Here is a 143,687-nt window from a genome sequence, read left to right as displayed (position 1 = left end):
AACCAGCTTTGCCAAGTGATTTCACTGGCAATGGTCTTTGTTTATGCTGGTGTGAGGGGCAGGAGACCAGGACCTCCCCGACACTGTGGTTGCTGTACCAAGGCCCCCCTCCGCACTGCTGTCTGGTCTGTGCTATCCATGGGACAGGCACTGCCGTGGAAAGGCTCTGACATTACTGACAGGCTGCACAGTGTCCCAAGAAATGGAGTATTTTTGAAAATATGTCAAAGAACCACGGAAGCAGAAGGACAATTGAAAGCAGTTGCGTTGGGCAGAGGCATCCTAGGGGACACCTGAGCACGCTTCCTGCTGCAAGCTGCTGTTTCAAAACTGATGGGCAAGTTCCTGGCCCTGACTAAAGGCAATAGCACAGCTGGGGTTTGCTTTGGTCAGGTCTCCTGCACCAGTGTCAGAGCATGCTTGGGGACTAAGGCTTAAGTGCCTGATCTCTTTCAACATCAGGATTGCTAAACAGACAAAAAATATGCTAAAAAAAATAGGCAGTTGAAGGATGGACTGTTTTGAGATACAGCATTCATTGAGGCAGAGCTGGGAACAGAATGTGTGACCACAAGGGATGTCCTGTCCCGTTTAGTGCTGGCCTCCTCCCTGTGCTCTCTCACCTCCCCTTGGTCCACATCTCCCATCACATCCCAGCAGACCTGCAAACCTGCACCCCTGTGCCAGGCACGGCCAGGCCTTGCTCTGCCCAACACCCAGGCCAGCCTCCAGCCCACCTGTGCAGGAAACACAAAGGGAAAGCAAACAAAATAACCAGTAAGAAAATGCTTTGCATTTTTGTTGCAGTCTTCATCCAAACAAAGAATTTTGCAAGCCATGCTGAATTCAATTAACGAAGCCTTCATTTCTTAATTCATTGAAATCAAGTTGTAAGATATTGACTATATTCACTTTTTTCTCTTTTGTGAGAAAATTAATAAAAAAGAATATTAAAAACCTCAGTCTGTATTGAGTGGGAAGGGAAGGAAATCCACTTCTTTGTTATAATAAGCTATCTATATTTTTTTTCTTAAACATTTTCCAGGCAGGCACACTCTGCGAATCTGAAGCCAGAGTGAGGTCCTTGCCCCTGGAGTGCAGTACGTCATTTTGGGAAGAAAACAGCCTGGAAGCTCTGATCTGCCACCAGCACTCATCCCACAGTGACGGGTGGCCCAGGAATGGACCTGCCCAAGCAACCAGGGACCAAAGTCAAACAGTACCAACCCCCCTGTTAGCATAAATAATTGGTTTTCCAACATGAAGGCCCCCACAGTGTCTTTCCCATCAAGGAACTATGTGCTACTAAGAAAATTAAAGGTTGAAAGTTCGTTACTGGGACACGTAGAGCACGAACTTTTGCAAAATGCCTCATCGATTAGCATCATCTCTTGACCTAAAAGAGAAACTCTAAGGAGAACTGATAGGAAGTTGATTCCTGCTGGGGTTCATTGCTATTAAGTATTATTATTATTGATTTTGGCTCATTATTTTTCTTTATTTAAAAAAAAAAAAAAAAAAGAGGAGGAAAGAAAGAGAAGTTCAATGGGCTTTCTATCAGCCTGGCTCCAGGTAAGGCTATTCACATTGCGAGGCAAAATAGAGTTGCACATACAGATGCTATTAATACTTCCTTTCTAATTAAATTCCACAAGAAATTGTGCAGGATATTTCTGTCCCCATACTCATTCTAGTCCCATCATCTTTTGATTAACTATCCTCATGCACTAGGAATTAAGGTGTGACCTCTAACTTTTTTTGAGAGAGATGTGCTGTTTTTAATATTAACAGCTCCATCTTTTCATTGTTCCTTGAGCAGGGTTGGGAGGAGAAATATAATTACACACAATGGGGGTATAATTCATACATTAAAAGTGACATTAAAATGATAGGTAGCAAAATATAACAATATAACAGCTTGTCTGTCACTCTTTTATGGATTGCTGGCACCCTCCAACCCCATTACAAACACGTCCCTGGAGGGAGCGCAGCAGGAAGACGTGAGCGAGATTAACGCCAGCGGAGACCTCACGGCGCTCGGTGCCGCAGGGCTCCCTTGGCAGGGATATCCAATTTAAACTCCTGTTGGGTCTCTGCTTCCCACGGGCTCCCTGTCCACGAGCTGCCTGCTGCAGCCCATGCCACCAGCATCCATGGGTCCCGCTCTCCCAGCGAGGAACCGCCCCAACATTGCAGATACCTAAAGCAGAGTCCCAGCGCTCCTGTTAGGAGATAACGTTATGCAGTTTGATGTATCTGGGGCATGGGAGGCCCTCCTACATAGCACACAGGAGAGCAGCTCTGCTGCCCACAACATCGCCTCCTTCCCTGAAAAATGAGCTGGCCCTGGCAGGGAGGAAGCCAAGCACCCATCAGCAGGGAGGCACATGGAGAGGGGCTGTTTGCGTAGAGCCAGGCTGTGGGTACCAGCCGCCCGCAGGGCAGAGGGTGCCCAGGCTCAGCTATGGCTCTGCTGTGTGTCACGCCTGGCCTGGCAAGTCATTTGGGCTTTGCCTGCCCATGGAAGCTGCAGCCCAGTTTCACTTAAACTGTTTGCATGCGCCTGCAGAGAAACTGGTGCAAACCCCCGTACATGCAAATTTGGGGATTTTTTTTCTGCTTAGCTGCAGGGTACTCCCTGTCAGCATAACCTAAATGCAAAATGCTGTTTGGAAACAGAATTAGGGCATCATCTGTTGAACTCACCAATGTCCAGCATCCTTCCCCTCCACATGGCTGCTGGGCACCCCTCCAGGGTTCCTGCACCAGCTCACAAGCAGACAGGTTAGTGTGTGGTTCCTGCCAGCCACTGTTGATCTGCCCTAACGTGACCCATTTGAGCTGAAGTGAATTAGAAAACATCCGCATGGGTGGCAGTCGTCCCCCAGGCAGGGACGCGCAGCCTCCTCACAAGCCCAGCTGGCTCCAGAGGAGGATGCTGCCCATGGGCAGGCAAACTCAGGCTCAGATGGTTTCAGTGTACTCCTTCCTCTGACTGCAGAGAGCTTTCTTCTGAGAGCAAGCGCTTTGGCCAATGGTCACCATGCTTTGTCTACTATGAAGATCAAATTAACTTAAGCATATGCTTATATTTAAGTGTAACTGTCTCCTTGGTTAAACCCTACAAAGAGAATTCTGTGATCACTCCACTCTTGATAACCTTCTCATGACACTGAGCCCACACTACATTGCCTGCTCAAGCTTCACAAAGTCCTGGTCTTCCTATTCCTCAAACAGAAACAGTAAACATTGCTTCTGACAGCAATTAGCTAACGTTCAATTACAATTTTTTTCAGGTCCAGTTCTGAGACCTGGAGATCCTGATGGATTAAATACAAGCATAAAGACATCAGTTGAAAATTCATCCAGGGCTGTTACTGGAGGAGTCTGAAAATATGCAGCTCCATATGGGAAGGAAGATGAAAATCCAAAAAAGATCCAGCCTGAAACCTTAACACAGCAGCCAGAGGAAGTCCAGCAGCAGGAGCTTCACTGGACTCACAATATTCGAGTTAAAATATGCTAATCATTCATTTTTGCCTCATAGTGAAATGTGCATTTTAAGATAGGCCTGTTTGGGAGAGCACCAGCCCTTTCTGTTCCCTGCTTCTTACACCCGCAAATCTCATTTAGACACCAGTTAATGAACAGGGAGGTGAGACCATCGGGGGTCCCGCTGCAGCAAGCAGTTTCCTTGCCCTGAGTCACCCTGCAAATTTTACTGCAGGATTTTTGCCACTGTTTTCAGGAAAATGGACAATGGGAGGTCTCCATGCCAGGGTTACACATCTTGCTCTCTCCAAGCCCCTCCCAGACACTGCCCTGCAGCTCAGGCCCACCAATACTCAGTGCACAGGAGCTAGTTTCATCCCGGCTTCTTTTTTTTTTTTCTTTTTTTCCCCGCTATTTTTCCTTTTTCCTTTTCCTTTTTCCTTTTTTAAAGCTAGAATATTTTAGTCCATCCTTTAGCACTCCTCACCATATAAACATAAGGAATTAACTGACACCAGAAGCAAGGTTTTGCTACGTTAATTACAGCAGCCCCAGTTCTTTTCGAGCTGTGTGGAGCAGTGCGCATCGCAGCAGCCCCTGTGGAAAACAGATCACCGACACTGCGCTGCGCTTTCTCAGGCTGCGGCACTGAAAGCAACCCGAAGGAATTAGGTTTTCTTGATGTCTAAAATTAACTGGAAAAAATAGTACTTGCCATGGTGGCTACCCCAAGTAAAAGCATCAGACGCTTTTTGTGGCAGAAATTTAAACCTGTTTGATCTGGAATACCCACCTCAAGGAAATCCATTGTCGTTGCAGAGCAACAGCCTGCCCAAATGGTAGGACAGGGGTGGCTGCTTCAGCACCCATCCCTCCCCTGGGACCCCCATCCCACACAAGGTCCTGCTTTTCACTCTTGATTCATCCTGCAGGCCAGGACCAAGAAGACAACCTAAAACGGGGAATGAGTCTCAGTCCTCAAGTACACTCAGTATTAAATAAAATTGGTTTTGATGTCACCATAACTTTCAAGTCAGCTGGCATTTGTGGTTATACAGATTATTGTGGTCACAGATGTGCCATTTCAGTCAGCACAAATACAGAAACTAAAATAAATTCTTACCACACCACATTGTGATAAACAGACATCATGTTAATTTCTGAAAACCTTCAGAATGGTAAATGTAAGTCTGAAAAATAATGCACTCCTAGAAAATGTAGGACAGTTGGGATGTGAGGTTAAATTTTGTGATTTATAGCCAGCTCTAGTTTTATGCAGTCTTTGAGTTACATTCTATTTTCCTTGGGCTGCTGGTTACTGAGGCCTGCTTCCTTGTTGGCCAAAAAGGTAGAAGGAGGGTGACTCTCGTCTTGAAACTTTCTGGGAGTAAACTGTTTTTTAAACAACAAAAATATATAATATTGGGGTATGCATTTATCCCAAAGTATATGCTCTTCTTTTTCCCCATGTAGTCATACCCACAACTACCATTTCACACTCCTGAACCCTGCGTTGGCTAAAGAAAGACTATTTAATGGCACCCATAGCATGGATAGACTTTCAAAGTGCCATACCACCATCCAATGCCAATGTCTCTGGAAGCCCTAACCGATGGGCAGCCCAGTATGATTGCACAGTACGAGGAATCACAAACTAGAAGATCACTCCAACACCACAGCTTTAAGAAGCTCTTTTACATTAAAGGCTAAATCCATCTGTCTGTCTCTGTCTACCTAGTATTTATGCCAAGATTATCACCATGGCACTCAGGAAAACAGGCAGCTAGGAAATCCTTGGTAAATTATACATATATGTAACTACCCTTTTATTAAACAAAATATTTATATAGTTAAGGTATTTTTGAGCCTTGTGCTTCCATTCTCCCTGAAGCCTTTACCTGGGTATGCTCATTTTTATGTTTGATTGTTAACATAAGATTTAAGGGCATATCTAGGGGTTTAGGCTTTGGAACTGGAAAGCTGTCCATGGACTGAGTCATTAGCTGCAGCTTACAGCAGCCGAGCACTGAGCCTCTGGTGTAAGAAACAGGGGACTGGGTTTATTCAGGGTGGCCCACAAGCGCCAGAGTGGAGCAGTGCTGCAGGGTGCGGGTCTGGCCCTGGTGCATCAGCCTCAAGGAGTCTCTGGTCATGTGGTGTCCTGGGCACCTAGAGCTGCTGTATTGGCACCATGCTGGCATGTCACCCCATAACTTTATTTATTAAATAGCACCTTCGCATTTGTTCATTTTGCACATCCTAACATCCTCAAATTACTTGAGAGGGCTGTTCAATATACGTGGCTTGGAAGAAAAAAGCTAGAAAAGATACAGTGCTCTCTTTTTCCAAGACAGTACTGGTAAACTTCCACACTTGTTCACTGGGTTTTTTCTATGCACCTTCCACTTGCAACCACCGACCCACCCTCCAGCACAGTCAGGTTGTTCACCCATGCACTTGCGAAAGCAATTTCAGCGCACATATTTAAAGGCTGCTTTTGAAAACAGGTCCAGCAAGACTGACGTGTAGTCTCCACAGTAGGGCCAGGCAAAGATCTTGCAAGCTACTGACAAGCAGAAGCATGGGGGTAAATGTCTTACGAATGCAATTCTGTACAAGGAGATGGTGCTAGAGCACGGAGAGTGCAAGAGCTGGAGATGGACACAGCCCACAGGCTTTGTACCTTCAGGATGCCTTGCTCCCTGCGGAGAGGATCGGATCCATTTCACCTCCATGCAGCTCTGAGAAGCTGGCTCTGATGGTTTTTAACAGCAGCCACAGATAAGGCTGGGTCCTGTCACTCCCTGGCGGTGCAGGGTGGCAGCCAGCAAGTGCCCAGGGAGCAGGAGAGTGTGGGTCCCAGCCGCAGTCTCTGTTCAACTGCTGGCGTTTCCTTTGGCAGGAACGAGGTGAGACCTTTGAAAAGGAGCTTGAAGGAGGTAAGGGGAACCCCAGTCATGGCCCCATCCTGTTGGGATTCTAGAGGACTTTCTGCAAGAGAATGGACATGTGATCAATCCTGCGTGAGAAAAAGACTGATAAGAGCCTCAACCTGAGCAAGGATGTGATAAGGACGTGACCCTGACTGAGGGGGGAGAAACTCGACGAGACAAATAACCCCTGGAAGGGGTTGGGACGGAAGAAGAAGTTCCACAAGGCAGGAAGCCTGGCAAGGCTGATGTGGCACTTTTTATCCAATCATAAGAAGGTTTAAAGCGCGGGCTAAGTTAAGTGTCCAATCTTGAGGACTCGTACTGCACGTTACTCACGTGTATGGGAGAACATTATCAAAGGGCTTTCTTAGTTGTAATAAACGGGCATTGCTTGATCACATTGGTCGTGTGCGTGCTCAGCTCTCTCGCACCATCCCTATTGAGCAATGCAAGTGGAGAAGTGGTCCAGCTGTCAGCAGCAGTACCAGGCATCAGCACTACTGCCCACCCACCACAAACTACAGAAAATCCAGAAGAGAACAGCAAAAACCATAAGCAGCTTAAAAACATGACCTAGGAGGACAGGTTTATTGACGTGACTACAGGAGAAGAGGCTCAGGGAGGACATGCTTACAATCTCCCCGGAGGTAAAAGTTTTGCTCCAGGTCCAGGGCCAGGATAATGCACTCTAACGGCATCAGGGAAGACTTGAGCCTGGCACTGAGGAAGAATGTTTCCATTAGAAGCGCAGGAACAAGCCATCTCCAGAGACACTCCAGCCCTTTTCTCTTTTTTTTTCCCTACCAGGTGAGGCAAGGAGCTAGTGATAGTCTTGATAGACCTGGTCCTGTGTCACAGCAGGGAGACGGACCGAGCTGTTCCTGAGAGCTGCTCCAAATCTGCACTCCTGCAGTTATCTGGTCATAAAGCTTTCCAAATCCTTTCATGTCAATTTTTATCAACACAACTGTTTGAGTTTTAAGTGGATAATCTGCTCAGCCCTGCCAAGCCAAGTAGCACATTTCAAAGAGTTACAGGCCCCTCATTTGTGAGTTTTTAAGACTGTCAGGTTCATATACTTCCTGAGTAAGCAGGGTGGCAGAGACAGACAGCACTGTGACACGAGGGCATTGCCAGCAACAAGCTCCACAGCTCACCTCACACAATTTATATTTCCCTACAAAATTTGGGTGCTGCTCCAGGTAGCCAGAGCACCCACTACCACCACTGCCAGGAGTCAAGGCTTTGAAAAAGGAAGGGATCTTGAGGTGGCTGGGAGGTTGCACATGCTCACGGGTGACAGGCAAACATGAATCTGTAACAGAGCTGATAAATCCTCTGCACAGACAGCACGGTTTTCCATTTTGCCTTTGCAAGCTCCAGTAGAATGCCTCTCACATACAGTATAAAGGAGTCTGCGTTTTGGGGAGGATCCCTGCAGATGAGCTGAGCATCTGGAGCTCCCATAAGAGTCAATGGCAATAGCAGGCACTTGGCTTCTCTGGAAATGGACAGCATTTTACCTTTCCTCTCTTAATGACAAGAAGTTAATAGGGAAACCAAGAGGATTGTCCTTACACCTACAACCTGATGGACAGGTAATGGACAGAGAGGAGTCCCAGCCCTGGGTGCTGGCAGAGGAGGTGCCGCAGCCGTCGTTGCTGCCAGCAGTCCTGCCACGGCGGGGGAGAGGGCACGCTGCTCACCTGCCCCAGGATTTCTCATGGCACGTACCATTGTTGCTGTTAGCAACCCGGCCTCTGGGCCAGCACAGCCATAGACCTATTTGGCCCATCCTGCAGCTTCGTCTAACCATGATAGATCTGCTCTAAAAACACATTTCCTCCTTACAGAACTGTTTAGTGGTTCTGAGTAATTATTCCCTGTGATATTATTTTCCATAGTTTTAAGAGCCAGTGATTTATTTTACTGCTGTCCATCTATTAGATTTTAATCTCCTCAGGAACACAAGTGCTGAGAAAGAAGATGGTGCAGACTCCCTGTGATTGTACATGAAGCATCGGCAATAAAAACTTGCAGCAAGTTTTCATTTTCTGCTTTCTTGAGCTAAGTTTCTGGAGAACTGACATCCATTTGTCAAAAGGCATTATTATGAAGTGATACCTATGAGTGCTGATATTGACTTACTGTCTCTGTGAAATTTCTTCTCATCTCTTTCCAACAGAGCTGAACACAAAGCTGGCACCGTCTCCAGGGAGCAATTCAAATAAACTTTTAAGCTAGTACCAATGCCCAGTGCACCTCCTTCCAGGACTGGCAAGACTTCAAGAAACTCTCTGGGAAGAGCTGTGCAAGTGCTGCTATGGAGAGCTGTGAGATACACTCCCCTCTGATCCAGAGGGGACGATGCTCTGGGGGATGTCATACGACGTCTGGGCGGTGGTCACCCAGGGGATGAGTTATCGCTTTCACCCACACACAGATCTCCCAGGAAACAGCAAAACACCCTCTGCAGCACAAAAACATCCTCTAAATTAAGAAACTGGGTTGAAAAAGGGACATAGCAGCCAAAGCAGAAGATTACACAGCAGAGGGCAGGGCTGGTTCACAGCACACAGGTGTGTATTTACCCCCTTTTTCTATCCAGCAGAGCAACCCAATGCCTTGGCAGAGGAACAGAAAGCCAAGGGTGGGGCAAACCTAAGTTTGCCATCTGCTCCGGGCAAGGCCAGGCTAATTTGGGTGTGAAACACCCTGTGCCTCCTGCCACGTCCTTCGCATGGGCAGTGCAGGTAGGCTGCTGTCCCTGGCAGGCAGTGGTGAGGAGCCAGCGCACCCAGAGCCTGTATTATGGAAATGGCAGTCTGTGATCATAGGCAGTTTCCTACCATAGGGGCAGAAAAAGTTTTGGCCGTCTGTTTCCCTTGTCATCTCTGCCTGCCATTATCCCTCCTTGTGCTGGAATAAGGAGGTCAGCCAGACCCACACAATTAGAGGAAATTGTATAAGGTTGACCTTGTACCCTGCCAGGTCCTTTCAAGCGTGGGCAGTCTTTATCAGCAGCAGCATAGAAAATACAGAAGAGATGTGCTTATAGGTGGGAGAATGGGATTGTTAAGACATTTTTTCCCCTCACTCTCCGCAAACTAAGATAGTACCTCTGCCACTTGGGTGAACTTAGGTTATTCCCACTCATATCTGGCAGCCCATGGTTTCTTCCTTCATCTTGACTTCTGCTATTTTCATTCTGTGATGTCTGTACTTTTGCACTATTGGGAGTGGATTGTGTGTGGATCACTAACTTTTGGACAGGTCAGCTATCTCAGCCTGAGCAGCACTAGATGGATACTAATAAGAGGAAACGAATACATCAAAGAAAGTTCTCTCTTTTTCTCCTCATATCCCTCTCCCAGGCACACTGCTTTCTTCTGCTCTTGTTGTTGCTGCCCTTTCTCGCTCTGCGTTTATGCTCTGATTTCTGCAGATGGTGCTGTACCAAGAAGAGGTGAAGATTGACTTTTTAGGTCTGCTGGAACTACACGAATGAGCCTGTGTGGAGCCTCCCCTTCAAAAGGGACGATGTAAAAGAGAGAATGGATGCTACAAACCACGCACAAAATTTAACAAAACAATTAGAGCCGTGGCTGTTAAGAGAGAAGTGACAGCGCTGTAGGGAATGCATCAGCAGAGTGTGGAAGTGGCTATTTGAAGGAAAGATCTAAACCCCGGAGTGCACAGAGGCCTCCACTCCAATTAAGTCATTTGACAGCTGGACTTGGCTGTAGCTAATATTTGGCCCAGATGGATCTAGATAAGTGTACCATAGTTGTCACTTCCTTGGCAGAAGATTAGATGCAGGAGCCCTGTAAGAGCTGAGCAAACACCCCTTCATTTTGTACAGCTTTAGGAGACCCAAGAATGGAAGCCTAGGGGGCCACTGTGGTTGCTATAATAGTTTTTCTGAGGACTCTGTCCAAACATTAAGATCAGTGTCCCTTTATTTGTAAGTGGTGGAAGCTGGTACAGGGCATGACTGACCATTATGTCCATAACAACTGTATACTTGCCCTACCTGCCACAGACTCAATGTAACTCAACCCAGTGACTCTAGTGAGTTGGTCATACAGAAGTGTCAGGGACAAGAGTCTCTCTGGCCACACCAATCGCAGCTGGAGATGTGCGCATGTCTCAGCTGCATGGGTGTAGCTGTCTCTGGGGGCCTAATTTGGCCAGCAAAATCTTTGCTACCGATGGCAATCCTTGAAAAGGAATTGCTCCAGCTTAAGTGCTGGGCTGGCTCACGCTGGCTCCAGTTAGGAAAAAACATCCCTTCACCAGTAAAAGTAGTAAATCAGATTTGGAATCAGCAGAATACAATTAACCTGGATTCCCAGAACACTGTTTCTACATCATTGGCACTTTGAGGAAAAGCAAATATCATAGAGGGCAGGAGGACTGCGCTGGGTGAGAACTCCTGTTTTTGTTGCACTGGCAGATTACAGGAGACCAGGCTCTGAAGCTGAGAAATTTGGTGGTTTGGACCTGTGAATTCAAGTTCAGGCCCTGGGAGTTTTGTGGACATCTACCTGCATTGGGACTCAGGATATGTTCCCAAAGCAGTTTGGGTTACCTTCTTTGGAAATACATGAATCCAAAAATTCCCCACAGGGCAAAGGTCTGCAGGCCACCAACCATTAGGTATGGCCCGGGGAGCACAGTGGAAAACCTGCTGATTTCCGGCAGCAGGGTCAGTTTGTGGGGTAGTTAAGGACGCACAGAACACTTGTTAACCCCTTGCTGCTCTCCTCCTCCTGGCTTTTTCCTTTTCTTCCCCAATTTAAGCATCAGCCATAAGAACAGTGATGCGGCACAAGCAATAAGGATACGCTAAATCCGCCCAGTCCAACCCGAAGTGCTCACCCTACCTTGGCTACATTATTAGGAGGCCTGGGCACACCAAACAGTTGGTGGAGGTGCCGTGATCTGCAAACGAGCCCTGAGACATGGCCCACATCAGAGGTCTTCCCAAGCTGGTGATTAAACACAGCAGAAAGAAGCAAACCAGAACTGCGTGACAAAATGGCTTTGCAATTTGTCACTACAGCAATGGTGCAAGCTTGGGTCTGCAGATCCTTGGGTCTGCTGCCTGGTACCAGCCTCAAGGCGCTCTGGGCAGATAATGTGTGCAACGTGTTCTTGAAAGACACAGACTTTGAGAAATAGATTTCAAATCTGTTTTCAAAACCAGTAAGCCCTTATTAAACTAATTCTTCTAATTAATTAAGCATCATCTGTATTATTTTAGCAAACAACTGAGTGCAGAAACACTAAGGTTCAGTGACCAGTTGCTTCCTAGACTCCTTTTTGCATGGGCTATTTGTTTAAAGCTGTTTGAATGGCCATACATGCCTGTGCTAAGAAAAATGGAATGATCCTTCCATTAGTGCAACTTGGAGATGGCATCTCACTTGTGGTTTGTGTTTCAGACACATTAATAACTACAGCCCATATTAAATCCCAGGCTCAAGGACTTGCTCCAGGTCTGGTTATTAACAAGCCGATAGGAAGCTTTGCTGACTCCGGGGCAAAGCCATCCTGACCCCCACGCACGGAGGCAGCAGGAGATGCACCCAGGGCTGGTCCATGCAGCCCTGTGCCCCTGGGGCACTGCTGGAGCAGGAGCCAGCTGCCTGCCAGGGCAAGCTCGGGCATCTCCTCCCAGGGTTGCACATCACCCTACAGACATACACTTCAGCAGGCTGTGTGTATATCATTCCACATACTTGGGTCAAACGCACGCGTGACCTGCGGCAGCGCAGGCTGGCAGGGGCAGAGGTCAGGGCAGCACTGCGCTCCCAAGGAGGGTGCTGCCAGCATGTCCCGTGGCTGTAGGCTGGTACATCCCGAAACCTCATGCCCATGCTGAGGCTGGCCGAGCAGCCGGTCACCAGCTCCTGCTGCAGCCACCTGCCATCACCCACTTCAGCACAACAGCCCAGCAGCCCCAGCCTTTGCTCTGTGCTCTTGGTTCACATTTGGGTTTCCAAATACATGTTTCATGCAGTATTTCAAAGACTAAACACCACTGACCTCTGACACTGCTTGTTTTTAAAACTCCATTCAATATTTGTATGTGGGGCTGTATTTTCCCTGGTGGTTGTACTGAGAAATTATGGTAGATTTAAGTTTTTCCAACATAATTATTTTCCTGCATGTTTTCTGCTAGCTGAAAAGTAGTACTTGGGGAAAAAAGGAACAACAACAACAAAAAAATCAAAATCCTAAAGAGACATGGTCAGGAAGCACTGTCCCACATGGCAGGGTGGTCCCACCTTGTGTTGAGGAGCTCACAGCTGCCCACACACAGCAGATGTCTCAGCCCAGCCATCCTCCTTTGGTCAGGATCTAACACTACTATTGCACCAAGTGTGAAATTGGGATACCACAGTTTGCTGAAGAAGGTGATGCTCAGCTTTGTCAACAGCACTGGTGGAAGTGTTTCCACCTTCAAAATTTTTCTGTGCACATCAACCCTTTTTACCCAACACAGGGAGGTCAATGCTGTTTTCCAAACACCTCTGGTGAGATGTGAGGTAGGTAGAGACAAACAACCCAAAACGATTTTGGTGCAGGTGCCAGGGAGACCTTACAAGGACTGGACCTCAGACGAAGAACCATCTCTGATGCCAGCAGTACCCGCAGGAAATATGGCCTGCCTTGGCTGTCACTGTGCCACCAGGGCAGGCTGCTGGCCAGCACAGTCCCTCATTGTCCAGGCAGAGACAAGCCAAAACTGATGAAAACTACTAACCCAGACCACTTTGCCCCAAAACAGCATGAGAACACTCATATGTTCCCATATGCCATTGGGGACCCTCTGGGGGAGGGAATAGACATCGAGGAATGGGAACATCTACCCACTGCAGAGAGATGTCACCTGGGATTTGCCCCCATCCTACCAAGCCATAGCTCACCATTTACAGCAGTCATTTTTGGAGGAATTGGCTGTCTTGGGACTGCCCATAGCAAGCCCCCGCATCCTGCAGAGCCCCCGCGGCAGCACAGCCCTCCCACTGGCCCACGCTCGGCCACCCCCACGTCTCCAAGCTCTCCCTGTTTGCTAACATCCCCATTAGCTGGTAATGACTAACATTTAGAAAACATATTTCCTCCCACATAGTTCCAAAGGGGTTTGCAAACTGAGCGACAGAGCTCAGCACAGGGACTGCTCTGCTCTCTGGGGCGAAGCGCCGCCGTAGCTCCAGGGTGCACCACGGCCCAGGAGAAGCCCCATGCACCAGCACCGCTGTGGGATGATGGTGATGCCAGCAAGGGGCTTGGCACTGGGGATAGATTGCTGAATGCAGAGTTGTCCTTGCAGGGTAGGTAGCCCCCAAACCAGGCCCGCATGTCCCAGGTATCAGTGGTCTCTGGTGTCCCCAGGCAGCATTGCATTCCGGCTTGGTTGGCGCCTGGTGGGCAAAAGGTGCCCAGGGACCACCAGCACTGGGGGGGAGTTTGCACCACTGGCACCTGCTGCGGGGGCCAGGAAAGCCAGCAAGACAACAACCGTGACAAACTTCTGCTACTTTCCTAATTTTCTAAATGTCCAGCCATTAAGAGTTTATTTCAAATTCCTTGCCACGAAGTCATTACGCATTCAGGTGGAGAGGAAAGTGAGCTCCGCAGGAGGCTGACAGTAATTCTGCATTAGTTAAGCATTAGCTGACAGATGTACAAAGCAAAGCCATTACTCCCGTCAGCCGCTCTGCCCTGACTCCTGTCCCTATTGTGGGGCTCCTCCAACCAACAGCTCCAGAGCACTACATAAACACAGGGACGAAAGCCTGGCGAGAGGGGGGGTCAGTCATAATTAGAGGTGAATCGAAGTGGAGGGAAGGATTTTGTCTGGAACAGTTTGGCAAAGTGTTACCATTGCCTTTATTTATTTCAGTGCTTTTCTGTTTGAGCAGTGTCGCAGATACAAACCTTTCTGAATGCATGCAGGCCATTTAGAGTCGGTATGCCAGAAGTAAAGCTTACACAGACTTCAGGTTGCTAAATATTAAACAAATATGAATTTATTCAGCCCATTAGTAATGATACTGAAAACCGCAATAACTCCCTAGAAAATTTGGCCTCCAAATAGCTTTGACTAAATCCCTTACTACATACTAATCACCAAGTACTATTAATAGGAAAAGGAATACATGAAAAGATCACTGGGTACAGCCAGGATCCAGAATTGTATAAAAGATCAATGGTGCTTTTCTGCAGAGTAAACTTTAAAAAACATTAAATACATAGAAATCAATGCAAATTACAGTTTCCTATGATTACTGTTGCAAAATCAAAGATACAGGGAGGAAATAATTAATTATCTGTAGCATTTCTGTACCCCTCCATCATCAACCTGACTGAGCCTTGCCCAAGCCTGAGCACTGTCTCATCGCCAAAGACTGAGACCCCACGGTTAAGAATCATGTTCAAGGCTATCAGAAAGAAATTTCCAGTGCAGTAGAAAATTAAATTGGTGTTTCAGACAAGTCCTTGTCTGACAGGTGAACCAAGCCTCAGACAAGTCCTTCCTATTGCACACTATTTAGTGCAAAACTACGACCAGAAATCTAAATAGCATGTTATAAAGTGCCTAAAGATACAGTAAGACAAAAAAACCCCACAATCCTCTATTCTTACTGTTTACCAGATGACATACACGTTAAAAGCTTTTGCACAAGCAAGTGCAAAGATACAGTGGGAACAGGACCCACACTTCTTGTGTGTCAGTCTGTGTGAGGTCCCCTGCAAATAAGGTTCAGGAAGAATTAAAATTTACCACTGTATGATCCTGATGAGACTCAGCAGAATACTTATTTTCAAACATCTGAATAAGATCTGTTGAAGTTTCAGTGCAATTAATTCCTCCCAGTACCAGTGCTTGCTAATTCTGTCTCCAATACTGTCCCTGCTGTGCAGTCTCAGTCCTTTCCCTCTCTGTGGATGGACAGTGTCAGCAGTGAAGATGTTTCCCTTTAACACACCTCAGAATAGCTTTTGTCTGCTTTTAGTCTCTTCTGTAAATGGGCCACATGACAAGAGGGAAGCAAGGGTGGCTGGCGCAGCACCACGAGCGGGTGGTGCCTCGATGGCTGTGTGTGCCTGACCCCCCCAACAGCGCTGGGCTGCCTGCAGGGCTGCTTTGCGGGTGCTCTGCCCCAAGTCCAGCAGCTCAAGCCAAAACAAACTCTTTCTGTGAGCTAAACTAATAGCAGAGGAGAAAAGAACAGTGAATTCTGAGAACAAGAAACCTCCTATTGTATCTCTTCAGTTTTAAGTTTAAATCTAATTCACAGATGAAAGACCCTATAAGCCCATCATTCCCTTTGGGATCTCCATGGAAAGGCACAGAACAAAGCTCACACCTGCCTTAATAGTCCTGCAGTGCTTCTTGCCCAACACACGCAGCCTGTCTTACCTTCTCTCTCCCACCTTCAACTACTTGGACATTACCTGCCTTTTAATGACTGGTTTCAATATTTTATTGCCCTGTACCACTTTCTGTTAAACCATCTTTTATCATTTCCCTCCTGCCTGTTAGATGCTCCCCCTTAATAAATTATTAAAGCATATATTTAGATCACAGAAGCAAAGAAATTAGATTACATTGATCCATGGCAATTTGCTCCCACACTGTTTCTTCGTGAAACAACATCCCTGCTTCGTTCATGTTGGACCTCGACACTGAATGTTCACTTCCAACATTTTCATCAGCTCAGCGTGTGGCTAACCTGGGAGCCAGGGCAGGCACAAGGCAGGGGACACCCTATACGGTGGGGATGCCCACGGGCTGGCACGGCCATGTCTCCACTGGGTGGCTGTTTTGCAGGATGAAAGGAGTCCCCCACAGAGGAGGTTATGAAACATAAGAAGGGGTATTTCTTCCTTCTTGTATTCCCTTTCTCTTTGGCAGCATTTTTCTTAAAGAATAGACCCGACAGACTTTGAATTAATTTCAAGACTTTCCTGAAATACCAATGTCTGCGTACAGCCCTGCGTGCTGGCATGGGTGGCTGCGGTACCTCCCAGGGACAGCACGCTGCCACAGGACTGTGATGGTGGTGGCATAACCACATACCACGGCACTGTGGTGGGGAGAGGCAGTCATGGAAGGGACTCCCAAATGCAAATGTATTGGGAAGAGATTGTAAGGGAACTTCTATCCATTTTTATCCATGGGCTAAATAATTTTAATCCCCACCTCTGCCAACCCCTCCAAAACGTGGTCTTTCTCCAGAACGCTCCAGTTATCTCATCCTGCGGTGTCACTTTGACACCATAATTTAATTTCAAATGGAAACCAGCAAAACCACCAGAGAAAGTGTCACCAGCAGGGTATCACAGATAAACACTACCAGTACTAGAACCAGGCTGTGCCTCCGGGAAACTCCTCCCATGGGAAAGGCTGGGACCGGCAGGCAGGTTGGAGTGACCACTGGGGCCCCCTGGCTCTTTCTGCACTGGACAGGGGCCCGCAGGCTCTGAGGAGCACAGCTGAGCACAGCGCTGGCTCCCAAGTGGGGCACTGCCCCGCTGCCTAATTGCAGATGACGTGCAACACATGCAAAAACCACTAAGCTTAAACAACTTGCCTCTGTGGGGGAATTCATCTGGATCCAGCTCGGTGTATTCAAAGCAGAATAGCTATTTCTGACCAACTGAATTCATTATCAACCTTATTCCAAGATCTAAAATTAGCCGAGGCTGAAAGTACAGATGAAGACTAACATTAATCAGGTAACTCGGTTTGTGCCTAAGCACAGGAGGTGACTTTGCACACCAGTGGGATGGAGGATTGTTTTCCACAGGGACAAACTATTCCACTTCTGAGAGTATGCAGTTTCCCAGGGCAGACAGACCCAGGACGCTGGCATGGGGCACCCTGCTCTGCCCAGGCCAGCACGCAGTATACCCGCAGCACAGGAAGGTCCTGCCTTCACAGGACTGTGGTGCCAGGTCTCCACCCTTTGCAAGGAGGATGCTGGATGTGTCAACCTCCCCAGCAGCCCGGTGCACCCCTCGGCCAGGTGACCTCCCAGCCACAGCCATGTTCCACCCTGTGGAAAAAGGAGCAGGTATTTTTCTCCTAAAACTTCTCAGTTCCGCCAAAAGATATTAAAAGGGATCAGTTTCATTATGAAAATAGGCAAAAATAATCACACATCTGTACAAAATAGCAGCAGCCGGGGCACCTCCCTTTCAAAGAGTCCAGAACCATGTGGCTGGCTGCCCCGCACGGTACTCATGCTGCAGAGCCTGCTATTGCTAACGTTGTTAACTTCTCACATCAAAAAAAAGAAACAGAACACTTTCCTTCAGAGTCTCATTTGAGGCTTGAGAGCAAAGAGTTTTCAAGCCCTCTTTGCCACTGAGGGAAGGCAGGACAGAGCCCAGTGTGCAAAGGGGGCTTTTCTAACTCCAGAAAGTGTGGAAAAAGCCAGCTGTTTAAGTGCTATTTCCTTTGTCAGATCTTTCAGCAGCATATTTGGGAGATTCTTAACGGATGAGCCAGCCTGCGTTCGCTATGTGTTATCATAGCGAATCAAAGTAACACACACAATTTTCTCCAGGTTCTGTAATGTCTAGGCAGGCACAGTACTTTCTGCACAGCGGGTGTTGTGCTCCCAGATATCTGCCTCTCGGTCCCACTGTCCCTGAACACTGGGGTCACCCCCTCCAGGGCAAGCTGGGTTGGTGTGCAAAGGCATGGGTGTTTGTTTCTGATTTTGGAGCATTTTTGTTTGCTTGTTTTAAAAACTCTGAGGCAGCTGGCACAGAGCATTCCCCTTTCTGACCCAAATCCATTTCAGTGTTTGAATGGGAGTTTCCACCTTTTTAACCAAATTTTTCATTTCATTACACATTCTCTTATAAACACTCCAGGTAGGAAGCAGAACAAAGAAACTGGAAGGAAATCCAGGAGCAACTTTCTGCCCCTTTCCTCCCTAGTTCAGCTATGCAAGCTTTCAGCAGAACAGAGATGGTGCAGAGATTGGAGAGGACCTTTGATTTTCCTCAGACAAAGCAACTTTAAATCGAAACTCCAGTTTTCATCAAGCGAGGGCTGGTGATTTGCCCAGCCTCGTGCGGGCCGTGGCCGGCTCCGGCTCGGTGCACACCTGACCCACCCCGCACAGCCCCGGCTGCTCAGGCCGCTGCTTTCAAACATACGGGAAGGGGATTGTGCGAGATACCCCTCCGTCTGGGGAAGAAAGCCCTCGGTCACGCAGAGCTCTCGCTCCTTTCTGTTCTTCCCTTCATCATGTGCCGGACCAGGCTTCGCACGGCACATACACACAGCGTGGTGCGTACACAGACCGGTACCACCGAAATGATCGGTGACTTCTAGCACATTTTTCTGACATAAACATCCCGACCTAGCTGAGCAAGAGACGCATTCTTTTAATCCATCCTCTCGCTTTTTCCCCCTCCTTTCTCTTTGTGAGAGCTTCCAGCAGCAAACGCCGACCTGCAGCGCCAGTGTCCCGCAGCCCCTGCCCTGCCAGCACGGCTCCAGCCAACCCCGCCCTCCCGGCCCCCCGACACCCTTCTCACGGTCCTGGCGGGAAATTCACGGGGTTAACACGCGCGACCCGAACCCCCGCCCTGACGCCCGCCCCGCCCCCGCCGGGGGGAAGGCTCCGCCCCGCCCCGCCCGGGGGAAGGCTCCGCCCCGCCCCGCCGCGCGCTCCCCGGTGCGCCGCTGCCCCCTGGCGGCCGGAGGCGGCGCGGCGCTGCCCGCGGGACCGGCCGGTGCTGCCAGGACACGGCCCGGCCCCGGCCTTCACCCGCCGTCCTCGTCCCCACCACCAACCGCTGAGGCAGCTCAGCTTCTCTGGGCTTCCTCAAACCCCTGAGGTAAAGCCGAGCCCAACCGGGAGCGGCTCCAGCCTGGGAACGCCTACCAAAAACTTGTAAAATAACCCTCAAGCTTCCCGCTTGTCCTGACGAGCCACTCATCTCTCCCACGGGCTTTAAAGTCACCTTTCCTAACCCTCACCGCCCCTTCCCGCAAAGCTGGAAAACTCGTACCGGGCCCCGCGAGTGGGTCAGCGAGAGGAAGCACAGCACAGAGAGGTACATCTGCGGGTGGACTACTCCAAAGGGTCACGGAGCACGGTTTGGTGTAGAAAGGGCTATTTTCCCTTCCCTCACACCTTACATCACTGCTCTAGGATTCAAGGCATGTGGCACCACTTCTTCGAAGAAAGGCTCAGTGCTGGAGAAAGCAAAGGCACTAAGGAACCGCTCAGCAACCTCAGCAGAGGTGCAACAACCCCGAGAGGAAAGGCAGGAGCTGCCGGCGGAGGCACTACTAACTGCTAACCAGTGGCAGGGGTAGTTAATAACTCCACCTCAGCTAGCACCAGTAAACCCAGAATCCATTAGATTATCTACTCTGCCCATCATCCAAATGGCTTCTCTAAAGCAACCCTTGGAGCTCTGAACTGTAGAAAAAGCCTCAGAGAAACCAACATATCAACAGTGGTTTCAGCAAGTCCCTACCAGGACAGAAGAAAAAAAGGAAAGAAAAAAAAAAGTTGTTGATTCAATGGGTAAACTCCTGGAACTTGGGGCATGTTACATCCTTGTCAGCAAGGGTAGAAATCTTCCCAGTTATTAGATGTCTTTCCTCTGCTGAGGTACCTGGACACTCATATCACATCCAATCATCTTTTTGTGAGAAAAATCAATCTCTTAAAACTTAACAGCATGAGGCTTGTTTTCACAGCAATGGCTCGTTTCTGTGGTCTCTAATAGGCTCCCAATGTATCTCCAAATCCTCCCTAAAATAGACACAAAACAGTCAATTCTAGTATTTTTTTTCTTCAAAACCAGCACCACTAAAAATGTTCTGCCTTCTGCTAATGGAACCAAAAGAAAAAGAAGCCATGCAAGGATTGTATTTATTTCTTTCAATGCAGCACAGCACTAAGTCTTCCAGCTTCAGCTCCAAAGCACCATCTCCCATCTGAAACACAACTTGCCTTCTTTGTACCCAGATGTGCAGCAAGAGCCAGCTCTTGCCCATGGCTGTGTCTGCTGATTGAGTCCACTTAGCCAACTGAGTCAGAGAGAAACAAAGTCTTTGTTATTTACTACCTTGCTGCTTCACTGTTTGAAAGTTTCGCCAGAAAAAGGGTTTCTATCACTTGGAAGTGCTCAGTCTATGGCACGCAGGCTGTGTGCTTGGCTTGACAAACCAACTCATCCTGCCCACAGCCTGTTTCTGCATCCAACCTTTCCACACAGTTATCAGTAGCTGGAATTTCAGTAGGATTTAATCCAAGAGCCTAACTGCTTACCGTGAGAGATGAAGAGGACTGAAACCTCACAGCTTCCACGAGAAAGAAGCTATCTGCTCTTGCAATTTCCCTGCAGCTCACAAGAGGCAGCAGATACATTTCCAAGAAGTGTTTCTACTTCCATTCATCCTATTCACATTATGTCTCTTGCTTCAATACATCTAATTAGTTTACACAAATTACACACTCTTCCCTCCAAAAGTCAGAGACAAGACCCAAGCAGACGTTACTAAACTGTTCCACAGCTGGTTTGCACAGGAAATTGCCACTGAATAAAGCAATACAGTAAAGCAATACTGCTACTAAATAAAGCAATACAATGATGCTTCTGTTTGCTTTTCATATCCTAGGAAGCCTCACAAAGCTTTATGGATGCAGAACAAAGCATGCAGACGTTAGGACACGTCTGAGTTGAAGGGATATGGTCCACCACGAGGTCTTTCCAATACCCATGTGTGTAGTATGGCGCACTCTCTGATGACAGGACTGTGTATTTAAAGACATGTCACTTCTCTAATGGAGTGACTATCTATTTGATAAGGAGCAATACATAATTTTATTTACCATCAGGGTTTTGTTTGGTTGGTTTGTGGGGAGGTGTTTGTTTGTTGTTTTTTTTTTTTTTTTGTGTGTGGTTTTTGTTGTTGTTGTTGTTTGTTTGTTTTTGTTTGTTTGTTTTGGTTTTTTTATGATAAGGAGTGTAACTAAGGGAGTGCCTACAGTTACCACCCAGCATTTAGCACACTGCACACAGCTTCCTGTTTCCTCCAACTTCTCTCTGACATTTGTGCCTTGTCACTGAGGTCAAAAAGAGACAGAGGATTTGGGGTACCTCTTGCCAGCATACCAAATTTGGTACTCAGAATAAAGAAATCCTTACACAAACAGGACCCAATTACAGACACTTCTTACACAGTTTATCTAAGGTTACATGGAAAAGCTCTGACAGGCAAGAAACTCCAGGAAGAATATAATGATTTTTGTGATCTTTCAGCTCTCAGGCTTAATACAGCCTTAGAGAATTAGAGTCTGTTGCCAGTTTTTATCTACAAGGAGTCTTCCAACTTCTGCAACACTCTCTGCCTTTATTACATAAGGCAGCTTTGATTTTAAAACACCCCAGATATATTGCGACAAACATCCTGTGCAAATAAGTGAACAATAATCAAACACAACAGAAGACAACCATAACTAAGGAATACAGCACAATCATTGTATACATCAAGGATGGGATTGAACTGGAACCTCAATTCAACATCTTTTAAATATTTGATATTGCAGCTTAGCATTGTTAATGGAGCCCCAATAGAGAAAACCAGCACTGAACGCAGGTTACATACCTTAAATCTGTCAGAGCAACAATCAATTAAATCAACATTTCTCAGTTATTCTGAGAGTCTAAGATTTACCCAGGAAATCAGGAATTACAATTACAGAGGAAGCCAGAGTTTGTCAGTGAGCATTTCTGAATGATTAGTTTTCACTTGAAAGGATATTAAGAAGCTAAGACATCAAAGTAGCTTAAGCACTGTCAAGCCAACACTGTACATCATTCATAACAGACCTGAGAATGCAAATTTTCTTTCCTCTACACATTCCACTTACAGCCCCAACAGTGTTACACCCCATTAAACACTCTAAAAGGATGATGAGGAAGAAGTACCAAAGAGGAAAATATCCAATAAAATTTGTACTTTTACAAACATCATCAGAAAGTTTACAGCACACAAGTGAGCACAAAAGAAAGGATAAGGGCTTTAGGCTCACACAATTTATTCAGCCCATAGACCGAGGAAAACCAAAAACCACATGAATAACTTATTATCATAAGAGGAAACATCTTCTTGCCTGGTACCCACACAGCACTCATCCTTAGCAAAACTCCTTAAAACAAAATAGCAAACTAGAAACACAGCAAAGTATTTGTGTATGTCCAACCCTAAATATCACAGGTAACTACAAAAAAAGTGTGAGAAAGAATACAGAATTAAGAAATGCTTAAAAGAACTGTATCTAAAAACATTAAAATAGTTGATCATCAAGTTTCCATCATCATTCACTCAGACACTAAAGCAACAGCATTCAACTCAGCAATTAACAAGGCAACCAATATTTGTATTTTTTCAACAAGTCTGTTGCAAAGACCTAAGTTTACTGTCACTGTACCACTGTCAGGTACCTAACCCCCAGCCTCCCTACTCATGCTTTGCATTTGGAGAACACTAGAAATCACCTTCATAAACCAGTAACTTTCCTTCCCCAAGCCCAAAGCTCATGGGAGTGCTTGAGGGGAACTAAGCAGACAGGTTTCCCCGAAGCCCACCCAGGATTCAGGCCACACCTGGAAACCACAAGGCAGGGAAACAACTAAGCCCACCGTGCTCAGGTTTTACACACAGCCTTTTAACAATATGCCCAAGCAAAATCACATAAATCGAAGGCTAATCTTACAGTTTATGGATCACTTTAGACAAATGTATCATGAAGAAGCTCTTACCTGCAGCAGGGCCCTCCTCCTGACACAGACAGCACCAGGCAGCCCTGCCAGGTGGAACAGGTGAGCTGCCCACCCCTGGCACAAGGCTCACTTGCCCATCACTAGCTGCCAGCTGGTGAAGCAACAGGGTAAAAGAAAACACAGGCAAAGCAAGCAGTGCACTTTCCTCCCTGGTCCACAGTGGGTGGAGAGCACACCATGCTCGTTTTGCCCATGGAAGCTAAAGGCAAAGCAAGGGCACTGTTTCCTCCCCCTCAGTAGGGCAGCAGCAGCTACTGGGCTCTCTGCAGCACTTTGATCTGCTCAGACAGGAGAACGGCTTCAGATGCCTCTTTGCCCTCCACGACTTGTGTTCAAATCCCAGGCTCCTGGTGAAGGCCTGGCAGCACGAGCTGTTCCCCCCGCAGCAGCTCAGACCAGGGTGGTACAGCCGCCAGCTGGGGAGCTGGGCAGCCTCCTGCTCCCTTCGCCAGAGCTCCTCTTCCCGCCTCTGTCACCTTAGGTGCATGGCACCAGGGAAAGTACCAGACTGAAATGGAGCCATGATGTTGGTACACTGCAAAAAGAAGATATATGCCCCAAAATACACATTTTAAATGAGAAAGTCACTTCTCTTGCCTTGGTTAGTCAAACTTCGCCAGACCTCTGCAGAATGACTACAGCTGAACAACAACGTTTTCATTTACTCCAGTTACAACATTTAAGTTCAAAAGCAGGTCAGAGTACCACTGGTGTTTGTCTGAAAAATACTTTAAATCCAAGTTTTCTGTCAGAAAAGTAAATCCAGCTAAAGATGTAAGAGCACAAGATGAAAAATACAGTGCCTTTAAAATATATCACCACATGAGCCCTGAGGACATCTAAATCAACCGTAGTACTGGCAATATGAAAAGCATTCAATAATTCAAGCACTCTGGGCCATATGTCAGCCTTAACTACAGATGAAAGTTATCTTTCCTTTTTCTACTTGATCACTGAAGCAGGATTCTAGTTAAAATCTCATCTGATACATTTTCTTCTTTGTAAAACACAACGTAGGCCTCGAGTGACTACCGCAGAACTAAGCAGTTCAGAAAATAAACTGCAGATTGATCAAAGGACACGTTGAGAGTGATTTGGTGTCCACAACGTGCCTCCTGTGGGCCTCTGACACCAGCCATGCTTCGTATTTATTCCTGTCCTCAGGTGTAATACTAAGTTTAGAAGACCAGAAGATGGACAGCTAGGAAAGTTTCAGTCTTCTCCACCCCTGGCCTCAGCCACCAGCTGTTTCACACAGCCCTGCACTCTGTGCACAGCTGGTAGCTCTGAGGAAAACGGAGGCACCTCTAGAAACTTCATAGGCAACTAAAAAATGAGCAGCAAAACCCGCAAAGCGGGAATTCTCTCTCTGCTTTCCACAACCAGCGGCCCAACTCCGCGCTGCAGCGCCCACTCTCCCACACCCGAGAGGCCTCCCACCGGCTGCACTGTGTGAGGGGGGCAGGGGGCACCCAGCCCTGCCGAGGGACCCTGCTTCACCCCGCTGCCACCAGCCCCAGGATGCTGCTTCGGGTCAGTGACCCATTGACTGGCTCCCCTACACCATGCCACAACAGCTAGGCTGCTTCCCCCATAAGGGAAGCAGTATCAGCCATTTGAAAATGCAGTAGGACTTCAATAGTTACCGTTTGAAGTTTAGTTTACCTTTTTTTTTGCTTTACTTACCTGTATAGGGGTACACATCACACCATTCTTGCCTGCTGTGAATGTTTGTGAAGGACCACTGGCCTTTTTAACCAATTTAAAATTGAGCATACTTCTCTGAAGGAAACAAGCATTTTTATGTGTCTGTAAAAAAATTTAAGACCACTTCCAAGAGTCTGCAAATGGCAGGTCAGTGAAAGAAGTATCTAGACTAATCTGCTCAGAAGTTTCCTCAAAAAAATAAATTCAAAGTTCACAATAGTTGACAACATTCTACAAGGCTTGAGTTTGGTTTTTTGTGTTTCAGGGGTTTTTCTGTTGTTGTTTGGTTTGGATGGGGTTTCTGCTGTATCTAAATGAGTGAAGTTTCAAACATGATTTCCTTTGTGCACAAGCATGCTGAGTTTAGAACTTCTGGGTTTTATTTTTCTCCAATTTCACATTAGTAAGTCTACTAACTGAAACCTAATTCTCTTGCAAAGTAAACATCCACAGAAATGCCCTGCTTGTATCCAAGGCAAGTGTAAACTGGTTTTGCCTTTGTTAACTCCCTTAAATTTCCTTTTCAAATGTGAAGTCAGAAGCTCAAGCTGACTCCTAAAATGGCAACATAACAGCCCTTTTCACTTTCTTTTACACGACTCACTTCTGTTCTTTACAGTGCAGGTATGTACCTCTAACTCTTTATTCCCTAAGGATATTTAATTTTAGCGCCTTCCCCATGACACAGAGGGTTTAGGGTTTATGTGCACAAGGCAACAGCTCTCCACTCGTGGCTGAGGCCCACTGTGGGGCCAGCAGGACACCATCAATCCCTCCATGTGCCAGAGCAGCACCACAACTTCCTGCTCCCTGCCTTTGAAAAGAGAGATTTTACACCATGACAGGTAACTCTTTAGCAAAGTTTACCTCAAACCCTCAACTTCAAGTGTTAAAAAAGAAAAACCCTTAAATGATAAAAGTTATTACATTTAATTCCTTTGGGGGAAGCGGGGAGTGATTTTGTGATTAAGGACATACTGAGGGGCTCAAGAGAATTAGTTCAATTCCAGGCTCTGAAACAAGCTTCCAGGTTCCCCTGGGAAAGCCTATGCAATCTCCTTTCTCACATGGACACTGGCAGGGTAATTTCTAAGTGTATGCAGCCCTCAGACATTGTGGTATCAACAGCCAAATAAATGCACAGGTAGGAGTTAGATGGACTGCAATCATTATGAAGACTAACTAGCTATTTGAAGAGGGCACTACCATTAGACTATCACTTACCACAGAAGTCATACTTCCATTTTTTAAAACCAGATATTAGAGGGAATCTTGAAAACTAGTAAGTTATATTATCACTTACTCTTGGGCTGACAGCTAGTTCCTAATGGTTTTAGCTAATGCATTAAGTGAATGAAAAAAGCTGCAAGATGAAAATAAGTCAGCAGGTCTTGCAGAAAGACACGACTTAGTTCTCAAGCATAGGACTATTTTCCACAGTTTGCACTGCAGAGAAATTTTGCTCAATTAAGATCTACAGTTGGTATTGTTTCTTGGCAAAATTAAATTTATGGATTTATTTAATTCATAGAATGAACAAATTCAATAATGAAAACTCATCTGACAACATGCGTTATGATAGAGCAAATCAAGCAAGCACTAACAGAAAAACATAATACTAAAGTCACTGTGTAACCTTCTAGACAGCATTGCTACACTATACAATCCACAGTGAAAGCATTAGACAGACTGTTTTGTCAAAAGCAGAGATACTGATAAGCACACATATTAGTTCTTTGCTATTCACTACCAACAGAAATTTTGCCCTACAATTATGAAAAGCAGCTGCCATACATACCACAAATATATAAAAGAAAAACTACTTTCCATTTTTAAAGACTTTGCAATCATTTATGAGAATGTACTGTGCCTATTATGGTTACAAGTAATAGCTATAATGGATCTAACATGTTACAGAAGTTACTTTCAGTAACTTAGTGTGCTTTACATACATCTAAACTATTTTGTCTATGAAAGTAATTGCCTCTTTCAGAAGGTGGAGAAATCCACAGAAAGTTTCATGATCAGTTTTTCTGGCATTGTTTCTGTTCAATCTATAAACAATAGTTTAACCTTGATAGTAGTTATTTTTGCAGGGCACCTACCACTTATTTTGTATGTATTAAATCCAAGTATACTTGAGATTTCAGTAGAATAGCTGTTAAGAATATTTTTTTACATCTGGTATTTGATTGGGTTGTACGTAACTATAGATTAAGGTGGTTCTTCACATTAATTTGATTGCTTTTCTAACTACAATTATTTCAATATTTTCCTTAATTTTTTCACTGTATATAACTTCAAGTAATAATGGAAGTAAAACCAGTTGAAAATACAAAAAACCCAATTCCAAGTAAATTCAATATGTATTTATATTGATCAGGAGATCAATATAAAACCATTTAAATGCTGTCAGTTATTAGTTGAGCAAGTAACACCAACAATTCTATTTGAGGTTAAGTCAGTCCTTTCACCTTCACCTCTTCAAGGTAAAATGCAAGAACAACTGATGAACATGACTTTGCATGAATTTACAGAAATTTCATTCATCCCATCCAACACGCACCAGAAGTCAGGTCTGTCCAGACCTGCCCATTCTAACTTGAATAGTCAAATGAAGTTGAACCACAAAGTGAAATTGGTGACAACTCTGTAAAACAGGTAACTTTGGAAGCTGCTCAACAGTCAAAATAATTTAAAATTACAAAGGTACAACACTGGCATTCATGAACATTTATTTTAATAGAAAAGCCTTCTCAAATTCTTCAGAAGTTTTCACAGGCTGGAGTGTGACAGAAGGTGCAATGAATGTGTGGTTACAGGACTTCCACTATAGCCAATGGTGTCAGCAGTGTCTTCTTATTTAAGGTCCACATTGGTGCTGCAGTGGTTTAACATGAATAGCTGTGACAAAATACAACAAATACTGTAAGGCAGTTGTAGTTTCTGTAGCTGATCACCCTCCCCACACCTACTTATATCTAAAAGTCGGTTCTCTTCAATCAGTGAAAGGCTGATTGCCATCTCAATGTTTCATTTTACTGTGTTATTAAGCCTATTGATTTGTTATAAACTTTTGGTTGTTCCATGTCCTCAAATAGCTAATCTAACATCAATTTCTCACTTCAATGCAAAATATAGTCCAATATCCTATTCCTTTTAAGTAACCTGCATACCTGAATGAAGTTTCAGGCAAGGGCCCACTGAAAAGCTAACATACTTCTCCAGCTGATATTGTGCTGCAGAACATTGTTAAAATGAAAAGGTATGTCCGGTCATGTCTGATGATGAATGATGTATACCTGTTTCACTACTGATGGGTGATTGTCTCACTGATTCTTGTCTCTGTCCAGACAACGTGTTTCAATATGAATTAGCCACACACTTCTTTGCATCTAACCTAAATAATGTTTAATACAAATTACACCAATTGCTTACTAGTCTATCTACAGTAACATAGAAAAGTTCTCCTCTTTATAACCTTAAAAGAATCCACCTATGCCAAGGGAAAGAGCTTTGAAAAAACCCACACAATTCCTCTAATAACCTTCTATAGTTCTGATAATGCCTTTCAGATTATGTCAGCTCACAGCTACTGCGCACTCTCAGGCAAGCCCACAGCACTGCATGCCTAATAAGCAGTAAAAACATTCACTTCCATTTCACAACTGGAGAAGCATATCAGTGTATTTTTTTATATTATATTTTATATGTCTATAAAATACAGGAATGGCCAATTAGTCACACATTTAACCACCATGCTTGGTTATGTAGCTCCTACCAACGAGGAAAACCTTCACTCCTTAAAAAAGATGAAAAATACACTCAAAGCAACAATCAAACTGCCTTGCAAATCAAAAGTGTGAAATGCCACTTGACTGCTCCTCTCCAAGCACTGGCTTTCTACTGAGTACGAGCTCAAGCTAACCCTAAGCCCCTTCCCTCCTCCTCCTTTCCCTTGTGACCTCTGTTCTAACACAACAGGCAAATTACTGACCAGCACCAAGAAGCTCACAATACAGAAAGTAGCGGACAGGCACTGTAGCTGGATACCAGAAACCACTGCCTGAAAGACACAGTCACCGTGGGTCTAACCCTCTTTTAAATTACTGGAGAAAATTGTTTTCAGTGCCTCATTTTACTTCCCCCCACCCCATGTCTACAAAATCAAAGGCAAAGCCCTACAGAAAAGCCAGCCAGCCTTCCCATGGGGCAGCAGGTATTTCCCTCTCAGTGTCTGCAACCCCGTAAGCAGGGCACATGACTGCTCAGAGTTATGAAGTACACCATTTAAACTGATTGTGATCTACCTTTTCAAATCTACTCTCACTGAACTATGGGGATCTACAAAATTATATCCCCCCCCCCCCCCCCCCCCCCCCCCCCGGAAGAGTTTAAAATGAGACATTTAAACTCAAATGGTGATGTAAGAAAATTATTTATGTGCAATTTAGCTTTCATTCATTCTGCCAGCTGTCTTAGAAAGCAGGCCTTCTTTCTCTTCCCCCCCCCCCCCCCCCAATATTAAATCAGGAAGTATACATTATTTTTACTTTACATCTACAGCAATATCTAATATTTTTTCTACCTATTTTAAATTCTAAATACTGTAATTATAAGTTACATCATTGTATTTCTACTGTGAATAACATTTCATTTTGCTTGGATGAAAACAGTACCAACCATACAGGCATCTGCGTGGTAAGTACCCTGATTATTATGAAAAAGCCAAAGAAATCCACTGGACTTGTATGCTTTAGAAAGCAGTATGCAATTATTTCAATACAGAAACAGTATCTTTCAGGCTGAGGCTGGCTTAAAGATGGCCATTGTTTTCATTATTTAAATGAAATAAAGTTATCCAGCTAGAATAGATTGTCAGCACTGTAAAGGTTTTAACTAGAAATTATTTACAGTTATTAAACCAAACAGCTACAGAGCTTTGTCACTCTCACCTGTGTCCTGGGTTCAGCTGGGATAGAGTTAATTTTCACAAGCAGCTAGGAGGGGACAGCCAGGACAGCTGACCCGAACTAGCCAAAGGGATATTTGATACCATATGACATCATGCTCAGTATATAAATGGGGGAGCTGGCGAAGTGGAGAAGGGATTGTGGCTTGGGAACAAACTGGGCATCAGGTTCCAGGCAGTGAGCAATCACACTATGCATCACACTTCTTACATTCTTTTATTAGCATTACTGTTATTATTTCTTCTTTTCTTGTGTCACCCTATTAACCTGTCCTTATCTCAACCCACAAGTTTTTACCTTTTTCTTCCAATTCTCCTCCTTTTCCCACCAGGGGAAGAAGTGGGCAAGCAGCTTCATGGTGCTTAGTTGCCAGCTGGGCCTAAAGCACAACAGCCTGGCATTGGCAAAAGGTCAGGTCTCCCTCCAAGCAGTGGCCATTTTGCAGGTTGATGTCAAGAATATCCCAGAAGTCCAAATCCTTTAGCAGCTGTTAAAAGAGGAGGAAGATTATCCTTTGCATCTGACAGTCCTGTTTGGAAATGGTTTTTGGTTTTTATTGTCAAATGCTTTAAAACAAACAGTGAAATCTGCTTTTGCTTGCACAGGACACAGTCTAAACTGTGAGGGTCTAAAAACATCAGGCTTAAGAAATGCCAGTTACCTATCTGAAAGCACTGCAGACAAAGCAGGGACACCATACACCAACAGCTACAAATGCCTTAGCCTTTATCATTCATAATGCCCTACTTTAAAAGATGTACAACCACTGAGCTACAAGTATAACCTTCCTGTACATATTTAACAACAGAGCACACTGACCTGCAGTGTTACTAATCTTAGCATGACCACACTACAAAGTAAAATTCCCTGATATTAAATGTTAACCTACACACACAAGTCAAAACACAGGCTGACAAATTAAGTACAATTGGTATGGAAAGTTAAAGTCAGATTTTATTTCTGAGTGATTTTGTCATGGCAAACATATTAGATGTCATATGAGGCTGGTTCTAAGCATGGATTTAATCCATGACCATAATGTAGGTCAGTAGTTTTGATACAGTTTGTGCCTAGTATTCATTCCAAGGAATCAGACTCAGCACTAACATCAATAGCTGTGAAGAGTGTACATGTGGTTTCTTTTTACACTGCCATTTAATAAAATAATCCAATTAAGCAGATGTCACAATATTTTTTGCTGACTTGCAATTTCAATCATTAAAGCAGTATTTAATTTACAACAAAGTAGCTTACTCTATTTCTATGCATCCAAGAATATTCATGTTTAAAACCTGAACCGCCCTCGCTGTTTCTGCTGCCCTTCTGGTTTTCAATGAGCTTCAGTAACTCAAAAGAATTGCAACCAACTTGATAACTAAAAAAGAAAGCTTTGTAGAATGGGAAAAGTTCACAACAGAGGAGAAAAAAAGACTTTCTAAAATAGCCAGGTGTTCACCTCAACCCATACCAACTTCAAACAGATGTAAGGACAGTAGTTGAATCTGATTTCAGACTAAGGACATGAAAGATAAGCTTTATATTCTTATGCTTTTATAATGTTAGAATAAAATAATTTTTAGATAAAGAATAGTATACTCCCCTACTCTCCTATTCTTTCACATAAAGTTTGCTCTGAAAATAACATGGCTGAGTTCCAGGGCTTTCAACTATTATTTGATCACTACCAAATATTTGCAAGTTCAGATTTCCCCACATCCCACCCATCTACTCGATTGTAGTTCATGTATCTACTATGTTTTGTTCTACTTTTATGAGTAAGTGTACTGTGGCAAGTGATCAAGTCGGTCATGAAAACAGAGTGAATTACTTTGAAGTACAAAACTGAAGCAGTATTGGAAGAAGAGCCCCTGACAGCCTATCACCCAAATGAAAGTTTAACCTGAGGAAGAGGTGACAGGCCTAAGAAAGCAATCCTGCTTGGCAGCAGAAGTAGAGGTTTACTTAAGGTATGGGTGCCAATGCTTATACACAGCCTTGCATCCTCATGACACATTGTGTCTTCATCTTCAGTTGAAGGATCAGTTTGTTCAACATGACTTAGTCTAAATGAACAAAAAAGTGGGAAGCAATTCTGTAAAAGACATTAAGAGCACAAGTAGAAACCTGCCAGAATCTCACTATCCCCTTATCAAAAGGGGATCCAAGAATTTTCTGCAGAGCAGCTCTTAAGATCAAAATGACACAGATATTCCAAGTCTATAATTCAGATATGCGGCTGAGGGCTTTTTTCTTTTAAAGATGCTCTGCTGGATTTTAAACTTCAATTAAAATAAGTTTATACACCCTTATATTACTGAATTCTGTCAAACCAAGAGTTGCATTCTGCTTAATGGACTGATAGATATCACTAACCTAAATGCATTTATGTGTACAGTTAAATACTCAACAGTATTAGCAGATGATGAAATACTCACTTTGCAACCATACCCTGTGAGAGCGCAATTGGCCATTAGGGGATTTGTGTGTATGTCCTTATAACATGTCTAGTTCTGTGAAGAATATATGCACTGCACTTCAGGATGCACATGCTCATTAATACACACACTGGCATTTTATACATGAACTTTTGATCTCTAGTGTCTATCATTTATTTACAGATTATTTATGTGGAATGTACCCAAGCTTATTTGTATCAGATTTAAAAGATGCTTGAAGGTATATTTCAGTGGGGAAAAACATTAATACCTTCAAGCATATCTTTTTTGGTCTTTGCGTAGTCACTTACTGAGTTCAACTCCACCCAATCCAACTATTTCCCTGCACTTAACAGAAATAAGTCTAACACCCAGAGGCACACTGTACACCTAAGAACTTCCATGCTAGGCACTCATCTACCAGATCAGCTGCCCTGTGTAAAATAAAACCCTGGTATACTCCAGTTGCTCACACTCAGCAAGTAAATTCCCAAAAGCTTTAACTACAAGAGCCAGTGCATCCTCCACAGGTATGGTACGATGCACTACAGAGAAGAGATAGCTGTCTTTATCAAGCTTATGTTTTCATCTACTTCACACATTTACAAAAAATAGAATAATATAGCTGTTAAGTCTGTGCAATGTAACTGAGTGAGATTTTTAAAGCCTTCAGTTCAGTATTGATATAGCCTTCCTGTGGCTGCAGAGGTTAGTTTTGATTTAGCACCAGTATATGAACTTCATTTGAAATATAAATGAAAAGTTGTAATTTCTCCTTTCCACTGTCAAAACATTATTGGTCATTCATGATATAAAGCTAGAACTGAGCTAAAGAATTCCCAGTTCCGTAGAAAGACTTTCACAGACACCTACATCTGAAATCAGGTTAGTACAGATTTTTTTTTTCTTAATTCCAGAACATTTTTTACTTAACTGTAGAACAGGGCAGTTCCTTGCCCTCCAGGAGAAACTGTCTTTTTTACTATTGTGTCCTTGATACAAAAAAAGATGCAAAATTTGTAAATTTGCAATAAAAAGTTCTGAAACAAATACAGATAAAAAGTTTAGGAAGTATTCTGATTAATTTACAAAGAATCAATGCAAGAAAGTGAAATTTTAATTAAGCAATTTCTATATGACTTTGTATCATTATTACATGTGACAGTTTTGCATGCATTTTATGCCATTTAAGCAGCAATCCAGGACAGATATTTAATCACTCCATGTGTCATGAATTATTAGAAATTAATTTGGTGAACTATTGCAAAGCTGTCTCATTTTAACTAGGTCAAATTCTGTTGCCCAGAAGTGCGAAGAATCAGCATTTAAAATTTTAATGGGTTGAAAGAAATTTAAACTGCAGTTCTGAATGGGGACTACTTTAAGTGACATCTCTCAAACAAGCTAAACTTTCTTTTGATAGAATAATGAAGGATGATTATAGTGCAAGAGGAAAGAGCTACATTGTACTGTTCAAAAATACAAACCTGTCATTTTTAACTTCTTTGAGTGCACGTGTGAGATCTGACTTACGTAAGGTATATTATTTCCACCACAAGACCAGGCTCTTGTAACTGCTTGCCTATAACTCCAGCATATTCCTCTGAAAAGAGAAGTTGGTTATATACAAATAAGTCTGTGTCATTGTTTCCCATTGCTGTGCTGTTGTTGCCATCTTGTACATGCCAGAAGCCACAAATATCAAGTGCAGTATTGAGGTGTAAAAAAACCCCACTGTGTGTTGATTGATGAGGTACATTTTCTACAATATCAGAGAGTAACTGTGATGTTTAAGCCACACAGAAAAATTTGAAATTATTTGTCCAAGTATAGTAGGAAGCTGTAATATACATAAAAGGAAGTTTAGTTGGTGATTCCTGCTTGATCATGTTTTAGTGCTGGATTTGAGTGAAATACACTAATTATTGAAATTCTTTATATTTAGCATTTGATTCTATCTCACCATCCTAGTATCCTGGGAAATAATCAACTGAAAAGAATAGTCTGTTATGAACTATTATACTAGAATTAGTGTAATTTTGTTAGTAGCCTGTTTTTTAAAAATACTGAAGGTAGAGGGCACAAAAATTAAGATTAGTAATCCACATGTTCTGAGGATAGATGCTAAACATTACCCTTTAAGAATTTTATGAATATCTTGATTTTAGTCTTTTGGACTTGGAAGATCATGTTTCCCGATAATAGCAATATAAAGAAATATGGAAGTCACAAGCCCCATTAGCTTCACCAACAAAAAAATCTTGCTAACATTGACCCTGAAATTACCAATGGGACAGTAAACAGTCAAGGAAAAACTATGACTTTCTTCCATATACTGTAGTACACCCACTGTTTTAAACAGTTCTAAAAGTGTTTCATTTACGTAAACCAATATATTTGGGGCTTGAAACAACTGAAAACAAATTGATTTGTCATTTCAATTATTCTTGTTTCAAAAGATTAGATGTCAATTTACAGCCTGCTCTGATTATCCCACATGATCTTTGCATTTCAGGCACATTAACCCAGCTGCAGCAGCTGTAGTTCTTACTATCTGGATTTCTAGTCTCTCTTCCACTGACTAAACATTTCAGACCACTAAACCATGATAGTGGCAGAGAGTTTCCAACTCACATTTGAAGAGATTATGTACCACTACACTTCTGCAACACCCCAGGAACTAAAATAGAAAATCTCTGGTGTATTCCAAATAATCTTTGAGTATCAGAAGGGGAGGTCAGTGAGGAGGAAGGGAATTAAATACTACATTTACAGCACCAGAATTCAATACAAAGAAAAGCAACTGTCTCAGCTTAAAATAATCGTTGATTTTATTATTAGAAGCTGTGTGAAGGCAGAATATATGGTCTGTGTTTTCTATAAATTTCAAATGGATTAAATACATAGGAAAGTGACGCCCATAACAAATTTGGTCTAAAACACTTTGCTACAGGGATGAAGAGGAAAATGAAAGTTAGAACATAAAAGCAGCAACAAGGAATTCAAAGGAGTTACGGTTTAGATTTCAAATTTTCTAGCTTGTCCTCTTACAAGAAGAATGAATTCTGTGTATTTGAATGGTTAAGATCTCCACATTCAAGCTGACCCAGGTCACCTCCAGATGATGAACAGCAATGAAAACTTTTCCAGGATTAGACACACTTGTGATAGAGGTTTGTCTTCTGTTTAACAGAATGTTACTCTATGAACTCATTTTTCTAAAGTTGTTCTAGTTTTGCTTCCAGTACTAAGACCTAGAGACTAGACAAAATAAAGTTCTGTGCACTTGAAAGTCCTTTTTATATAACCAACTTCAGGTTTTTTCTCCTGTTGGCAACTGTGAAGGGAATCTTTCAAATTAGAAAGGTATCTGACATGCATCAAAACCTGCAAAGATTACTCAGGCAAAAATAGTATCTGAAACTACTTTTAGTACATCTAGATTAAGAGACCACAAAATCCAACCAAATGCTGCAAGGCAGCTTTTAAAACAGAAAAGAGAAATTATGATTAAATTAAGATCAGACTTAGTTTTGAAGTCAATTTTTTTAAAGAACCTAGACAGGTCTCTCATGGCTGTCATACTCCAAACCCTGGGAGATGCATAAGAAATTTTAGGACTAACTAGCAGTATTAAGGAGATCCAGAAACACTAAATAGACATGATCTTCAAACATTACCTACACATTTGCAGGGTAACATTTCTGAACTGGGTTACACTTACCTATGTAATTACCATCTCTAATAGAATGAAAAAATCTTAACAGAAACCTACTTTTGCTCCTTGCTGATGGCAATGACAGTTAGAAGGTGCCTCATTCTTTCTGCATCTGTTGGTAAAACTGCAGGTATAGCTTCTCTCCACAATCATCCCTGGTGCAGTCATCTGCAACCAAGTGAAAAATCAATTAAGTAACAGCACATAGTGCAAAACTATATTAGAACATCACCAAGTCTTCACTGCTTTACCATTTAACAATACCGTCAAAAACTGTAAAAATAGTTCTTTGAATCAAGGGTTTTTCCCCCCTTTTCTTTTTCCCTGAGGAAATTTGTTACAAACATGTAAGAAGGCATATGAAACATGGTTAAACTTGGCTGCAGACTTCTCCAAATTAATCTGCAGAGAGCAGCCTATTCATCTATCCCAACCCACAGAGGATTCTTTTTGTCCCATTCTCTCCCGAACTTTCTTCCATTTTGATGCTGGGACTCAAATCTCACTCCAAGGGAAAGCAGTGAGAGACTAGGAACTAAACCACAACATTTTTCAGCTGTGTTAAAAAACACCTTGACTAAATACTTTAAAAGCCATGTTGAAAAAATACCCACACTGAGACACAGTCCACTGTAGGACTCACCAGAAGTGAGCTTGCATGCCTCTCTCCAATACAAAGTCACCTTCTGATTCTTTTGGATCTGCAAAATATACACAGTTTTTCCTTACAGAATGTGCTGTACTCCATAAGTAACTCAAGACATTTTTTGGGGAGTAACCATTCATGAACTGAGGGTAGTATGTTCACACCACTAATTCTCAAACACAAACCACTTCTAGCTCCTAGTTCCCAGTCACACATCACTTCTCACAGCCCCACCCCAAACAAATGGACACTCATGAGCTGGAGCCTGAGAAGCAAGCTCTGCTGTCACAGTGCCAGATAAACCCATCAACTGCCAGAAAAGATGATACTGTAAGCAAATCTTTCAGAATTTTGCTTTGGTGCAGTTTGGTAGTAATACAGACCATCTACTGCCTATTGCAATTCACACCTTCTATTTCTACTCATTTCAACAACAAACAACTCAATTTTTCAAATGCTGAACATGGATATATAGCATGAGTTTGTCAAAACAAATTAGGAGATACACCGGGAAAAACAATAACTGTCACATTCTGCTAAACATTTCTCTGGAATTGCTAGTCTTCACAATCTTCCTAGCAGTCTTAAAGGAGGTATAAAGCAATGAATATAATTTCAGGTCTACTGCTCACTGACTTGCCTGTGCAAAAAAACAGGTAGTTAATCAAGCAACATTGCTCTTGTACCGTCTTAGAAGGCGGCAGACTGAACACAGGTAAATCCATAAGTGATCCTGCAGTTCAATGAGCAATTATTACTCTCAAAGATCTTCTCACATGCTACAACATTTACATCATTCATTAACTTGTCCTAGATATAATGGGATTAACAACTTCTTTAGATAGTGACAGAAAACTTTCATCAATATTCTTCTCTACCCTAAAGGGAAGCACCTATGTAGTTTGACATTGAGTTCTACCAGGGATTAAATTTATTTCTCACATTCCCACACAGCTTCTTTCCATTATCCCAATCCCCTTTTACTGGGCAGATCTCCCCAGAGATCTAATGCAAGCAAATATGGGTCTCTGTCAAAATATTTTTCCCCTCCACCACAGGAATCTATGGTAAGCAACAAGAATTCTTAAAGTATCTGTCCTCCCTGAAGTTCCAGAATAATGGCCTGCGATAGACACCTACCTGGTCTGCCGCACCTCGTGTTCCCAAGTGTGCTGCTATGCCTGGATATATACCTACCATCTTTCCCTGGGACATGGTACTCTGTCCTACCATCCACGACAGCATTTTTTCTGCACTAAGAATGAATCTTTTGCTATAGCTTTCAGAGGCCACAAAGCAGAAACATGCTTATTCAATAATCTACACCACAACTTTTGTGAGCATCATTCAGCAATTCAAGCCTCAACATGTATCTCAGATCCAAAGACTGGATCCTGAAGATAACTAAAGAGTTATGATTTTTCTATAATGACTTAAGGCTACCACCACTAGACTTTGAAGGGACACTGATGGATATTATGAACTTGTCTGTCAGCTGCAGACAAAAGTGCATGCGCTAAGAAGGAAAAGGAGCCAATTACAATTCTTACCTTTTTAGGAGTACTGGTATCTCATACTAATCTTCTTTTCCTGTCAAATTGCTGCTCAAATAGCTCTTCAAAGCTAAGGAGAAAACATGTTTTGAATGGACCTTTCTCCAAGTTAAAATAAAAGGCCAGTTTGTGCAAAATATTTTTTCTTCCATGCTTTGAGGGGGGGATTTAAATAAACCAGACATATCAGTTTCCAAAATACTAAGTGTAAGGGAATGCTGCTAATTGAATGTTTATGTTTCACTAAGACTGAACTGATGCAAAAGACTGTTCCAAACAACTCATACAAGCACATTTTGCATCAGCAGCTAGTTGCTTTTCTTTCTATTCTACACATTCTGTTCCTCCCAGCATCTCCAGGTATCTCATCACAAAAGTTCTCTATATTTCATGAGGATATAAAGCATCCTTCCCACTGAGTATAGACCAGAGTAATAAAATTTTTTGAAATCTATTTTATGCTTTCCTAGAAGGGTAAAAGGCACATAAGCCTGGCATAAGGTTTTAACAACAGATATTAAATAATGTTGCCTTCTTTAGACAACTATCTTCTTCAGCACTGAGACTTTTCTTTTAGCTTACAAATTCAAAGACTTAAAATGAAAATATTTAAAATAACTGGCAAAATCATTAGCTGCATTTCTAGAAAATATATTTTAGCAAGAGCAATTGCTCCAACACACCACCTACATCAGAAATCTGTGGATTAGCCAGTTAAGTTGCTAAAAAGTATATCTTCGTAAGGTCCTTTTGCTCTTGAGATTACGTATCTTATTTTGAAAAACACTCTTATACTTTGGATTGTAAGCACTTGCAAGATCTTTGGTAAACAGACAAGACAGAATGGGTGAAATAAAGCCTTATATTATATCCATGTATTTTTATTCCTATTCTACAGATTGGAATATAATAATCAGTAATTGATGGTTATTTGTTGTAGTTACAAAAATGGACAGATATTCCATTTCATACGGTTAATTCCTACATTTAAGGCCAAGAAAACCCATTTAGAGATGTAAAAATCAGAAGAAAAATACTTTATATCCCATGTGAGAGAAAGTTGCAAATAAAACTCCAACCTGTTAAAATTAGGACAAATGCAAGTTAGTTTTGTGCTCAGTACAATGACATTCCTCTTAACCTGTACATCTCAAAATAACTCCCTAGCAGTTCATTAAAAAAGCCTCACTTACCTTCCTACAAGAGCCACTACAACAAAGGTCCTGAAGGACCATATCACCTAGTCCCATTCCAACATTTTTCTAAACCGTATGAATAACAAATTAATAACATGACAGTTACTTAGCCATTGCTTGATCTGACTTAGATGATGTTTAAACTTTTGAGAACTTTCTTCAATAAGTATAAACGAGGAAAATAAAAAAGTTTAAAAATAGTAATTTCTGAGCAATTTAATTGTAACTCAGCATCATCTGAATAGCTAAATGAAGTATCTGGTGAAGAGTAAGTTTTCCTTACCACTAATAGAGAGAAAAAAATATTTAAGGAAAGAGGTAACTAATTACAAGTCCTCAAAAATTGCAGGATGACACCAGAACAGATAATGTGCGCACATATGAATTCCGAAAAAGAACAGGAGAAAAGTGCTGTTTGCTCTTGAAACAAAGCGTAATATGGGACAACAAATTTCCAAAAAATAAGTATCTAGGATCAAGCCTGTAAACCATAATTACAAGAACATCCACTCTTTTTTCCACAGACTTAACCTCAGTAATCAGGTACTTGTAAGAGACAGTGCTTTGGAATTCAATCTCAAAGAGTGGAGTTTAGAACTTGGTAGGCTTTGAGGCATGAGATATACTTCTTACATGTTTTATCTATTCATTTGACCAGATTATTATTGAAATTAATGTATATTCCCGCTACAGCATTATAAATATTTTTCTGTTAAACACATAGGATGTTCAAAGCCTTAGAATAATATCTATTTATGCTACTGAAAGTTTCTTACCTATTCAGATCTTCAGAATCCTTTGAATAATCACCTCAGGAAGGATGACTCTTCTAACATGATTTGTAAGGATTTTAAAGATTTATACTAAAAGAGGTAAGAATATGAGGTTAGGGATATGTTACCAGAAAAATCTTTTAAAGGCTCAAATAATCCAAAGTGTAAGCAATGATTAAATAAACATATTTAAAAGATTTTCATACTATATTTGTTTTTTAAACTGTCATAGCAAACAAAAGTGATGTACTGTTTCTCCTTCACCACTCTTTCATTAAGGAGCTCTAGCGAGGTGTGAAAAGGTCACGTTTCCTTGTTTGGGTTTGCTGAACCTACTGAATGCCTATGATATACTATACAGCAGCTCAGTCAGTTCCTCCTGACATTGTTTAAAGAAAGCCTAAAAGAGTACACTAGCATCACAACAGTCATTGCAAAAATTTGTAGCCACGGGGGTACATTTTAAGCCAAGATTCCTGCTTACACAAGATCCTTCTAAAGCTTTTGCTTCATCCATTTTCCCTTGAGTAAAGAGGCACTGAACAGTTTACAGTAGGAAGTGCCTTCGTTAAGCATCAGCAACCTACAGGATCTGACTTATATTAATATTTATTTGCTTCCCATAATAAGATGTGGCACTTGTACACATCTCACTTACACATTCTAAATTAAACATGTTTTTCGATCTCAGTATTGAAGATAGATCTTCAATGTCTATTGCTGTCCAAAAAAAGCTTTCTCTTTTCTGCTGAAGATGCTGCATTTTGATAAAGCTCATCTTCCAGGATAAACTTTGAAATATAGGCCTGCTACAAAAAAACATAATGGAGAGAAAAAAATTTCTGATCAGAATTTTTTTGTTGTCTAAACCAGGAAGTCCCAAATATGGATCTTCTTACAGAGAAACCCCAGTAGTTCTGTGGATAAATAACACTCCTCATGGCAAAATGAAATGGAACGGTATGAAGAAAAAAAAGGAAATATAATGAAGAAAAAAAGGAGTTTCTTGGTAAGATTTTAAGCTTCAAAAAAATCTACCTAGAAAAGGAATATAAAGAATGTAAACACTAACCTCATATCACTGAACGTAAGTAAGGAAAATACTCTTCAAACCTGGAAAGTAGTTACTACAATAAACAAATTTATAAAAACACAGGATTAGTAAATTCAAAAAGACCAAATTTTTAACAGCCTTAAACATTAACACAGTATCTCTGAAGTAACATTTTGCCTCAAGAGGGAGGGATTGTTTAGAGGAAAATGAACAGAAGGGATTATGTAGACAAAAATGTGCAGGAGAAGGCTGGAAATACAAACTAAGAAGCAAGTGACCCATCGTAATTATCTCTGATAGCAGATGCTGCTAACAGATGCTCTCACATTATGCTCAAAGTACAGCTGTGAGAACCAGAAATAGATACCAAAGATGCTCAACTCAAAGATGCATCCCTTGCACCTCAAAGGGAGATACGTGAGATATTGTTCTAAGCTAAAAAAGCACATTTGTTTCAATCCCTTCTGCAATGTGAACCAGTCCAAAAGTACACTAAACCCTTTTGCTTAAGCTGTAAACTTTAAGGATTCACCGGTATTAGCAGAAAAAAATAGCAAGGATTATCGGCAGATGCACTAACCCTAAGAAGCATTTTATTCAAGTCATAGTTGTAGTATGATGACAGTGACATTGTCTTGTCTCATTTACCTTAGCTAGTCTCCAGTCAACAGAACTGTACAGAAGACAGTAAAAGCTACTCTGGGGAAAAAAAAAAAAAGAAAAAAAAAAAAATCAGTCAGGGAAATAAAAGCATTTGAACTACCCAATAAGTTTTACATTACAAACAATGAAAGAATTATAATTTACTTAAGTATCTCAATAGTTATTGATTTTGGAATTTTTTTCCTGGTGTAGGTTCAGCTTTTAACTGTCACAAATCATGAAAGCTTGAATAAAAACCAGCTTTAAGATATCTCTACCTGTTCAGAAGTTAACCTAATAGCTAGAGCAAGATGAAAGAGATCAGCAGGAGAGCTCCACATCAACAAACTCACAGAATTATAAATAGCCTAGTGCAAATTACAAAACTTTCTGATACTTTCAGGATGCTAGAAGTCTCCAAGGGCTATGCACAACACTCCATTCTTCAGTGTAGCCTCTAACTTCATGGGGTCTGATTAAACGTCTACCAACTGCAAACTACAGTACAGCTGGAGTAAGGAAGAAAATATCTACTTCCCAGACTCCAGTCTTTGATTCACTGAAATATTCTAGTGCTTAAATCTGCTATAACACCTCTGAGGTGCTCAGCCTTTCCATGTGCCTGACAGAATTCCACTCACCAGTGGGAGTGTTTCTGTTGGCTTTTACACTGGAAAGGGTAGTGTAAACTACCATAATAAGCTGGACTCATAAACATCCCGAAGAAAATATGATGCCCTTATCAACATTCAGTGTGCCATCACCGAAGCAAAAGTAACTTGACTTTGTAGAAGACACTTTTTTTGGGATTACACTTAAAACCAATGACAGCAAAATTACTACAAATCATGTTTTCACGACTTTCCAAGTTCCTTTTAAGAAAGCCTTTGTACACAAGTAATGCCCTGCCCATGCTCCACAAAAGAAATAATATCCCATCCCATCCCGGAGAGCACTGCAGTTCTCAGTGACTGCTTTTAGAGGAGAGCAACACAAAACTCCACTTGACCACAGAATACCAGTCCAGCCTCCAACACCGGTTAGCTGAAAACAGGTGGCAGTGCAGATTCCCGGTCCCGGAGAGCTCACTAACCAAGTTACTCTACAACTCAAAGAGCTTTCATTTTGGAAAAGAAACAGTTCGGTTACCTCTGTATCAAGCTGGGACAGCTGGAGATAGCTGTAGGGGCCACGGGATCATGATGGGTGGTCTCTGTACATCTAGTGGGACACCTACAACCTATAGAAAGCCCTTGAGCAGTGCTTCTGGGCACCAGTTCAGATGTTACCATCCCCCAGACTAGTCACCACCGAAGCCCAGCGGGGACGAGCGGGGACCCAATCGGGCAGCACGGCAGAAGCCCCACCGTCACACCGCTATAACTGCCCCGCCTGAAGCCACCCGCCCCTCCAGCAGGCGGGGGCTCGGTGGCGCAGCTGGGACTCGCCGCTTCGGGAAAGCCCGCTCTCGAATAAAGACGCATGGAGGCACCTCGCACCCCTTCTCCTGCCGGAGACAGCGGCCCCACGCTGGCGGAAAGCCGCCCCGAGCGGAGCCACACGCCGCTGGGTTTAAAGCCTCGTGTCCTGAACAGGCAAAGCCCCAGCAAAAGCCCCGGAACGCCCCACCAGGCGCCGCCGGGCACACGCCGCCGCCCCGCCGGCAGCGACTGCATCGCCACCCCGCCGCTTCCGCCCTCAAACGGCGGGAACCACACCCGAGCCACGCCCCTTCCCTCTCCGTAGCCAATGGGGACGGCGCTTGCTGAGGGGGGCGCGGCGGGCGGGCGACTGGCCAGTAGGGCGCGGTGTTGTTGCGGGGGCCGGGTCGGTCCGTGTGCGGGGCGGGCTGGGCGGCGGGCGGCCGGTGGCTGCGGGGTGGCGAGGGGCACGGCCGGCGCTGGCTGCCTCTGCCCGCCCGCCCGCCATGAACTCCCTGGACCAGGCTGAGGGTGAGTGCGGCGGCCCGGAGCGAGCCCAGCGCCGCTCCTCCGGCGCGCTGGGAGCTTCCGGCTCCGCGCCTGGGCTGCCCGAGTGCGCCGCCTCGTCCCTCCGGAGCGGGCCCCGCCGCGGCGCTACCCTGAGGGGGGCGAAGCGGCCGCAGGAGGCCTCGGCTCTATCTCTACCGCGCTCCTGGGGCCGGCGCTCCTCCTCGGCCCAGACAGGCGAGCTGGGGCGGGGTCTCTCAGGCCACCTCCGCATCCTGAGGCTCGGGGGCGGGTGCTGTTGCTCTCCGGCCGCCCCGCGGAGGCGGAGAGCGGAACCCGCAGGAAAGGCCCGTGCTGAGGGGATCCGTGTGTGGGGCCGCCAGCAGCCTTCTGTCCCTGGGGAGGAGGGAGCTGCCCAGTGGGCTTTCCCTTTCGGTGCCCTTTCTCGACAAGGCTTCTTGACTTTAGCTTACTAAAATCCGCTTGTGCTGCGGTAACTACTTCTCTCTTCACGGGTGTTCACATGAAACGCGTTTCTTAGAGCTCTGAGTCCCATCTAGCACGTTATGCCAAGGCTTCTCTTGCACTTGGAACGTGACCTCAAATAGCCCTCTTATCTGAAAACATTGATCGTTTGGGTTACAAGTTCTTTGAAGTTACAGTTTACAGGATGTCAAAACCCTGAAAGGAGCTTTTTAGTGTCCAAACATAAGACTAGTAGAGATTCTTGAAATTCATCAGTGTCTCAGACTTAGCAGGTGTTTTGTATCAGATGCTAGAGGTAGGCATGTCAACAAAAACTGACAGTCTGGCATTGTCACGTCTTTGTTGTTATGTCTGTACAAGCTGTAGGGATCTCAGTCTACCTTGGTAGTTCCAGGTGCCAAATAAACTCGTGGTTCTTAGAACATGGATATCTAAAAATCAGTTAAAACTTTTAAGTTCCTGTTCTCTGAAAGGGTTGTGGGGGTTTTTTTTTGCCATTGTTTATTTTAACGCTGTCTACATTATACGAGTGTTTTCTTGGGAACTTTGTTATCAACAGCTTGATTTTATGCCTACAGGGTGCTATTTCTCAAATAGCAGGCTTTCATGTGATGTCTCATAGTCCCCCTCTCACTTCAGTGACTAGTTGTAGGGGTTTATGTTAGTCAGGGAGCAGTTAATTAGCTTTAATTGCTGGCAGTGGCTTAGCTTCCCCAGAAGGGAGGTGGAGGACAGGCCATAACTACAGGGCCGTGGTTATAATTAAGACTACTTAGCTGTTCTGTGGCTGAAGTCAAGGTGCTGTAATCTTTTCCCCCATAAATTCACCTGCAAACCACTCGGGAGTAAATTTACAATTTGGGAAAGGGCATTAGTTACTCTCTATCTGCTTTATTATGGTAAATGATTTAGCAATAGTTGCAAGTTGAAGGGGAAAAAAAAATCGAGAGGGATGCTAACTGAAACACTTTAGCTGCAAGTTAATGCTCACAAACTCTTAATTCCAGGTAGAATTCTAGCTTTGACTGAAATGTCAAACATCGATCTTGTTGAACAGAAAGTTAAATCTAACAGACTTCAGGTGAAACAGTTCCTTGTAGACAGACATTAGGTGGCTGGCTATGATTTTTTTTTTTTTTAAAACAAATTAGGACTATGAACTTGAAATGCTGCTTGGCATTTAGCAGCAATTTCAATGGAAAGACCATGGGAGAATGATGGTAATAATAAGAAAAATCTGTTTAAAGAAAAAAAAATCGGGCTAGAGTTTGCTGTGGGTTTTTACGTGCATGTATATATATATATATCACGGCACTAAAAGTTTGTACAAAACAAATTCATCAAAGCCATACTGCTACAAATAATCCCTTCAACAGATGGCAAATGGCAACATTTTTTTAAAATTACCATTATATCGATAATAGAATTTAATGGTTTCCCGATGTACTTAATACTCCAAAATGTGATTTTTAAATTTTTTTTTCCTTTGTGTAGGGACTATTTAAGCTATTCTAAATCTAACTCTTGGTACTTTTAAAGATGTCTAAAATACTCTGATTTCTCAACTATATCGATTTTCTGTAAGTGAGAGTGTTTCTTGCATTTAGTATAACTCCGTCATTGTACTTTTTAGCTAAAGTTGTGTGAAGCTACTTCAACTGTGCTTTTATTGCATCTAAATGATCATTGCATTGGTTTTCTCTGCCTGTTTATGAAACGGCTGTGCACAGAGGAAAAGTGAATTCCTTTTATCTTTTACATTAAAATTTGACTAAATAAATGAAGGTCTAATTCTGCTTGATACACATTCTCCCCAGATCTCAAAGCTTTTGAAAGAAGACTTACTGAATATATTGCATGTTTGCAACCAGCTACAGGACGTTGGAGAAGTAAGTTTGATGTTCCAAGGGATAAATAGGATTCTGTCTTTGAAGCTTTTTAGATTTACTATTATCTTTGATTTATGTTTGCCCAGACAAAAATCTGTGCTTAAATGCTCTTTAAAATTTGTGGTGTACATTCAAACATTCTTCAACAAGATAATACGAGATACCAGAGATACTTTAGTCAGAGTTAGAAAAATGAGGCCAAGATTGAATTGGTTTCAGGCTGAATTATTCTGGCAATGGTTGGGACAGTAAGTTGTTTTATTTGTTTCTGTTTTGCTATGGTTTTTTTGTTTTGCTTTTTTTTTTTTTGAAGGCTTAGACTTCCTAGACAGTCACTATAGTTACTTGAACTGAATACGATTGCATGAGAGTCCCTACAAAATAGAAGGTGAAAAAGTTACAGCAGCGTGCCTTAAGGGCAGAATATGTCCTCATCTTGGTTCTACCAGGAAAGTGGGAAGGAGGGGGGAAGGCAAAAAATACCCCAGATATGCTGCCAACTTGGCGATCAATAGTCCATGGTGGAAACAGACTGCTTTTTTGTTCTAAGATGCTGCCAGAGTTTCTATACTCAAAGAATACTGCCATTTTTTAGAACGTATAAAATAGCATCTTTTCTCCTGAGAGGCCAAGAGGTTAATCTCAAATGAAGGAACTGGAGGAATGTCTACTTAAAAAGCAAAAACAACAGAAAAACCCACCCCACCCTGAAACACAACAACCACACACTACTACCCCAAAACCCCTTGTTTCAGAGCAATTGGGAGGCAAGCGGATATTTCTAAGTAGATCTGCACAACTTGTGTGCACCTAGTGTATGAATGCATTTGGCTTCCAGAATTCCTATATCCCGTCAGATATAATTAAAAAAAAAAGTAGTACTGGAAACTTCTAAGCATATTTAAATGAGGTTTGCATAACTAGCATTATGTTCACTAGCTAACTTTTTTTTCCTAACTGCTTGTTTTGCTAGTTTTGTAATTCATGTAAAAGAGAGACTTTTTACTTTAATTATAATGGGGTATTTAACTCAATGTTCACTTTTCATCCTGTTATTCTTGAAAAAAAGTATTTTTTATAGAGAAGCTCTATGGTTTTGATAGATTTTTTTTTTTTTTTCTTCTCAGCTGTATTTTGGAAACATAACTTCTTATGGTTATTTTTTAATTTTTTCGTTTTGTAATATCGGTAAGGAATATGCAATTCATTAGTAAATTAGCAGTCTTACAAACCTGAAAGTAGTATTTGATGAATATCTGGGGTTTGTTTTCAGATTCTTTCCTATGATGCTAAAGGCTGGTAACTCTGGGTGGTCTCTTTTTTGTGTTGGTTTTTTTTTTTTTTTTTTTTCCCCTTTCCCCCACCAGTAAAAGACTATTTGCATTCAGAACTTCAGGCTCCACAGAAAACACTTAGAACTGCCAAATGTCCAGTGAAAGCTGCAATGCTTTATGGGTGTGCAACAGAACATGAGCTTTCTCTGTATTTGTTGTTTTCTTTTTCTGCCAACCCCTGTTCCCCAACCCTCTGTAGTCTCTCAAAATCAGTCTAGTGTCTTGTGTTACTCTAATTTTCCATTTGCAGTGAATTGATTATTCTTTCTGAACCATCCTGGATGTGTAGAGGTTTTTGCTAATCTTCATGTGCTAAATCTGCCATGCCTTCTCACTCGTTTACATTTTGTGGTTTTTTTCTGTCAGCTTTGCTTGCTTGTAACTGGGTTGATTGGGATGGGGAGCATATCACAACTTAGTTGTGCTACTGAAACTGCTGGTGCTAATGCCTCAGGCTTTTATGTAGAAGAGCTAGCAGGATGGAAGCTTTAGTTCTGCTCTGCAATTTAATGGCACTGCATTTCTGTTGCCTAGACTGCCTAAGCTCAAATAGCATACTGAACACTTGGTACAAATCTTATTCCAGTCTTTTAACTCCTTTGTGCTAGCTGTGTTGTTTTAGCATCTTTATTTTTTTCAAATCCTCAGGATGTTTTTATTTGATAGAATTTAGATTTTGGTACCTACTTGTCCTGTCCAGAAAACTTGTACAGAGTCTTGACAGTTTCACTCAATAGAAATTTCTTTGCCTATTTTCACATCTGCCTTCCAAGTAGAAGCTTTTTCTCCCTCAGAAGTGGTAGAAGAATTAAATGCTTAAGAGCTGCTGCTGAAAAATAAATGCTTTTTAATAGGAGTGAGGTATACTGTTTATGACTCTGTTATTCTCTTTATCAGTGATTCTGATAGTGGTATCAGTCTGCACAGCAACCGGTGCTTGGAATTGGTTAATAGACCCGGAGACACAAAAGGTAAAGATCACACTGATTCCAATGTAGTCTGTTTCATGGCTTGGTGTTGCAGTCGAGTGCTATAGTATCTTGAAAACAGAAAGGCTGAAGGTGGTTCTCCCATGAAGCTGGGAGATCATTTTTAGTTAAGCTCTCAAGCTGTCGGGAATTGTTGTGGAATGTCTCCTGGGACAGTGCCTGCCAAAATGCTACACCTTGAATGCTTATGTAAGGAATTGTTCACAAGTACTTAGAAATGGCTAGGAGCAGTATTTCTTTTTAAATTTAAGTGAAGTAGACAGCGTGTATGTTTTAGAAAGTATATAGTGGGACTAATCTGCTTTTTTTCCTAGGTGTCATTTCTCACATCACTTTGGAATCACCCATTTTTCACAATTAGCTGTATTACCCTAATAGGCTTGTTCTTTGCTGGAATACATAAAAGAGTGGTGGCACCATCAATGTATCCTTCGATCGTGTTTGTTAGTGTTGTAGTTACTGCTGTTAGTGAAGTCTATGCTAATACTGCTTGTTCAGTTGTTACTTTGTGTACAAGCCTTATGTTACCTGCATTCCTTGACACAGCCCACACAGTATAGCAGCCCGATGTCGAACGGTTTTGGCAGAATATAATATGTCCTGTGATGATGTAAGTGTTAGTGGTTCATTGCCTAAACCTTGTTTTTAAATAAATGCAAACAATTTGAAAAGGGACAGTTTGTTTTTTTTTTTTTTTTCTGAACAGCACTTGTAGACACCTTAAAAATTCCGTGTCTGTAAAACTGGAATGTAGAATACATAGTATTGTTTTGTGTTGTTTTAAACTTAGCCTGTAAAATTGAACTTGAAGTGCGACTGTTGGGCTCAACTTTCAGAGTCTAAACTTTTTTTTTCTGTCTTGCAGACTGGAAAATTAATTTTGAAACCTAGGCCTCATGTTCAATAAGGGCTGTCTTCCTTCAGTTTTTTCCACTGCCATGGAAACCAAAAATGACCTTTTTTAAGGTAGTATGACAGCAAAAAACCGAACAGGACGGGTTGTCACTGCCTGGGAGTGAAAGTCTTACACAGTCGACAGTGAAAGTGTGCAATATTACTTCCTTGAATATTTATCCAAATTATTTGTTATCATCTTTATCAGTGCTTTTGCTACTTCTGATTACCTCTTTTTCAGTATTAGTGTCACTTTTTTACTTCAGCTAGAACAGAACATACAGGTGAAGTATGTTAATTGGCCATGAAGTTGAACTTGAAAATCAAACCTCATTTGTGTTATGTGTCTGTGTAAGCTATTGTAAATAGCAGATTGATGCCAATGTCCATGAAAAGTAATATTTGCTGTATGGATTTTTTTTTGTTGTTCTCATGAACAGTACTGAAAGGAACACTTACCATTCCCGTGATGTTTTATTAGCACACTTACTCATTACAGCTGTCCTTGTCTCCTGGTCACTCTTCTGGAACTGGTTCAGAGGCTTGAGGAAAGACTCTGTCTGTGCTGGAGAAAACCGGTGTCTTACCGTTTAAGAACTTTGCAAATACATCAAGGATCACATTTGTCACATTGTATATATAGTGCACCAGCCACTTTCATTGTGGTCATACATAGTTCCTTGTTTGATCAGGTTCACAGCACTGTTATTTTAAGACTCGTAACATTTTAAAAATTGTCTTAGATACTCTTGTATCTTCCCGGTTGTAAGGCTGTACTGTATCTTAAGTCCACATGCCCATTCTGAGTGGATTTTTATGCTGTGATAGTCTGAATATGAATAGTATTGCAAATGCATACCTTCAGATTTGGTGAAGAAACTCGAGTGCCACAATAAAATAACAACATTTGTTATTCAGAGTGTTAAAAACAAGGTGTGGTTGTTATATGCATAAAGCGTAACTTCTGAATAGCTAAAAATGTAAAGAATTTTAAGAGTAAGTTGTTCAAGGTGCCTTTTTAATTGTTTCAAACTCTTTTAATTGACTACAACTGCAAAGCTGTTGCAACTTCAGTAACTTCTACTACAGGGTAGGCTGGCTTTTAAAGGCAGCCTATTGATGTAACGTTGTTAGTTGAGACAGTAAGAACTGTCTCCTGTAGTTTTTCCAGTAAGTCTTCTGCCCATCCATTATTTTTAACTGCTGTGTATTTTGTAGGTAAATGTGTATATAATAAATTCTTTGTATAAACACGTGTTACCTTCTTTTGTACTGTGCAAATGCAGATCTCGGATGAACACAGAAGAACTTCAGGAGTTTACAGCTGAGGTCTGTAACTGGAACCGGACCAACATTTCCTGTATTTGATGCGGTTCTTACGCTCTCAGATACTGACCCCAGGGAGAAAGTCCTTCCGGTTTTCCGTCCCACAGGTCCGTCCCGCCCTCCCGGTGCTGGTGGAGGAAATCGTTTCATTCGCCGTTTGCCTCCTGTGAGTTTTAGACCTGGGGAATCATCCCGAGTAGAGGCCGTGTCCTGGAAGAGGCGTGAGGACGCCGCTGGTGCGGGGCTGGGGGCCCCTGGCTGGAACGGGGGGAGGCGTCCGCCGGCGCGGAGCGGCGCGGGGCCGGGGCTGCGCCTGCGCGGGGGCGCACACGTGGGTGCGCCGGCGCCGAGCGGCGCGGCGGCCGCGGAGCCATGGGGAAGAGCCGGGCGCGGCGGTTCCGCAGGGCCCCCTTCTCCCCCGCCGGCCCCGAGCAGCGCCGCGGCGGAGAGGCCGGCCCCGAGGAGGAGCCGGCCGCAGAGCTGCTGGAGAAGGTGCGGGCGGGAACCGGGGGCGGCCGCCGGCGGGGCGAGGGCGGGCTCGGCGCAACCCCCGATCGGGAGCGGGGCAGCCCCGGCGCGGCCCGGTCCCGCAGGGCTGCGGGCGGCGGCGGGGGGGTGCTGTGTCCGCCGCTGCGGGTGGGCGTGGGGCGACGTCTCGGCCCTTCCCAGCGGGCTCCTTCCCCCAGCACGGCTCCCTCCCTCCCCGCCCGCGGTTGCGGGAAGGAGCCGTGCGGGGCATCCCCCGCCGCCCCGTCCCGTCCCTCCTGCAGCCGCGTCGCTTCCCCGGCGTCACGGCTGCGCTCGCAAGCGGCTGGGCAGGGAGGGGCGGCGGCGGGGCGAGGGGCGCGGCACCCCGCCCGGCCTCTCGTTGAGCCTTCCGGAACGGTTCGGAGGGGCCGGGCCGGGGCGGGAGGCTGCTCTGTGCCCCTCGTCCCAGGAGAGGCTTTGAAGGCGTTCTGGCGGTGCCAGGGCTCAGTGCCCCCGGCTGGAGAGTTTTCCTACAGGTACCCAGAGCGGTCAGTCCAAGATCCACACGTCAGAAACAACTGATAGAAAATGCTGAAAAAAACTGGGCTTGGCCACTTGTTGGCCACATTCCTGGGTCTGATTTAAGTATTACAGATGAAAACTAGTTTAAACCTCTTCCTGCCCATGTGACTTTAGAATCAGAAGTAAAAATCTGTTTTCCTTAAGTAGGTAAATTCCCAGTGTTCACTGCACTTAACTGAACTCATTGAACAAATCACTGCTTGGTCATTCTTCTGGACTAATCTATTTAGTCTTAAAAAAAAAAAAAAAAGGAAAAAAATATAAATGTGCAGGTAAGGCAGAACTGAGAGACTTCTATCAGTTTCAGTAAGGCAGGAGCTGATGTTCGGCTCCCTTCCACTCTGCTCTTCAGCAGATGTTTATCTTTTTTGTTAGGTTTTCAACAAATTCGGTGACCTTTCAGGATAGGCATTTCTGCTGTTTTATTATTTCTGTGGTTTGCAGTTCTTACATGTCACCTAAATCTCTGTTACAGCACAAGTCAGTATTGTCTTCTGGATGTAGAGAAGGCTTGCTCATTGTCTTTAAGCAGATGTTTTTAGTCTAAAGGCTATCATGTTTTTTCATATTTTTTTTATTATTTAGGGTCTTTTTATGGTGGCATATGTTATGTCTGTTATACTTCCTTGATGGTGTTTTTACCCACTTTTGTCCATTTGTTTTTTAAACATAATCAAAGGTAGATATGAGGTCTCACTGGTGCCAGCTAGTGACAAATCTGTGTCTGAACTATGGCTCTCTTGTTAAGACACCCAGAATAGTATTTATCTAGTTGTATAGTTAACACACATAACCCAGGCAAAGATTGATAAACTTCCATGGAAGTTAAAAGCTCTTGATTTCATTCAGGAGCAGTAAGACAGGAGCTACAGTGCCTCAGGCCTGCAAAGCAAAAAGCAGATCAGTCTCTTCACCCAATAAAAACTTAAGCTACCTTTTCCCTTGCTCCTAGTCTGCCCTGTTTGTGTCTCCCCAGCTGCAGCATCCAAGCGCTGAAGTGCGGGAGTATGCCTGTGCCAGTATTTCCAAACTGTTGCAGCAGAAGCACGTAATTCCAGCCTTTCTGCAGAGAGATGTTGTCCGGTGCTTAGGACCATTATTGATGGATCACAGTTTAGCTGTTCGCGAGACAGCTGCAGGTGCTCTCCGGTAAGCAATTGCTAATACTCAGTTAGAATGAGGTACCCTTGGCATGGCAAAGAAAAGAGTGGGGTTTTGCTGTTGAAAGCCATGAACTTGAATGCCAGCCTTTCTTCCCTTAACTCTGTTTTGTGTAAGTAAGCCTACATCAGTCAAAGTCCCCGAGATAGTGGATTTTCTTTCTCTAGTAGGCTGCCATGAGACTTTAATGTCAGGAGCAAGCTTTAAGTTAGTTGCTACCGTTTTGTGTACTTCCAGTGGAGTGCCCTGCTTTCCATCCTTATGTTAAGAAGAAAAGACCAACAGTATATGAAGAAATACAGAGAATTTGAATGCCATTAGTATGGCATTTTGTCTCTTAATGTAGAAGCAGCGATTTGGTTAGAGAATGCACATAGCTGGCTTTTTGAGAAACTTGTAAATACTGAACAGCGTCATTTTGAATTGGTGTTCTGTGGTCAGACCTACAGCTTGCTTTATTTGTACAAAAATGTAATGCTAATACTTGTTAACGTTGATGTTGTATCTTACACTCAGTAACACCTGACAGAAGTAATATTTTCATACAGATAAGCTTTCTAGTTAGACAAGTAATGAAAATATTAGGTTTTTTCCTAACATCGAAGTTATTCTTTTATGTTAGAAAGGTAGAAGACTGAAGGTACTGATTAGGCAGATTGATTTTAAAACAAAAAGTACCATTACTTTTAGAGAAGAATACCAAATGCATGTGCTTACAATACTTCCCAGGAATGTTTTAAATCTGATCCAAAGCTTTTTTTCCCCCCCCAGAAATCTGAGTGCTTGTGGAGGATTTGATGTCTGTGATGACATGGTGACAAAAGACATCATGACACCTCTTGTCGCACTTCTGAAAGAGGTGTGTTTATTTTTATTATGATTTTAAAAGTGTTCTAGCCATTGAATTATCCAGTTTTCAAAAATAGTTAATTTTTGTAGCTATTGTCAAGATATTTGAAAGTCAGTAGGTTTAACAGTACAAAAATTATTCCAGAGATTTCAAACCACTTGCCTCAGCCTCCTGACCTGCTAACTTGGGTCCATGCTGAGGTTTGCTGCCTAGGATGATTTTTGCATAAATGTTCTGGAGATTTTTGATCTGGAACATTAGTAAAGACAAGTCTATTCTGTCAGTCAATCAAGTTCCAGATCCAGTATTTATGTTACAACGTTATTGTAGTGAGATTTTTTTGGTAAACAAATTTGTCTAAATGAAAGCTTGGGTTTACAACTGGGTTCTTACTGTTATTGTAGAATAATCTGTACTGAATACCTATTCTTTGTTTGGTCCAGGTGTTGCAGTACAGTTTGGAAATTGCATTGAATTCTGTCACCTGCTGTCTTTGTATGAGCAGCCTTGAGCAATGCCATCATTTTCTGTATGTTTCTTCCCCATTTTAAAATATAGGTAATATAGCATTATTGTAAAGCACAGCAAGATATTAGCTGAATTAGTCTTTGTGATTAGAAAGAGCTGTTGAAAATTGCTTACAGACTGTTAGCAAGAAACAGCATTTCAGGTTCTAACATTGCTGAGTATTTCTCTGCAAAAAGAAATGCTTCCGAACACTATTGAATGCAAAGCAAGTACTGTAAGAGTCTCTACAAGAGAAAAAAATTATCAGTGATTCAATTCCATTGTGGCCCAGTTTTCATAGAGAATAGGAAACTAGTTAGGTTTTCTGGTAATAAACACTTAGTGAGAGATCTATTTAATCTGCTGCCAGTGTTTTAAGCTTTTGCTTTTCTTCTTGGCTTGTTTGTTTCCCAACCCTGGTTCTCTTGTTTGGTTGTAGTGTAGCACTGGACTAGATGCTAACCAGCTCTCTCCAAGGAAATGCAGAGAGATGAACAAAAATTATATTGAAGACATAGCCAATGAGGCTATTAATTTGCTATGGAATGTATGGTAAGTGCTGTGTAAACACTGTCCTTCTAGAAGAGCTAAATTAAATTGTTCTTGAAAAAGAGCATGGTAATTGAGGCAGAAATTACTGTCCTTGCATGGGAAGATATATTCAATTGCTGATTCTGATTTCTGATTGTGTTGCTCCTATGTGTGCCTTGCTTAATAAACAGCAAGCTCTCATCTGATCTGAAGTACCAGTTTGTCTTCTACCATAAATTACTTTTGTAAGTGAAGGATTCTAAAAGTGCACCAAGTTGGTCATTAGTTTTAGGAGAGTGATGACTTTTTTTTTCTATTAGTTGTTCATCCTAAGTTCTGATACTGTTTTCTGAACATGTTCTGTCACAGGCTGCTGTACAGTTTTGGTTGTGGGGTCTTGCATGCAGTTCCTGTAGCTCCCTATCGTGATACGGGAGATGGAGAAACTTGAATTCTGATCAGTGGACTCCAGTGCTCTGGGAATATGAGGAGTTTTTGTACTACTTCCTACCTCTCCATGTCATCCCAAAAGTTAATATTAAATATTTGGACAAACTATCCCTTAGTGACTGAGGCACTGATACAAATCTACTTAATTATGTGAGGAAGTTAATTGTTCAATTAGTAGTGTACATTGGAAACACCAGGTGAAGGGAGAGAAATAGCAACGCTATTAATACAGAAAAGGCTATAAACATCGAAGTGATACAAACCTGTTCTGAAAGTTCTCCTTGAATTTTGTGTTGTTTCTCTGTTTTGTAATAGCTCCACGTCATTATAGACTTTGGTCCATACAGGATTTTGTTTTGTACTGTACAGTATTTCGGTGGAGCTGCCTCTATGTCTGTCTGTCTGGTATGGCTGCTTGCTTGAGGTCTTATTTTTAAATTTTTTTTTAGGAATTGGAATCTAGAACAGTACAGAAACTGATTGCTCAGCACCTTACACAGAATACATGACCCTTTGTAACTGACTCAACAATGTTTTGTGTTCATTTTTTTATTGCTTTTGTAGACATAAGTTCTTTGGAGCAGGAACTATAATCATTAAGTGTTCTCTAAATCAATTCTGTATTTTGAACTTTGTGGCAATGACTGTGAACTGCTGACTTTGTTGCCAAGTTTGGTACTGATAAAATTGGGTCTGGCATTGATGCTGAGACATACTTTCAGATGTAAATTTTTGAAGACCGTTGTAGCTAGTTAGGTCCCATGTTTTTTTTAGTTTGAATTTGTCTTATATCAATATATTAGTTTAAAAATGGGAATAGCTGTGAAAACTTGAAGAAACACAAATCCCACTGTTAAATAAAGTAAATGTCACATTTAGCATTGATGTAGCATGCATTTCTGAATGCATGTAATTTTCTGGAGTAAGCGAATATTGATGTGAAAGGCAACAGCCCGCTCTGTTGTGGATGAAGTCTTCCATGGCTGCAGAAAGCTCTGGGCTGGCTTGTAGCCTGCAGCTATAACCTTTCACCCTCTGGCTGGCTCTGTCCGCATAGCACTGTACTTAGGTTCCCAAATAAACTCCTGAATACTGTGTGTGAGGAAGCAGCTGGCAGAAGACAGCTTTCCTCAAAGGTGTCCAGGGTATTGCAGGTTCTTTTTCTCCATTATAGAGAGTTGGTTATAACCTTGATAATGAAGGGTAGCTCTTTGACTAATGTGTAATTCTTAGGTAGGTTTTTAAAATGTGAGTAATAGTGAGTGCATGTTACTTAAAATGTTACAGTAATTTTATCCTGGGAGAAGTGTTTTATTAATCTTTCTCATGCATTAGTGAATGCAACAGCACCGCAGTATCCATATTCAATAAAGAAGGATGTCTGGAGGCTGTGTTACATTACATGAAGAAATTTTCCACAAATGTGGATCTGGCTATTTCAGTAGGTAAGTGGTAAAAAATGAAGATAAAGATTAAAAGATCCTTTTTTTCTTTTATATAAATAAAATGATGTCACGTCGGTTGGATAACGCACCTACCTTAGCATTACTTAAACTTTACAATCAATAAAAGACTTTGAATTCCCTTCTGAACAGCATGTCATTCAGAAGTTGCCATCTGTTGTGCTTGTTTTCAGTCCAAAGGAGAATGACTTATCAGTGGTGACATAGGAGGAAAAATTTTGAGGAAAGAAACCTCTAGATGGAGGCTCTGCTTTTGCATTTTCTGGTTTTGGTAATGAAGGGTTTAATTTGTGGTGCAAAGGACATAGTCCATTTGAAACAAATCCAAATAACTCCTGTCACTTTCAACGTGGTTTTACTAGTGTTGTTGTTACAGTCTTATATAATGGTCTTACAACTATATGTGCTTGCAACATTTTTTGGTGTTGTCTCTAGACAGTTTACAATGGAGAAATTTAATTTTGAGTAGCTGAAATTAATACAGCTATTCCCCTGTCTGATGTGGTACTGTCCTCACCTGTTTTATGTACAGGTTTGCCACAGAATGTCTTTTAATCTGAAACACAGCTTGTGAAGGACAGTGTCATGCCATTACAACATGATGCTGCATGAAATGTTTTTCCCTGTGTCTGTGTTTCATTACTCCAGCTGTCAGGAAGGTAATGTTTTCTCATTAGGAGAGTGAAAGCTACTATCGGGTCTGTTAATTATCTTTGTTGTCTGTGTTGTTTGCTGCAGCAAACTGCTTGCAGGCAGTGACGGAAGATAATCCAGATCTTCTTTCTTCATTTAATGCTTCTGCACAACAAGTATTGGAAACCGTGATATTGTGTCCAGAGAGCACAATGAAGCACATCCTTCTGAGAACACTGATAGCAGGTATGATGCTCTAGGCTGTTGTGATGCAGAGCACGGCAGGTAAAGAAGGGTGGGAAGGACAGAAGGCTTAGTCTTCTCTGCTATAGTTTGGACATCAGATTGTTAAAGCCTGTATAGATTGTTTATGAGGATATTTCTGCCTTTTGGGATTGTGTTTTCGAGTGACCAGTTATTTGCAACTAGTTTTAAAATGGTCTTAAATGCTTGATTCTGAATTCAGTACCTGCTCAGTGTGATAACCTATTTTAACTGTTCATTTGGTTTTCAAAAGTGAAATGAGTCAAATAAAAGTAGTACAAGAGTTGTTTTGATCTTAACAGGCATAGATTTTTACCTTAGGTTCTTTACCTTGCATTCTTCTTTCTACCTCAGATGCTCAACCATGGTGATTTTTGATACTGGAGTATAATAAATTAATTTTGAGAATCCTTAGAAAATTGATATCTCATGTGGATTTTTTATTGCAGGTAAAAAGTTGTCACCAAGGGGGCTCCACATATGTTCTGTGTATACATACATGCTGAGATTTGAGCTTAAGATGTGGGTGTAACATAGTTACTACAGATGAGTATCTAGCATGCTAAAAAGAAGAAAATACAAGTCTGTAGAGAAAAGACTTGAACATTCATACTGAAATATAAGCACTGGGTATTTTAAATAGTGGAGACTGTGTCCTTACAAAATGTATGGCTATTGCAGAACTGGGAATTGAGTATTTTAATAATTTTTATATTTCAACTATATCTTGTTTAGGCACTATTTGGAATATCAAGGATACCATTCCACCAGGCAGCCTGGGAGGCATGATTAATGTAATCCTGAAGATTTTTTCAGAATCATTAGCAATAGATGCTGGTGAAACAATTATTCGTATGAATGAAGCTGAAAAAAACAGGTTAAAACTTGCTGCGGAGACAGACACAGAAGAAAACATGAGTGATGTTATAGACAACTGCGTTTTGAGTGAAGATGATAACATGGAAGAAATACCGAAAGGAAAAGTCAGGAGAGAAAATGACATTTCAGATCTACTTCCAGTAAGTGTGGCTGGCTGGCTCTCGGACATGTTGGTGCGTTTGGCTGAGCATCTCACTGCTCTTGGCTCAGCGTTAGCCAGAGCAAACTACCTATGAGCGTTACTAATCCTGACTCCCAAACAGCTTGACTATTGTAGTCAACTTCAAAGATGATCATGGAGAATTTCAGCACAACTTGTTCCAATGTGGCCAAGTTGCACAGCACATCAGGAAAGTGCATTTTCAGTTTTTTCCTCTAGTGGAAGGTAAGGGTTTATCTGACACTTCCACTTGTAGCTACTGTGGGAAGTTTTGATTTCTGCATAAGGCGACTGAGATTTTTGATGGTTGCAACCAGTCAGTCATGAGTGGAGATGGCTCAGAGGTTAAAAAATGCCTTCACTATTGAGTACATTAAAAGAATAACAGAAATACATGTTTCTGTTAGGGTTTTAGATAACATTAGGTAATATTTTCTGCTGTGACTTTACTGCAGGTGGCGTTTCTTGAAGGTAAAATCTGTTAATGAAACATTCAACAGAAAGATGATAGATATTTCCTCTTGTTTTGGTTTTTTTTTTTTTAAAGTTTTGTTGTAGGATGAGAAGAGGAAATGGCTGATTTCTATTTTTAACTGACAGCTTGGGTACTTTAAATTGCACTGCAACATTCTTTTACAAAATTAAATTTGGTTCATGTTTTTATTTTTTAGTCTGATAAGTGGGAATTGAAAGAAGTGACAGCTTTACTGATGGCTCAGCAGACTGCTCTGGAAATCATTGTTAATATGTGCTGCAGTGAAGGTTTGTAGGAATCTCTTTCATTGCAAGTGTTGCGGTGCATTTTGTTTCTAGAATATGTCATGTTTAGTTTGCTGTTTGGTGATCTTGGCTTTTAAGGGTGAATTCACACAGACTTACTGTCCCTGGTACCCTTATCTGGGGGGCAGATTGGATTGTCATTTCTGTTACTAATTTAAGTGTGTTTTTTCTTATTTAAGTAGTTTCTGTTGATTACATATTTTTTTGCATGATACTACATGTGTCAACATTTAAGAACAAGCGAAAAAGCACTTGTGCCGAAGAGGTATTTCCTAAAAAGTATTAGAACAAAATCTTTGTTCAGTTAGAGAGCCATCTGAGTGTTCATCTGATACAGTATGAGTGTGAATCTTATTGCAGGACAGGGGCATGATAAATCTTGTAGTTTTGATTTAGTTTTGATATTGTAAGTGCTGTAAAAGGATGGTGAGAGACGGCTTTTGCATGAAACTCTGGCAGCAATGCAGGCTTTGGCTGATCAGAGTTCCACCTTTGTGAGCTTTTTTGGAGGGGAAAAATACTGTTATTCTGGATGCTCTGTATATTCTGTGGACTCTGATATTCGGTTTTGATAGCTTGTCTCCTAATATTTGGGAAACAAAATAAGCAGTTCTCAAATTCTGTTTAAAAAACCCACAAACAACCAAACAAAACTACCCCAAAAAACCCCCTCCAAAACATGAAAACTTTAATTGCTACTACAGTTTGTAAGGCTGATGCAAAAGTAATTGTGTCAGAGATAACTTTCTGCGTAAATCTTCCAGATTCTATTAAAATCCACAGTAATACCTAGATATTCCCAGTGGTGATTTTTTTTTTTTTTCCTCTTACAGTGCAAGTAAATTCTGCACCTAGTATATGAGGTTCCTTTCATAACTGCATTTCTCATCTAATGAGCTGTAATTCATAAGCTTTACCCTTTAATTGGAAACTCTCTTGTGGATAAGCTGCATATTCTGCCATTCACTCAGTGTAATGTAAGGTTGATTGTGTTGTGTTTCACCACAGTACTCTACCCATTCATGGGCAGAGAGAAACATAGTCTGTAGAAATTAAGATGAATCCAGAGGCAGCTGTTCATTTAATTTTCGTTATTTGAGGGCTAAAACAGTTCATAGAAACACTCACCTGGCCGCAGAACTGGGGGAGATAACCAGGCTGGCAAGAGATGTGTTTTACTGAACGCTGACTGGTGTTTGGAAGAAGCATAGAGTGGTCTCCCCTTAGGGGGGGGGCATGGAAACGAGGCCAGGAGACTCCAGCATTGCTGTCCAGTCTGTAATTCGTAGGTTACAAACGCTAGTTAAGATGGGGTTGCCATTGGAAATGCTTCTGTATTTCCAGGAACGTATCAAGAAACCTGATTAGTCATGGGATGATGTTCTAGAGCCCAGTTCCTGCTCTGTCCTGGTCACTCACTGTGAACACAGGATGACTGTTGTCTTTGCTGTTGCTGAATTGCATGGTCAGCTCATACACTTATTTAGTTTTCAAAGGAGATTCATGTTTTCTTTGCTTTGTAAAAATGCAGATGGAATTTTTTTGGAAGAGGCAAAAGACTGACTGAAGGGGGATGTCTGCTTTGTTTTCATGCTTGTTGCTACTGTGGGTTGGTAAAGCATAAAAGATAACCTTACCTCATGCAAAGGCTATTAACAACAGCATATTATGGCAGTAGGATTACTTGGATATTACCATAAGCAAAAGAAAGTGCCCATGTGTTCAAGTTGCCACAGCCTGATGAGTTAGTTTGCACTGGATAAACAATAGTCATCACCTTCAAATAAATTCTTAAGCTGCACAGTGCAGGTGAAATGTGTTCATTTAAATCTTTCTTGCTGTATTTTAAGTGAATTAATTTACCTTTTGCTGCAGAAAAAGTGCATGGCTGTTACTCTAGTTACTACAGTACCTAGATCTCATGTGAATCTGTTGTCAGACAAAATTACTTGGGGGAAAATATGATATTTTTTTTTTAATCGCAGTAGTTAAATATCCTCACCGATGTATGCAGGCAGAACTTTCACCTATCAGTGAGGAGGATCAGTCCAACCTGTAGACTTAGGACTTGCATAAGCAGCAATGTCACACCAGTTAAAATGTAACCAGGTTTAAACCAACTTTAGATAAATCGGTGTAAATGCCGTGGATGTAGATATATCAGTTTAAATATAAATGATGGACTTAGCCTGTTCTTGTCAGGTCAATTCTGCCTTTAGCCATGGACAGATTATTCACTTTACAGTAGCTATGCCTGTTAGTACCACCTCAAGCCCTCTCACCATGTCTGCCCTTACAGATCTGCTAGTAGAGTAAATCATGTAAGTATAAACGTAGTTCAGGTCTATAACTATAAACCTGGTTTAATTTACTTAAAAGATGTGGCTTGGAATGGCAAACAGAGATGATCTGGCTTGCTTTGGCTTGTTTTGCTGTCATCATTTCTTTTCAACTCACCTTGCTTTGGAGACAGTAACTTCTTCATCCAGCCCAGTTACTGCCCAGTCAGAGATTGTCTGTCTGTGGCTTTGGGATTGCCAGAGGGAACAGTTGCCTTAAAACTGATTGCGGTTAGTGTACAAGTTAAGTCAGACTGGTGTATTTGCATGCTTGAATCTACCTCAAAAAGTAAAATGGTACAATCGAAGTTAAAATCTTAGTAAATGCTCTGTGAAATGTTTCTTCTATACCTTTTCTGGTATCTTTAAGTGAAGCATAGTTAGTATGAGAGAATAAAGTATCTGTGTATGAGGAATCTCTCTCATAAGAATACTTGTTGCCTGAATGAATATAAAGTATTTTTTTTTAAAATAAAACAATTTAAACAAAAGTAGTATAATATTTAGAACTGTGGCTTATTGGCACTTGGTTTGTGTGGACTTCCTTAGAATCCAAGAGTTTAAAGACTCCTAAACCAAGAGGTGAAGCCAAGTGTAATTGACAAGTAGGGTACTTACTGCATGAGTGCTGTTACATTTATAAGTCTGTATTCTGTTTTCAGATCCTTCTGATGACGAATGGGAAGAACTCTCCAGCAGTGATGAAAGCGACTTGTTTATGGAGAACTCATACAATGAGGGGACCGGGCTGCTAATGTCACCGCTGTGCCTCTCTGATGAGGTTAACTCAGCATTTCTGAACAACCTCATTCCAAAGAAGGTATTGTATTTTATTTTACTTCCAACACATGGTACAGTCTTTCTCTTGTGCCTGATTTGTGTCCCAGGTTAGGCAAACAAATTATCCCAATCCATTTAGAGAAAAGGAATGTTTTTAAAAATCAGTTTAGCCTCACTTTTATTGGCCTAGAGGTAGTGCATCATCACATGAGCTGTCTTGAACTGAATAATTTCTTCATGTAAGTGGGAATAGAAGGTTCACGTGTTTCAGAAATCTGTTGGGTTTTGGTTGGGTTTTTTTGGGGGTGTGTGTGTTTGGTTTTGTTCGTTTGTTTGTTTGTTTTTTAATTTGGCTTTCCAAAATAAAAGGTGGTTATTCCTTGATTTGGACATGAAAAAGATTACCTGCAAAAAGAAAGGAAGCTTTGAGTAGAAGCATGACTGCCAGATTTCCATATTAGCTAAATGAGGTGGAAGTAACATATGAGAATGGCAACAGTCAGCATTGAAAAAGTACAAGGTCCTCTTTCCCCCTGTTTTATATATAATATCGGAAGTACCGTATTTGACACTGACAGGAATTCAGATGTTCTTGTTTCAGAGTTGTTGTGCTCATTCTTATTTGGCGTTGTTCATCATTTGATTCAGTTATTAGGCTAGTTCATCAGCATTGTAGAATTCTGACCCAAGACATCAAGGTGTGAGATTAAAACATTGCAGGCTTAATAACAAGCAGTCTGAGTTTCATGGCGAGGTCTTTTAGACTTGCAGCTAGCTGAAAATTCTGTAGCGGAATCTTTAAGAAGAAAGATTTAAATAAAAAAGAACAGCAGAGACTTAGAATATCACTTTTTGTTCAGTACAGTTGGATACTTAAAATATGCTGTGCTAGACCCAGTGTATAATTGCACCGTTTGAGTGACTGACAAAGATTCTGGCGTTTTTAGCAGGTGAGACACTTGCTACTCGGAAAGCTCTGAAACACGTAGTTTGAAGTATCCGTTTGACATTGAGCTAAAATTTCAGTCTTCCTTCCAAACACACTTCTTTTAAAAAAAAAAAAAAAAGCTTTATTGCTAAACCTTTCTTTTTCCCCTCCTCAGATTCTTGAAAAAACTGCTTTTCCGAACAGTGTTGCTCTAGACATCTGTATGCACAATCCGTCTTGGAAACCATTAATTAAAAAGTAGGAATTTCATTGTCTCTCTTGCTATTTTTCATGTATATTCAGTTGTTTTAGAACTCTTAGAAGGATTGTCCATCTTTGGGTTACTTTTAAGATCTGGACAATGGCAGATCTGCTAAGTGATTTTGAATAGAGATATAAATGTTTCTATAAACTGCACACTGGATCACAGCCTTATTTAATTCAAGATTATTCTTTGTATTTTGACAACTGTTTTCAAAAAGATCTGCTAAGTGCTTTTTCTGTTTGTTTGTTCCAGACTGAATGCAGTGCAGTGTAGAGCTTTAACATGTCTTCACAGCATTTTGTTAGTGTCAGACGTGGATTGTCTTGGAGGAGCTTCAGCACTTCAGTCGCTTGCACAGCATCTCTCGCGACTAGTCTTTTCCAAAATGGGTAAGATGTTTAGTAAAGGGGGCTTGCTGACCCTCTTTGCTGATCGTATAGATACAGACTAGCTATGTACACTGTTAAGTTTTAACTCCATTTTATTACTAATTTTATCCCTTTGGCCTTTCAAAATAAGGATACTGAATGTTGGAAATGTGCTGGCAAAACAGGGTATTCTGATAAGATGGGTTTATCCAAATTGCATCTTGAGTAAGTATGATCCTAATGCAAGAATATGCTTTACATAGCTGTGTGCACACAGGAAGTGACTAAATTAGTGGATGAATCCTGCCTTGCTGTGAGACCAGAACTGTTTTCTTGATTATATTTGTAATAATAGCAGTTTTTCATCAATCAGACAATCCATGAAGAAGATGGGACTAGCCTAAATAGAGATGTGAAAAAAAGGGTATCTAGCACAGTCTTTCATATAATTTTTCTTGAAACCTTATGAAGTTATGGCAAAGGTGGTTGTTGCAAAAATCTTCACAATGTACATGTTTATTACAGTAGGAAAAAGAGCAGCCACCTTGTGTCCAGGATATGCTTTATTGAAAATATATTTGTAGTAAGAAAATACGCAAAGTTTTTATGACTAAATATTAAAACTGCTCAACTTCTTGTTATGGTGGTGGTTAGATTTCAATGGAGAAGGCAATATATTTCGTTTTTCTAAAAATACTCTTTTAGAATATCAGATATATCCTGGTAAACACCACAATATATCCACTGTAGTTCCTCCAAGGCACGCTATTTCACAGAGATACTGTCATGGTTTCCCCATGCATCTGCTAGCATCAGTATTACTGGATGCCCTAGTGTAGATATGCAGCAGTTAGCATTTCCAGCTACCTCCTGTAATCTTATATATCAAATCAGCATCATACCAATAATACTGTTGGACCATTTATGCGATGATCTCTCTATTACTGACGCTAGAGAAGCTGAACTGAGATTAATAGAAAAGGAAAAAAAAACAAACCCAAACTGGTTCCAAGTTGATGATCTGGTTCCCTGACAGGCTGCTTCATTCAGACTATTCTGATAATCTGTTTTTGTTTTAAGGTCAGTGATGATGGCTTTTCAAAAAAAAAAAAAAAGATATTCTTAGAGGCTGGAATAGCCTGCCAATTCTCAAAATTGTCAGGAAGCATTTTTCCTAAGAGATCTGTTGAAGTCTAGCATATGTATAGCTTTGTCATTTCTTGTCTCTTAGAAGCCTGAGAAGCTCTGTTTTCTTCCCTTCCTTCAAGCGTCTTCATTTGTAGCCACAAATGTGGTGTAAGAGCAGCACTTCCAAGATTTCAGGGTCTACATGTTATGCTTTGCTATAGTCAGAAAGTCCTTAGATGACACTGGAGAAGTGGCTAGCCGAAGGCAGAGGGTGCTAATAAATTAGTTCAGCGACCCAGTTCCATTTTTGTTAATATTTTTTTAATAGTTAAATGCAATGTGATGGAAACTGCCAGATAGAGTTGATAATGTATCAACATGTGGTTAATAGGAATTCTGTGGTTTGCAGGGTGAGAGGCATAAAGATCTAGTTGCTTACATGGGAAAGGAAGAGATACGTATGAAATAATCAAGAGGTTCTGCCTCTGGACTGGTCCAGAAAATAAGCACACATTTGAGGAAAATAAAAAGTTTCAAGAAATGCAGAACATGCATTGAAGATGATGGCTGGTATTGATGAATTTGTAGTTAAACGAGAATAATGCAGTGTTTGAGTCCGATTTCCAAAAGGTTATTAAACCACCGGAAAACGTGCGCTTTATATGAATTGGCAAGAGTCCAGGGTTCTGGATGTCTAAAAAGCCTGCTTGAAAGACAGAAGAAAGGAGTTACAGTATGCAGTCAGCTTCTGTAGTTTCCTCAGTTCCTGTATTACGGCCTCCATGTGATACCAGTTTTCAAGCTTCTGTTCCGACGGCAGTGGTTTGTACTATATGTTAGGTCACACAAGTGGCTTAACCAGGGATGTGCCTGAAAATGAGGACCAACTGTGGTCTAACCTCCAGATGCAATTAATACTGAACTCAAACAAATCACTATGGTTACAACCTACAAAGACCAGTCTCTGAAAATCTAGTGCTTCCTGTTTGTGGTAGTACCTGGAGGAACAATTAAGGGATTAAGGAATTTGTATTTCTTTGCTTTTTGTATCCTTCATCTTATTGTTTAACTTTTGGCTCTGGGTTCAATTCTTTGACAGAACTCCTTACAGACACAGAATTCCTGGAAGCCATAACCAGTGCTTTGAGGGCTCTCCTACAAACAATGGCATCAAAGAACATCTCCCAGGTAAAAGCTGTCAGACTCAAATGCTCTGGTAGGTTCAGATTCACGTGAGATAGTGCTGGAAAGTTTTTGAAACAAAACCATTAAAATGAAGTGCTAAATTTCAGCAACTGTGAACACTGAAAGAACAGATTGAATAGCACTCACTCTTTGTATTTTTTGATGGGCCTTACAGGAATTCTTTTTTTTTAATGTATTTCCTCCTTAACATGTAAACAGGTGAAAGTTATTTCAAACCAAAACAGCAATAAGCCACAAGTAGTATATTTAGGAGATGGATATAATGACAAGCATTTAGGAAATTAGCACATAGAAATGTGGATTCTTTATTTCCTGATGTCATCTAGCTGAACCTGGTTGTCCTTCTAGAATCTTGGTTGGATATGAATGAGGGAGCTAAATATAGGAATAAAGCATCATAGTATGTTATACAAGACTTAATACTACATGGTCTGCTGGTCCACTCTGGCTTTAAAGTGAAAAATTAGCTTCTGTACTATAAGTTGTACTGAGTTGGAAGTAGCTATTGAGCTAGGTAAATTTGTGACAATATATTTGAGCTCAGAACTTTTTCCTTCAGTTTCATGACAGCCTTGGTTACTTTACGGAAGAAACACCTTAAGAAGTTGAAAGGGAGAGTTTAACTCTTTTCTTGCTATTTTCAGAATTGATGTAGTTTTCATAATACAGAAATACAGAACTCTTTGTTTCTCTGTTACAAATTTGTCTGTGTTCTGTAAAAGCAAATGATCTAAATGTCATATTTGCAAATATCCATGAAAATATAAAGATGTCTTTCTTTTTTTTTTTCTCTCCCCTTGCTCAACAGTGTATGACTCCTGAGCAGCTATTGGCTTTATGTGAAGCTGGTATTCACAGCAGCAATGCCAGTGTTAGAGTGAACGTAGTGAGCATCCTTGGAATTTCTGGCAGCGTCCTGGCAAAAGGACAAGATACAGCTGAAACACTAAAGGTGAAAAAGCAAACTTCGGGTTGCAGGCCTAAACCAGTTCTGATATTTCTTTCAATTTTCTTAAGCATTGCTGGAAAAATCAATTTTTCTCTCATTTCAGATGATTGGAAAATTTCTTCTTGACGTTGCTATGAAGGAATCTTCTCTTGTGGTAGCAGGAGAAGCCTTGGATGCACTTTTTGATGTATTTGCAGATGGTAAAGAAGCAGAAAAGGCAGCGGTACAGATCAAGTTGCTTCCAGCACTGAAAGAATTTCAGCCAGTGTTCAAGATGAGGGTAGGCATCAAATGCAGCCAGCTCAGGGTCTTAACACACAATGTGAGCTAAAGCTTTGAGATTTGGGCTGCTAGAAGAGATAATTAAGCAGGAACGTATGGCTTTATAAGATGACAAAAAAAAAAAAACCACCAAACAACCAACGAATTCCTGATATCCTGCTTTAGAAGAAAGCAAATACATTTACCTTGAAGTTCACAGAACTGTCAAGGTAACAGCGCAGCATCTGCATTGCAACATCTGCATTACCCCATCAGCGTTATTGATGACTAAATCACTGCATTGTTCTGAAACCCTTGTTTAAAAAAAAATAAGTCCTGCAGATGTCTGTGGAGGGGAACAGCTAAATTGGTGGGAGAGAAGTCCCTTCTAAAGTTACATTGACATCTTTTGGTTTTAACTTGCTGTAGTTAGTTGCAGGTGGACTTTTTGTTCTGTTGTTAGTTAATTAAAATAGACCATGTATTCTGTATTTTCAAGAATCACAAGGCCAAAAATCTACAGAAAATAAGCATATGTTTCAGATTTATAAACATAAACAGCATGCCAATAGTAGTCTAGTTTTAGGCAGAGATGTATAATAGTCAATTGACTCGCAGAAATAATTGCTAGCTACACACCTGCACATGTGAATACGTTGGACTTCTCAAAAGGTATGGATAGCATGTCTTGATAGAAGACCTATATAGAATTACTATAAGCTTTAGGTGAGCTAATAGCAGAAACTTCTCCATTAGTAAAGTATGTATTTTTTGGTTTTACAGATGCGAAAAGAAGGCAAAGGACAATATAGTACAGATCAACTGTGTGTTCTTGACAATGTGAAGATGAATTTGAGAAGATTCATTGCGTATCAGGAGACTCTAGGGAAAACCCCAACTTGAAACATCGAGGAACTTGAAACTAAGGTTTCCCTTATTGAATAATGTTTTCCAAAAATACAACCGTTTTGAACTTCTAAAATTTATTGAGCAGAGCAGTTTTGCTTTCATGTTAATACTGCGGTTTTTTACATTCAGTATTTTTATACTTCTGGGTTGATGCAATATGGAAGTCACATCAACGTCAAAAAGCAGAGCATGCTTTGAGATAAAGTGTTAGCAGTGATAAGATTGTGCTCTTGCAGTCCTGACGTCTGTACATAGCACCACTGTCATTGTTTCAAAATCTTTATGTATCCTGGTGGAAAACTATAATTGCATGAAAAAGTAATTTAGAGAATAATCTTGGTTATGTGCCAGACCCAGAAAAAAATTTTAAAAGCTCAAGATGTGTTTCAGGGAATCGAGCAGTGGCAGAATGTTCATATTTGCTGTTTGCTCTTACCTATTTCTAGGATTGCACAGGCACTTATGGCAGACTTCCCAGGAGAAGTGTGTGACAAGTGTGTAGATTACTGTCAGCACTTGGGTCTGTTACTTCATGAGGTTTACTGAAGAGAAAACTGTTTCAGATTCATTTATGATAAATTCAGTATGATAGCTTTTTGCTGTGGAAGTCAGTGTAAGAGGATACTATGTTTACACGCAGCTCCCTGTTTTTGCTTTACTTTGATTGGTATTTCTGAAAATCAAGTCTCCTGATTTACTTTCTTGTAATTCTACATCAGGATGAATTTGAATTCAGGGAAGCAGTGTACCTAATAAAAAGTATTTTTTTATATTGAGATATTCTCTAAAGTAGCTTTGTAATTGCTTAAAATATCTTTTTCAAATATGTGTGATAGAGATTTTTAAGCTGTAAAATACGGAAACTATTTTCAAAAAATCATTGATGAAGATTGTATATGAACTTCCACACATCAGCTTTGGTTCTGTTTCTGTGAATGAGATCCTCTCATACACAATTTTAAGGGAAAAAACCTGCAACCAAATATAAGAACATTTCATTATGGTGATTTTCGAAATAGGAAATTTTTTCCCCCCTGTCTTAACATGCTGCCTTAGCACAGGCATCTGGTTTTTGGCAAAATTTTGCCCATGGTGTTAGGCATGGACCTACAAAGTTGCTCAGTTTGTTAGTTTTCAGTCTCTTACATTGGAAAGCAGGCTCAGGAACTGATCGGATAACTTGCAAATTGACTGACTTTCTGCAATCCTGGCATACACTATTTTGTCAAATGCAAAAGAAAGTGAAAAATGAGTTTAAGCAGCTATACTGCCTGGAAGTCCTGTTATTGCTATTACTTTACAGGAGTTGGATGAAATGTGTGAGGTGATGCAGTGACTGCTAATCAAATGAATGAGTGTGTGAGTGGGATCAGGAGGGCTCAAGGTCCATTGAGCCTGGCCTGGAGAAGTCCTGAGGAGCATCGAGTGATTGAAAGGTTGTCCTGGGATTTGGCAGGGGCAGGCAGCAAAGAGGGCTGGAGTATAACAGCTGAGGAAAGAGTAGCTGGGTGGATTATGGCATAAGACTGCACAGGGTGTGGATTTTAATCCTACTGTTACTTATACTTGCTGTACACTGAGGATAGTATAATATTAGCCTGATAAAAGGTATTAATATTTGTTTGGAGCACATAAAAAGACTTTCACCCGGAAAGGTCTCCTCTCAATTTTGGCGTGCTACACTGAATTGCAGGATGATCGGGGTTGGAAAGGATCTCTGGAGGTCTCTGCTCAAGAACTTACTTTGAAATAAGATAGGTTGTGCTAGGCCTTGAACATCTCCAGGGATGGAAATCACAGAATCATCTCGTTTGGAAAGGACCCTGGAGATCATCTAGTCCAACCGTTCTCCTAGCACAGTTCCCACCTACAGCATACCCTTAAGCTCTAAATCGACCCGACTCTTGAACCCCTCCAGGGATGGGGACTCCACCACCTCCCTGGGCAGCCCATTCCAACGCCCAACAACCCCTTCTGTAAAGAAATGCTTCCTAATACCTAATCTAAACTTTCCCTGGTGCAGCTTGAGGCCATTCCCTCTTGTCCTGTCGCTTTCTACTAGGCTAAAGAGGCTCATCCCCAGCTCTCTGCACCCTCCTTTCAGGGAGCTGTAGAGGGCGATGAAGTCTCCCCTCAGCCTCCTCTTCTCCAGACTAAACAATCCCAGTTCCCTCAGCCGCTCCTCATAAGACATATGTTCCACAAACTTGACCAGCTTTGTAGCCCCCACAACTTCAGACAGCCTTTTCCAGTTCTTGACTGCCCTTACTGTGAACGCCTTTCTTTTTTCCCCTTGTACCCTGCTGCAAAATGTGCCCCTTGTCCTTTGACTGCACACCACCGAGTCTGGCTCCATCTCCTCTTACAACCTCCATTTGGTAGTTGAAAACAGTAATAATATTCCATTCTTCTCCAGACTGCATAAACCCAGTTCCTGCAGCCCTTCCTTGTACATCATGTGCTGTAGCCCTCTAACCATCTTGGTGGCCTTCTGCTTGACCTGCCCTTGTGTCTTGTACTGGAGGGCCCAAAACTGGACACAGTACTCATGACTGCTGAGTGGAACACAGTAATCAGTTTCCTTGACCTGCTGGCCATGCTCCTGCCAGCGTAGCCCGTTATTTGTTGGCCGTCGTCACTGCAAGGGTGCACTGCTGACTTCTCTTCAGCTTATTGTCCATCATCTCTCCAAAGCTGCTCTTTGGTCATTCAGTCAAGAGCCTGCTCTGTTTCATGGGATTACTCTGTCCCAAGTGTAGGACTTGGCGTTTTACATCAAGTGTAGCCATCAGAATCTGGTTCCTGGGGACTGTTAGAACAATGAAGTTATGCTATTTTTTGTTTAGGGTGGGGTCTTTTAGGTTACCAGTAAGAAGAAATGTTTCATCTTCAAATATGAATCTTAAAGTTTCAGATAAATATATAGAAGATAGAGCATTCACTAGAAAACATGTTTTTCTTAATGTAATCTATCAGACTCTGGTTTTTTCCTTCAAGTGAAAAGACAGTTTTTTAAATATTAAACTGTTCCCAGCAGGAGGAATGCATGGATTTGGGGTTTTTTTTTGCTATGCACTAATCACTTGAATGTCTTACAAAACATAATTTGTGTCATAATAAGGTGCATAGTATGAACGATACTGCTTGCATGTGATTTTTCGTGCTTAACATATTTGCTTCTGTCTTCTGGTACACATGCCATTTCTGGCTAATAGCTGAAAGAGAAATGAGGACATGCAAAGGCATTTTGCTTTCTTGCAAGTTTGTACTAAAACCCTAACATACAAAAACTAAAATAGTCCCTTCACCTTTGTTTCATCTGAGGCGACCAGAGCACTTTAGTGGGCCTGTTTGGCTGAGGGCACCTAACACCTACAAGCTGGCGGCTCTGACTGCAGCTCACCAAATATGTTTAGGCTGATAGGTAAGCTGTAGCTCTTGGGAGGTGTTTTTATTAACTTCATCGCTGATATTAATGACACTTTTATATGTGATTTCCTAACATCCCATGTTGTGAGACCATGTCAAAGTTTATTGCCCTTACCAGTGGCCCATAGCAAAATGGAGCCCTCCTCTTCCTTTGAGGTTTCTACGTTATAGTTATCTAATAATAATTAGCCAACTGCATATTTTGATGTCCATGCTTTTATTTCTCTCAATGATAAAATCTTACTCTATCACTTGCCTAGCTACCAGTTCAGTGTGACTTGCTCTTGGTGTCTAATGGAGGTCTTGTGACTGAATGAGAGGTAATAATTTTCTATGTTAAAGAGCACGTTCTACTTGTAAGGGATAAGCAGAAAATAATAGGAGAAGCATGGAGGACTTTTGAAAACTTTTGGCTATGGAAGACAAGGCAAGTTATCAGTGATTTAAAGCAGTGTCAGATCGGGGTCTAAAACCACAGGAAATTTAAAAGTACGTAAGACCTAAGCTGTAAGATTGAGGCTATAGCAGTTGTTCCAACACAGTTAAGGAAGATTAAAACAGCAGCAGAAGTGATCATGTGGTGCAAATTAAATGTTCTGGGGGATTTTCTGGCACTGGTTTATTTAAACAGATATAAGGTAAGCTTGACATGAAGACAGGATCCTTGATAGCCTACAGAGGCAAAGCCACATCTTGAAGATACTTAGAGGGTGGCAGAAATTGGACTGATTTAGACAGTGTGCAGCATAAGTAAATAGATGCTAAATAGACGTAAGTGATCTTCATCAGTTCATGTAATCACACAGATAAGACTGGTATCAAAACAGGTATCTGAAACTGAATTTGTCTGCTTATCCTGGTCCCTAAGGCATCATCTGTCTGTGCTTCAGTTAAAAACGGCAATCCTTTGAAAGAATGGATTGCTGCTTTGTCTCCCTGTCTGACACCTAGCACAACAAAATCTGACTCCGAGTTGAGATTTTATACCAAAATAGGTGCTGAATTTAAGTTGGACTATGGTATTAAGTAAAGAGGGCTGTTGCCTCCCCACCCCGTTCAGAAGCTGTAGGACTGGTGGCATTTGCTGCTGCTTTGGCCTCTCTGCAGCCTGCAAAATGTTGAATCCCCAACTGTGTAGATAAGGAGTTATTGCTGTGTGGTTTTATTTTTGCTCTCTATGAAAAGAAACAAGTGGCAAGATTTAAATAAGCATTTGTTGTGAAGTGCTTTTTATACATCATGCCTTGGCATTCAGAAGATGGCTGTATACCACATTATAGTCAATAATTTAACTATTTGGGGTTTGTGGTGTGTAGTGAAGGGTTTTTTTTGCACAGTACGGGTTTTCTTAAAGATTGTCATCGTAGAGGAACGAGGATCACTTTAACAAGTACTTCTTGGCTTGGTTTTAACTTTGGATTTTGAGATAAAATATTAAAAAAATCAGAGCACAGTAAAATTACAAAATGAGTACTATCACATAAAAAATTTAAAATTTGTTTGAAGTTTAAGTATTATAAATGAAATGTATATCTTGTGAAATATTAACATAAACCAACCAAACAAAAACGCACATAAGTTCTGTTTCCTTAGTAATTTTCAGTAAAGGCATTCCCAAAGGATTGGATAGAAACATCTAGCCTTACATTTACTGTTGCAAATTCAAATTCAGGCAGTGGTAGTGGTAAATGAAAATAATGTAACTGTTCCTTTCTGGCACAGATGAATTGAGCAAACAATCTAAATATAGTTTGCGCTGGACATACTGTTAAGATATATAACATTAAGATAATTGGCAAAAACTGAAAACTCTGACAGTCACAGCAGATTAAGGAACGTGAAGTTTTTCCACAAAGGCTGAAACGTGGTGAGCCTTTGTGTGTGAAGAATCTTTTACTTGAGTGGTGGGGTTTTTTGTCTGATTTCCAAATAAATTCAAACTGTTAACTTTTGTACCTTGTGGGAAAAATAGCGTGCATTTAAATCGATTCACTCTAATTCCATTTTGCTTCTGTATTATTTTCATAAGTTCCTTGTTTCTGTGAGAGGCATTTTGTCAGACATAATTCAGCGACCACATAAAAACATAGTTTGAGACTTACACACAAAGGATATGGTAAGATGCTTTTTTTTTTTTCAGGTCTGAGTGTGAGGAACTCCTTGCACTACTGTTATATTAAAGGCTTAAATCAAACTGCTTGTGAGCTGAAATAAGATACCATTGTAATAATCTTTACGCTGTTAGAACAATTGTGGCTGCTACATGTTCTCAACACAGCTGTGGATCCTGATGCAGCCCTGGGGTTGCGTGGCACTCACATAAATACTTATACTGCTTTTAAAGATGCACTGGGATTTCAGTATGCCTTCTCCTGGTTTTGTGTTCCTTTTTTGACAAAAATCCCAGTGAGGATTATTTTTCTTTATCCTCTGATATGAATTGGTTTTTTGAACTTTTAAGGAAAATTGGATTGGCCTCTTCCATCCTCCCCACCCCTTGATGGAGAGTGAAAGGCACTTTCAGAATTTAACTGAAGAATGGCTGCTTCAGCTAGAAAATGCATGATGTTTCTAAATAACCTTTTCTGGGAAGTTCTCTTCTTAGTGAGTAAAATAGTTCAAGTTCAAAGTCATGATTGAAAAAAATCAGTTTGACCATATTCAGGTGGGGAGTTTTTTGGTTGGGTTGGGGAGGGGGGGTGTGTTTGCCCTCCCCTTTTTTTTTGTTAATATCCTATAGGTATAGTCCCTAATCTACACCACCTGTGTTGTGTCCTGGCTTTATGTGCTTGGGACTAGGGTTGCTACTGAGGAATCCTGTAAATGAATAAACCTCAGTCTTACAACAAAATGCATTTACATTTATGTGCTATGAGTGTAGAACAAATAATTGTTTTTGCAGGATTAGATTTAAAAAAAACCCAAACCACCAGGTATTTTGGTATTTTTTCTATTATTGTTATCTCCTTAAGGATAACATGAAATAATTTATTAGACATGCTCACTTTTCTGTGTGGTATCTTTAAGAAAAAGTTCATGAATTGAAACCGTTTTATTTGCATCTCTGATGTAGGAGAAACATCAGGCTAGTAATTTTCTAGCTACCTTTTTCTGGTATGTTTATAATTCTCAGAATAACTCAAGTATGTGGGTTTTGGAAAATAGGATTATTCAGGGTAGTTTTTCTCCACTTCCAAGCTGTGCTTAAGTCCCACCAGTTTTCACTTAGAATTTGATGGTAGTTTTAGGCACAGATCCTAATTCTCAAAGCAATTAAGTCTGTCAGCTCAAAAAACAAGTTTCACCCTACAGCTTCTTGCTGTAGTTGGGTTTCTCTTGGACAGTGCAGGTCAGACACCCTGACAGAACTGGAGGGATGAGGCCAAAATGTCCTGCTCTGGGATGGTGGGGAGAAGCCAGAACTTTATTCTTTGGTTGTCATCAGGAAGTGGTGCTAAGTAAGGCTTCTTTGCAAACCGTCCATCTCACAGAATTGAAATGCAGCTTTTAAATTCCAAAACCTCCACCTCCGTCTTTCTAAAGAGAAATCCTCTCCTATGCAATTCTGAAACTATGTGAAGCACCAGGCCCTCTATGCAGTATGCCGGAAACTTTCTATCTGGTATTAAAGATGTTTTAAGGCTGTAGTATGAAAACACTAAAAATAAAACTATCTGACCTGAACTTGTACTACTCAATGTTGCTGTTTGCCGTGTTGTATGTAATGTGTTTTTCCATCTGCAGAAGCTTTGGCTATACCATGTAGCACCTAGCTTCTCTTTTCCTCTCCTTTGGAGCTGAAGGAAAGGCAGGAAGGCGCAGGGTGTCCATAACCACCCCCAAGACAGTGTCAGGGGAGTGCAGGGGCAGTGACAGTGTAGGAGCAGGGTAACGCGACTGCACAGCGCTGGTACTGCTGCGCCCGCCGCCCTTACCTAACGTACGCGGGCACCCGCCGAAGGGGTTGGCCGAAACGGCACCCCCCAAAGCGGAGCCCTCCCCGCCGCCCCGGCCCCCACCGCCGGGGCCTCTGCCCGTGACCCCCCCCCCCCCGGCTGCACCTGCTGCCGGCGGGGCTGCGGGAGCGGGCCGAGGGCTCAGGCTCGGCCTCCGAGCGCGGCCCGGCCCCTGAGGCGCGGGGCCCGGCGGGTCCCCCGGCCGCAGGCGCCCGGCTGAGGGCTGGCCCGCGCGAGGCCAGTTCTGCCCCGAGAGGAGCCGCCGCGCCCGCCCGGGGAGGGTCCGCTCCGCTCCGCGCCCCGGCGGCAGAGGCGCGAGGGTGGGCCGGGGTGGTGGGGTGCCGGCCCGAGGCCGCGGTCCGCCCGCCCGCCCGGCCTGGCCGCCGCCGCCGCCCCCCTTTAATGCGCGCGGCCCGTGTGCCGGCGGCCCAGCCGGGCCCCGCCTCGCCGCGCTCGCCAGGAGGGGCGGGGGCTGTGGAGCGACGGCAGCGAGCAGGCAGGCGCGGAGCTGCCCTTCCATAGGAGCCGCCATTAGCGCTGGGACCCGGTGACAGGGTCTCGGCGTCGGCGGCCGGCGCTGCGCGGGGAGCGGAGGCAGCCGGGGTGGGTCCCCGTTTGATGGATCCCCGGATCGCCTGGTTCCAGCCAGAGCAGCTCGGCCCCTCAAACCGCCTGTGGATGCAGATCTGGGAGACCACGCAGGGGGTCCGCAACCTCTACTTCCAGCAGCAGCAGCAGCAGCAGCAGCAGGAGCAGCAGCAGCAGCAGAGCGCCCCCGCCGGGGCCGGCCCGGCCTCCCCGCCCGGCATGTACCGCGCCCCCCGCGCCGACCCCCAGCCCGACTTCCTGCCGCTTGAGAGCGCCAACAACCAGCACAACCGCAGCCACCACCAGGCCTCGCCGCCCCCGGGGGCCGCCGCCTGGGCCCGGCCCGCACGGGGGGGGCCGCCCGCCGCCGCCGCCGCGGCCGCCAGCAACAAGAGGAAGCGCGACAACAAGGCCAGCACCTTCGGGCTCAACTACAGCCTCCTCCTGGGGCCCCCCGGGCAGGGCCGGGCCCCCGCCCTGGGGGACGAGCCGGCCGCCCGGGCCCAGGCCGGCCTGGCCGAGCCGCTCTACACCGGCACCCCCTGGAAGAAGAGGAACTACAGCCAGGGAGTCGTGGGGTGAGCGGCCGCCGCGCCGGGCCGGAGGGCGGGCGAACGAGCGAGGGGGGCGCCGGGCACCGGCCGGCGCCGGGCCTGGCCCCGGCCCGGCCTGCGGAGGAGGCGGGGGTCGAGGCCCTCCCCGCCCCGGGGCCAGCGCGGGGAGCACGGCCGCACGCCGGGGCCGGGCCGCTGTAGCGGGGCGGCGCGGTGCCGCGTACGGGGTGGCCGCCGAGGTGCGGCGGCGGCGGGGGACGCTGGGCCGCGGCACCTGAGGCGGCGGCGGGGCGCGGCCCAGGCCCCGGCCGCGGCCCTGGCCCCGGCGGGTGGCGCAGGGTTGCCGGCCCGGGGCATCGCTCGCCGCCGGCGGGCAGAGATGGGGGGCGGGCGGGCAGCGGGCGCCGAGCCGCTGCCCCAGCTGTCAGTGCCCGGCGGGGAGCGGCCGTGCCCGGCGGCGGCCGAGCGGCCTGCGGCGGGGCAGCCCCTGGTGCGCCGCGGCGCTGAGCGACCTGCCCTCGCGGCGAGCGGCGGCGGGCCGGGCCGGGCCGGGCCGTGCGGCCGGGGCGGCGGCTCCTCGGGGAGGGGGCATAGGCGCGGGTGCCCGTGTGCATGCTAATGGTGCGGGCACGCCTATCCGCAGGGGACGGGAGCTCCTCGCGGGCTCTTCTGCTGTCACCGCGGGGGCACGTGGGGCGTGTGGCACGCTCCTCGCCCGGTAACGCGCCCGGCTCCTCAGACGCGGGTGCTCCGCTGTCACCCTGCTGCTCGCTTTGCGGTTAGCCGGGGCGGTTTTGTTGTCGTTGAGATGTCTCATGCCGGGGCTGCTCACGCACATGCTGCGGGGCTGGTTGAGGCGCTTCACGCGGCTCTCGCTCGGGGTGGTCGAGCGGGGGGCGGGAGGAGGACGGCGGGCAGCGCTGTCAGCTGGGCAGGTCCTGCCCGCCCGCCCTCCGCAGCCGCTGTCAAGCACGCTTCTAGAGCTTTGTGCTACGTGTGGAACTATAACTTAAAAAATTATTAATCCTATGCTGTTTAAGTGCACGGACGAGGTAATTACACGGGCAGTGCATTTTCTGAGGCCTGACAGAGAAGGTGTGCGCACACATCCTGGCACCTGCGCTCGGGAATAAACTCGCATGCATGTGTAGAGCGTTATGGATTTCGGTTTGGGATTATTAATGGTTTTCATGGATCTCTGACTGTGGAATGCGTGTGCTGATCCGAGTGTTTTGTCCGTAGTGTTTTTGTGTTAGCTTAGGTCTCATCGGTCGATGTTGCACAAGCCCACAGAGATCGAGGGCTGGCAGACGTGTATTTCAGTTTACCTGAAAATTGTTTTGAGCTCTCCCTGCCCCTCTTTTTTTAAGCATGGGGACATCTTTTGGTCTGGATGATGCCCTGGATAAAAGCCATTGGGTAACTTCTGTGGCTTTTTTTTTTTTTTAAGTTCAAGCTTTTCGAAGTATAACCTTTGCCTTGTCCCATAGCATATCCCTCCTCTGCACGGCAAAAGCATGCTGACATGTATTTGACTTGTTAAGTACGGATCTCTGGTGTGATGTATGCAGGTGTAATACCCTTTCCAATCCTGCTCCTTTACAAACCAGCCTGGCTTGGTTCCAGGGTTCAGATGGCAGAGGTGTATGGTGACAGTCAAAGGCCAGGAAGAGCTCATTTTAGAAATCAGTAATGATTTGGGTGCGTCAGTTTTTGTGTGCCCAGTTTGTATCTAAGGGTTCTTCAGCTCCCTCCCGCTTAAAAGCGTTGACCTCTTAGCCTTCCGAAATTGCTGTTCTGTAAAATTTGTCAAAATGACTATTCAAATTTGCTGGTTGCTTAGGAAGACAAACTCTTACCACCTCTGGCTCCCTATTTTCTTGCCCGCTCCTACGTTTCCTTTACTGCTGGGGTTATAATAATTCATAAAATGACACTGCAGAAGTGTGCTATTTTAATTTCTGTAGTCACTATACATTGGAACCTTCTGTAACTTTCTTCACATGACTTAAAAGTAATGTGTGCAAAGCATACCAGGTATTGAATTTTTGTAGTTAGTTTTTGGACTCTGTTTATGTTCTAGCTTGTCACTTACTTACTTGGAGGTTGAGGAACATTTTTAGAAGTGCCTTTCTCTCTCTGTCTTGTAAATCCATAAACCTTTTCCCTGTATTGAAGGTAATTGGGGAGGAGGGGAAAAGGGTGAGCTTCGGCAAGAGATTAGTAATAATAACAACTGTACCAAGTATTCAAGGTGATGTCTTTGCTAGAGTAGTATTTTGGTTGAATCAGTTTCAAACTCCAAGTGAAAGGGTGTTGAGGACTTTTTTTTTTAATAGTATCAAAAAGTATTTAAATATGTTGGTCTACATTTGGCTTGACTGTCTAGTTTGCAGCATGTATTTACCTGATGCTCAGGCTCTGTTTTAACTGTTTCCTTTGTTCAAAGCAGAGTAAGGTAGAGCGTCTTAAGATACACCCCTATGCTGCTTTTCCTCAATTATGGAAGTGAGTGGTGTTTGCTTCTAAAAAGCAATTTATTCCAGAGGTATTTAGAGGCATTTGGCTAAAAAATCTTGAATGAAAAATTTTTAAAACAATTTCTAAAAGGAGCTGAAGCCTCTTAGGAAAGCATAGAAAATGCTTAGGTCTTGTGAAGGTTGCAGTGTGACTGACTGGCTGCTGGCACGGCCGCATGAAGCCTCCGGTGTAACTGCCTGTGGTGTGCACTGAGGTGCTGCCATTGCTCCTGCATACAAGTTTCTTTTTAAGAATTGTCTGTTGTAAGGTGTCTGTCTTAAGACACTGGACAGTGATGATGGATAGAGAGGTTTGTAAATGAGGTTGTGCTAAAGTAAGTGTTTTAAATTAATTATTTCTGACATGAATTCCCACATTTGTCTTGACTAGTTCTAACACTTACTGGGGAAAAAAGACACCTGCAATTCTACAGCATTATTTGTGTGTTAACAGGTACCTTTTTCTTCCCTAATTGTTTCGATGCAAATTGTGAAAAAACAGTAAAGGTTCTCAACACTTTTCTCTGTATACCATCCAGTTACTTTGTTCAGTTATTCACTTTAAACTTTGAGTCTTTTGAATACTACACTGTTGTGGAACAGTCCCATTTTCTGCAAGGTTAGGCCTGACTTGCTGGCAAACCCATTTGAAAGTTGATGTGTGACATTCATATTTCTAGTGCAAGGGTGTCACTTGTGTGTACAGCTGTGTAAAAACAACTCTGAATACTCGATTATATTGATCAGCTGCCTGGAAAAGCAGTCCCAATAACTTTTAGCTAGTTGAACAGTTTATGTAAACACCTAACAGAGTGTAACTAGCTGTCTGAAGATTTAGGTATGGTAAACATGTTGAAATAGTAGAGATTTTGGTTAAAAGCTAAGTATTCCTTCAGTCAAATCTTTGAGGCTTTTCTTTTCAGGTTTTTTATTTTTATTGAGAAACATACTTTCTTAGTTAACGCTGTTTATGCAAAGAGATAACCAAATAATTAAAAAATTACCCTCAACAGTATTTTGTTTTGATTTAAAGATCAATTTCTTATAAAGTATGCACAGTATTTTCTAACATTCACTGATGCTGAAATACTGACATCCAACATGTGGGCAGTTTTTACTCCCACAGAGTTAATGATGCTATTGTACACATTGTATTCTGGCCTGTCTTTAATATTTTCCCTTATTCTAAGTTTTCAGACTTGCAGTTTTATTAATAATGCAGATGTTTGCATTACAGGTACTGTAGTTGGTTCTGGTACTCTTAACTTGGTGACTTCTGAAATATCACTGTAAATCAGTTGTCTAGTGCTGCCTGCATGTTGCTTTGCGCAAGTTGGATTCAGTTTGCATATCTTTCATCCTCGGGGGACTTTGTCGACAGACAGTAGTGCTAAAAAGAACAGATATTGCAGAAAATGAATGAAAAGTTTTACAGCATGTGTATGATGTTACTGTTAATACATAACCTACCTTTAAAGAGTTTAGTTGTATTTGCATTGTACTTAGCAAAACTCAGTGAGGATCTGGAGGAACATGTGGGTTGGGGTTTTGAGGGGAATTCTCTGTGTGTGTGTGTCCTATGGGCAGCAGTAAATGTTAGTAGTGTCAGAATTAAAAAGAAAGAAAAAGTATTTGGGGTACTGAAATGGCCATTTTACAGCTTTCACTGAGTTTAGATTGAACCTAACTAGAAGGTGACACCAGAAGAACTGCTTAAGCCAGAAGCTGTAAGAATAATACCCCCACCCCCCCCCAAAAGACCTGCATGTAAATTTGGCTTGCTGCCTTGTAGCTTTCTGTGATTCTTGTGCCAAGAGTCCAGTTTGTATGCAGTTCCCAGGTAGGAGATAGGGATTTTGGGATTCTGTAGGGAGCTGGTTAGTTTTCACAGGAATCTGCAGCCAAAGGCAAGAACCCAAATAATGTGTGAGTTTAAGGAGGAAAACCTGTCAGTGTGTCCTCCCGAGGAGGAACCTGGGTTAAGAAGAAAACAGTGCATTTTGAAATATTAAGTGCATGCTGTTTTGAAGTACTGATGGAAACTTTGCCATGAAAGGGAGAGAATCCTGTGCCCCCAGAGGAGGGGTGTGCACCCGGACGTGCGCACGCTCACAGGCTGCGGAATTGGTTGGCACAGAATTGAGTAGGCTTCAGTTTATTTGATATAAGGGTTCCCAGCATGTTGCCCAGGATTACAGAGGATACCATGAAATAAAATCGTAACTACTTTAGGAAGAAAATAGCTTAAAGCCATACATCTTTGCTACAGAAATTCTATTATGACTTTTTTCACATGAAGTTTGTCAGCTTCTTGGGTCTTGTTAATCTCCTTTTTGAAAGAAGCTAAGTGCATTAAGGTGGGTGCAAGCTCATTCTCCGCAGGCTTTGAGTTGACCAGAGGACATGTAGCTCCAGTAACGCAGCTGTTTGCCTGAGATAACTTACCCTGTGTCTCTTTAGTTCTTACTTGCTCAGGCCCTCGCATGGTGTCAGCCACAGTAGCACGATCTCCATGTGAGTTAGAGCATGAACAGAAAGAGCTGGGTGTAGAGTGAGCAGAGCAAGTATAGAATCATAGAATCCTATAGGTTGGAAAAGACATTTAAGATCATCGAGTATGCGTACCTGCAGCAGACATCCAGCCAGACTGAATACCTAGCTTAGGAAAATCTGATAAAATCCTAATCAATTGTTTTTCAGCATGTACTATCAAGTGCTTAAATCTAATGCATGGGTGGTGCTTGATCTGCTGTTGCATTACTTGATACATACAAATGCTTTGCATAAGTAAAACAAGCACTGCTGTGCACAGACTTCTGACTTGCAGTGAAACAATGAGGTGCATGCACACCTTGTGTCTTCTGTTAGAGTAGTTGCATGTGTTTTGGATTAGTGAAGACATGTATGTTAAAACGCAGGGTGCAGTTGAATTCACTGTGTACATCATGTGTAAACATGAATTATTCAGGAAAAATTCATAGACTCAAATGTGCTTGCTTCCTGAAGAAGCCTCTTACAGTGGTACTCTCTCCTCGCTGTACCTGTGTATGTAAGCTGTGCATGTAAGGTAGCAGTGCAGGGATGTGGCTCAGGTGCAAATCCTTTCCTTCTATCTGTCTGATAAGATCCACTGTCACTCTTTGTCTCGTCCTGAGTCATGCCACAGCACAGTTCTGGCAGTACCCTTGTGACAGCTTGTGCAGCTCTTGAAGGCGGTCATCTGGGGTTTATGGAAGTGAAATTGGATATTTCCCCACAGCCTCCTTGAGTAAGAAATTACTTCTTTTGGAGGGGTTGGGGCAGAAACAAGTTTACTAGGGGATGATGATGCTGGACTAAAGGCAGTTTGAGGACACCTTTAGGAAATATACTGTAAATATTATGTAACAGTATTGTTTGAGCTTGCCAAAGCTTGGAATGGTGCCAGCATTTCAGCATGTTTGTTTAAACAATTTAAAGAGGACTCCAGAGGCCTGCTGGTTTCTACATGTGCAAGGAAACAGTATGTAAATGTATTCTTGTAAACTTTTTTTTCTCCAATTTTTACTCTCTGTTTGGGACCTGGGCACCTATTTACCTTGGAGTGTCTATATAAGGAACAGAAGTTTGGCAGACTTTTTTGGGCAGATAGGGATGTCTATATTAAGTAATAGGAAGAGTATGTCATTCCCTCTTGTGTGCTTACCGATTCCCAAGAGCTGATACATGCTTTCTGTAGCAGTATGCAGTTGAAAAAAGAGGATCTTGCCCTGAATCTTTATTATTAGTATTATAATAAGATGTGTTGGGGTTGTAACTCTTATTTTTTAATTGGCAAACTGTTAGTATAAGGTCAGTTTTAGGAAGATTGTATTCTTAGTCCTAGCAAACAGATGGGGACTTGTATCATGAAAGCATATTGTTGCTTTTTTCTCTCTTCAATTTTTTTTTTTTTTTTTTAAACCATCTTGCTGTTATACTTTGTTTCTGGGCAGCTTATACTCACTTATTTAAAGTTGGAGTATGAGGTTTGTTTTTTACTTCAGGAATTTGCAAAACTTTGAAATGCACTTTTGAGAAGTTATGTCTGTAACCTTGCTATCAAAATAGGCAATCATACAATACTTTATTTCTTTTTATTGACCTCATAATTTGGTAATTCAGCATATATCTCTGAATATGGGGTATGTGCTCCAAAATAATGCATGTACCAAAATTAAAGAGGTGACTTTTGCTTCAGAGATTTTTGTTTGTGTTGCACGTGATGTATAACGGTGGTTCCTACGCTCTTTGCTGGATGTTGGAATTGGCAGCAGGAACAGAATGCAGCCAGGTTAGGTATTGTGTTAAGGTATGTGTGCTAGTAGTGACATAGTGACATAACCAGTGAAAATTTTGCATAAGATGTATTACAAGGAAATAAATACTATTGCTGTTTTTAGTGAGTTGTTTACTTCCTAATTCATTATTTGAACATGCTAGGACTTCTTAAATTATGAACATTTTTCTCTCTGAATTATCTCTTTGCGTGAACTGCCAAAGAGTGCTCAAGATGTCATATTTGAATATTGCTTTCTGTCCCTTTGCCTAGGAATTTGGGCTAAAGAAAATATTCCTATAAGCAAGAAAAAGAGAGGCAAACTAGTGAACTGGATGCAGGCTTCAGATATTTTTCCTAGGCTGTGAATAGCTTTACAGAAGGAGCAATTTGAACTTTAATAGTTTTGTAACTTTAACCTACGATAGATAACACAGCAGGAATTTTTTCCAGGAATACTATGAACTTATGATGTCAGAGCAAGAGATAGACGTGGTTTGAGGCAGCAGAACTCTTGTTTGTAAGTTAGTACAAAAACCTTTCCTACAGATCTCTAGAGCCTGTTTAAATCTTTCCAATAACTGTGTATCGGTGATACTCACATGTTGTATCATAATGATTCAGTTAATGTATTAGTGTTGCCACATTCAGTATAGGTCTTTTGATACTAGTAGTCCTTGATGGTTATCTATCTGACCCTTAAAGCTGTGTCACGAAATTTGTGTGAGACTGAGCAGCACAGCCCCTTGAGCTGGTTGTGTGCCATGGCCACCTCGGGCCACGAAGCTCTGAGGGGAGCTCCCAGGTAGGAGGCAGCTGCTCCAAGGTAATTCTAGGACATCAGCTTAGTGTGAGGAGGGACTGTCTGGATGACTGGGTCTGAGGGTATCTTATGTTGGTACGTCAGCAACATCTGTTAATTTTCTTCCTCCCGTGGTGACAATTAAGATTATTTGGCAGCCCTCATTCCAGATCAGCCTCTCTGACAGTCTCATAATGTCCTCCATGGCATGAGAACTACATCTGAATTATTCAAAAGCAGTGTGCAGCTAAAGAGGCACAGTCTTGCTAGAATTGCTTGAGAAGGCTTTACAGTGTGGAATTCTCCATCAACATTATGTATTGCATACATCCTGCAAATTTTTTTTTGCATTGCATTTTACAGGATTTTTACTGGAAAACAATGGTAACAGAGGTTCAAGTAAGCAGAGGCTTAGGATCAGATTAAGTGTCTGTGCCTCTCCACTCTTCCATCTTGTTGGCATGATTTATTAGGGGGGAAACAGACAACACTATACTGAAAATGTTGTTAGAATGGAGGAAGCAGTGTTGTGATTCTACAAACAGTGGAATATACAGTGGGAAAATGCAAGTGTTAAAGTCTTCGAGAAACTTTCAAGTCAGGGGAATGAGGGTAGTAAAGGAAGAAGTGTATAAGTGAGTAGGAACATTGGCTCATCATCTTCACTCAGTGTAGATTTACTTCCAGGTAGATTTAAGTACACACATTTAAAGTGTCACATGCTTTCATACAGTTACTTTGTTTATGGACCCAGTAAAATGTGAAAGAACTTGCATTAACCTGTCACAAATATCAGGTAGAGAGATAAGCCCTTCATATAATGTCATACTGTAATTAGAGTAAGAATACCGCTAAAATGCAGCATGCAGGAATATCTTGCTGTAGTCTGATGACTGAGGTGTTGATCATACTGGTACATGTCAATGTGTAGTCTGAAGATAGCGAGTCCTTAATCAAAGCTTGTTGACCTTGCCTGACCTCTTGATGTTGTGATTGATTTAGACTGAGGAAGTGTAATAACATAACTTTCTTCGTAAGTTTTTGTGTGTGTTAATTTTAAAGCTGTTCACTTCCTCTGTTAATTTAGGAACAGCTGATATTTTCTTATGTATTACAAAAAGCAAAAGGTTTTTTTGTTCTGGTTTTGGCTTTTTAAATTTGTTTTGTTTCAAGGGTATTGTTACAAAAAGCATACTCCTTTATATTGATTTACATTCCTCCCCCTTCTCCCTCAGATATTTTGGCTTTAATATAAAATAAGTATGTGTGTCACTTTTGAAAACTGTGTGAAGATTTACATATGTCTTGCACCTCGCACCATGGCTTTATTTCTTATGCATTCAGATGTACTCCTGGTCAGCAAGCTTTCCACGACTGTCAGTTAAAGTATTGGATTAAACATAGTGCAGTGGAGGAACTATATTGATCTGAATAATGATCATAATTACAAATCACTCAATCTTGGTTAATACTGAGCCAGGCTGAAAAAAACAAGGTCCTGATAGTTTATTTTATTTAATTTTTGCTTCGTTATGTCACACTTTTCTTCAGTTGGGTGATTAAACTCACGTGCTTGAAGATCTTCTATTTACTTAGCCTTCGGGTTGTGTTTTGGATTCAGTGTCTTACTCTCATTCATACATGGGGATTTTTCCTTGTAGTAGTCATACTTGGCAGGTCCTCACAGGAGAAAATTTTCATGTTGATTTTTGCCTTGAAGTGGTAGTTTGTTATTTGAGGTAAGCAGCTTCTTTACATGTACCTCTGCTTCCAACGTCAAGTGGAAGAGAAGTTTGCCTCACCGAGCTTTTGGATTTCCTCTTACAGGATAGGTTTTGGTATTAGGCAGAAAGGATGGTACTGTCTTGCTTTTGTTGCTGTCTTGTAATTACATTATACATCAGCTGCAACTGTTTTCTTAGCTAAAATCTACCTAAATTTGAATTAAAAAGTGATCTTCTGAAGCTGCTCTTGTTACAACTTGGCCAAATGTGACAGGGCATATACAGGTGGGAAAAGATAATGTTTCAGTTGAAGTGAGTAGCAGTGTCAGCTCCTGGTGTAACAGCACCTTGGAGCAAACGAAGAGAATAACTGTGTAATAACAAACTTTCTCTCTCATTTCTTGCATAATGTGGTACTTGCCTGTAGGCATTAAGTCACCGAACATTATATGCTGGAATAGTTCACTTCAGTTTTTGCTCCTCTGAAGCATACCTGCTTCAGGCATGCTGAAACATGCTCTTTCTAGTTGCTATTGATTCAGCAGTTTGTGGAGCTCACAGCGACCCTCTTACACTTCTCTGATAGCTGGTCTCCACTGCTGCATCTTCTACACAGTTTTTTGGTACACTAGATACATTTGTTTAATCTTCAAATTATTATTGAAACTATTGTATGAGAGTGGTTTCAGTAAGTGAGTTGAATTAATCTTTTGTGGTTTTCTGAGAGCTCTGCACAGCCCCTTGCTCTCCATTTGCTACTTCTGTCAGAAGAAGGCACACAAATGTGTTAATGCACAACATGTAGATGGTGTGAGGAAGTTTGCCATGCTGGGGATGTCCCTTCCTAGAGTGTGTTCCAGCGTTCACTTACATGTTATTAGGCCTGAGTCAACTGTGAGGATTGAACTCTCAAACCATTACAAGTCCCCTTTTTTCACCATGGGGTGATTCTTTTGTCTTTATTTACAAGCAGAACCCAGCAATTCAGATAGTTGCATGAAATCTTTTATAAGTCGTCTCTCTGCATATATTGGTGTCTCCGAATTTTAAGACTTTGGACTCATGGAAGGTATTTCAGTGAAGTATTTTCTAGGCTTATATTGCTAGTTTTCTGACAAATGTACTAGCTGAAGCTTCAGGGGAAAGAAGATAAAAAGCATGATTTGATCCCCAGGGTTAGTCAGAGCCTGGCTTCTTCAGATACTTTGAAGGACGAGACTTGTCACCTACATGGGAGGAAGAAGCTTTTCTTCCAGTTCCTGACACGAAGCTCTTGAGTGTGCATCTCTATCACTGGGCTAATAGAGGTGACCTCAGGAAACGTTTTTCTGTGATCTGTTTAGGCATTGTCCTTATTTGACGGTTATTGTTCGTAGCTTTCTAGCCCAGAGTGATAAGCAGAACAGAAGGAAGCTGGTGACTCTCCAAAATATTTTGCAAATTCAGTGCTACTGCTCCTGGCCCATGGTTTTTCTGGTACCTGTGCATCCTGCCTTGCAAGTGGGAGTGTCTGAGCACAAGAGAGCAAACCAGAATATGAACAAATCAGTTTTTAATATACTCCTTTATTGCATCATGAATCCCAAAATGAATACTGTGTTGTTTAATCTGAACATAGTTCACTGTACACACCCCTACTGTAAAGATAACAAATCACCAAAGTATAAAGTTACCTGAAATATTCCTTGTACCTTGCCATAGTATGTGTGATTATTGTTCCCCCCCTCCTTCCAAATGTGTCCCCACCAGTCACTTTGGAGTGTTTGGAAGTGAGAGAACTACTACTGTGATTTGAATTTTGCCTAGAAGTGACAGCAGCGCATCTAAAGTTGTATTAGTACTGTAGCAGAGTGTCACCAAAGTGCAGTAACAAAAAATAAATGGGTGATAAGCTGGTTCTGAACATGTGCCAGATGGGTAAGTTGGGGTCACTGGCCGTTTTCCTTGAAGAATATTAATTTAACATACAGACTTAAAACAGTGTGGTTTTAATAGTAAGTGCTAACTTTAAGTCTTTTGATAAGAAGTTTTCAATACTTCTAATACAGGAGATGTGACCAAAGTGACTTGTGGCTCACTTTCATATTCCTTGAACATTGTAAAATGCGGTGCAAAATTCCCTCCTCTAAAAAAAAAAGAGCGATCCAAACCTGTGAATGTTCGAAAATGTTGGAAAGCTTTAGGAATCTGCATTGACTTTCCAGGTGGCACACTGGCATTTCTGATTTAGTTTGAAAAATGTTCCCATGCTGGAGCTGAAAAGGTATTAACAAACTGCAACTGTGGCTAGTTATTGGACTTTTTATATTAAGTTTGATCTGCTGTGTTACTGAAGCAGAGGTGTTTAGAGTTTTATTCTGTTCTTGGTTCCTCTGCCTACGTAGCAGCTGAAAAGCAGGCTTGCTGCACAGATGGACGCGAGGTGGCTTTCTGGAGTTAACACAGTGCACGCTCGGGTGTGCGTTCCTGGTTTGCAGGGACAAGTGTGTAAGCAGCACCAGCTGCTGGTAAGAACTCAGGCTTTAACCGGCTTTTTGACTTGGCTTTAAGGTGAACACCATAAGCCTGGGATTGTGGTAGTGTCTCCCTTCTTAGGGACTGTTGTGGGCTCATTTGGGGCACATGTTTGAAAGTTTGAATCAACTCTGATGGAAGGAGACAGGAATTAATAATTACACTACTCTCCTTCCTTTCAAGTCAAATAATTTATCATGTTGTAAGCAAGAAGACTATTTGCCAGGCAGAACCTGCTGTGTGTGTGAAAGTAGGGGACTTCTCTCCTGAAAGTAGAGGACTTTTCTCTGCTCCCTTCTTTGTCAGAAAATCTTGTTTTGAGCCCTGAGCGAGGCTTGCCTGGCTTCATGTTGGGTGACCTGCCACACATGCAGCCGTTCACTTGATGTCAAAGGTCTGTGCTGTGTGTTTTTAGCTCTGATCAGAGTCTTCAGGTGAGATTTTTTTCCTGAGCATGTGTTATCCATCAGAAGTGCTCGTCAGCCTCCCAGGAGTGTGTTAGTCTCACCTCTGCCCAGATAATATGCAGTGTCATTTATTGGCAGGTCACAGATTGTTCGTTTGTATGATAATATTTACTACACTAACACAGTAATAGCAATATACTATGATGTATAAAGAGCCATCCTGCTAGCCTGGCTTTATGAAGGTCAACAGAAAGGTGTAATAGTTGACCTGCAGTCCGTATCCCTCTGTTCTCGTTTAATAGTACCACCACTGGTGATATTTGCAAAACTGACGTTAATACACTTTTTTTTTTTTAACTCCTACCTGTTGTGCTGGTACAGAAGCGGTCAGACCTACTTGCAAGCATTGTGGGGATTTGCTGGCTATAGCTCTTGTTGCAATCCCAACGCAAACTGAAACATTACTGTGTTATTGGGAAAGTTCAGCTAATATAGATTGAACTACTACTGATACTGAGAGTTACATTTACTTCTTGTTAAGCTCTTGTTTAAAAAAATTTATAAACTGTTGTTTAATCTTTTGAGTGAGAGCTTTTTGAGCAAGGGGAATTGGCAGGCTGAGGAATTACTAATTCTCCACTATAGGAAATAAATACCTTTAACTTCTTTGTGGTTTTAGCTGTTTGGAAATTTACCTCAAGTTGTAGTTACAGAATGTATGAAGTACATTCTAACAGTTGCACTTCAAACTTAAAGGCTTTTAAAAAAATGTATCTGTATTTTAAATTATCAGGTTGCAGACTGGATAGCTGCTCTGCATATGTAACTGTTCCAACAGACTAATATTTTTCTAGAAGTGAGCTAAAGAAAAACCTTGTGGTAGTATATTATAGAGGATGTAGGAATTACTGGTGTGTTTCAAGATAATTAGATATTACTAGAGTTGAAGCCTTTTTGTCATTATGAAATAAAGCAGCGATTTCTCATCTCTGCTCTTCCCACTTTGTTTTTCCTGAACAAAACCTTTCTCTCCTGCTTCATGGTGTTCTTTTGTTAGTAGTTCTTTTTGTTAGCTTTTTCTTTCAGCTCAGTTGAGGTAGCAGTTTCTCTTAATATTTTTTTTACTCCTCTGTTAGCAAAACGTATGCCTTACTTCGGCAACCCACTGCCTGGGAGAAGAGAAGCAGCAGACTCTCATAGCACTTGTTTACAGAGATGGGAAGGATGGACAATATATAGATATCTCCAGAGAAGAAATAGAAGGCTAGTCCCACACATGTAGTGATTCAGTTAGACTGTTTTTATGTACAGTATGATTAAAAAAAAAAAGAAGTGGGAAGTAAGGGTGCTTCTCAAAACGGTCTTTCCAGTTGGCATTTGATGTTTTTGCTGAAAATGATGTAAAAATAGAGAGCAAGACTGAGTATGCATATGGCACAGGTTTAAAAGCCGGTGGATCTGTTGCAGAGTTATACTTTAGATTGCTTATTGGCAGAACTAATTCAGGCATCTAATTTATGATTAAAGTTCAGTAGGACTTTTTTTCCTATTAAAAACAAATTTCTGTAGGAAGAATTCTAGTGCATCTGAGTGTATTTTAGGAAGACAAAGCACACATTGCAATTTATAAAGATAAAAAATGTTCACTTCTACCTTGATAGGAAAAAAGAATCTCTTACATTACTTATTGACTAAAGAATGTGTTTGGAAGTTTTAATTAGAAATAACTTGAATTAGTTTAAAGAAGATAGCATTCATCCTGATTGCAGCAAAGTATCTATAAAATAAATAAAAAGCTGAAAAGATGGAGATAATTCAAATAATTGAACTGACCACATTGCTTCTTTCTCCTGTGTTTTAATGTCTGTACTACACTTTGGCCATTTCCGTGAGACAGTGCTATTTTAGTGCCTTTTATGATGCAGTTAAACCCATAAGTTAATGTTAAATCCAGAACATAAATAAAAAACCAGTGATTTGAGGGACTTGGGGGGATGGGTGTTGATTAGGAGGAAGAAAGAGGGGACTATGCTATATGCTTTCAAATATTTGCACAGGGTAGAAATTTTAGGTCTTGTAAATTTAGTGACATCTTTTTTACTCCACAGCATTTGAAGAAATGTGCATAATCAGTCCACCATAAATTGTTGAAGTGAACAAACTAACTCCATTCAGAAAAGTGTTTTCAAACTCAGTATCAGAGTGATTATATTAATCCTAAAAGATGTTAGTCCTGAAAACAGGGTCTGGGTTCTTGAATCAATTATGTATTTGTGAAAATTTTGCCCTCCCTCAGACCTAAAAGGCAATTCTGTGAATTACTCAGCAGATGACAAGTGCTAGTCAGAAAGGTCAAGCTGTTCTTGGGTAAGGACTGAACATTACTCAAATACTGCTTGGTTGCCAGAGATGGTCTTCTGGATGTAGATACGCCAGCTGAAGGTGTTTCTTCCCCTGGCCTCTTACTCCCTGGCACCTGGGTGGAAGGGACTGCTGTTGCCATCCTTGAGAGTCCTATTGGGGCTCCCAGCTGTGCTTAGGAGAAGTTAGCTGCCTTAGCTGAGCTGATGAAGGTGGAGGGATTTAATTTGGCTAACTTTGCCGTAGATGGATTAGGGAGGCTTGTGTAATCCTGTTAAAACAGGCCTTGTCACTGGGAAACTGGGGAGCGGTAACAAACACCTGGGCTATGACTGAAGGGGACAGAAATAAATCTCATTTGCCTAGCTTTCTGCAAAGTAAAATTCTCCATTTTACATGTTAGGTGACTGTTTATTCAGTAGATATCCTGATTTTTAGTGGTGTTTAGTAATCCTATGGCAATGGAATACCTGTTTTTTTCTTCATGTCTGTTTTTAGGTAAACTGAAAAATTGGTCTGAAGCTGTTTTTCAAACTAGTGAACTGAAGAAAAACATGTGATCTCAAAAATGGGGCTCCTTAATCTTTCCTAGTTTTGTCAGGTTGCTAATATGGACATCTTTTGAAATGTTTCATTTTAAAGCTCCCATAGGGCATGTGTGGCTCAAAATATGATTACTATGTGACCTATAATATATTGATATGGTTCAATAACTAAGGATATAAAATATGATGGTCAAAGTCTCTGAGGCTTTTGAAAATTGTTTACTTCTTATGCACAGTTTTAGTTTCTTAAAAGGACTGATGTATCAGTCACCATGAAACCTAACTGCCTATTAAATCACCTGCAGATGCAGTCAGGTGTTTTTCCAGTAGCTTATAACAGCAAATATTAAAAGAATTTGTCTGCTACAGAGGCTCAGGTGGTATGGAGAGGGCCTCAGCAGATGCTTTATATTTACATTTCCCTCACTACTCTAATGTTTGGTTTTGCTTGATTTTGTAGGTGGGGAAATAATTTGTGATCTTTACAGTGTCTGCTGTCATTCCTGTTTCCTTATTTAACACATGTAGATGGTAATAGTAATCTAGAAATTACTTTATTAAGCTGGTAGGAGATTAATGTTAAGATTGAAAGTTAATTCGGGAAGCTGTTGGATTCCCCATCTTGTAGTGTCAATGTTGATTTTAAAATTAAAAAAAAACCCACAAAACCAAAAAAACAACGTTGTGAGGGGGAACATGAGGATTGGGCTTTCTGTGTTTTTCCTTTACCTTAGTTACAGTTTTGTTCAAAACCATTTCAGGACCAAGTAGGTCACAGATGGGAAAGGGAAAAGCTTTGTTTAGTTTATGAAACTTCTGAACGATTAAAATTTCCTGCCATAATTTTTTTTTTTTATTTTTTTTTCAGTTCAAAACCAGTACAGTTTCTTAGTAAAATACCTTGGGAAGCTTCAAACTGAAGTTATTCTCTCTTTTCCTGTCCTGTACTAGCTTTCCTCTCAGGAGTGGAGGGATGGATGCAGTTAGGACTCTTAAGTATTGATGCTTTCAAGAAGCTGAAATACCTCAGGTTCCTCCTTCGTATTCTTCCCCAAAGACAATTACAAACATGAAATTCTACAATATTTGTCTTTGTTGCCCTTGATTTTTATTTTTTTCTCCAGAGGAGACTTAAAGTGGTAGGGGCAGCTAAACACTGTCCTATAGGAATTATTCATCCAAAGAAAATTCAGATACAAAAGGCTTGTTTAGTGCTACAGGGATACAAATATCCCATCCAAGTGTGAATATAAAATCAATAAACTCTTAAATCAGAAGTGATTCATCTTAAAGCATAGAGTTTGGGAAGGCAAAAGTCATCTGTGTGTTCACTGCTTACTTCTGCTTGCTGTCCACAGCAGAGGTGGTAAATAATTTAGATTTTATCACTCCAAAAATGAAGCTTCCTTCAGAAAATCTGCCAAAGAATAGATTGTAGTGCACAAGCACTATACAATTTTTTAATGTATGGTTAATATCCATTGTTTTAAATTATTTTCAGTGATGTTGCAAATAGTATTTCTTCTGCAAAGGAATATATGCCCAAGGCAGAGGAAGTTCTTTGGGGTGGATGAGCAGAATTTTTAACCCAGTAATTTTTAACAGTTGGAGCAGAAGCTATGGGTAACACCCTGATGAAAGAAATTAGAATATGCATGCCTGCATAATTTCTCCTGTGAAAGGAACAGTGAAGAAGTGCTGGAGAAGAGTGGAAGTATAACACAATTCCAGAATGACAAAAGCAGAAAATTTTTCAATTAAAACTTATTACTCTTCTTAGTACAATACTGCATGTTGGCATGCAAAGGCAACATTTGACTGCTATCCTGTGATTAAGCAAAACCAGTCAGAGTTATCTTTATTTCACTGGCTGCTCTGCTTCTCAGCTGCTTGGGGCAGGCAGGGAAGGTCCAGGGTATGGTCTCGCTCGGGGCGAGCACTGGGCATTGGTTGTGTCGGGATGGTTTCCTCCAGGCTGTTGAAATCTGTGAGCACAGTGGGATGGTTATTCACTCTGCACCAGGATCCTAGTGCAGAGAAGTGAAATTTGTAATATCGTATAATCACAGAATGGTTTGGGTTGGAAGGGACCTTAAAGATCCTCTAGTTCCAACCCCCTGCCGTGGGCAGGGACACCTTCCACCACAGGGAAGAATTTCTTCCTTATATCTAACCTAAATCTACCTTCTTTCAGTTTAAAACTGTTACCCCTCATCCTATCCCTACACCCCCCTGATCAAGAGTCCCTCCCCACCTTTCCTGCAGCCCCTTTAAGCACTGGGAATCCTCTCTAAGGTCTCCCCGGAGCCTTCTCTACTCCAGGCTGAACACCCCCAACTCTCTCAGCCTGTCCTCACAGGGGAGCTGCTCCAGACCCTGATCGTCTTCATGGCCTCCTCTGGATCCACTCCAACAGGTCCATGTCCTTCTTCTGTTGGTGTCCCCAGAACTGGACACAGCACTGCAAGTGAGGGCTCAGGAGAGTGCAGTAGAGGGGGAGAATCCCCTCCCTCGACCAGCTGATTGCACTTCCCTTGCTGCAGCCCAGGACACGGCTGGCTTTCCGGGCTGTGAGCGCACATTGCTGGGTCACAGTCAGTTTTCCACCCATTCATACCCCCAGGTCCTTCTCCTTGGGGCTGTTCTCAATCCACACCTCACCCAGCCTATATCTGTGCTTGGGATTGCCCCGACCCACGTTCAGGACCTTGTATTTGGCTTTGTTGAACCCCCTGAGGTTTGCATGGTCCTACCTCTGCAGCCTGTCCAGGTCCCTCTGGATGGCACATCCCTTCCCTCCAGCATGTGCATCACACAGCTTGGTGTGTCGTCAGCAAACTTGCTGAGGGTGCCTCGATCCCACTGTCCGTGTTGCAGACGTTATCTGCAGTTATGTTTCATAAAGTGACATGCATCTCAGTATCACTTTTGGTTCCAGTTCTGGACTTAAAGCAATAGTGAGTTGTGCTGCTTTATGTGTCAGGTAACTGAAGTGTACAGTCAAGTATATATGCTGTCTGTGTACCGTGCATATAAAACAGAAATAACATTTTATTCCTATGTTACTATTTTTTAATTGATTGCCAGAGGCGCAGTAAGGTTCATACTTCCAAATAACAATATCTTGCATGTATGTAAACTAGTTTGAGAATCTAGAGTTGCAGTTAGACCCCACAAGTTGTGCTACAAAATATAGCAAGGTGTGATCCAACTAAGAAAGAAATACAATGCACTGTATTCCATAGTACTTGCATCTGCACAAAAGCTGCAGCTTTTTACCTGAACAGCTTGAGTCTAGCAGACTTGTGTTCCTCATGGTGCTGTTCAGTGATGTTACAGTTGGAGGTCCTTCTTGTGATTACAGCTTTTGCCGCCATAATGTATTTTTTAATGACATATCACTCTATCTGTCAAGTAAATGTAACAGACACTATAATCCACTAAATTTAGTGGCTTCTTTTTTCTATAATTCTGTTCTGTCTGCAAATTTCTGATGGAATCAGCTCACCAAGCCTGAAAACAGGGTGTGATGCAGCTAGTATTTTGTTTTAAAACATAGACGAAGTGTAAGAGACTACTTTTCTCCAAGTGTTAAGATTTCCTGAAGTACAGGACAAAGACCCACTTGTTTACTGTAATAAACAGTAAACTCATGCTCTTATCCATTGCAGAGAACTCTCTCCATGCATCCTAAGTAGGTCTTGAGTATGCTTCAATATGACTATAAAACCAAATGAAATATCTCTCCATAGTGAAATCAGGTTTATTACAGTGTAATTTCCTTCTAAAGACAAGTCTCCTTTTAAGGACTTTCATCTAAAATAACTAATGAATGTAATGGCGTTAAATAATAAAATACTGTCATGATGCCAAAAATAACTTCTTGGTCTCTTTGATCTTCATTTCAGCTAAAGATGTAAAATTCCACAAGAGACTCTTGTAAACAGACTCCATTAATCCAAACAAATTGTTTTTAAAAACAGCAGCTATAATAGATGTTAAGACAGTGAATAACCTTGAGTTTTAATTTTCAATATAGCTTGAGTTAACTCCATGTTAATTGGAGTCACGCCTCTAAGTCATGTTGCACTGCTCCAAAATCTGCATGTGGCTACTTCTGTTTGTCTTGGCTTTGATTAATCATTCCCTTATTTCTTGGCAGCAGCCATTATTGGGTGGAAAATATGGTTCCAGGTGTAGTCTTGAGCGTTTACGACTTCTGCCTGCCTTCTGCATGCTGTGGCTCTGTGCAGCACAGGCGGTCCCTAGCAGCATGGAGTCTTGCAGCAGATGAAACACAGATATGTCTGTAGTATTTCCAACTGGTGTGCCGGTGGGAACTGTCTCTGGTAGTCTAAGCCTTTCTGCTGTCACTGAAAAAGTTCAAATTTCTTTTCTTCCGCATCTGCATTGTTTAGTACCATTCAGTGCATGTGTAATGTAAGTTTCTGTGTGTTTGCATGCTGCTTAATTTTTGGTTTTTCCATAAAGCTTTACATGACTAAGAATAAGAAGGATCCCATTTAAAGAGATGCAGACATGTTACCTATGTTTGGAAAAAGAAATTAATCTAGTTCTGACAACACATCATTATTTTATGTGCTTCTGAAGAATGTACCAACTGATATAATTATCTTGATTAAGAGTGTCAGTAGAGTTAATAAAGAGAAGTGCCCTGAGAGCTGCAGTGTCTGTATGCCTTTGTGCACTTTGGAGACCTCATTTCTGATTGCCTTGTTCTTTCAAAGTTCCCTTCTGGGGCAGGGCAACAATTAACTCCCATAAAGTGGAAGCCCAGGAGCAGCTGGGCCCACTAATAGTGGGCAGTATGGATTTGTGCTGTGCCATGCTTGAATTTGTTCCCAGGGATAGTCCCTTGGTATTACCCCAGCAGGTTTTGTGCCGATAAGTGCTCTCAGACAACTTGATGCTACTCCTGGTGGCATGCAGTGCATGCATGCTGTCAATCTTATGTTACCAAAAACATTGCTCTCTGGCAAATCCTGTGCCTTGTGGGTGTTGCCAGTCTGTTCCAGCCAGTGGAGAGGAGCAGAGGCAGAAACAGGGCTGTATTTTTTGATCAGTTCCCCACAGTGTAAGCCCACAAAGAAAGCAAAGGGTTTGCCAGACATGATAGGAGGCCTTGGGCTGATTCCCAGGTCTTCCTGTAAGCCGATTCACCAAATTACAGTTGAAAAATTAATTTGTGTTTTCTACAGTTTGATTGGTTTTGCCTGTTTTCCTTGTTGCTCCTGGTTTTGAATGCTACCTTAATGGTCAAGCACGTGGAAACTGAATTAACAATTTGGTATGCGTGTCTGGCAGTGGGGATGGAGAGTGAACTTGGTTGTTGAAGTGCTCAACTTGTCCTTTATCATGTACTTCTCACCTGAATTCAATTATTGCAGTGGGAGAATGGCTCTAAGAAGTGTCAACAGATTGAGTAGTAGTGAAGAATAGAAAGACAGGAGATGGCTGAAAAGCCAAAGGCAAAGGAGTCAGTGCCCATGGGAGGGATGGCAGTGGTGGTTTGGAATGTGCACATTAACCCCAGGTTGTAAGCTTCCAAGGAAAAGCAAGAGAGCAGCCACAGGAGGAGGTAGGAAATTTCCTAGCAGTGTCAAAATAAATGCTGAAAACAGAATTTGTCAGTATGAATGTTGCAGCTGCGTTGTTCAGAACATCCTTGTGGTACCCAAGATGTTGTGTGTGAACAGTGCGGCAGTAAGGCAGAGAGAGGAAGGAGATGGCATCTTACACTTTTGCAGGAGATATTTTGAGGGGGTTTGTTTTATTTTAGTTTTTAGTTTAAGTGTTTGAAGGCTCCCACTGTAGGTGTCAAAGGAGGAGAAGCTTCTCCAAAGGTTGATTTAGAACAGCTAAATTGGGTGTCTGTCTGGATCTCCCTTTGGAGGAACTCTGTCAGAGGAGTTTTTCTCTTTGCATTAGCTATAGAGAGCCGTGGTGATGGCCACAAGTTGCTAGGCTTTTATGACTGTTTCCCTAACCGTGTGGGGGGAGGAAATTCCAATAAATGCTCAGTGAAAAGTAATGTAAATATTTTATTCCCCTGTCTCTGAGAGAAAGAAGCTTGTGTTGTTCATAATGCTGCAGTATTGAAGAACATAATGTATATGGTTTGAGTTCTGTTATTACCTTGACTCTGTTAAATACAACTTTCAGATATTTTAATGTGTTTTGTTGACACCTGTATACAACTTCCAGTTATTAACATTTGATTTATTTAAGTGTCTGTGCAGTGGGGAAGTATTAGATTCCACATCTCATATAAGGGCTTGCTCTTAATAAATTTGCTCTCTTCTGATGGTCCCTCAGAGCTTTAAGGAGAGATGCAGTTGTACTTGGTAACTAGAAACAATACTTTTTAAAAAAATAACTAGCTGTTACTATAATGGTCATTGCAGCAGATAAATGAAAATAATTTAGCTATTCTGTGTCTGGAATTGAGGAGTTGTTCGTGTTTTTTTTTTTTTAAATACGTTGTTAGTCAAGACAATGTGTTTATGATATTACAGAATCGTAGAAATTTGTGGCACTGTATGTACATTTTAATTTCAGCTCTAATCATAGGCAATCTAAACATAACTTACTGACTGTGAGAAGCACAAGTAATATGGTTAACTCTCTGTCAATCACCTATTCCTCTGAGCCACTGCTGCAGTGTATGCACTACTTATTTTCTTGTTATAGGGAGAGAGTGCGTATTTAGTTTATGTGTCTTCTCTAAGCAGTAAAAGAAGCAGTTTTTCTAGCTCTAGTACTGACACAATTACTATCAACTTTTTAAAAGCTTCGTACTGAATACAGCCTGATGCCTGAAACTCCCTAGCTGGTGCCAAGGGGCTGACTAGGAAGCGTTGGCTGAAAACCTGTTTAAATTTTTGCAAAGTGTGTACTCGGAGCTCACAGCTGCGTTTGTAGTTGAAGACTGAACCATTTCTGTGTTAGGCTGGCATTAAAATACGGAGTGTGACTTTCAGTATGAATTGAAGGTGCTTGGATTTAGATTTGCTTCCACACTTCTAGCAAATGCAGTGCAATATTGACCTATGGCATAAGAAACTAACATGAAACTAAACATTAATAAGTGTTGTGAATCTGCCTTTTTTTTTTTTTAAAAAAAATTGCATGCTATGCTTAAACTGCCCCTTAACTAAATAGATAACTAGGAGCTTAAAAAGCATGTTTGATTAGAGTAGTTGCTATTTCATTCTCCTGTGGGTTTTTTCCTGACTTGCTGGTTGTTTTTTTTCTTTCTTTCTTTCTTAGTCTTCATGAAGAAATCATTGACTTTTATAAGTATATGTCTCCCAGACCTGAAGAAGAGAGAATGCGGATGGAAGTGGTGAACAGGATAGAAAACGTTATAAAAGAACTCTGGCCTAATGCAGATGTGAGTAGGACACTGTTCTATTCGTTAATATATAAAAGCAACATCTTGTGCCTGTTTACCTTGTGAAGTATTGGATAATGAAAAGACTGTTTATTTTTCCATATTAAAAAAAACAACAAATGCTTTCTGGTCAAATGAGGGAGGTGATATTTATTTCTAGAATAATACAGGTAGAGTTTTCTGTCACATGTAGGAACAAAGACAAGCTAGACTTACTGTAGTCAAAGAAAGGGCATAAGGTGTGGCAATATTTAGTCTCGTTAACATGTATTTACTAAGATAATGGGAAGGTATCAGGCATGCATGCATGCTTGTGTAAAGTATTGTGTTCAAAAAAACCCAATCTTCTGAAACTCATAGCTTCACTAGTAGCACAGCTTGTAGTCCAAAGACCCATGGTTTTGAATAAATCTATTAAGGTGGAATGCCAGCAATGCCATCTTATGTAGAACATACTATTTTTAATGGTCAGTTAAACTAAATTGACATATCTTACAAATTTGAAGGAACCATTTTTTTGTACAGGAACAAACAGGTTTGTAGATCTGTGCAAAGATTAAATCTGTAATGCATCTTTCCACTGAAGGTGGGTTTTTGCTAGTATTTCATTCAGTTGAAACAAGAGTTTCTCCTATGCAGAGCTATGCACTTTTTTTTGATGAAGGCTGACTAAAGAGAAGCCAGAGAAGTGCTTTTAGAACTCAGAATGGTTTTATGGGTACACAGTTGGATTTTCAGCATAATTGAATCTAGTTTAATTGTATCCATCTACTAACATGGTGTACATTTTCAGAATGCAGGTTTGTAGATGTAGTCATCTATGTGTAGATAACAGTAGCTGAAAATAAGGACTTGTTAGCCAGAAATAGCAAACCAAACTCAAGACAGCAGAATCTTTAGTATAAGGAATGTTCTTTGATCCTGCCATGGTAAAGGTAGTGTTTTGACATGAGTGACTTAAACCCACTGTTCATTTTAGATCTTCTTAACCTGTTATATGGAATGTGTTTTTAGAAATCAGCAGAATATGACAGAATAGAAATTCTGTATAGGCTATATGTATGTGGTGTGTGGGTTTGTGTGTAAATAAATACACTCTCATTTTCAAGGTGGTTCATGTTGTTATGGACAGCATATTAGGGATGTATAATATGGAAGGAGCACGCTCCACTCAGGGATTTGCCTTTGCACAGTTACAGGGAGATCATACAGTCAATACTACATGTGTCTGTTAATTTTCTCTTTGAGCAAAACCAATCCAGGGGAGCTATGTAAGATATTTTAGCGTATCTCACAGGTGGTGTATAGTATAGCTCTTCTCTAACCCATGAAACAGTGTTGTAGACCCTTGTCAAGAGTAGGAGCAATGGGCTGCCAGTCTGACAGGCTAATAGTATAGGAAACAGTGCGGGTATGAAACAGTGCTTACTTCAATAGACCCTGCCAAAGTTTTGTAGGAGGGGATTTCACCAAAATAACTCATTGCTTCAGCCTACAGAAGATGCCACTATTTCCTGGACAAGTTTGTGTGCTGCAGACATAACCAGTGTAATGGGATGAATGAATTTGTTATCAGGGGATCTTTCTTTGTTACCACTAACACTTTGACTGGGGCACAAGAAATTAGGGCAGGGCAGACTTGATCTGTAAAAGCTAGGTCTTTCGTATTAAAAATAATTTTTATTTATACATACATGACTTTAAGGCCTTGAGAAAATAAGTCTTTAAGCTACTGAAACTGGTTTTTGTAGCCATAATCTGTTTAAGAACGTGAAGTAGATCAGAAGCCCTACCACAAGTGACAGCTGACCGCTGGGCTTAGTTGTAACGTGACTGAGGGAATGCACACACCATGTAGTTGAAAACTAAAGTTCACTTTCCAATTAGTGCCAGTTAAAACTGCCACGACTGACTGTCTTCACTGTTCTTGAAAATGTTAGAGAGCAAGAGCATGCCAGTTCCTTTTCCTTAAGTCAGTAACTGCTCTTCAAAGCCGAACTCTGCATTTTGTCTGCTGTTGTTATGTCAAGGAACAGTTCTCCTCTTGTATGCCCTTCTGTTTCCTGAAGGCTAGAAGGGAACTGAATGGTGACAATAGCATACCAGGTTACAATCTGGAAATTTGTTGTAATGTTATTTTTCTCATACTTTACAGATCTGCTTAGGAACTGAACTGCTGAACTCAACTGTGTTCAACTTGGACAGTCTCTTTTTGTAATTTTTTCAGTCGTTTGAGTTAATCACTAACGTTTTGGAAATCTGTGTTGGTTTAGCTACTTGTAAGATTTAAGTTTTGAGTACATGCTCTGAGAAGGTGAAATGTTATCTGGTCCAATGTCCTCAGCTTTAGCTGTAGTGTAAAGGAATAAGTTAATGTTTAAGCTGTTCATTTTGAGTCCTAGATGCAACAAATCCAGCTAAAATAAACTTGTAAGTTAAACATACAGATTTAGTTTGTAGTTTCTCACTAAACATGTAGGTAAGACATACCCTATAAAAATCAGATACCAAGAAAAGGAAGATCAGGCTTCATGAATCTAAATGTATAGAGACTGCATGGAATGTGTCTGTGCACATCTTTTTTTTTTCTTCTTTTTTTTCCCCTCCTGTTCCACTTGGGAAAAGCCTGAAAAAGCAGATGGAGGGGGATAAAACTAGGTATCCTAAACTGCTACTTTATTTATAGAAGTAAGTAATTGTGTCGTTTGCTCTCTTACTCAAGGGAATGTGCTTAGAAGGAAACATTCCTAGTAAGTGAGAACTGTTCTTGGCATCAACAAGGCTCTGACCATAAGAAAGGCTTTAATTACACTGAAACTGAACAACCCAAAACATTAAATGAAAGCAAATGTTTTTTGACCAGTTGAGTATGGAAATTTGACAGTTGAAAAAGTAAGTACTTATACAGTGGAATTTAGGATACATTTGTCATAATGTTCTCAGCTTCGTGTCTGAGTATTATGTGGCCTTATAGATCTGAAAAGAAGTAATGTTGCATACTTCACACGCTTCAGTTACGGAAATACCATAATTGGGAAGGGAAGTAGAAAGATGAACTCTATTTAGTTTGACAAGCTGCAGAAAATTCTGCCTAATGTTGTAGAATAAAGGGAAATTTAAATTGGCTACGGATAGATTTTTTTGGTTTTGATGGAGGGATTTTGGTAGCAAGGACTTTACAAGCTTTTGTGGATTTCCAAGTTCTGTTGTGTATCATGAGGATGTATTTGGACACACTGTAATTAAAGCTCCTTCAGGAACTTTGGAATTTAATATGAACAAGTCCACAGAAATGTAGGATAAATAGTAACAATAACATACAGGAGTAGGAGTCCATTACAACACTGTGAAGTCTTAAGTTATCTTATGAATACAAATCTCTGTCCACATAGAATAAAACCATAAATAGCAGTGTTGGCACACCACAAAAACTAATGCCCACACCTCTCAAGTCATAATGGTGTCCTGTATTAGGCATGTTTTAAATGTATACATGGCTACCAGAGCTTCAGCAGTTTGAATACTGATACAGCAATAAATCAAAATCCTTTAAAATTTCTGTTCCAATTTCCCCACTCTTCCTCTTCCGTCTTTCCAGATTTGATGACAGAGGTATTGAAGTGTGGGTGTGGGTTTCTTACACTCCAAGTTATTATACAACAGCAGATGTTGTCTCATTCCTTTTGGTAAAGGTCATATATGTTGTAAGTTTATGAATACTTTCAAGGATTGTTTATTCTGTAAAGGCTCTCTGTGCTGTTCAGCTGAACATACTATTTTGTTTGATAGTTTGAAAGCAGATTTAATTTTTTCCAAACCTGTGATTGTTTTATTGTGTAGAAGCACTTTTCAGATGGTTTTGGTGGCCAAATAAATCCTGGTTTGACTGAACCTCAAAATAAAAACCTTTTATTATTATCCTGGATTAGAAATAGTAATTATTATTACATTCTTAGCTTTGTGATGCCTTTATGCTTTCATCAAGATCTAGTACAAAACCGATGCTAGTTCTATGTAATTTCTTGCAGTCTTTTCTAGTTTGAAAAGCCATGAACTTTCAATATTGTATTTACTGCCAGTATGTGCTTTTTCTTGGGGATGAGAGGGTAAAAAGAGTGATCTAAAATAGTCAAGAGGAAGCACTCATACTGCTTCTTAGTCTACTAAAGTATCAAGACATTTACTTGTAAAACATCATGTTTTTCCATTTCCCTCTTTTTCTTATCCCAAAGGGGAAGAACATATATAGTGAGTCAACTGACATACAAATAGGTGGCAATCAAGCCAGCGTGTGAAATATATTAAAGCAGAATATGCAAGTCTGTAAGGTGGCTCTAGGAAACACACCAAAAGACTGTCTGGTTGAAAATTAGTCCGAATGTGTAGATATTTTTACTTTGAAGTCTCACCAGTCCCCCTTTGAGACTTAGCACATGAGTCCGACCTCCCTGCAAGGCTTGGCTCAGTTAATGAGAACACGGTTTCAGACAGTTTACAATAGAAACCTGCTCATTTAAACCTCCAGTACTAGTAAAAATCCAGCACAATAAACTAAATCTTTGGGATGTGAAACTTTCTGAAACTTTTTGTTTGTTTTTTAAGCAGAAATAAACAGTTGTGCTACTTGCTCTGTAATTCAGAAAAAAATGGGTTGTGAATTTTTTTTTTTTTAATAGGTAAAGCCACAGAAATATATTAAACTCAGAAAATGTGTTTAAAAACTGAAGGGTATAATTTGAGATATGAAAGCAAAAAATAAGTTGAACTGGTACTGGGGTGTTTTTTTTACATTTTATCATTATTAAGTGTTTTAAAATCTGTTGATTTAGGGGGTTTTGCCCGATTTGGTCATGGTGAAAATTTGTACATTACAAAGAAGCTTTTGTAATATAAAAGTCAAAGTTATTAATGTTTTGTGGGTAATAACCAAGGTTATTAATGTTTTGTGGTTGATAGCAGTGAAGATTAGCCATTTATACTACACTGAAGATGTAAATGCTGTAACAGAAAAGAGTGCTTCTCTTCAGATGTGCCTGTTTGCAATACCAAAACCTACCAATGGAGGGTAGCAACAACCAGCATTTACAAGCAACTCAATAGAACTTGCTCGTCTTCTGAAACCTTAAAATTTGTTTTCATATATCCTGTTCTTGTGTTTCAGGTGCAGATATTTGGAAGTTTTAAAACTGGTTTATATTTACCTACAAGGTTAGTAATTTTTCAGTGTATATTCAGTACAGATAGACTGTAGAACCTGTACCACTGTAGTGAATTGTCTGATCTCTGAATTTTTGTGTTGTGTATATACTTGTTATATTAAGAAAGTGTTAAGCTATTAGTACTCTGAAAAGTGTACAGAAATATAGTAATTAAAACTATTAACTATAATACATGTGCCTGTATAGATTTTGCATGTATCAGTATAAGATTTGAATTACCATGTTGTCAAAAAGGGCTTATTTTGTGATTTGGCTTCATTAAATGACTGAACCAAAATAAGAAGGTGGCCTTAAAAAAACCCCTGCATTTTATTTCCATAGGCTATGAAATTGAAACATTTAATGTTACCTTGTAGATGATAATGTTAGCGCTGAAAAGATTACATGCAAAATTGTTTTTTTTTGTATTTTTGTGAAATCTGTACAATAGTCAACATCTGCCTATTCCAAATTTAGTTCTAGTTTTCATAAAGAAAAGTCATTATTCAATGACACTCGTATCTTCTGTGTAGAAAATGTAAGTATTTTTGACAACTAAATAGAAATAGTATGAAAGGCTTAAATGGTTGCAGGGGATAAACACATTTAAATAGCATAAGTCTGAGGTTAACACTTGAATTGAGTTCTGTACTTTGGAAACATAAAGAATTAATATCTAGTACTGACTGCAAGTGATTGGATACCCGACTCGTCATTCCATTGCTTTTTGGAAAAGAAAGCCTCTGTCAGATGCTTTAGTATCTGCTTTTGTCTAAGGAGTTGCAGGAAAGCTGAAATGCTCAGTTTCTGTTTGGAAAGTCAGAAGTAAGGTGTATGAATACGCATTGTTTTCACATTTGGCCTTGTTCTTGGCCTTGTTTTCATTGATTTTTAAATAGGTTTGATTAAGCTTGGTTGGATGATGATAATGCAAGTGAGCTATTCCTATCCACTTGACTGATAGCAATAGTTTTTTAGTATATTTGCTTGATTGTTTTGAAACTGATATAAAACTTTGCTTTGCTGTTGTCTACTTGATTTCATATACTGCCTTTTCTCCATATTTACTTCACCTGAGTTTTTGGGGGAGAACAAATGCAGATACTTCAAATACAGTATATATATACTCAATAAAAAAACCTTCCTGTGGCAGTACTTGCCAAACTTGCAAAATAACTAGCACTTGCATGTTGGTAATTAATCCACTGTTGCCTTCTGTCAAAGCTTCCCTTTGTCCTAGGTTTTCCCTACCTGTCAGTAACTGTATAGTTTATTTAGAGTTCAGGTTCTGGGATTCAGAATGACCTACAGTGTGTTTTTAATTCTGTTAGTCTGTGTTAGAATTTACTTGAGCTGATATTGAAGGTTTGGGCACACAGTTGTTTAGCTGCTGGATCTCTGTATTATTTTGCAGGCAATATGTATACTCAAGGTGACAACAGAGCTGCTTTTTCTCTCTTGGTGTGCATCAGAAAAACTTCTGCCAGCATCAGTAGTGGGTTTAACACTAACTTAGTTTAGAGGAGAAGTGTCCAGCAGCATTTCCTGCTCTCCAAGCAAGTTCTGAACATAGTTTTCTGAAACTGGCTGAGTGCTGCCTATCCTTGTCAGCTGAATGGTATGCAGCTGAACTGCTGCTGAACTTGCCTGCTGCCAACACTGCTTCTCAGCAAGAGATATTTCATCTAATGCAGATGTAGTTTTTTGAGATTGTTAAAGCAGTGTTGTTCATGAATCAGCAGACCTGTAGAATCTGGGGGGATGCGTGGGGGAAGTCTTCCTAAATTTTTTGGTATTTTCTCTTACACAGTTTTCCATATCACTGAAGTGGCCTGCTAGTATAACTATAGGGTTATATGCTTGCCTCCTTTATGTACCCAACAAAGCAGGGGAAATCAAAGAAGTTGCTGGGGAGCACTGGATCTCACAGTAGCCTTCACTGGCTTCAGTTTGGACACTAGTCACCTTTTGAATTTGAGTTTAGGCATTGAACTAGGGTGTCAGCTCTTGGTGTAGTCAAATGAATGGGTATGTGCATTTGGAGGAAGTGTAGCGGGATGGAGACACCTCTTCAAGGAGCTGAGTTAATGAATGAAGTTAATTAGATGGTTTGATCTTATTTAAGAGCGTGTTGCTTCCTGAAGTCAAAGTTGACACATTTTCTTCTCTCCTTCCCTGGTCCCTGTTCTTGGCACTACAGGCCAGCTGCTTACCATGTGCCCACTGGTGCTCTGATCACTCAGAAAACCAACTCTTGAGATGCAAAGAGGCAGGAAATTACCCCAGAATGTTTTTGGGTTTTTTTAAGGGAGTGGAGGGAGTTGGTTTCTGCCAGGCCCATTAATATGTTGAGTTGTTTGCTGTGGATTAGACAAACTTAGACCTAGAGCAAAGGAGGAGACAGGGAGTAGAGGATGGGGAACAGAACTTTCTCTTTCAGTGACAGGCTGTTGCATTGGCATTACTGATTAATACAGCCCAAAAGTGGTGATTCACAGCAAGTTAATTTCTTGCTCTGAATCACTCTGGAGAAGCTGCTCCCTCTCTGCTGACAGTGTGGCCTGAGGAGACTGATCTTGAGCTTTGCAGCCCAATTGATTTTTGTGTGTGTATCTGTGCCCTCCCCTTGGTAACCTGAAATGTTCTGTGTTTCCCCGAGTGTAAAAGTTCATCCCCACCCATTTCCTCAGAAAATTAAGAACAAATTATTTGGTTAAGTTGCATTCTGACAGCTTTCTTCTAGTTATGTGTGGGTGTCAGTTGTTTTATCTGCTAAGTGTTTTGGTCTTTTAATTTGAATAAATCTATTTTTTCTTTCCATTTCAGTGATATTGATTTAGTTGTGTTTGGAAAATGGGAGACATTACCTCTTTGGACCCTGGAAGAAGCTCTTAGAAAGCACAATGTAGCAGATGAAAACTCAGTAAAGGTTTTAGATAAAGCAACTGTAAGTTTGAGGGAAGAGGGTATTTCCTTGTTGTAAGCTAAATTTCTAATCAAAGGAGGATCTTAGTTAAAAGGGTGGATTTCCATAAACAGAAACTATTTTATATATAAATTTGAAATAGAACCAGTAGAACCTTTTTATTTAATACAGTTTTTATTACTGGCAAGATAATTGATGGTGCGCCAACAGAATTGTTTTTCTGTTGGGGAAAGTAATCTGATTTTCCATATTGTACAATATACACTTGCTTTTAAGTGAGGTTATACTAGTCATTGTTTTTAATTAATATGATTAGACTTGTGAATTTATGGACTGAGTTTGTACATAAATTATTTTTTCTTATTGCAAGTAAGCAGACATACTACATTTCACATAGAAGTAGTAAGTACAGCCTTGTATAAATATGTAATGGTATGTCTTGAACAGGATAGGGTTCATTCCATTATAACATCCTACCTTTTGCTAATTGTAAGAGTGTTGGGGGTTTAAACAGGTGTACAATTGATGGCTATTATTAGTAGAGAAAGGTAATCTGAAAACCACTCAGGTGCAGATATGTCAGAGTGCTCTCAATATCTTGCAGTTCTTGTTTGAAGACAATTGTGATGAGGAATCAATGACCCACAGTGACACAGGAGTGTCTTTTCTTAAGAGTATCTATTACTATTTATTTCTTAAGCGTTTGTCTCCCTCTGGTGTTTGCTTTTCCCACTAGAACTATGCTTCTGCACCAGGAACTGACTAAAAACAATTTAAAATTATCACTGTAGAGATGAAGTGTTAAGTTTTGTGAACAGGATAGTAAATTGAAAATACAAATTATGAGTTAGAAAAACAAAGTTTATGTAAACAGATTGGCAAGAGGAGTGAGTTCATAAATAGACAGGAGTCTTGTTTTTTCTGTCTACCTCCTCTCTACAAATTCATAAATGTTTCAGTGCATTTAAGTGTGAATGAAACCAAATGTGTCTTGGAAATCTGCATTGGCTTAATCTGTCTTTCTTTTACAGGTACCTATTATTAAACTGACAGATTCCTTCACTGAAGTAAAAGTTGATATAAGCTTTAATGTACAGAATGGGGTTAAAGCAGCCCAGCTCATCAAAGATTTTATCAAGGTTAGACAACACTATAATAGAACTATAGAGCTGAATATATGATGACTTAATTTGATTTTCTGTTTGACAGCACCCTTACTAGAGATGTACTTTCACTCTTGTTATTTTTTGATACTGCTGTGTGATGTTCTTAGGTTTTAGATATATTGCCCTAAAAGGCATGAAGATAAAGTGTACAAAGTATGGAGAAGTTATAATGGTACAATGACTAAGGAAAATGCACTAATACATGTCTTAAATGTTCTACTCTTCCAGCTGTGGTTGCTTGTACTTAAAATCAGCAATAACCACATATTTCTCGGAAAGTAGGAATAATCTTTTCTAGACTGAATATTGTTTCAGCATACAAATGCTAATTAAGTAGAATAAGATAAACTTAGTAAGTTATTATTCAGGGATTCACTAATACCTGTATCATAGATACATTGCAGTTACTTTTGCTTAATATGTGGGGTCATTTTGTTAGGATTAATGCACTTTTGTTTTTAAAGTTTTGAAGTATCATGACACTGTTTTCCTTTCCTTCCCTTCCACTGTTCAGTGCATTGGGCACTCATAGTAAATGTCTCATAAAATCAGTAGAAAATTTTGGGGGGATTTTTGTGTTCTGTGCAGGGAGATGAAGTGCAGTTTAGTCTCGCTTAAGTATTAGTTTTACTACTGCTTTGTATTTTTAACCAAACTAATGGATAGCAAGAGAATCAAAGTGTTTCAAGAGCTAGACAAATAAAATTCCTTCAGAAGACTCTGTAAATCTGAATAAAGCAAACACTTTCCTTTCAGTCTAAAGGGTTAGAAATCATGTACATCTGCTTTAATAATGTCATTGAGTTTTAAGAAGTCTTCTAAATTTGGGGGGAGTTTCAATTGCTGATGAATATATGGCCTTCAACTTGTTAATCTTCAGTTCTTTTATGTGTGTTTAGTAGCAAGTATGAAAGTAGCTCAGTTTGCTTTTACAGTGTCTTATTTCTTTAACCCGTACTACGACACAAGAGAAAAGTTTCTGTCCTTAGTTCAGTAGAATAGTTGGAGTTCTTGTCTGTGTAGTCTCACTGCTATGCTTATATAACAGCTTAAAGCTTGTGTTGGTGAGGCCTCTTGCACCTGCCTTCAGAGTAAGAGGGTGAGGTGGATCCAGAGACCTTTCTCCTCTCAGCCTCTAGCTGGTGAACAGGCATCCATTGCGTTGGCCAACCCTTTGCTGCTAAATCGACTGGTAGCTTTGTGCTAGGTAGCTCCTCTCTGGGGAAAGATGCCTACATTCTCTATTGTAAGATGTCTACCTGGAATTTGGTAGCTAACTTCAGTTTTTACATCCTGTGCATTGCCACATTGCCTGTGGTGGACAGGCAGTCCATATTTGGTTTTCTGCCACAACACAGGCTGCATTTCTGTTACACTCCATATACAAATTTATTTTTAGGTAAGTCTGTAAAACCCTGCATACTATGTGCTGATTAATCTCAAGGTAGGAAGTAGTCTTCTCTTGAGAGCCTGAAGACATTTTTGTGTGCTTAAAAAGAGAAAAAAGTGTTAGCATGTTTCTGTTGCCTGTGTTACTTGTAACCCTTTAGAGAGGTGGCTTTGGCCTCAGGTCAGGGCATGGCAAGAGCGGGCTGTGCCCCCGGGGAGAGAGTGGGAACTGCGTGTGGCAGCTGGGCAGGCACGGGGCGGGGGCCTTGTCCACCGGGGTGTAGCCCTGGGGTACCCCAGCCTGAAGAGCAGAGCAAGTCTGGTGACAGGAGTCAGGGTCAGATCACAGTCCACCCAGCCGCTGGCAGACGGGTCCCCAGTGAGGAGGCTGAGGCTGAGGACTCCAGGTCAGTGGTTGGGATCAGGGTCAGGGCCAGCATCAGCACCTGGCAGCATGGCTCGGGCAGGCACCAAGGGGAACCGCCGAGATGAAAAGCAGCTTCTGAGTGAAGTGGAGGGACTCCAGTGAGGCTTCCCACATGGCGCTTTCCCATAGGGCTGTTCTTTTCCAGCAGCCCAAGCCAAGGCGTGGCAGCTGTGCCACACCAGAGCTGGCCTAGAGCATGGGCAGCTGAGCTTAGTGTGACAGAGGAAAGGTGGCACTTGGCCCTGACACATGGCTGGTAATGGCTGTGCTAAAGTGGAGCGTCATTTGTTTAAGTTGGAGAAAAGTTGATGTGGACTTGCCAAGTGACTTCGTTGGCGTTTTTGAGGATCTATATAAAGCAGGGTATTCTCTTGGGTCTTGCTTTGTTCCGTGTAACTTGGAATACCTAACTGAGGTATTGTGGTCAGTATTACCCTTGGAAATGCCTGTTTATCTTCATCCAGTTTTAGATAGTCTTAAGGCAGCTGAAGCCTTGATTAAGTGTTTGCGGTTTCCTGAGAAAAATCCTGTCTTTGAATTTTTATATATACTGATACTCAATGCTTCAGCTTGTGACTGCAAGTTATTAATAGTTCAAAAAAGTGATCTTGGGATCTTCAGTTAAATAGGGCTCCCAGTACTCATCGTAAGACTCGTACAGAGAAGTTCTTGGAGAAATTCTTCTTTCCCTTTGAACTTTTGCGATCAAAGATACCATGATCCACATCTCTTCTCTGACACTAAGGAACTTTTGAGCCTTGTGTTGATAAAAGGAATGATATTATTGACCCTCTTTCGCCCCCGCCCCAGTGAGAGGGTGTACAGAGTGCAGGCCTAGCCCCAGCCTCCACTGCTGTCCAAAAGGTCCATGTTCTCTGCACATGCATGCACGCCTCTAAGGGAATCCATGCGAACAGACCTATTGAAGGACCAGTTACCCAAAGGTAAGTATTTGGCTCCTTTGAAAATGTTGTCTGGGTATAGTAATTTTGAAGAACTGTTTTGAACTCTGGGCATCTGAAGTACTTGCAGGACAGACGTCACGGTCCGCTTTGGGTTATCATGTTAGTTGTAGCAGGAAGATTTTGTTACAGATGTGGATATCTCCATAGTTTTTCCTTTGCTTTCCTTTTCACTTGTATGAAAAAAGCAATTTTATGAGATAATAACCTTTTTCTCTTGTTAATATCTGCCACCAGAGTTAAAGAGGTAAAATAACTGTATTGATCACAGGCAGAGACTTGGCTTCTCCCCTGTTACTAAAAATAATGTTATCTTTGAGTCTTAATATAACAGATAGCTTCAGTATGCTTCCTTAGCATGAGTTGTATATATGCATCACAGTATCCTAATACCTTTGTTTTTCTCTTTCAGAAATATCCTGTGTTACCGTATCTAGTTTTAGTATTGAAACAGTTCCTGTTGCAGAGGGACCTTAATGAAGTATTTACAGGTGGAATCGGTTCTTATAGTCTCTTTTTAATGGCTGTCAGTTTCCTTCAGGTAAGCTTGATGAAATCTGTTGATGCCATTGGTGCAAAAGGACATTACATTAAGAAGGAATTTAATCAATCCTTAAATTTAATCACTTAAGCTATCTTGTGTGTGGGTTTGCACCCCCCTTTTCATTTAAAAATAGACACATCCCACCTGTCTTCTATTTTTTCGCCTATACTGGTGCTTTTGGTATTAGAGATGTTTGGAACATCAGTTGGTGTGTCAATACCAGCACGTGTCATTCATGGGAAAATAACATGACTGTTGTGTAACTTGGAACAAGCTACATAGGTTAGGCTTAGATGCAGCTGTCCTTTATAATACTTCTTTTCCAGGTCATACTGCCTGTATGTGTTTTAATGAATTCAATGAAATTTTGCTTGTTTGTCTAGGTTTTTAATCTGGTATCAAATAAATGTGTTTAACAACAAAATGTATGAGCTAAATCTGTATTGTTGTGCCTGGGGGAGAAGAAGAGAAATATGAAATAGACGAGTTGTGGTTTTATCAGTCTTGTTCTTGTGCTAAATGTTATTGTATAACTGTGTGTGTATATGTCTGTAGTTTTCCAGTTTGTAGTTACTTTTAAACATGAGCCTTGAACTGAAGCTTGGTGTTTGCTGAGTGTTATTGCAGTTGCCTGCTGAGCCCAAAAGAAATGAAGGCAACAGGCATATCTTTTTGAAAGAAATGAAAATCTCTCCCAACCCCAATTTTTTCTTAAACTGACTAATAGCGTTTCCATTTGCTTCTGCTAAAAAAAGCAGTGACGTTTTGTATCTGTTACAATTATGCATTGGCTTTGTTCTTAATCTCTCAGGCTGCATACTTAACACTAGAGCGGATTGCTTATATAGCTGTGCACATCAGAAGCCTGTATTTGTATTGCAAACCCAGGTTTGTGAAGTGCAAGTATCTGCTTTTTTACAAGAATCCTACCATTCGTGCTGGAAGTTCACTTACAGAACTGAAAGTTCGAATACAAAAATATTAATACTTGACAGCCTTATTTTTAAGAGGTAATTAGTTTATAAAAATTTTGATAGCATCTTGTTTAAAGATGCAAAACCGCTTTATCAAGGGAAAATACTGTATTTAGACATGCTTGCTTGCTCTATATAATGTTTTATTATTTCTTATTGTATTTAGGCAGGTCTGCTATGAAAAAGAAAAGGCACTTAAGGCACTTGAAATGAAGTCCTAAGAAATTTTTTTTTTCTCTCTTAATAGCTGCATCCCAGGGAAGATGCCTGTATGCCCAATGCCAACTACGGTGTTCTTTTAATAGAGTTTTTTGAATTATATGGACGTCACTTCAATTATCTGAAGACTGGAATCCGAATAAAGGATGGTGGCTCTTATGTTGCCAAGGATGAAGTGCAAAAAAGCATGCTGGATGGCTACAGACCATCAATGCTGTATATCGAAGATCCGTTACAGCCAGGTATCCTCATAAACCAAGCTTTAATATATTGACTTAGAAAAAAGTTAGAGGAATGCTTAATCCAGAGGAGTTTAAGAATAGCATGGAATGACCACCAAAAACCAGACGGAAACATTCATGTCTGTGAACGCAAGATGCACTCAGAACACCATGGTTTTCTTTAAGACGTGTTCCTGGCAGAAGGCACGGTGTGAGCCAGGAGCAGGCCTGCCCTGCAGGCCAGAGGCAGCTGTGAGAGGGCACCCTGCCGTACCCACAGCAGCGTGGGCCTGAGAGGGCTGGAGGGACCTCTGTGTATGCGTTGTGCCTCACAAGCTTGTGCTTGCCTGAGTTGCAGTTGTGCTTTATAATGTACATACACTGTTACGCACTCTCTCTTTTTTGATTCTGTGAAATATGTAGTGATTTCATTCTGTACTGTTATCTTTAACGTTAAGGTTGATTGTTGACTTGAATGGGTGGCTTCTGAAATGGTGAGTCAAGTGCTGATGGTAGAAGAGAGTTAACATATTTCTAATCTAGGAAAATGTCATCCAGGACAGTACTGTTCTATGTGTAATATATGCAGTACAGGGTGGGGTTTTTTTTCTTCATGTATTGCACTTCTACCCAGAGAATTGCCGTTTTGGGCTTCTGTGCATGTAAATATCTATAGGTATTTTAAGCTCTTTCAAATATTTATACTTCACTAATCCTGTTCTACAACAGGTACCTGCAGTGAGTTGAGAGACTTAAGGGCAATTTAAAAAAAAAATATTACTGTCTCCTTTCTGAAAGGAGATAACCACGGTTTCAATCTTATTTATTTATTTAATTATATTCTTATTTTAAGGTAATGATGTTGGGAGGAGTTCCTATGGTGCCATGCAAGTGAAACAGGCTTTTGATTATGCCTATGTTGTTTTGAGCCATGCAGTTTCCCCAATAGCTAAATATTATCCTAACAACGAAACAGAAAGGTAAATTTTATGAGTCTAAATCTCAGACATTAATTGCTTACATTTTTGTGTGTGTCTAAAAATTAATTGTGATGATTTCTTTTTTTTCCTGTTTACAGTATATTAGGTAGAATAATTAGAGTAACGCAAGAAGTGGCCACATACAGAGACTGGATATCAAAACAGTGGGGAATGCAAAGCAGGACAGAGTCTTCATGTAATGGTAAGTTTTGACTAAGCATGGCTGATAGTGGGAAACTTCCTGCATATTTTGATCATACAGATGTTGTTGTTGTTGCTTTTGCCTCGCATTAGGCAATGTGTGCATCTTCATATGAATTTACTTTCTTGCTCAGTAGTGGTCTTTTTCTTCTGTTCTCATCCAGAAAACTTAGATTCGTACAAGAGTAAAAAGACTATACCACATCTTTATTCTATTGTGATAGATTTGGTCAGCACAGAGGTCTGTAAAGAGTGCTGGCTTGCAAAGGGAGACTTTTGAAAAACTTCCAGTTCAGATTACATGTGTTGTTTCTGTCACACTTCCTCTGTCCTTTCAATGTGGACAAGCTTTTAAAAAGAATTACTGGGAATGCTAGGTTAAATCTAAATCCTTACTCTCTTGTTCTTCTATTTTTCATTTTAAAGTTGAACATATTGTATGTGTATGGAAACAATATTTAAACCAGGATGGCCATATAAGTGGAATAAATCTTTTAATCAGAAAAATGCTGCAATATCAATCGTAATTTTTGTTACTAACAAATGGAAACACACAAAATCTAGCCAGAGAACTTGCTGAAAATGTCCTTTAAAATAATCTTTATTTTCATTGCCCATCTTCTGACTTCAGTTGGTGTATCTGCTGGCTGGAAGTTTTCACATTAGTATTAATTTTAATACTCTCCAGTTGATTTTAAACTGTTGCCTACTAGAAGTCTTCTCTTGGTAGGCATTAATCGGAGAAGATGACACAACTACGTAGTCTTTAGGCTAGGTTGGGGTTTTGCTTATTTGTTTTTAAAGCTTTTGTTAGTGATTTCCCTCACTGTCCTTGTAAACTGAATATGCTTCTGGGCTATTGTCAGTCTTAGAGCCTTGTGGCACTGCCATACCACTGGTAATGGCAGACAGCCACGGTTTAGTGCCGCAAGCTCCAGAGTAATACTTAGCTACCTATTGTGATGCATGTATTAAACTCTATGTGCAAATACAGTTAGTGGGGCAACGAGTGCATATTACATAAATCAGAGGTAACTTCTGTGTGTCTTATGTGAGATAAAATGATAATTAAAAAATAGAAATAACCCTGTATCAAGAAGACAATGATGACAGTTACAGGGGTCATCTTGTAGTTTGTTTAGATTTAAGTTCTGATTCTTTTGGCTTTTTAATAGTTAGTGAGATATGAGAGTTCTGTATCTTGTAATTCCAGTGTAGGATGTCATACAAAGCAACCAGACTTACTTGGAGTTCTTACGACCCTGGTGGCTCCCACAGAATTAAATGGGAGTTGCTGAGTATTGGCCATACAGGAACAAAATTTAAACCTATGTATTTGAGTACTGCTGAAGTGTGTCATGAAACAATCCTATTAAGCAGCACACCTGAACTTTGCTACTACCTTCTTTCACATCTTATCTCTCTAATTTCCATCTTGAACTGTGGGTAGTGCTTGGTGGTTTTCATAGTGTACATTAATGGATCTTGGCAGGAAACCACCACACCCTCTGCGAGGTGTTGGCTTGCTGCATGCAGTATATACACATGCACGCATGTGTCTGCATGTATTAAAAGTATGTACCTGTGCAGATGTCTGTACATGTCCTGCTGGATGTAGTAGATACATAATAACTGAGTGGGTATGTTAAAAAAAACCGGCAACATATTTTAGCAGTTCGTGGGTGGTGATGCTTCTGTTTTGTTCTTAATAGGTAATGGAGTAACCTTGATAGTAGATACTCAACAGCTGGACAAATGCAACAATAATCTTGCTGAAGAGAATGAAGCACTGGGGAAACCTAGAAATAAAACTTCAGAAACACTTAGTAAACATTCTTCAAATTCTTCATCAGGTCCTTTATCATCATCATCGTCTACACTGTCCAGCTCTAGCGATGTAGTAAGTACTGGAGGTTTTCTGATTTTGCTCTTTCAATTTTTTTTCGTTTTTTTTTTCCTGATTTGTATGACCACAGAATACATTTTGAAAGCTCATAATCCTAGTTAATATTTCATCCAGAATCCTAACTTGCATAAGATGTTACCTCTTATGCAATTTCTCATGTGTAAGTTGCAGTGTTTTTGACACAACACATATAGAAAGTGAATACAGTAGATAGAAAGTTATATAGCACTCTTTCTCTGTGAAAACTATTAGCAAAAAAGACTGGTCCTAAGCCATATGCTTATTTAAAAAAAAAAAAAAAAAAAAGGCCTTAAAAAGCCCCTGGGAATTCTTTTTAAAGAATAAAAGGCAAATCCCAAAATCAGAATCATTCATCAAAACATTTTTAAATGTGTCTGGCTTATTCAGTAAGATTTCTGGATTGAAAGAATTTGAATATCTAATAAAAAAATCACGCGTTATGTTTTGTCCACTGCTAGCTTTATTTTTAAGGGGTTGTAGAAAAACTCACTCTTAAGAAAAACTCACTAATACTTTACATTTTCCTGAAGGATTCTGATGGAACACCTTGCAAAACCTCTAAACAATTGAGTTGTCGTCAGTCCACCACAAGCAGAGTGGGGTCACAAGAAGTGTCACTGGAATCCTCCCAGTCAAGTGGGAAAACACAAAATAGCCAAACAGCCAATACATCCAGCAACACGAACAAATCTCAGGTTTGTGAAATGTTTGAAAACAACAACTGTATGGATTATTTGAATATTATACATGTCCTCCATGGAAGGCTAGCTTGTCCTGGGAAGGAACCACTGCATTTTTCACCTCCCTTTTACCCCACTAAAAAGATTTGAGCACTGATCATACCTAAAATCACCGGGTTCTCTGTTAAACGTATACAGGTGCGTTTGCAGTAGTGTCTTTCCCAGCCTTAGAACAGATGAAATTGGATTGACTTCATTTTGGGAAATCTAGATTTGCCAGAAACATACAGCTGTGTTGCAGCCATTTCCTATTTGCAAAAAGCATGTCAGTCCAGTCTTTACTGCAGAATTTGGGAAGTAGTAAGACTTGCCTACACTTAGTGAAAAACAGCCAAAATCTATGTTTAAAACTATGGCTGGCTGCTCTGTTAGCTGTTGATACTTGCTGAACTGTCTTTCATTAAAGAAGATGAAGATTCCTTGCTGATATGTGAAATCCCCTCTTGTAATCTGGAATATTATATGCCTCTATATACAACATACTTTGGATATATGCGGTTCAAATTTTTATACTTTTTCAGAATTTATGACTTCTTTTATGTATGAGAAATAGTCTGGAATCTTCTAGAATATTGTTTCTGAAAAGTAATTCTGAAGATTTGCTTCCTACTTGCTGATGATCTCTCTCTAGCTAGTAATGAGACAGTTTACAAACTAGGCTTTGGGATATACCACGAATGTATGTTTGTGTTACTATGCAGAGCTAATTCTGGTGCTGGAACGTGAATATTCATGATCTGAGATAACTCTACATCTGTAAAAAGATGTCGTTTAAAATTAGATGGTATTAAAAGAATGTTGTCTTAAGTTTGCACAGAAGATGAAATTTGAGCGATCTTCATCTTGGATTATGGACTTATGTTTGTGTAAAACACTTTTTTGATGGTCTCAAAATGGGAACGACTTTCTAAAATTCACAGTGCTCTGCTTTTCTCTCTTGACCTGCATGGTTTTGGGTCTAGAGATGAACACTTGTTTGCAGCCACCAAAGTGAAAGGTTCACAGTATGGTGCTGGTGTCTAGCAATGGCCTATCTTTGGCCATATCAATTATTGCAAGTGTATCCCTTTCATGAGTTAATGTCTTCATTATCCAGAAATAGGGTTATGTAATTGCCACACTTTTTTCTTTTTAGTAATGATTTACCATGTTCTCCTTCTTTTACAGCATGGATCTGCACGGTTATTTCGCTCTTCTAACAAAGGCTTCCAAGGTCCAACAAACTCAAGCCACGGTACCTCAGTCACAAACAAACAACATCAAGGCAGCAAATCACACCATCAGTTTTTCCACGGCAAAAAGAGGAAACATAAGAGGGATGCAGCCCTTTCAGACCTGTGTAGATAGTTGCCTATTTTATGACTGTTCTTCTGTGTGCAATGATCTCATGCTACAGGATAGTTTGATAGTGACTCCTTGGATCTCTTCCGGAGCTTCAGACTGTTCAGACATTGATTAGCAACTGCATTTTTTTTTCCCAGCTCGCCACGGAACGGATCATGAAGATTGATCACTGCAAAAAAAAAAACAAAAAAAACAAAAAAAAAAAACACCAAACAAAAAAAAACACAAAAAAAAGGAAAAAAAAAAAGAAAAAAATTTAAAAAGAAAAAAATTTTTTTAAAAAAAGAGGAAAAAGGCTGCTCATTTGATAAGTCATATGCTACAACAGGGTCATTTAGGATATTAAAGCTTGAATGTAAAATAAATGTATTTCCCATCAGCTCATGCTGACCTGTAGAGGTAGTACTCAGTGTGTCTAGGGGGTGGTAACAAACAAGTAAAACACAAAAAAATAGGAAAAAAAAAAAAGCAAAAAATTGTATTTTGAGGGAAACCCAGCCTTTAAAGGTGAAAGTAATTTGTGCATGATTTTTTTTATTATTTTTGCATATACTTACCATTTTATTGTGTATATATAGATGACCATATAGGAAAACTGACATTTGTAATAGTGGATTTGTTAATACTTTTTACATAACATTACTGTTTAAATTGTAAACATAAATTTTTCTCAGGATTAGTTTGGAAAATAATCTGAATTGTCATCTTAACATCCATATAAAGAGACATTACTAGTTACATTGTTCAGAATTTCTTTTCTTGGCATTTAAAAGATTTAATAGAACATTTGATCTGCAAAAGCTGTTCCTCTGAAAGAAAGGTTTATGGTGGCAAATGAAGTTTTTCATTTGTATAAAGTGTACATGTACTTTGTGTAGACACTGAGCTCGTCATCTCGGAGAAGTAACCTTCACCTTGTTTTCCAGAGTGCCATCATTTCAGGCAATGGGGTTTTATAGTTGCATCCTTCTCTTCTTCCCCTTAGTGGTCTTTCCCCAACCCTTTCTTTTTTTAAAAGAAATATAAAGCCACTTGGGGGGAGGTTGTTTGGTTGGTGGTGGTGACTGTTTTCTTTTTTTTTTTTTTGGTTTTAAAAAAACAAACACTTGTTACAGACGTTTGCATTCCTGGGCTGCTTTAATCCAATGCCTCTTTGTTTGTGCCTTCCCTCCCCCTTCCAGGTCTGGGTTTTTTTGTCTTTTATATTTTTGCTAACTCCTGTAGGAGATGATAACTGTTGAAGCTTTAAGTAAATTTTACGATTAAAATATTTTTTCTCACTCCCCTCTTAGGCATTTTTATATTTACACTTAATTATTTAAAAAAAACAAAACAACTTCAGATAATGAAATATATTTTGTATTGCCTTAAAGACCCAAACCTTTCATATCTCATAGTATTTCTTCATTGACCTAGTCATCATTTAATTTAAACTCCACATTTGTCTGGTTCACTCACATTACAGGTCTAGGTTGCAGTAACTTTGATGCCATGAATGCGAATTAAATGTTTAATTACACCCACAGGCATAGCTTGGAACAGGAGTTGGGACACTTCAGTGGTAGAAAGTTAAGTGGCATTTACTTTCACATGTTTCTTTAAAGAGGAAAGTCTGTACTTGGCATACCTGGCTGTATTTAATGCAGCTGTTCTGGAGATGATGCTTTTATAAAAAGTACTATTAGCTTTTAGAAATTTTTTTTGGTATACATTTACAGAATACTACAGACCAACCTGACCTTTAATGGGCACTAATGAGTGCAATGATTTTTAAAGTTAAATAATTTTAAAATAAGACCAGAACTGATGTCATCACTTAAATTAATAAACATTTTCGATGTGTTAAAGTGTTTTACTTCAAAAAGGAAAAAAAAAATATATATATACCAAAATAATGCAAAGTCATAACATTTACTCAAACACTAAGCTTAAGTGATGTTAATTTGACAATTTTTAAAAAATTTTTAGATTCATATTTTAATTTGATCAGATAATTTTATCAACAAGATATTGAGCTTTTGTTCATAGAAACTAGTAAAAGTTGTACCACATTATGCATAATCTCAGTATTTATTTTGTTTTAGATTATTGTGAATGTGTAGACTTATGTTCACCGCTTAGGGAACAATTATTTATAAATTATATTAATCCAGTATTGTTAGCTGCTATTAGCAAAACTGTTCCAAAACTTAATATTTGCAAAGATCTGTATCGCATTTACCACACTGAAGTGTTTTTAAAAGAATCACCCTCATTGTTGAAAGCAAATGTACTCTTAGGGTGCAGATATTAGTGTTCCAATAAGCATGTGATAATTTTAAGGTGGTGGTAGCGGGAAGATAATCTTGATTCCATTGGGAATCTTAGGTTTGCCTCAATTTATGGTTTTCATAAATTTAATGGAAAATAGCTTTTCCTGGACTGCTCAAGTTTCTTTTTGGTAAACAGTATCTTTCTAAAAGAAAAAAAAAGAAAAAAAAAAAAAAAAGGCAAAAAAAAAAAAAGCATGAAGGAAAAATTGAGGTATTTTACATTGCCTCAAATGACCAGCATTGTATTCATAAAATACTGTATATCTTGCAAATCTTTATTTAAACAGAACAGTTGAACTGTTCGTTTTTCAATCTGAAGTAAAATACTTTCAAGACCTTTTAGTTTGCCTGCTCATTTGTCTTGTACATTTCATCTCTGTATTTGACTCAAGTCTAATTCCTTTTTGAGTTTCAATACTTTTGTGAAGATTTTGTGAATATATGAAAAATAAATGTTTAATCTAACCACTGCAGTTTATCACCATTCTTGACACTTACCCTGTTTTTTCCTTCACAGTACTGTGCAAACATCAGACTACTCAAGGCGCTCTGTAACGTTTTCTGTAGTGTCTGGGTGCTTCCCCAGCTGAGTGCTGGCCCCCTCTGCCTGGGATTGGGAAGTTTATTTTGTTGAAGTGGGCCTGGTGTGCCAGGCTTCCTTCCAGGATTGCTGAAGCAGAGTCTGTATGCCTGAGAATAAGTGGAAGAATATAGATGTGTAAAGGGTTCTTAATGTATTATTTTTCTCTAACTTTCCTCTGCACTGTACGTAGGAATCTTGTGCAAGGACCTCTTTACTTTGCCTTCTGACCTTGGGTGAGGGGTAGTGTTCCAGCTGCAGGACAGCAGCTGTTCCAAGCTGCCATGCCGAGGAGGGCGTTGTAGAAATATGCAAAAGTTAACATGAGTTATGTTCAGCTAGAAACCGTGTTGAGTATAGTTCCTGAAGCATGGCTGGTATTACTAAAGTATCTTCTTAACTTTGATTATCTTTCTTCCTTGCATAAATCAGCAGGCAGACATACCCATGCTGTAAGTTCTTGTATTCCTGCCATTGGTAGTCTACCAAAGACCATCTGAAATATATAAGCTGAAATGTTTATATATCTTCCTGTTTGCCATTAGATTGATTTGTTAAGGGTTTTTTACATTTTTAAAAGAATAGTTCAAAAGGTGTTTATAGTTTAAAAGCTGTGTATTTTTTTTTTTTAATTGTCAGTCTTCTATCTTGTGGCAGAAAAGAAGCTGAAATGTAAGTAACTCTTCCTCTTTGTGAGACATGATGTGATTCTGTTCGCTGACCTCCGTGTTCTGTGCAGCTTCCTCAGAATTTACAGCTCGGGTTTTTAAATGTTTATTACAAACTTGTTTTCCTAGAACTTAATCTTTAGAAAATAATCAGTAGTCCAATGTCTGGTGGCAACTTTTTTAATATTCTTGCAAAATGGACCTTTTCCATTTTATATCTGGAGTCATCATGAATGCACCCAAAATCTAATGTGAGCAACTGATTAGAAAATAGTCTCATCTTGGAAATATAAATAAAAGCAGCCAGCCATTCGACATACTGATGAGTGTTAAAACTCATGATAGATGTTAAAACTGAAGGTGTGACTCCAACTTTATTTCCTGAACAGTGAAAGCTGTATGAGATTACAAAGTATGCAATTAGCCAAGAAGGGAGTATATTCACCTATTTAGGGGCTGTAACAAAAAACACATTTAATTATTCCAGTTACTGTCAAAGTGCAAAAAGTAATGAATATTTATTCTGTTGATGCTTAGAACTCAATTCTTTTGCTTCATGATGCAGAATTTCTAAGAATCAAGTTTACTGTGTCTTGAAACTGTCTTGAAAGTGCAGAATTTGAGCGCTTTATTTTCCAGCTAATTTGTAGTGTCCCTGCAAGTTTTCTTCTAAAATGTTTTTCAGGTGCAGTGAGCTAAAAGTAAATGTGGCTTGACTGTATTTCCGTGAGTCATTTACCAGCGGTTCTGAGAGACATGTATTCATGGTTTCAGCTGTAAGTTGAAACCAGCTTTGCTGTTCTCATGGTGCTTAATTACATCACAGTTGTAGATTTTCCTGTGCCAAAGTTACTGGGCTTTTCCCCATAATAATTTGCTCTGAGCCTAATTGAGTAACCTTCAAAGGTTGATTGTTAGGATGTTTGAGATGATCCCAGAGAAATTAACCAGCACCAAGAATCCTTTGCAAGTTACTTACAGATAATGTCCTAAGTAACACAGGAATTAAAATTCAGGTGACCTTGTTGCATCTTCACAAGCCCAAATTTTGTGTCGAGTATCTACTTGAAAAGGAAATAGGAATAAAAGAGCCAGAAAGTGGCTGTTAATTGTGCATTTTAGCATGGTAGTGCTAGATCAAATTAATCTACATTTCAGATTACTCTCAGATTTAGAACAGCTTTGATGTTAATGCTTAGTGTATTCAGTAATTTCCTACCATGAATATTTTACTGATTTGTGGAGTCCAAATACTTGTAAGGGAAGTGTGGTGCCTTTCTTAGACACCCTGGCCGTGCAGTTCAATAGTTCTCTCTGTTGGCAGTAGCTGGCTTAAAAATTGCATGGTCCCATTTGCTCCTTCCTCTAACACTGCAACCAGTGGAGAACTTGGGTATGTGTGAAACTGGGACAAAAAAGGAATGTGAAACTTTAGTTTGCTGTAAATTAATTGGTAAAACCTCATAGGATCCTGAAAAGCAGTTATGTGCATAAATAAGTAAGGGAAGGCAAAGAAATCTTGGGAGATCCTCTGCATAAAAGCCATTTGGAGGAATGACATCTTTCTGCCTTCTGTGATGCATGAACAATGAGGTGCGGTGAGTCAGTTTGCTCAGACATTACTTGTCAGATAATGAACAGGTGAATCTGCTCACCGTCAAAGTATGCTGAAGGTTTCGATGTTCTGCAGCAAGTTTAAATAGCTGCAAAGGTGTTTATTGGCAGTAAGACTGCTACAAATTGCTTCCGCTTTCTCCTGTCCTTCAGAAGATATCTGTAATCTCTCAATATTTTAAACTTGCTGAATTGAGTTTCCTAATCCTTTTTAAACTCTGATTCCACCCTTTGGTTTTTGTGGCTCAGAGATTTGGTGGTGAATATGGCATTTATCAAATCCTGTCCAACTTGCTATAGTGAAGCCTGTTGGGGATGGAGGTTGATAGTGCTTTAAAAAGAGTATTTCCTGCTGCTACAGCTGATTTTTTTAAAAAACCTCATTAATTGAGCAGGCTAAAGTAGGTATGTCCCCCTAGCCCTCATACATCCATATTTGAAACTAGTTTCAGTGCAAGTCATTCAACAATCTCATGTTTGGATGCTAGGCTGATCTTTAAAAATTTTGAAAAATATTTCTGTATAATGAAGTCCTAATTTCCCATAGTACAAAACACCAGAGGAAGAAACCACTTGGCTGTATGCAAGAGCTGCCTTGTAAAGAAACCATTTGTGTGGTGGTGGAGGAAGTCTGAGGAACCATGGGTGCAGATTTGGTGAGTGTTGCTTGTTTAAAAAAAAATGCTCTTGTACAGGTTTATAAAACTACTTTTGGTTATGTATGAAGCAATGTTTGACTCTTGGGCCGAAAGATCATTAAGCAATTGAATGCTTCTGCATAGCTATTAGAGAAAGTAATCTGTGCTTTCTGTTGCATTTTCCCAGGTTTAAAGTTCACTTACTGTACCAGATTTGGTGACAGTGAAATCTGAAAATAAACCTGGTTCAAATTGCTTTTTTATCCTGCCTGGCAATGTAACACAACAATATCAGTTCTGATCTTAAAGTTCCCATGTTAAGAAAACTCAAAACCAAATCCACCTTGCTGTTGGTATACATCAGATTGTTACACCAGGAGCATGAAGAAATATTTTTCTTACAACAGTGACATTTATGTGGTTTAGGTGAAATATGCATTAATGGTTGCTGTTTGTGTTTCCCTCCCTTTGTGGCCTATTTCCAAACAAGACTGTTGCTCGTTCTTACAATAAGTAGGGGACTGATGAAGGCTGGGTTGCTTTTTTTTCCTATTCACTGTAGTGGATCTTGAACCAAACTAATTTGTGGTTGCCTGGTAATCAGTAACTCTGAAAAGACCATTCTCAGTCAGAAAAATCAATGACTAACCCGACAGCAGGTAGAAATCTTTCATATTGTCTTCCTTCAATGCTAGATTGTTTGTTTTTTCTTTTCAAAATTTTTGACAGTGCAAGGAAGGAATAATTTATAAAATAATGTAATCTTTTCTGTAAGATTTTTATTCATCCCCAAGTGTCTAAATCTATGTTACGATGTCAACTTTTATCCATTAAGATAACATATTAAAGCAATCTAATTGCTGAAAAGTTCAAGCATCTCTGAGCTGGAGTGTGTGCCATCTAGTCAATCACTTCTGTGCAGTGTCTAAGCAACATACTCCCAACTACGAAAGGTAGTTTGAAGGCTTCTGTTTTACCTAGTTTGTATGCAGACAATATCACCTTCAGGTAGTAGTAACTTCCTTGGTATTGCTGAGCTACTGCCTGCACTTAGGCATCCTAAATCTCACAGAATCCCACTACTCTAAGGGTATAGCTGAGAAAACAGAATTTTGTTGCCTAAAAAGAAGTTATTTAAACAATATCATCAGGGTCAAAATCCAAGGGGGCAAGAGTGGTACGTGCTACCAGAAAGAGGACTCAGTGCAGTGGGTTGCCCTGGCTCCTGCAGCTGTGCCGGTTGGCAGCCTGCGCCTCCGCCAGCAAAACGGGCCAGAGACCCCAGGGCCAGCACTCCCTGCCCTAAACCTGCTTTCCTACGCACAGGGCTTTATATAAATACATTTAAGAACTAAGTACTTCTAAATTCTTCAGAACAAAGTCACATGATAGTCTATCAAAACCAGAACAAACTTCTTGGAGAGTGTAGGCAAATACAGAAGTTGGGAATCTGGAAGCTGAAGCGTTAAGGAGTAAGAGGGAAGGGATCCAACTTGTGCAGTTACTGAGAGCGCTGGTCTGGTAACTGTACCATGCATGGACAGTCTGATTGAGAAAAACAACCAAAACAAGCCCTAAATCTTCAAATGGCATTATGGCACTTTATTTAATAAAGTAATATTTTAGATTACAGCGGTGATTTTAGAGGAGTATTTTTGAAGTAAAAGCAACAGAAAACAAGTCATGAAATAATGCTAGTTTTATATTTTCTGTATTGTGTACTTTTTTTTTTCTAGTTATCAACACAGACATAAAAATCTGTCCATGAAAAACAGTAGTTGTGAACTCTACTTACTGTATTTGTACCTTTGGGAGTGTCTGAATGTTCTGGTGCTGCTTAGTAAGGGAAAACTACAATTAACAGTTGTGATGAGCTGGTACAATACTAAAAGGACGTAAGTTAGAACTGATGTTTACTTTTCTGATGTCATTATTAGAAAGATACTTATCTTCATTTCTTTTCTCAATTTTTATATGCTTTTTCTACCTTTCTGCCTCATCTGGCCTGCACAGATGTTCTATGTCCTAACTGGCTGCTGGCGTAGGTTAAGACAATTTTATGAGCTGAATGGATCACTGTGGAAGAAAAGCAAGTACCCATTTTTGATACAATCATGTTAGAAGCTAGCTAAGTTTCTCCCCTACTAATTTGGTAGTCTATGCACATGAAAAAATTGTATCGTAACAATACCAGTACAGCCCACTATCAGTGGACATGCTAAAGCACTAGACAATCCTTATGCTGAAATTAATCACTCCCTAGCTTATGTCAGTAAATAGTGTGTAGTACTGGAATAGTGAAGATGCAGTCGAAACACAATTTTAGTGTTCCTGTATCAATAAAAATTCTTAGATTTTATTGCATAGGAGAGAAACCTTTGCTGTTGCAAATTTGGGGTTACTCATTTGCCTTAACTCTTAAGAATTACCACTAAAAGCCTGGTTCTGTTGAATTTAAGAAGAGCTTTCCTACTGATTTCAGTGAGATCAATTTTATCTTGTTTTTTCTCTGATTTTTCAATCTCTTGGTTACAGAGTTTCAAAGACTCTGTGAGACTTCAAAGACTTTTTTTAGGCAAAAGCAACTATGTATACATCAGTAGGGTGACGAGAACTATGCAGACATCTTGCTCAGTTCTAGACCACCCATTAACTCTTAGTGACTTGTCTTCGATCAAAGTTTGTTTAGAAGACAACACCCGAAATGTCAGAAACCATGCCAGTCAACAGAGTAACTGTGCACAGGTTGTGGCTTCCAGGAGCGGGGTGGATGAAGGAGAAGGTGGTGCTCAAGGCCCTTCCTACAGCTCCTGGTGAATGAGGAAGGACTTCCAGTACCACTGACTGCACCAAGGATGGGGTCCCGGGGCCTGGGCCATGTTTGCCTTCACGAGCTAGATTAACCACTTGTCTGCTGAGGCGAGACAGACTCTTAAAACCTCCTTGCCTCACATTTAATAGCATTTTGATGTCTGGTGGTACCAGGATGGTTTTTGGTACTGGTCTTGTGAGCAACTAAATGACACCATCTGTCACTGCTGCAGCAGAACTCTGATTTCAGGATAGTAAGAAAGTAAAGCGTTTCCTATCTTAGTCCCACTCAGCTTTGCCATAGTTATTCTATTGGTTGGTTTGAAAATGCCAGCTACTTGGGAGGAAAACACACTGTTTCTCAGCATAAAGGAAAATAAAGGGAGGGCTGTATACTTGCTCTGTATTGTCTCTTGCCATTTCAATATTACTATCTTCAAGAAGTCAGCTACTTCCTTAAGCTCAGCAAGTTAATATAAAAAGGCTAGATCCTCATGTCATAGAAATAATTTTTATATTCCAATGGCTTTGATATAATAGGGCTGTGTTGATTTAACCAGATGAAGTTTGTCAACACATTTTTAAAATTGCCTTGTAACAGAATATTTTTAGTAAATCCATGTTTCCTAGTGGATTCTCTAGGAACTTTCTTTTCTAGAATAGTATTCTGGTTTACATAAAAGCATTTTCCCCCTAATAATATACATGGTCCATTTGTTCCTTACTGATTTTTCCAAAGTAGTCTTTTCTTTCCAATATGCCCTCCTGGCTACTAATGCAAAGATACTGGAAGTGCAAGTTGAAAGCAGTTAGCTAAATAGTTTTATCATTCACTGTGAAAATAAAACGATCTGTTCTTTTCTGTGTTCTTTAAATCAATTAACATCTTCCACATTGTTATAAACTCCACCTGCAGTGTTATGGTATCTAACAGAGAAATGGCCTTCCTGTCACTTATTTTCTTCCCTTGTGTAACTTGCCAATTAACAAAAAGAAAGAGCAACCTCTCAATAAGACCATCTAACGGTTTTCTAGAAAGTCACAGACCAGATCTTCTGTCACTGAGAGGTAATTCAATTTCTAGAAGAAAATGTACCATTTTAATACAGGTCAACTTGACTATAGAGAAAGATTTTTAAAACAAATGTTGTCTATAGCCCTGAGTGCTGTCCAAATCACGCCCACAAGTACAGGCTTAAGCGATTAGCCAGGCACTGATTTTTCAAGTCACAATGCATGTTCTCCCTCTGGAGAAAGAGCTAAGCATGAGAGGGAGAGGAGATGGAGCTGTATTTCTGATTCTTAATCAGAGAAGTCAAAGAAAACCTCCTATCCCAGATTTTGGAGCTGCAGGCAGTGCAGTGAATTCCTAAGTCCTTCAGTTCCTCTAGAAAACAGCATTTTAGCTCTTCAGTCACACATTTCTTTTGACTGTTGGTACTTTTACTAATTTCTTCTATCATTTCACAGTGCTGTGAGTTTGCATTGGGCTTGAAGTTTTCTTTGGAGAAATTACTGTTGTAGAATGAAGTCCCACTGATTTTCATGAAATCTGGAATGCTAGAAAATTACAGTCATTGTTCCAAGGCAGTTAGACTCTTGGAGAACTTTAAAAGAAATAACAAATAGGACAAGAAACCTGAATAGTTTTTCATTTCCCTAAACAAACATGCATGGCGTTTATTGCTTTAGCTACAGAAAAGCATAAATGATTCCCAAAAGTTTGTTCAATTGATCTGAGGGCCTAGAAAATCAAACTACGTAACAGCAGTGAAACTCTTAACTTCTCTTTAGGCTGGCTGATGCAGTAAGATCCTCTTGCATTTAATACCATAAGCTTAATAGTCTTCAGCAATTGATGCTAATACTGTCTTGTAAATGAGGGTGATAGCAATGTAGCAGTTCAAAATAACTTCTCATTCCATCCCTCCTAAGCATCCCGCCTAGCACTTTGCAACTGTTCTATTATTAGATAACTTTGAACTCATAAATTTACAGGAAATAGCAAATAATTTACTCAAGTTACTTGTCTCATTCTCTAAACTGACCAGTGTCCAAAGAGAGTAGCGTGTGCCTATGCACACTGGTAAATAGATGTTGAATTTCATCCAAAACAAATAAATTGTTCTAATAAATACTTCCTACTGTACCGTTCATTAAAGACAACATTTTACTCCTGCCTTTCTGAATCAGAATCATGAAACTAGTGAAGAAAAGCAGAGGTTGAGGTCACTGTTTATGGATATTTGAGGAACTGCAAAAAGGCAGCGTGGTAAAGCATGCTTTCCTAAATGCTACCTGCTGTGTTTTTGCAGGATGTCAAAGGAGTATTTAAAATAAGTGAATATATTTTAAAGATTAACTGCTAATTTTAAAAGTACCACTTAACATGTTGTGCTACTTGATTGTATCACATCTAACCCACAAATAGCCTGCTTAGACTGATTTTCAAATTGTTCCTAGGGATTTAAACAAATGTTTCTGAGGTTGTAACTATATTTCTAATTTGCTTTTGTCACATGTTTATTTAGTTGTCAGCCATCCTCTAAGTCCTAACTGACTCATTTATGGGAGCCACTGAAAATCTGAACGTTGAAACAGTTTGCAAATAAAATGATTTAGAAGGAACTTGCTGGGACCAAATGCTGTCATCCCCTTTACTACTGTGAATAGTACAGGCATGCATATACTGAAGGCGGATTCAACCCACAATGACTTGCTAAGAGGAAAATGTAACCCCCACGTGAGAATTATAGTTGAAGATCACTATGTTTTTCTGTTTCTTTTAAAAATAGTGATCTTCCCCTGTTTCATAATGATTCATGGCACTGGTCACTATGACAATTTACATGGTAGCGCACATCTGAATTGTACAAACCAGACTTCTGTAGTGCTCTGTAACTCAGATTGTAAATGACACTGCAAGTAGATGTGGTATAAACACCCCGTCTACAAATAATTTAAATAGAAAATTGAAAAATAGTTTTTTTGTTAGATTTTTGTCAGGTAATACGTTGCATTTTATTTTGAGTAAAAATTAAAATGATTTGATAGATGACAGTTATCCAATGCAATCCTTGGAAAGATTAGATTTGTGTGTTTAATACTCTGTTTTTTTTACATTCAATATGTACATATCATTGTAGAGCTGCTGTACCTTTCTCAAAGCAAGAGCTTGAAAATAATAATGCTTGCTTGTCTATTCACAGAAGCAAATAAAACCCTAGGGGTTGCTGTATTCTAATTTGGATAACATCAATACGGATGAACATTCGATTAAGGGCTACGTTTTCACAGTATGAAACATTTGCAGCTTATCACATACACATAGGAAATTTATTTTAGATCAATCTATAGGTGCAAAAAGATAAACCATTAAAATGGCAGGTTAGGTCTTATCCCTTTCTCTCCCTCAGGACAGAACCCTACACTAGGGTAGGCGCATTGAGCAGGGCTCCCAGCAGTGTCAGGGGTGCTCTCCAGTAAGGGGTGGTAGCACCTGCGTTGTGAAAATCAGCCCTGGCTGTACTTCAGCTGCATGGCACTCGAGAGAAAAATTAGCAGCAGAAAAAGAAAAGGGGAAGTCTCTACGTGGCATATGCAGGAGCCAATTAACTGGATATTAATTTCCATATTTTGCTTTTTTCTTTTACATCCATTTTGCTAAAAATGTGTTATAGTAAGTACAAGTATTTGAAGAGCAATCTGCACAACAGTGTACATATAGCACTTGAAGTGTTTTGGACTGCTGCCATTAAAAAACCCCCTACCATGTCACTCGCATTGAATCACGCAGGAATTCTAGGTCTTACTCTGGGATAGCAAATATTTGTGGGTATACAGAAATGATGTTAAGCAATCTGTGTACTCAGAAGGTCCACAAAATTTTGATGAAGTGGTAAATGGAGTCCATCTGTTCTGAAACGACTCCATTTATGATCTCAGCAGAACAATGTATTTTCCATTTCCTGCAGTTTTAAAATCTTGTTATCTAATCCAACTTTCAGTGAAGACAAGGAATTCTTTTAAACAGTCATTTTACTGGAAGATCCTTTTTCTCCTCTCCCCTAAGAAATGGTCTGAATATCCTATGCACTGCTTCCATCTGAATGTTCCAGTGATTTCCTAGTGCTTTTTAGATACACGATGTTCAGAACAGGAATGGGAAGACCTAGGTAAGATCAAGTAACTTTCTCAAGACTGCACATAAAAGTGTTACAGGGCAGGGAACAGAGGAGCAGAGTCCAGCTCACTTGCTGCCCTGTCCTGTGCCTCAGGTACGTAATCACTTCTTCTCTGGCTATATTCATTATGTCAATATGTCCCAAATTCTGAAACAGGATATTCCCAGCCCTAGCAGCCCAAAAGCATCCTAATGGCTGGGCAGTCTCGAAAAATACATATTCTATTTGCCCACCAGTGTTCAAGCAGGAGCTTAGAGAGTCAAAGGTGGTGCTTGTGGCGTGTGTGCTGACCTGCTGCTCCCTCTGAGAGGGTCAGTCCATGCACATAGCTCAGGCCTACAGACTGTAGAAAATACCAGCTGGTCAACAGTACACAAACAAAAATTGTATTTAGTTATTAATGTACTGCTGCAGTAATGGTACGACCCTGGATGACTAACATGGTTGTAGCTGCAAGGTAGCTGGGCACATGGGCTGCGTGCAGTCACCTGTGACTAACACCTCCCCACATAATCCAAAAATCCACGGAAATCAGCATTTCTTTCTATTGCCTGCAATGAGCTTTGCATCGGATTTATGAGTGGTAGAGCCAGGCTTGGTCAGAATTACTAGCCAGATGTTCAGGGCTCGGTACACTGAGGAATTGTTGCCCGCTCGGTGAAACTTGACCAAAACCTACAGAAAGGACCAAATGGAGGGATGGGAAACTCCATGGGGTGCCGTGGGGTGGCCGCAGTGGCGGCCTGAGGGTCAGGCCCCTCGGCGCTGGGCGCAGCCTGGCTGCGGGGAAGGTCAGAGTCCTGCCGAAAGCGCCCCGGCGATGGCCAGACTTTCAAAAGCTGGCTGTAAACCTGCCTATTATTTTAGGCTCTCGGGCACAAGTTTGTTTCCACACCTCTACAGCGTGGATGCCGGTGGCTATTCGCTCTCCCCACGTTAATCGGGTTGGGGGGAGACACGGACACCCCCCGCCAGCCCTCACAGCTGAGGGACGGGGTGCTGAGCCCCCCTGAGGGGGGCACAAGCGGGGCTCCCCCTCGCGGCGGGTGTTAGAGGCCCGTGGCCGAGGCTGGGGCGATCCCGCCCGGGCGCCTGGCGAGCCGTGATGTGAGCGGCGGGGTCCCGCGTCCCTCATGGCCGCCGGCGCCGCACCCGCCGGGCGGCGCTGCCGCCACGCGCGGCCCCGCGCAGCGCGCCGGGAGGCTCCCGGGGCCCACAGGCACCGCGGGCGGCGGCGGCGGCGGGAGGAGGAGGAGGAGGAGGAGGAGGAGAAGGAGGAGGCGGGGCGCCCGGCCCCAGCCCTGACCCGCTGCCCCGCCGCTGCCTGCTCCTCTTCCGCCGGCCGCAGGTGAGAGATCGCGACGGGAGGGGAGGCGTCCCGGGAGGGCGAGGGCCGGGGGGTCGCAGCCCGCCCCGTGGAGCCACCGGCCACCCGCGGGCTCCCGCGGCCCCGCTCCGCGGAGCACGAAACTAAAAGCGTCGAAGGCTCCAGTGGGTTTCTTGTATAATGGTTATTTACTGCCCCTTATTGTACCGCTTGATACACTTGGGAACAGTGAACAAATTTTAAGGCCCATAAACCTTTTCTCCAAGTTTATTTTGCTCAGAAAAAGCAGGTTTGGTGAGCTGCGAGGCCTGAATAATTTACGTGTGTTTTCTGCACGCTGGATGAATGGAGAAGTTATTCTCTGGGTTTGTTTGTTGCGTAGTAATGTCCTCAAAAGCCAAAAGCTGACTATCCTGTTATGGAGCGTTTTGGATCCTTTTTTGCTTGTATTTTCTTAGTACAATAGGGCTTTAAATTGCTGAAAAGGTACTTAAATATCCAGGGTAAACCTGGAAGTATCTGCAGAAGCTTGGTTGTGTCTTTTTTTACTGCTGAACAGGTAAGTCACTTTTGATCTCAGTAGGATGTGTTATGGCATTTCTATAACAAGTGATCACTCTGTGTTAACAAAGAGATTGTAGCGCTTTAATACCTATAGTACAGCGTTTGATTATTATTGTTAGGATCTTATGTTAGCCAGTGGCAGATAAAGTCGATCATATAGCAGGGCCATGTCATCGCCAGCAACCTACCACCCTACTAAAGTCTGTTGAACTCGAGACTTCTTTTATGACCGGTAAGGATGTGGTCAGCAGAAGTGCTGAAGGCTGGCAAAGACACTTTGAAAGCATTTTTGGACATGCAAAGTAAATACGTGGCGTAATGTTTGAATTTGGTTCAGCATAGAAATCTGCTTTTCTCCTGTCAGATATGTTAGGTTTTATTTGTATTGCGGTGTGCCTGACATGCTTGGTCGTGGCCCAAGACCACGCTGTGCTAAGCGCTGAGCAAATATAAGGTGGGGGAAATTAATGCAAATGCATCTAAAAACTGTGTTTTTGATTCTGAGATGGTTGTGATTTTATTATAGGAAGTAGTGTCTTGTGCTGGGTGCTGCAACATGAAAGTTTATTCTTAGTGGGAAACATGATGAAATGGTACCTGCATTAGTGACCTTACTGCTTTGTGCTAAGATTCATGATGTTTTTTAAAAAAATGTGGTAGGTTTTATTTATTTTTTTTTTTTTTTAAATGAGCTCAGAACTTAATAAGAATCTCTCCTTTAAAAGAAAAAAAAAAATATCTGGACTTGTTTACTAGATGTCTGAAAAGAAAATGTACCACAAAGAAATTCCATAGCTGTTATATAGTTTAAGGATAAATAAAAATAAGGTGGTGGTATTTCGGGTTTTTTTAGCATTTTTAAGCAAGCAGGATTCCAGGAGAGAACGTGAAAGTTTCTAGGAGGATTTAATGATTGTGCCTAGGTCAGAAATAAATAAATAACCAAACAGTGTGGTGATGTGGTTGTGTGTGTGTTGGGGGGTGTGGGGTATGGTGTTGATGTTTGAGTATCCTGGCGTTTCAAACGTTGAAGTGCTGATCTGGAAGTTTGCATATGATCCTCCATACGTACAAGAAGAACATGCTGCAGGTCTGTATTAAGACCTGTCATACAGTGTACTCGTGGCATGTTTGTGTGTATCGTGAATTAAGGACTCTTGAAAAAAGTCTTCATTGCAGTGGCTGACGTTAAAACTGGTATTTGCCGAAGTCACCGACACATTGACAGTTTCCCCTTATCCAGAAATGTGGAATGGAAAATGAGGTGTGTGTGGAATACCGCTCTGAACCCAGTGAGCCAATACTGATTTCTAATGGCCATTATAGCATGTTATTTATGCTTCCAGAAGCCATTAGTAACAGCAATTGGGCTCATTGGGTGTTCTTGTAAAGCAGCCATTAAACTTCTTAATTTTTTTCTTAATGAAGCTAATGTCAACGCCATTAAGAGTAAACAAAGAAGATACTTCATTCCCTAATGTATGTGGATATTTATGTTCTCATGGTTTGCACTAAGTGAAAGAGCAGGTGCTGGTTGAGAGCTAATTAGTTTAGGTGTTAGCCTAGAGACAGATGATCATTGTCTTCTGTTAATGTGGATGTTTGCGTAATTGCCTTTTGCTCTTAAATTAAAAAAAGAAAAAGACAATATCCCCCGTGGAATTACAAAATAAATCTCTGAATTCTTAGATTTATTCTTGAGTTACATCTTTGATTTGCATTTAGCGTTACAGAAGGGCCCGTTCTGATTTTAATTTATTATGAAGGCTGTAAAATGTAAGCTGAAATACTTCACCAAGTGATTGCTCCCTCAGTCTCATGGCTTGTGTTGAAGTCATGTTTTGTCATTCTGGAAAAAAGGATCCAGTCTACCTGGATTTGCCTGGTGTTTCGGATTAATAAAATGTAATAGTCAAACTGCACTAAGCATCTGCAGGGCTTCTGTATTGAAAGTGTCATTTGAGACTTTTTCTACCTAGAAATACTTTTTTGTATGCGAAGCAAAGATTGTTTTACTATGATAAGGAATTAACCAGGGAATTGAGGTGTGTAAGAGCAGATAGCTGATGGAATTGGTGTTGTCCTCTAGGTTACAGAGTTGTCTGCTTCAGTGCTGCTTTGACTTGCCAAGGTGTGAGGATCCGAATTCACTAGCAGTGAGTGTGTGTTGGCTGCTGACACTGCTGCTCTCATGTTTCTGGTTGTCTTTGGGGCTGGATTTGATGCTCTGTGTGAGAAGCATCTGTGTTCAGAAGCAGTTCCAAAGATTTAGGCATATTCTTAAAGTGGAGCTACAGACCTTACTTAAAACCAGTAAGGTTTTTCAGATGAAAACTGGGAGCTGGCTGAGCCAAAGATTGCTCTTTCCTTCTCTAATTAGAGGCTCAGTCAGTATTCAGATTCTTAAATGCAGTCTCTGTGAAGCACTATTTGAGGAGCTAACCCCCAAAACTAGGATAATAATATAATAAATAAATAGGGAGATAATCTATTATATTAGTATTTGAAAAGTTTCAAGATGAGTATTTGCTAAGCTGACAGGATGTTACAGCATGAAATAGTTTGTAACCACTGTGCAGTTAGATCATCTATTAAAATAAGGAAGTGCAACTTCTTCCTTAAATCATTATGGTAGACTTCATGAATAGTCAATGTCTTGTGCTTGCTGGAAAACATATTTAATATTTTACATCTTGAAAACAGTAAAAACATAGGTCTGGGATTTCCTCATACTCTTATTTAAAAAGCCACAACATCTTCACTTGGAAAAAATGCTGTCTGTAAAAAATAGGAGTTTTATAAAACTTTTATCTCATAATAAAAAAGATTATCACTGTTATCTCCATAGACTTGCAAATCACTTTAAATAACTGTTGCTGTTGCTTGCCTTTTGCCTTTTATGCCATCCTATCTTCAGGATCCAGGCTCCGTCTTGTGGCATAAATATACTGTAATAATATTTTCTGCATATCATGTGTAGGTTGCTACTGATAAGTGTTATATCTTCAGAGTTTGTAAAATTAAGGTGTAAAAGGTGAAATAATTTTGTCTAGGTTACTGAAAGATAAATGGCAAAATTTAAGTAGAACATGGGGCTGCTGTTCTTTTTCTAAATCAAGGCATTGCTTTACCTCAGTAGCTTGGAGTTATGAGTTTGTGTCAGAATGTATCCTTCAAACCTACTCATTCTGTGTAGCCCGTTCTCAGCAGCAATAAAAATCAAATAAACCTCCTCTTCTGTGGCAATCAGGCTGCTGGTTTGAGTTTTAGAGCACAGGCCCTGCAGTTCAGAGGCTTCAGGTCTGCTAGGGCTTTAAAGATGAAATAAAGTCAAAGCTGGCTCTCATGTGAGGCAGGGCCGAGCTACCACTTTCTAAGAGCTTCCTTCACAGCTAATGGCCAAAATATACCTCTCTTTAACAGGTCTTCTGGAATCCTCATTTCAGCATTAAAAGTAGCTTCTGGTCTGTAATTAGAGAGAAGGAACAAACAGGGGTGTGTTTAACTTCTGTTTCTGGGCATAAAGTGAAGTAAAGCATTCTAGCTAAAAACAGAAATAGCACAGATTAGCAAAGCTGTAAGGAGAAAGGTGACAAGTTTCCTTGAATGCGGCTGGCTCTTGCTGGCAACTTCTCCCTGAAGTGCCCCAGTGCTGTACGTCTGTGTTCACTGTAGCATATATACATTTGCTCTGCTCAGGTAGCTTGCAGAGCCTTCTGGTAAAGGTAATTGAACGAGATAATTTTCAGGCTTGTTCTCCTGTTTTGTGCATCACTGTTTGCTTAAGAGTAGTGATGGGGCTTTTTTCCATCTTCTGTTTGACACAGAAACAAGTACTGTTTGATATGTGAGTTGTCATTCAGCACACAACAGAAGGAATGTGTTTTTCTGAGATGCTTAGCAAGTATAGCAATAATTTTTTGTTTTTTTTTAATATATAATGCTGCCTTGTAAATGGCTGGTTATAAAGCTACAAGCATACCTTTGTAATATAATCAATATGAAAATGTTTTAAAAGGGCTTTGATTAAGTCGTAAGGTCTTAAGAGTACACGCTTTATTTCAAGGAAGGAGGCAATATACTAAGTGTTTTATAGGTAGATAAATGCAGAAATAGTTTACATGTGACTTTGTTTTTAATTTGTTACTTTTCACTCTGAAGTCTTGTTATGACTAATAATGATTAGTTAGCATTTCAATGAGCTGAATAAAATATTTCAGTAAGATGCTCTTCGTTTGTAATATAGCCTGGGGTTTAGTCATTATTTACTTAATGGTGAATCTGTGACGTTTTCTGCTTTATTTATATAAAAATACAATACATTCACACTGGGGCATACATTCCATTTTAAGGAACTAGTTGATGATCAAACCACCTAGCAGTGACTAATTCTTACTTGGATACCATTTTCCATCCAAGTAACCAAAACAAGGATGCCAATAGAATGACAAAGCACATGGAAGGGCTGGGTAATGAGTGCAGCTGGGAAGGAGCTGTCAAAGGTGGGTTCAAACAGACTCAGCTCACTGAGGTTGATTCAAAGTCAGCTGAAATTAATGGGAATGGGCAATAAAACTCTGTTCATTTAAATGCCAGATATTCTTAGCATCTGTCTCATGTCAACCTGAGTCCATCTGTTACGGTATTTGAGGCAGGACCTGCTTGCTGAAACAAGCACAAATTTAGTCTGTGGGGGGAAAAAATAGATTGGGTCAAGTTGAGAGAGGATGAACTTTGTACTGGGGCTTTTCGGTGTGTCTACATGTTTTCATCTGTTACTGCCACTGAGTTTATGTGCCACTGAATCAAAAAAAAAAAAATCCAGTAGCAGGACTGAATTTCGGTTTCAATTTCCTCATTTGAAAGGAAGCTGGGGTATGGTTATCAAAACTTTCTCACTTCCTGACATTTTCTGCCTGATCTTCTGCTCCTCCTTTGCTGGTGGTTTCAGCCTGCTGCCATGAAGGTGCCCGTCGTTTCAATGCCAAGGAAACAAACATTTTTATATTTGTGAGATATACATTTATTGGAATAAACTACAGTAAATGACAAAAGATGTGAGAAATATGCGTAATCATTACTAGTACATTTTAATCAGAAACTGGGTTTTGAGGTGGAAATGATTTAAAAATTTTTATCACAGATAAAGCCAGTGAATCAATTCTGATATTTTATTGTGCTAGTTCTTAGTGTCCTGCTTATTCTATGTGTAGTGCATATACTAGTGTATGTAGGCCCTGTGTGGTTTATTAGAAGACAAGAGAAAAATAGAGGCAAAGACTACTTCTGGGGATTTATAACTTGTAGGTTACTGGCCTGATTTATTTCTGTCCGCCATCAGAAGGGAGGGTAAGCCTTGCGGGGTGTGTGAGCCTCTTCCCTCCTGTTGGGCCAGAGGAGCAGCAGCAGTTCTGTTTGGGAGGCGCAAAAACAAGCGGCACATCTTGTAGGCTAAAGCTGTGCTTCTGAGGTGCACCCTGCCTCGGCACTGGGCAGCGGTCACACCGGCAGGTGGGGGCAATGTGCCCCCTTGGTTTGACAGTCCAGAGAGCTGGAGGGATGGAGCTCTGGTGGAGCCTGGCTTCCTGTGAACCCTCTGCAGTGGACTTTCAACCCCCAAATCCTTTTTCTTTCTCGAGAATTGACATAATCTGCCAGTCACTTTGCAATCTTGTGAGCTGATTGAGGTTTGGGGGTTTTGGGGGCCCAATTTTGCTCTCTTGTGAAGTATCCATGTAGTTCATGAATTTAACAGGTTTTTTTCAGCAGGGCTTGTGTATTTACAGGAGGGCATAGCTGCTTTTGGGAACGTCCTGGGAACTTTAAATTCCTTTCTGCTAGTTATGTAAAAATGACTAATGATAGCTGTGTAAAATAATTTTTTTCTATAAATATTCTTATATGACCTTGAATATAAACACAGGAGTAAATGTAATGAAGGGTGTGATTTTTATGGCGTAGCTAATCTGGTTCAGTGAGCAGCTGTCATTGAAATCGGGCAGCGCCGCTCGCTTCCTGCCCCTGTGCTCCCACCCCTCCCTGAAGTCAGCACTGGTGCTCATCTGACCTGCCGGTGAGCTGATTCATGGAACTAAATGGGCAAAAAGCTATTTTTTAATAGGATAAGCATATTTTAAAGTCTGGGGTTTTTTTGTTTTGTTTTTTTCCCCCTCTGTAGGAACAGAACAGCTAGGCTAGAGGAAGTGGCAAGAACATACTGCTGAGCTTCTGGACAGACAGACGGGGATGGTTCCCTCTTCAGTGGTTGCTGTACTGTAAAACTGTGCTCCTAGTTACACAAGTAGTAAGTTATACTTCTGCAGACGTGCCAGAAAAGTGTTTTGATTTGACGTATTGACAATTGAATTATTAGCTCAATTTCAGTACTTAAGAAAAAGCTCTGCTTCTCTGCTTTACTTGTACAGCAGGAAATGAACATTAAAATATTTCACTGTAGTACTTCTTAAAAATCACCTAAAGTTTTTTGCAAGTTCCTGAAGAGTATCCTGTTTTGGATTTAGTAGTTTTTACTTTTTATTTTTAGTCTGCTAATTGTAATACAAAACCAGTCACAAGTCCCCCACTCCCTTTTTCCTCAGGATGCTGCACTTCTAAAATACGTCAGAAGACGCATTGCAGCGCTATAGCGACAGCTGTGTTGGCATATATTGTGATTTGCTAAGAAAGTACAGTGTTATTGCATGTAACATAATAATACAAAATTCACAGCTGTTGGAAGGTGGTCAAAGCTAAGAGTTGCTCTGAGAAGGGGAGAATTTAATTTGATAACAGTATAAACACCACATTCAGCTTTCAGAGAAATAAGAAAAAACCCTGGTATAGTTCCTTTGTGAAAACAACTTGATGCAGTTCTTACAGTGCCACAATAGGCAAAATTCCACGCAGGGAGTTTTATTTTCCCCGGTGAGCCGTCATGTTGATTACTTGCATGTTCAGAGTTCACATGCAGAGTTGTAGAACATGATTTAGTGACACAGGTTGTCAGTGTGAGCAGAACTGCATGTGGGTGTTAATTGCTTCTGGTCAGGTGCAGACCAATAAATTAATGCTGTTGCTAGATAAAGGAGATTAAATTGCAATTCATTAATGATACATTGGAAGAATAAAGGTGGAAATTTTGATTTTCAAGAATCTAGGCAGATTTAGGCAAGAATTGAGAGTTGTTCTTATACTGGCTGTGTGTTCCATAACTGTTTAAGAAGCATGTTTACACAGGGAATTTGGATGTAGTTGTAGTTAAACTGGTTTACCAGACTAGAGTTAAACACTTGTTTTACGTGTTGAATTAATTTTTGTCCTACGTTTATGCAGCCTGTTGTATTTAGAAATGTGTTCTGCTGTACTTATTTTGAACTGCATTGAAATACAGATCCTTAATCAGTGGTGGTTAGGCTTTTCTTGGAGTTGTCTATGCTGCCAATAAAAATAGGTATATCTATAAATAAAGAAACATATACATATACATGTATAAAGAAACATATACATGTATAAAGAAACATATACATGTATAAAGAAACATATACATGTATGTGTATAAAGAAAGAAAACTAACTGAAGTGTCATTTCTGGAGGTTACAGAATCTAAAAGACACTGTGCTTGTTTCTTTTTATCTTTCTGGATCGCTTCTTATCATGATCCGTGTATCAGTATCCCCAGCATCATTCTTTGGGCTTGTGCATTTACAAATGGATAATCAATGTTGTAAGAAGCACTTGCTAAAAAAACCCAAAATAACCAAACTTATTACTTGCTGGTAAGTCTGAGGAGTGCTGGCTGTGGAAAGTGTGGGAAATCTTGGAATTAGAAATCTGGGAATTGGTTAATTTGCTTTCTCATGTAAACCAAGGCAAGCATCAAGGCAGCACTTCTCCAGTGCAGTGCATTCAGCATAGCTTTCAGCACACTGAATAACGTGGTGTTTTGTTGGGGTAGTTGGAAAGAGGATGAGGTGCTGCAGTTCTTACATGCTATAAAAACATTCTCACTAGAAATAGAGGGGCTTTCAAGAGGGGAAAAAAGTGAGTTGGTGGGAAGGAGGATTTATTTGATTGGCACTGAGTCCATCTGTGGCACTGCACTCACAGAAAAGGGATAATTGTAGGTTGCAGGCAGAGGAGACCTAATTGTGTTGTGTAACAATACTACAGTGGACCTAGGAAAAACTTGTCCCAATTCAGAGTCAGGCTAGATTAGCGATAACGTTGAGATGGGGATTCTGGAGGTACCAAAAGGGGGAAGGCAGCACATGTCTTCTGGAAACCTGGTGTGTTTTAAAAGCACTTTTGCATCCAGGTACATAACACACTGAAGATCAAATTGTCCAGGAATATTTTTTTAGTTGCTTGACCTGAACCCTGCTCTCAGAGCAGTGGCCTAGCAGTGGGCAGGGGAAGCATGCAGACTCTTGAGTGGGGAACAACTCCATCCCTCTTTTCAGTGCTGTGGTTGAATTTCATTTAGTAAGTTCTCCTCTTTTATGCTAGATAGTGGTGTTATGACCCTGATTTGTCCCTTCTCTGCAAGACACCAGCTAGCTGTGTTTGTGTCCACCTGTATGTGAGTGCTCTAAACACCTTGGGGTTCTGCCTCTCTGGGCTCGCTCACTGAGCCTGCACCTTGGGGAACCACTGTCCTGGACCTTAACATCACTGCTAACTCTCTGCATCTGTTTAAAGTAAACTTCTCTGGAGTCCCATCCACTAGGAACACTTAACTCTTGGAGGCATGAGAGAGCTGACAGTCCCAACACCACATAGCTAGTTGTGGGGGGAATTTTAAAAGCGGTTTTCCAGGTGATGCTGGAGATTGCTGGTCAGTGCAAAGCAGACTATACTGCAGAGTGTTCCCTGAATCTCCCTTCTCTGGCGTGTTCTTTGAGATTTGGTTGATGCTCTCCAGGGTTCCCATGTCCCCGTTCTGTACTTGATGCCCCCAGTGCAGGCTTTTCTTTGCTCTGTGAGAGGGATTCAAGCAGACTGCAATTCTCTTGCTGTTCCCTTTGCTGCTGTGTGACCCTCTGGTCAGTCGCAAACCCTTGGGTGGTCTGTTGCATGGTTACCACACAATTCAAGTTCAGACCCCAAAAAAGTGGTTTTTATAGGTGCTAACCACCTGTTCTCTCCGGAAACAGCCCAGGTAATTGTGGATGGTCTTTAAAGATGCCTTGTTCAGCAGCAGAGGCCAAGTGCCACTCTTCCTTCAGTGCAATGCCATACAACCAGTCCTTCCTGTGTTCCCCTTCCTGAACAAAAATAATCTTAAAGAGCATTAGTAACATCCAGTTGAACTTCAGAATATGTATGTAGGTTCTTGTGGCAACCATAAGGAATTTGTGATTACAGAGCAGATCTGCTTAGGGTAGCATTGTTTCCTCACCCGCTCCAGAAGTGTATGCAGTCAGGCTGCGTGTATATCTTCTAACATAAATGTATGTTCTTACATCAGGGGAGCACCTTGGTAATTACAGCCAGGGTAGTTTTTAGACAGTAACTGGGCAGGTAACAAATCTGTGTTCTAACCCAAGATGACGATAACTGTGCAAAATGTTGCCAGCAAACAAGATAAAATGCCTTAGTTATTACCCGTGTGTAGTGTTATCCTACATAAGGTAAATGTGAGACAGTTTATTCTACTTGCCTGTACAGGAGGCTGTGAGTTTGTACATTGGCTATTACTGTGGAGATTTTACATTCTATTAATCCTCAAGTTTTAATCTCTCTACTAATAATTTATTTGTGTAACTAGGTATTTTTTTTCTTTTCTATGGTACCTTTTAAAAAAAAAATCTTTAAAATCTGGATAGTTTGCTAATTTGGACAGACTGTATGCTTTTTGATTGGAAATAATACCTGTGTCAGAATGATCCCAAGATACAGTTTTATGTAATTCTAAGCTGTTTGGGATGTTTGCCTGTATTCCCATAAACTATTCATTATTCATTCTTTTCTATGCTGATGTAGAGCTAACAG

General features: G+C 40.9%; 3 protein-coding genes, 1 long non-coding RNA gene and 1 pseudogene across 8 annotated transcripts; 3 read left to right on the top strand and 2 right to left on the bottom strand.

Moving 5' to 3' along the window:
• Positions 1–26,542: 26,542 nt before the first annotated feature.
• Positions 26,543–34,049, bottom strand: LOC141963930 (nuclear receptor coactivator 5-like; annotated as a pseudogene).
• Positions 34,050–38,296: 4,247 nt separating this feature from the next.
• On the bottom strand, positions 38,297–43,641 carry LOC141963701 (uncharacterized). The gene is made up of 5 exons (XR_012634191.1): positions 43,114–43,641; positions 41,971–42,021; positions 41,341–41,395; positions 40,272–40,358; positions 38,297–38,369 (listed from the first exon to the last, which is right to left on the bottom strand). It is a non-coding gene; the product is annotated as an uncharacterized LOC141963701 (long non-coding RNA).
• Positions 43,642–43,796: 155 nt separating this feature from the next.
• Positions 43,797–50,122, top strand: CNEP1R1 (CTD nuclear envelope phosphatase 1 regulatory subunit 1). Of its 2 annotated transcripts, XR_012634239.1 has the most exons (7): positions 43,797–43,916; positions 46,196–46,267; positions 48,499–48,572; positions 48,905–49,014; positions 49,146–49,200; positions 49,456–49,556; positions 49,984–50,122. XR_012634239.1 is itself a non-coding variant. In XM_074913695.1 (6 exons), the coding sequence occupies exons 1-6, from the start codon at positions 43,892–43,894 to the stop codon at positions 49,495–49,497; spliced, it is 378 nt and encodes a 125-aa protein (XP_074769796.1). In that variant the 5' UTR covers positions 43,797–43,891; the 3' UTR covers positions 49,498–49,596. The 2 variants fall into 2 exon arrangements, 1 of the variants encoding a protein (XP_074769796.1); XM_074913695.1 differs by lacking the exon at positions 49,984–50,122 and having other exon boundaries at positions 49,456–49,596.
• Positions 50,123–51,156: 1,034 nt separating this feature from the next.
• Positions 51,157–74,055, top strand: HEATR3 (HEAT repeat containing 3). 3 transcript variants are annotated; one of them, XM_074913692.1, is made up of 15 exons: positions 51,157–51,302; positions 52,837–53,009; positions 53,793–53,880; positions 54,818–54,930; positions 56,695–56,804; positions 57,561–57,701; positions 58,455–58,738; positions 59,430–59,520; positions 62,540–62,697; positions 63,761–63,843; positions 64,103–64,239; positions 66,446–66,534; positions 67,361–67,504; positions 67,605–67,781; positions 68,546–74,055. In XM_074913692.1, exons 1-15 carry the CDS (start codon positions 51,183–51,185, stop codon positions 68,663–68,665), a joined length of 2,028 nt encoding a protein of 675 aa, XP_074769793.1. In that variant the 5' UTR covers positions 51,157–51,182; the 3' UTR covers positions 68,666–74,055. The 3 variants fall into 3 exon arrangements, with proteins under 3 accessions (XP_074769793.1, XP_074769795.1, XP_074769794.1); XM_074913693.1 differs by lacking the exons at positions 51,157–51,302; positions 52,837–53,009 and adding an exon at positions 54,315–54,429 and having other exon boundaries at positions 53,813–53,880; XM_074913694.1 differs by lacking the exons at positions 51,157–51,302; positions 52,837–53,009 and having other exon boundaries at positions 54,823–54,930.
• A 2,527-nt stretch (positions 74,056–76,582) lies between these two features.
• On the top strand, positions 76,583–121,764 carry TENT4B (terminal nucleotidyltransferase 4B). Of its 2 annotated transcripts, none has more exons than XM_074913370.1 (12): positions 76,583–77,222; positions 99,658–99,781; positions 104,943–104,989; positions 107,806–107,926; positions 108,937–109,044; positions 112,262–112,390; positions 113,615–113,828; positions 114,661–114,787; positions 114,886–114,989; positions 116,842–116,888; positions 117,446–117,610; positions 118,823–121,764. In XM_074913370.1, exons 1-12 carry the CDS (start codon positions 76,675–76,677, stop codon positions 119,000–119,002), a joined length of 1,914 nt encoding a protein of 637 aa, XP_074769471.1. In that variant the 5' UTR covers positions 76,583–76,674; the 3' UTR covers positions 119,003–121,764. The 2 variants fall into 2 exon arrangements, with proteins under 2 accessions (XP_074769471.1, XP_074769470.1); XM_074913369.1 differs by having other exon boundaries at positions 116,701–116,888.
• Positions 121,765–143,687: the final 21,923 nt, after the last annotated feature.

This window comes from Athene noctua, chromosome 9 (assembly GCF_965140245.1).
Source record: "Athene noctua chromosome 9, bAthNoc1.hap1.1, whole genome shotgun sequence".
Classification (NCBI taxonomy): Eukaryota; Metazoa; Chordata; class Aves; order Strigiformes; family Strigidae; genus Athene; species Athene noctua.
The sequence above is the reverse complement of the archived record's forward strand: the minus strand, read 5'-3'. Positions and strand labels throughout refer to the sequence as shown.

Coding starts and splice junctions, on each gene's coding strand:
- CNEP1R1 (XM_074913695.1), top strand. CDS start 43,892: ATGAACTCCCTGGACCAGGCTGAGG. Junction 43,917..46,195: donor CTCCCTGGACCAGGCTGAGG/GTGAGTGCGGCG, acceptor CATTCTCCCCAG/ATCTCAAAGCTTTTGAAAGA. Junction 46,268..48,498: donor AGCTACAGGACGTTGGAGAA/GTAAGTTTGATG, acceptor TCTCTTTATCAG/TGATTCTGATAGTGGTATCA.
- HEATR3 (XM_074913692.1), top strand. CDS start 51,183: ATGGGGAAGAGCCGGGCGCGGCGGTTCCGCAGGGCCCCCTTCTCCCCC. Junction 63,844..64,102: donor TGGAAACCATTAATTAAAAA/GTAGGAATTTCA, acceptor TGTTTGTTCCAG/ACTGAATGCAGTGCAGTGTA. Junction 67,505..67,604: donor ATACAGCTGAAACACTAAAG/GTGAAAAAGCAA, acceptor CTCTCATTTCAG/ATGATTGGAAAATTTCTTCT.
- TENT4B (XM_074913369.1), top strand. CDS start 76,675: ATGGATCCCCGGATCGCCTGGTTCCAGCCAGAGCAGCTCGGCCCCTCA. Junction 104,990..107,805: donor GGTTTATATTTACCTACAAG/GTTAGTAATTTT, acceptor TTTCCATTTCAG/TGATATTGATTTAGTTGTGT. Junction 114,990..116,700: donor GACAGAGTCTTCATGTAATG/GTAAGTTTTGAC, acceptor TGTTCTTAATAG/GTAATGGAGTAACCTTGATA.